The sequence below is a fragment of the Numenius arquata genome, chromosome W (assembly GCF_964106895.1).
Source record: "Numenius arquata chromosome W, bNumArq3.hap1.1, whole genome shotgun sequence".
Taxonomy (NCBI): Eukaryota; Metazoa; Chordata; class Aves; order Charadriiformes; family Scolopacidae; genus Numenius; species Numenius arquata.
Window position 1 is genome coordinate 7,672,077 of NC_133615.1, and position 144,179 is coordinate 7,816,255.

Sequence of the window (144,179 nt, forward strand, 5' to 3'; positions counted from 1 at the left end):
AATGTATAGCTAGAAGTGTTTATAGATCAGGGAATATGCACTTACATAGAATCATAAAATTGTCTAGGTTGGAAGGGACCTTTCAGATCATCTAGTGACGTGCGGAAAGCAGACTCCACAACCTGTGAGATTGTAAAATAGGTATGTTTATTTGGCGCTGGGCAGCACGGGGGGTCACCCCACCAAAATCGTGCGCACCCACTGCGGCAGTCAGCTTAAGATTTATACAATCGGATCTTACATATTCAAAGGGCGCCTATACATATCCATAACCTTTCCCCGAAAAGGCGGTCTTTATTACAATGAGTTCCGAGAAATCATTTCCATGGTCTCCGCCTTTAACTCCTCCCCGTTGCACATGCGCAGTGTCTCCTGGTGGTCGTGGGCCGGGGTCTCGGGGATGAAGGCCATGTCTTCCTCACTGTGTACCTCTCGCTTTTAATGTTAATGTGTTGCTCCAGGCCACGGGGTTGGGAAACCAGATGATCGCTCTGTCAGGATAACTGGGTTCCTTCTTTGAATACCAATTGTTCCCTTATCTCCCATTGAGGCCGAGATGTGACCACTTTATGGTTTCAACACATCCTTTCTTTGCCTAAACACCTTGGCTTTAGGCTATAGATACACAGTTTAAGCCAAGCAATGGCCCTGCTATTAACCCTTGAGTGTTATTTCCCCTTATCAATCCCCCCTTTTCTAAGAGATTAGTAAATTCTTTTACTTATTCCTACAGCATGTTTTCTTTCTCTAAGCATTTCTTAAAATATTTTCCTGACTCGACTTTTTGTTGAAGCTGATGCTTCTTCCAAAGTTCGTAATCACTTGTGGTTCTTTTTGCACAGCACATAAAGCATCTAAGTAAAGCGCAAATTGCAATCCCTAAGACTATCATTGTAATTAATAATACAAACAACTGCTTCAACCAAGCAAAGTCAGGCAGCCACGAGGTTAATTTTTCCAAAGATCAGAAAAACCAAGTAAAGCATCATCTTGAGATACTTGGTGTAGTACCCTTGACTGTTGCCAAATTCGAGCAATGTCCGTTCTGGCCAACCTGAAAAGGTATCAGTTAATACTAATAAATATCGATACCCCCCTTTTCTTGGGAGTTCTGCTGCCATTGTTGCCCAGGCCCGTTGCCCTTCCCAATTAAGCCCATTTCTGGTCCGGGGGTATTTTTGGGATTAGTCTGGAGGCAAAGATCGCACTGCTGAGTCACTTGTCTCACAGTGGTGTATAAATTTCTAGCTACAATTTCCCTAATTAGTTGTTTATATAGTGCCTCTGCCCCCCAATGCCTCTTTCTATGTTCTTCCCTTATCAGAGACCATACTAGATAAGAGGGAACAATTAGTTTCCCTTGTGGGGTGAGAGCCCATCCCTCCTCATTATATGATCCTCCTAGATCTGTGATAAGCTTCTGATCTTCCTTGGTATATTCTGACTTACCTTCTAGGGAAATTTGCCCATCAGGGATCAAAGCCCCTTCTGTTTTTACCTTTGCTTTGGCTACCTGTTTTGCCTCTCTGTCCACCAGCTCATTTCCTCTCTCCAACTCCAAGTTTACTTTCTGGTGTGCCTTAATGTGCATGATCACCACTTTCTCAGGGAGTTGGACTGCCTCCAGCAGTTTCAGGATCTCCTCTGCATGCTTGATGTTTTTGCCCTGTGAGTTCAATAATCCTCTCTCCTTCCAGATTGCTCCATGAGCATGTATGACTCCAAAGGCGTATTTCGAGTCTGTCAATTATTTCTGCCTTCTGTGCCGAGGTATTCATGGGCAAAGGCCCTGACTCTGTTACTTCCTGACTGGTGATAATGGCATATCCAGCATGCCTTTTACCGCTTAGGACATAGCTGCTTCCATCTGTGAACCAGTTTTCCGTGTTTTCCATAGGACTGTCTCTCAGGTCCGAACGGCTCAAATATGTTGCTTCGATGGCCTCCAGACAGTCGTGATGCACTGGTTCTCCTGTGTTTCCACTGAGGAAAGAGGCTGGATTGACAATGTTAGTGACGACAATCTCCACATCATCTTGTTCTGCCATTATAGCCTGATATCTCAAGAATCTTTGTGGGGAGAGCCAGTGTCCGCCTTTCACTTCTAATACTGTATGGGACACCAACACAGTCATTTTCTGGCCCAGGGTGAATTTTTGGGCTTCCTGGATGTTTAGTACTACAGCTGCGACCGCTCGCAAGCATGCAGGCCAACCCTTTGCAGTTGCGTCCAAAAGTAGGCAACTGCTCGTCGATACGGACCCAGATCTTGTGCTAGTATTCCCAGGGCAATCCCCTGCTTCTCGTGAGAAAAAAGAAAAAACAGTTTACTCACATCTGGGAGTCCTAAGGCTGGGGGCGACATCAGGGCCTTTTTTGCAACCCAAAGGCCTGTCCATTCAAGGTGTTACAGGGTTTTAGTCGGCACCACCCAGTCTTCCCCAGGAAAGTTCGTAACTCTTTCACTCTCTCTTTTCAGGCCTGTCCCAAAGTCCTTTGTGCAGCACTGATTTCATAGCCCAGATAAATCACCTTACGCTGCATTACTTGGGCCTTCTTCTTGGATACCCGGTATCCCTGGAGCCCCAAAAAGTTTAGCAGACTCACCGTCCAGGCCATACAAGCGTCCTTTGTCTTGGTGGCAATCAGGATATCGTCCACATATTGTAACAGTTTCCCCTCCTCAGGTGGGGCTTCCCAGGACTCAAGATCTTTTGCGAGTTGGTTACCAAATATAGTAGGGATGTTTTTGAACCCTTGTGGTAACACCGTCTGAGTTTTATGTCCGCTTCTGGGATTTTCCCATTCAAATGCAAATATTTTCTGGCTGGCTTTATGGAGAGGGAGGCAAAAGAAGGCATCCTTCAGGTCTAAAACAGTAAACCAGGTTAGTTCAGGTGTCAATACAGTCAGCAAGGTGTATGGATTCGCCACTACTGGATAGAGGTCTTCAGTTATCTTATTTATAGCCCAGAGGTTCTGGACCACCCAGCATGACCCGTCGGGTTTGCGGACAGGTAAAAATTTTTCTATTACTGGCCGAATTCCCTCCCTGTCCTCCTTCTTCAGGGGATCCTGTTTGATTCTTACCGGCTATCGTCCTTCCTTAAGTCTGACCTCAACAGGTGGAGCATTTTTTGCTTTCCCGGGCACATCGGTGGCCCATACCCTGGGGTATACCTGGTTCGTGATTTCTTCACTGATTTTTCCTTCTGTGGGAACACTAGCTAGGGATAAACTCATTATTTGGATATACTGCTTGTCATTTACCTCCAGAGTAATCTCTCCCTTTTTAAATTTTAAAATTTTAAATTTAATTTTAAATTTTAAATTTAAAAAAAGGGCCAGTTGCCCCTTTTACCATGATATAGTTATTTCCCAGGGGCATCAGAGCTTGGTTTAAAACCGAATACGTTGTCCCTGTATCAACCAGAAATTCCACCTCCTTTTGCTCCTTCCCTAGCTTCATTATAACCAGTGGATCTGCTAGGGTGGATTTCCCAGATCCCCGTCAGTCTTTCTTCTGTGGGACGCAGCTTTTGGAGCTTGCGCCTAATATCTCCTGTAGACTGACCTAAGAATAAAGAAACTAGTTGTTGTATTCCTACCTCTGACCCAGGATCCAGCAGTGTGTTACGGTGCATTACGTCCCTTAGTCGATCCAAGAATTCGGATGGTGACTCGGAAGGACCTTGTCTAATTGCATATAATGCTGACCAATTTATGGTTTTGGGAATGGCCCTCTCCATTCCTTTTGAAATCAACCCCTGGTATGCCTGCAATTTTTCTATATCCGCAGACCTGTTTGCATCCTATTTTGGATCTTGAAGGGGGAGGTATTCTTTAACATCTCCTCCTGTAGTTTTATAATGATCCTCAGCCAAATCCCCTGCAGTTTTTAAAATTAATTGTTTTTCCGTCTCAGTCATATATTCTAATAATAACTGTAAAATGTTTGGTTACACTTACTGGATCATTCCTGTAATCCTTGGCAACCCTTTTCCATGCCTCTAAATCGGTGGTGGAAAAAGGTACCTTGATTAGCATCATCCCGCCATCTGGCCCTACCGCCTCTCGGAGAGGTGCCTGTAAGACTGTTAGGGTAGACTTTTTCTAGTACGGGAGGATACAGGGCTGTCCGGGGGAGTGGAGGTTCCGTCCGAGTCCACATCCTGTTCCTGTGATCGAGGGGGAGGCTTAAGCAAATCAGTTAGATCTTGTTCTGATGCCCAGTGGATTTTATTTACTCTAGTGCACCTTTGTCCAATACTACATGCCGAGCAACGCCGCCTCAGTTTACCTTTAAGTTCTTTGTTATTTTCCCGCTCGAGGGCGAGTACCATAGGTTCCCTTTGCCACTCCGGGTGATTTTGGAGCGTGAAAAACGTGTCTGCATATGACACTTCATCCCATTTTCCTTCCCTCCTTAAAAACAACATTAATTGCAGGATGGTGTTATAATCGATTGACCCATAAAGTGGCCACTTAGATCCATCTTCCAGCTTATAAATCGGCCACCATTGATTGCAATATTTAATGAGAGTCTTCTTATTCTCTGTACCCCTGGTTCCAACAATGTCCCTCCAGCGTGTCAATATACAGCCAAGGGGGCTTTTCTTTAAAATACCCTTATTCTGAGTGTTACCCATCTCTTTAGATTGTTTCTTGTTAGCTGTTGTGCTTCGTTTTAATTTCCACGCGAACCTTTCCTCACAGGTCCTTACAGTCTTCTCCCAATCTTCTGGGATTAAAGTTTTCTTCCCACATATAAGCTTTACTAATTTGGACTCTTGATGGGCCCTTTCCCAATCATAAAACCGTGGGATTAGGGGAGAGCATTTGGGACACTCAGCTCTCCGCCTCCTAGATAAACAATACCAATTTTTCTCACAAGATTTACATTTCAACAGGACCCAAGCCGAATGCCAATTTTCATGTAAATTGTTAGTAAGCCCACACACAAAACAAGGGATCACCCCCACGTGTCTGTCAATTTGGGGGTTTAGAAAGGTATCTGGGACAGGTTGTTCCCAGTCTAGGGCCACTGTCTGTCCGGCAGGTGTTAAATACACTCCTCCTAAATAAATTCGTCCCTCTCCTTCGTTTAAATATTCCCAAGGTTCGAGCCCAAACCACCGAAGGAGTGACTCTCCCTGTCCGGCCACTTTGATGATCAGCCAGACCCCCGATACTTAGGAGATGGACTAAACACCACAGCAGCCCAACTTACATATATCAAGACATTTACAAATTTTTACAGACGTTTCAGGCGCTTTGTCCGTCTCTGGCCATGTTCCTCGCGGAGTCACGGAACCGCAAATCGGGACTCCCACTCGCTTCACAGCAGCGCTGTGTCTCAAACACATGCATCCACACACAAATGCTCTTAACATAAAATACCCGGGCATTTACAAATAAAACATACAATCATTACTCCAGTTGGTATCCCTCCAGCAGCTGCAAATATTATTCAAGTACTTGTATCACAACTTTGAGAAGCCCGCTTACCCTTCTCCTGCTTCTTATACAGTCATTAGCAGGTCCTTCCTGGCTCCCGATACTGGGATGAAGCAGTGACCTCGGATTTGCTCGATCTACCCCCAAGATCGCTAGCGGCCGCTCTATCAGTCAGCAAATCCCCTACTTCCATACAGGGTACCCTCCTCCCATATGGGGACTATGCCGCACGCCAGACATCTCTGTGCGATTTACTGGTGGCCCCGGCCAAGCGTGGGCGTCCCCTACGACTTACTGGCCCCTCTGTAAAACATACCATTTATCCGTGGCTTCAGGAGGTTGTTGTCTACTCCCGCGGTGAGCGGCTGGGAGTGGAGGCTCCTCCAAGGAAAGTGCTCGGGGAGCACCTAGGGGCATCCGCTCCGCAGTCGATCCCGCAGCCGAGCAGAGTGCCTCCTGCCTGGCTCGCCAAACTGACGTGCGGAAAGCAGACTCCACAACCTGTGAGGTTGTAAAGTAGGTATGTGTCGGAATGGGAGACGGACCCGGAGTAACGATGAGTCTCAATATGAGTATGGTCGTTCTCACTTTATTCAAGTTCTCACAGAGTATATAAAGACAGACAAGCAGAGCACGCGCTAGCGACAGCTATACGATTGGCTTACAGTCTCTGTTCACGCACCTAGAGCGCTCACACAATTAGTGCAGACCTCTTGTCCACGCGCAGCAGATGTTTCTCTATCTCCCGGAGGCAGTACCGCTTATCACTTACTTATCATGTAGCTACTTCTTCATACTTCTGTTTCTCAAGGACAGTTCACAGCCTCCTCCGGGCTTTCATCCCTATCAAAGACTGGGTTGCTCACTGTAATCAAGTCGTGCCCTTTTTCACTCAGCCATTCCTCCACAATTCCCCCTTTTTGTTTTTGAGCAATCCAGGCTTGGTTTACTACTTTTAACATAGCTCTCTTAATACAACTGAGCACTAAACATAAGCATAGACCTATAATCACAAGGGTTATTATAATGCGCAAGCCTTCAACAAGCAAGCCTACTAACCATTGTGGCATATTCCCAAACAAGTTAGTCAGCCACCCATCTAAAAACCCATGGTTTTGATGAATTTTGTTTGCATGCTCTTTTAACCACTGCAACTGTTTATGAATTGATTCGCTGTGATCGGATAAATTCATACAGCACATGCCTTCAAAATCCTCGCAACCATGACCTTGAGCTAATAGCAAAAAGTCAATTGCCGCTCTATTCTGCAAAATTGCATGGCGTAAGCTATTTTGATCTCCTAACAGAGTTTCTATTACCTCAGTGGTGACTTTAGCTTGTTTTTCAGCCCAACAAGCTAACCGTCCTATCTCCTTCAAAGCTCTGCCTGCTGCTGCCCCAGGTACAAACAGGGATAAAAACACTCTCTCAGTGGGATTGAGTAAGGTAACTTCATCATTGCAATTTGGTGGGAGACCCGTGACCGCCCGTTTTGTACGTGCGGCGTTTTCTCCCTTGGTCACATTTTTCCACCAGTTTTGATTTGGGGCCAACAACGTTAATTTGCCAAGATAACATGGACCACCTATCGCATTTTTCAGAATTCCCTGCCATGCCCTGTCACCACATATCAAAAACACGTCTGGTGGCAAGGCTTTTGGGGTGCCATTGTTCCAAATTTGCTGTTCCCCTTTTGTTCCAACCCCAAGGGCTCCCAGTCCTTGTTTTGATGTGTCATTTGTGCCACAAAATGCGCCTTTATATCTATAGTCATAGTAGTTTGCTTTCAGAGTGACGTTTGTCCACCCCGTCCAATTAAATGATCGATAATAATTTACGCCAGTAAAGGCAGGTCCTCCAAAAAATATGCAGGTTTGAGTCCAGTTCTGGGAGACATTTCCAATTCTCATTGATCCTAACAGTTCTAACTCTTGAGGGTCCCAAGGCAGCGTAACATTCAGGCTATTAAGGAGCATGGCACTACAATTACTAACGCTCTGGGAATTAGTACAGTTCTGCTTACTATACTTGCTAAAGTCTTCTACCTTAAAACCAGGTACTCCTATCAAACATGTCCGAAAAGGCTCTGTAGTAGAGGCAAGCGATAGAGAAAAAGCTTGTTGTCCTGTCTTATTCGCCCAGGTAACCCACATGTTTTCCCTAGGTTCAATCTTGTGGAGGGTCATTACTGCCGGGATCAATATCCCCAGGGTCAGGATCTTGAACATCTTGGTTGTCAGGCGGATCATGTCGAGTCAGAGCAGGTTTTACAGCTCGACTGGGCACCCACACTGGACCGCAATCTGTGGAGACACACATATAACCTCGACCATTAAATATAACAGGAACAGGCCCCATCCAAATTCCAGAGACTGGATCTTTATACATCACTTTGAGTTGCGGGAGTATTGTTGTACTATTGAACTTAAGGTTTTGATGGTGAATCATCACTGGCGGTTCCTCTCGATCACCCATGAGACAGAGAAAGTTCAACGTAAAGAGCACACGATGTAGCCTTTGCTGAGCATCTGTCTCTACTCCCTTTTGTTTACCTAGATAGTCCTTCAATACTTGATGAGTGCGTTCCACTAATCCTTGTCCCGTAGGCGAATGTGGGATCCCTGTCGTGTGATCGACCCCCCATCTTAGCAAAAACCTTCTAACCTTTTGACTAACATAAGCAGGCCCATTATCAGTTTTAATGCACTCAGGCACTCCTAATACAGCAAAGCAAGCAAGCGTTTACATACATGATGTGCCTTTTCTCCGGGCAATGCGGTTGCCCAGATCATTTTTGAAAAGGTGTCAATGGTCACATGTACATACTTCAAGCGACCAAACTCTGGGATATGTGTGACATCCATCTGCCATAACTCTAACGCCTTTAATCCTTCTGGGTTCACTCCTAACCCTATTCCTGGGCCATGGCTCCCACATTTCGGGCAGGCTTGGATAATGCTTCAAGCCTCATTTTCTGTTAAATTAAATTGTCTTTTTAGCCCTTTTGCATTTTGGTGAAAATTCTCATGACTCTGCCTAGCTTGTTGAAATTTATCCATAGGGGGCACATGACACACTGGGCTAACCAGGCTGTCAGCAAGTTGATTGCCCTGGCCTAATCCAAGGTCTAGCTGATGACTATGAATATGGATAACACAACAGGCAGCTGTTCTTTGGTCAAGTACAGATCGCAACCGAATAAATAAACTCCCCAGCCTAGGATTAGCTGTCTCTCTAAGGAGAGCATCTTCCAGGCGTGGCACTATTCCAGCCACATATAATGAGTCTGTTACTACATTCAAGGGAGTGCTTAGCCAATTGTTCAAGGCCCATACTACTGCAGTTAGTTCCAATGTTTGAAGGGAATCTCGAGGTTGTCCCTCTATGATATGCTGACACCATTGACCTTTTTCCTGCCAAACACAGGCTGCACGCCGCAAGCGTTTGCCTGCATCTGTATACACAGTGATACCATCTGACAATGGGTCTTTCTGTACCTTGGGTCTTTCTAGCCACTGATTTCTTTTTAGAACTTGCCACAATTTCCCTTGTGGCTGTTGTGAATGCACTCTCCCACTGTAGCCTAACAAGGCTTTTTGCATGGCAGCGTCATTGCGCAGCCACCATTCTAAATCTACAGCGTTAACAGGTAATATCCTCTGGTTCTTTACCACTGATTTCTATGATTCGTGATCTTCCTTTTCGTATCAATTCACTTACTGCTTCAGTTCGCGTTTGAATGCTCGTTTTGGTTGTACACTTAAGAACACCCATTCTAAGCCATTGAACACATTCTCTTTTGTTACCTTCCCTTCGCATTTGTCAGTGGCATCACCAAAGAAGGAGAAGGGAGTAGCAAGTTCCCCCTTTTTGTTTTGCCACTGACAAATGACTGCATATGGTGAATCTTTCCCATTACATATTATCAGAGACACTGACAACATTAAAATGCGTCGAGATGACCACGTCGATTGCAGTTTTTGTGCAATTTGTTGTAGTGCTGCTTGCTGCGTCGCCATCAGAGTAATGCCGTCGGCTGGATGATTGCTTCTCAATAATTCTGTTAAGGGTGCAATGTCGGTATTGGAGATGCCAACACAGTTCCGCACCCATTGAATGTCTCCAAGCAGGGTTTGGACATCAGTCAGTGTGCGCAATTGAGTTGCGAGCTCGGTTTTTTGCGGTCGAATCTTGGAGTCTATGATGGACCATCCGAGATATTTCCAGGGAGCTGTGCGCTGCACCTTTTCGGGTGCGATAACAAGCTCTTTTCTTGATAATACGTCGGTTAATTGCCGCAAAGACTCTTCAGTGAAAGGCTCCTTTTGACAACAGAGAATATCATCCATATAATGATAGATTATTGTGTTCGACCATTGGTTCCAAAGTGGTTGTAGTGCCCATGCTACGTAAAGTTGGCATAGCGTGGGTGAATTTTTCATCCCTTGTGGTAAAACAACCCATTCATAGCGGTCTGCAGGTGAAGCTTTATTTACTGCTGGTATAGAAAAGGCAAATCGCTGTGTATCTTGAGGGTGTAAGGGAATGGTAAAGAAACAGTCTTTCAAGTCCACTATCAATATATGCCATCCATCTGGTAACATATTAGGGGAAGGCATTCCAGGTTGTAATGCACCCATAGATTGCATTTGTGCAGTAACCTTTTGTAGGTCATGTAAAAGTTGCCATTTCCCACTCTTTTTTGGGATTACAAAGATGGGCGTATTCCATGGGCTAACAGAAGGTTTTATGTGGCCAGTTGCAAGTTGCTCGGCAACTAGCTGTCTAGCGATCTGCAGTCGCTCTTCAGTCATGGGCCACTGGTCAACCCACACGGGTTCATTGGAGGTCCAAGTTAACGGCGGGTTGGGCGACTGCTCTCCAGTGCCCATGACTAAAAATGGCTTGTAGTTAAAACTGCTCCAATTTGGCTGAGAACATCACGGCCAATTAATGCTTCTAATGTCCCAGGTAAGGGTAGCACGTATACCTTGAGACTTACTTGCTGGCCTTCTGGAAATTGCAAATGTATTGGCTGTTTACTGACATAAGGTGTAGACTGTCCTCCAACGCCTACAATGGATGACGTTGGTAACTCTACTGACCAACTTACAGGCCATATAGCTCGGCTTATAATTGTAACATCGGCTCCGGTATCTAGCATTGCCATAATTCGCTTAGACATGCCATGCTGTGAAATGATTACACTCATCGTGGGGCGCTGGTCCATTTTCGTGGTAAAACACACCGCAGGCCCAGTGGACCCAAAGCCACGATCACCACGATAGACATCTGATTCTGGCGGATAATCCAGTGGATTGTCAATAGCGACTATTTGTGCAATTCTGCTACCTTTTGGAATAAATAAAGGCGGACAAACGGTGTAGGCCATAATGTGGACGCGACCAGTATAATCTGCGTCAATCACTCCAGACAGTACAATCAGTCCCTTGATTCCTGCTGACGACCGGCCTAGTAACAGTCCTCCAATAGCACTGTTTTGATGAAATAAAGGCCCTACAGCGTTGCTAGGAATTTTCTGGACATTGGAGTCAATGAGGGTAACATCTATTGTAGTTTCCACATTGATTCCCATGCTCCCTCGGGTTGCTGGTTGGTGCTGTTGTAGAAAACCTTTGTCTTGTTTTGAGGGTTTATTTGTTTCTGCACGCGGCCTCTCCCCGCGCTCGGCTTCCAGTTTCCCGTACAGACTTTCGTAGCATGAGTATTCTTTTGACACTTGTCGCACCATACGGCACTGCGACAGTTGGTTTTAACATGGCCAGACTCACCACAGCGGAAACAACTTCCACGGAAGGGTTGTCCAGGCGGCCGTACTTGCTTCTGTTGGACAATTGCGGCCAAGGGTTGCACGACTTCTCGGACAGCTCCTTGAACTGCTGCAGCAACTGTGGTGCTTTGTTTTTGAGCTTCAGCCCTTTCTACTCTCAATAACATTTCTTCAACGCCTGCTCCTTTTGGTAGACTGGCTAGAATTTGCTTGGTGGTCTTATTGGCATTGTCAAAAGCCAATACTTTGAACATCTGTTGTTTGCCGCTGTCATCTAAATCAGGGTGATTCATGATTGCTTCCCACAGTCGGTCAACAAAGCTACTATATTTTTCTGTAGTTCCTTGCATCATGGTACCAAATGACGGAATAGTAGATCCTGGGAGGCCGAGAAACGCCTCTAGGGCAAGTTGCGCCGATCGCTGTAATAGGTTTGCTGGAAACGTCAACTGTACTTGCAAGTCACTAAATTTTCCGTGCCCTGCGAACATCTCTGCCGTGACTCCACGGAGGGGGTCTCCCTCCCCTTGTCTTCGAGATGCTTCATTCATGGCTCGTTGTTGCCAGGAGGACTCCCACAACAAATATTGTGTTGGAGTAAGCAACAGTCTCATCAGGTTACGACAATCATATGGACACATCAGATCAGCAGAAAAAATCCAGCTGACAATTTGTCGGGTAGCCTCAGATTTTACTCCATAAGTTGAGATGGTGGTGCGAGCTTGTTGTAAAATTTTCCAATCATGTGGTTCCCATTTGCCAGTATTGTTTACATGTACGACGGGACACGCGAGAGGTGGAGTTCCGCTCAGACTAGCGGCTGCTCCCCACTGTCCTTCTAGTATAGCGTCTCTAATAATGCCATTCCAGCGTGCAGTTCTCGGAGGTGTTGAGGGATTCACTAGCCATGGAGGCATGTTATCGTTGTTCCTCGTCACACGTAAATCTAACTCATCGAGCCGCCTTAAAACTGTCTGTAGCATTTTGTCTGTGGACAGTTTACGACTCTTGTCCGGAGGTGGAGTTGGCGGACCAGATGAGTCACTGGAGGGGGGTAGCGGTGGATACAAGAGAGGCGGAGTTGCTGGAGGCGGTGCTGTGGGCGGAGGGCAACACGCTGCTCCTCCCAAATCGATGAGATCAGTAGACGTTTCAGGCCCCTCCCCTGCTGGAGTTTTCTGAGGAGGCGCTTCCGCATTTGCATTACTTTTCTGTTTTGGTTTCGCATCAGTCACTTCCGTTTTTCCCGAGTTTTGCAAGGGGTTCAGCGGCAAGTGTTTACTTTTCTCAGGAGGGTCAGAGTCCTCATTAGCTCGAATTTCAGCAACAGTTTTACACACAGTCCCGGCAATTCCCTTTACCGCGGGCAGCCCAAAGAACCGCGCAATAGCTTACTTTCAGGTTTTAAGGCGGCCGCTCCTGGACCTAACATTTGAGCAGCTGCACAGGCTACTTCCCGCTCCGCTTTCATCGCTTCTAAAGTCTCTAGCACAGTATGCCACAACCCACGGATGGCTTTTATCTCTTTCTCCTCTTTTTCATCCCCCTCGATTGTTTTTTGCCACATCGTCCCTCCAAAATCTCGCCATTCCGAAACAGAAAACAGCATAGGTGTGTCAGAAAAATGACCCCATCGCTGTCCTAATTTAATTAACTTTATCAACAGTTTCGCCGGTATTTCATTCCCTCTCTTAGAGAGGATTCCAGCGAGTAGCGTGGCCGCAGCTTCTACTTGCATCACTGTGCCTGGGAGGCGAGAGGCCACCTCGCACCGTTGTCTGCTCCCGCCTTTGCGCCCGAGCTGCACTTCTCCCAGCCGTGGTTTCCCACTCCCCTCCTCTAGCTGCTTACCGCAGACTCGGAGAACTCAGTCCCGCTGAGCTATGGATCTCCTCTGCTACCAGATGTCGGAGTGGGAGGCGGACCCGGAGTAACGATGAGTCTCAATATGAGTATGATCGTTCTCACTTTATTCAAGTTCTCACAGAGTATATAAAGACAGAGAAGCAGAGCACGCGCTAGCAACAGCTATACGATTGGCTTACAGTCTCTGTTCACGCGCCTAGAGCGCTCACACAATTAGTGCAGACCTCTTGTCCACGCGCAGCAGATGTTTCTCTATCTCCTGGAGGCAGTACCGCTTATCACTTACTTATCATGTAGCTACTTCTTCATACTTCAGTTTCTCAAGGACAGTTCACAGCCTCCTCCAGGCTTTCATCCCTATCAAAGACTGGGTTGCTCACTGTAATCAAGTCGTGCCCTTTTTCACTCAGCCATTCCTCCACAGGTATGTTTATTTGACGCCGGGCAGCACGGGGGGTCGCCCCACCAAAATCGTGCGCACCCACCGCGGCAGTTAGCTTAGGATTTATACAATCAGATCTTACATATTCAAAGGGCGCCTATACATATCCATAACCTTTCCCTGAAAAGGCGGTCTTTATTACAATGAGTTCCGAGAAATCATTTCCATGGTCTCCGCCTTTAACTCCTCCCAGCCGCACATGCGCAGTGTCTCCTGGTGGTCGCAGTGTCTCCTGGTGGTCGTGGGCCGGGGTCTCGGGGATGAAGGCCATGTCTTCCTCACTGTGTACCTCTCGCTTTTAATGTTAATGTGTTGCTCCAGGCCACGGGGTTGGGAAACCAGATGATCACTTTGTCAGGACAACTGAGAATACCAATTGTTCCCTTATCTCCCATTGAGGCCGAGATGTGACCACTTTATGGTTTCAACACATCCTTTCTTTGCCTAAACCCCTTGGCAATGGCTTTAGGCTATAGATACACAGTTTAAGCCAAGCAATGGCCCTGCTATTAACCCTTGAGTGTTATTTCCCCTTATCAATCCCCCCTTTTCTAAGAGATGAGTAAATTCTTTTACTTATTCCCACAGCATGTTTTCTTTCTCTAAGCATTTCTTAAAATATTTTCCTGACTCGACTTTTTGTTGAAGCTGATGCTTCTTCCAAAGCAAAAAACCCCCAACCAACCAACAAAACCTCCACAACCTAAAATATTTGAACAGTGAAAAGCCATGCAGAGTAGCAGATTCTCCTATCTCAACACACTGCTGGTCTGAACAATAAGTTAAAATGACTCCAAAGAGGTACAAGTCTGTGATACACAGGTAGACAGAACCCTGGATAATGCCCACAAAAAAGACAGTCTCTTGTCTATTGAAGTGACATCTTTTCTGCTACTGGCAGATCTTCTGTATCTACTGAATACCGAGGTTGACATACCCAGAGAAGGGTATTTGATGTCATTAAACACTGACAATGAGCACGGTTACAGTGCCTAAGGCAGCCTTGGAAAAATTTGCATGAGAATAAAGCAAAGATTCATCACTATAGGAGAAAGAGCTGTGAGAGGTGAGTCCTAGATGAGAAAATATGGTAAAACATAGAGAGAGAAATGTGATACCAGACAAAAAGTTAAGATATATACAAGAAAATCAAGACAGTTTAGGGAAAGCTAGGGAGAAATGCTATTTATGCTGAACTCAGAGGCTGCCTCTGTCCCAATGCTCTCTTAAAGAACCTGCCCAGCACAACTGCTCTTTCTCACCAAGAGACAGCACCTTCCTAAGTAATATATTGAAAACAGGGCTAAGCAAAACCTTAATTCTATTTGAAGTTAAGAAGTATTTATAATTTTGGGCAAAAAAACTTAAACAGACACTGTAAGGTCCAGAGTAACAGTTAAAAATTCAAAGGAGACGATCCTTTTCCAAAAGGAGAAAAAGTATAGAAATACAAAGAACTTTAATTCTGCTATTAAGTAGCCAGTAATAAAAGTCAGACTGTGAAATGTAAACAGTATGCTTGTCGTTGTTGTTGAGACGGGCAAACGACACGGACAGCAATCTTCAGCAGTTCAAGCAGTAACAGTCCACCTTTATTAGCACACGTATATTCTTATATATTCTTTCTTAACACATGTGTTCTTTTACTATTGGTTACATATTGTTATAACAATATATCATTGGTTGTCTCTTGCAAAACATCAAAACTACTCCTTATCTTGTCAGTCCCCAGCTGGTACCTAAAAGTTGTTTTACTTCTCAGGATGTTTTCTACTCCCTTCTTTCTCAAGGATATACTTTAATCTCTGCAAGGTCAACTCCTGACTCCATTCCCACAATCAAGGGTTCCACGGACCCGCCGCAGTCCCCCACAATTCCCCCTTTTTGTATTTGTGCCAAAAATATCGCCCTCATCGTCCGCTGCAGGGCCCTTTGCAGCAAGGAGATGACACATGGCAACATTAATAGCACAACTACAACAATCAATAAAATAACTAATCCCGTTCTTACTACTGACAACAACCATCCCGACAGTCCCCATCCACTAAACAATCTGTTCAACCAATCCCATCCATTGTCAACTTGCAGCTTTTGTACTCCTTCCTTTAACAACTGTATGCTTTTATGAATTGATTCAGAGTGATCTGACAAGTTCATGCAATACATTCCATCAATATCCTCACATCCATGTCCTTGAGCTAATAACAAAAAATCTATTGCCGCTCTATTTTATAACATAGCATGCCTAACTGAGTCTACATCTAATAGTAAATTGCTTAATGCCGTAGAGGTTGCATTCATTTGCTTTGCTAGCCAGCATCCTAACTTATTCAAGGTACTTAATGCTTTGGCAGCAGCTGCTCCTGGTACAAACATGGAGGCTGCCCATATTTCACCCTTATTCCAAAAAGTGACTTGGTCATCACAGTCTTCATTGTAAGCATGGAGGCTCCTCTTAGCTTTTTTTTATAATAGCGATGTTGGTAAATCATGGACGTATTAGGAGTTAACAATGTTAAGCGTCCCAAACTGCATGGTCCTCCTTTTATGTGAGAAGGTATGGCTCCCCAGGCTCGATCTCCACATATCAGGAATATCCCCGGGGGTAGCGCCAAAAGGACATTTGAGGATCAAGAAATATTTGGGGAGGTAAAGTTACACCATACACTTGAATTTCTGTAAATTGTCATACTTGAATTTACCACCCATGCCAGGGATTGATTCTTTCCTGTATAATTGAAATACAGACAATAGTCCATTTTTATAGATCCCAAAAGTTCAAGCTCTTGAGGTTCCAAAGGCACTTTAGGCAAATAAGGCACCCATGCGTCCCATGTATTAACCAATGACTCGTTCTGAAAAGTTGCCCATGCTTCATGCGGTACCGGCCACTTGTCCACTGGAACACCAACGAGACACGTAATAAATGGATTCTCTGGTGATGTAGTGGCCAGACATATGGAATCCTGGCCAGTCATGTTGGCTAGAGTGATCCATACGTTGGTCCTTGTCTGCGTTGGCATCCAAAATGCGTTGACCACAGCACACATCATGAGGAAGATAACACAGGCTTCACATTCCGTGCCGGCATCCATTGCGGCCCGTGATCTGTGGAAACACAAGCATAACCTCTTCCCCAGGTTAATAGATCATACGGACCCATCCATTGACCCGTATGTAGATCCCGCACTAACACCTTTGCCCCTGGCCCCACCCCCTCCTGAGTTACCAGGGAATTGAAATGGCAAAGGATGGGCGGTGTTGGGGTCGGAGAATCATCAGAAACCTGTAAAAAATTTAAAACATATGTAGCTTTAGCCAATCGTGCATCAGGTGGTTCACCCAGCATTCCCCCTTTTTGTTTTTGGAGGAAGCGCTTGAGTGTACCGTGGGCTCGTTCTACAATGCTTTGTCCTGTGGGAGAATGGGGAATTCCAGTAACATGGGATATCCCCCAAAGCTGCAAAAATAATGCAACTTTCTGAGACACGTAAGCCGGGCCATTGTCTGTCTTAACTTGTTGGGGAACACCTAAAATGGAAAATGCACGTTGCCAATGGCGGATGACATCACGTGCAGATTCCCCAGTATGAGCAGTGGCAACAAGAGCTGATGAAAAAGTATCTATAGAGACATGCACGTATTTCAGACGCCCAAATTCGGGTACGTGCGTAACATCAGTCTGCCAGATCTGCAAGGCACGGAGGCCACGAGGGTTGGTGCCATAGTAAATAGGGACATGATGGCCCTGACAATCAGGGCATGCAGCAACAATGGCACGTGCCTCAGAATTGGAAATATGAAATTGACGTTTCAGGGCCCGATAGCCCTGATGGTAAAAGCGATGTGAAGCTATTGCCTGTTGTTTAATGTCGGGAACAGGTCCTAATGCCACTGCGGACACCAAAGCATCTGCTTTTGCATTTCCTTCCACTATAAAACCCGGTAACGTAGTGTGACTTTTAATATGCATGACATAATATTCATAGTGACGTTTCTGAATTTCCAACCATAATAGCTTCAGAACCCCAAACAGCGTTTCATTAGACACATGCCCTAACACAGCTTTATCCAATCGTTGTACCAGTCCAGCCACATAAGCAGAATCCGTTATGATGTTTACTGGGCCAGGGAAGTTTTGAAACACCATGGCCATCGCCCTAAGTTCAACCACTTGTGGTGAGCCTTCTTGATGTTCAATTTTATGCTGCCATTGTGGTCCGTCTTTCCAAACGATGGCCGCTTTTCCGGTTTTCCCTGATCCATCCGTAAACACCGTGGGTCCCTCTACCGGATCCAATTGACTCAATTGTTTCTGACCAAATCTCACCTGACTTCCTAGTTTGACCAATGGATGTGAGGGCAAATGATAACTTATTTGCCCTGTATAGTTCATCATGGCTGCTTGTAAAGCAGAGCTGTTGGCCATGCACCATTCAAAATAATCACTCTGCACTGGGAGTACAATTTTTTCCGGGTCTCTCGCCATTAATTCCATACAGCGTGTCCTGATTTTTATAATTACTTGAGCCACCAGCTCAAAAAGGCCAGGGGCTGTCTTTTTTGTTTTATTTGGCAAGAAAACCCATTCCAAAACATGTAGAGAATCATCCCACTTCTCATGCCATTGTGCAATCATGGCAAAGGGTACCAACTGGTCAATCAAAATGATTGCCTGGACAGGCACTGTCAGTTCAATTCTCCATACATGTTTGCTGCTAATTGCTCGCTCAATGTCTGCAATTGTTTTTTGTGCACCTACCGTCAAGGTGCGTGGGGCAGAAATATCTGTGTCTCCTTGCAGTAGTTCAAATAACAGTTGCAATTTAGAAGAAGGAATCCCCACGTAGGGTCGAATCCAATTAATCATCCCTGCTAATTTTTGCACGTCATTTAATGTTTTCACTTCCACTTGCAATTGTATGGGTTGTGGCATCACCATTTGAGTTAAGACTTTCATACCTAAATAGAGCCATGGTTGCTGCCGCTGCACCTTTTCAGGCGCAACAATTAGTCCATATTGGCACAGAGATTCCCGTGTTTTGTTCTCCATCTCAATTAACTCCTGTGGAGTTGCTGCAGCTAACAGAACGTCATCCATATAATGATAGCAATAACCTGATGGGAACAAAGCACGTACTGGACTCAATGCCTTTGCCACGAACCACTGGCAAATTGTGGGTGAGTTTTTCATACCTTGCGGTAACACCTTCCAATGATATCTTTTTGCAGGTTCCATATTGTTTATGGATGGTACAGTAAAGGCAAATTTCTCCATATCTTGATCTGCTAAAGGAATCGTAAAGAAACAATCTTTCAAGTCCATTACAACAATTTCCCATTGCATCGGAATCATGGTGGGAGAGGGTAATCCAGGTTGTAAAGCTCCCATGGTTGCTATAACCTCATTAATCTTCCTCAGATCATGTAACAATCTCCATTTTCCAGATTTTTTCTTTATAACAAACACAGGGGTATTCCAAGGGCTGTGTGAGACCTCTATGTGTCCTGCAGCTAGTTGTTCTGCTACGAGAGACTGCAGGGCAGTGAGTTTTTCTTGACTGAGAGGCCACTGATCGACCCACACTGGTCTTTCAGTTAACCATCTTAATGCCAGAGTGGGTCGAGAAATGCCCTGCAATACAGTGACCCCTACTGAAAATCCGTTGTTATCCGTACTCCCCATTGTCCTAAACAATCCCTTCCCCACAAATTTAATGGGGCCGAGGTCACATAAGGTCTCACCGTAGCCCTTTGACCTTCAGAATTAACAATCGTAATCGGTTTGGCTGATATTAAGCTATTTGCAACTCCTCCAAGTCCTGCCACCCCCAAGGTGTTTGAGGCCAAAGGCCAAGTATTCGGCCATTCGCGCAGTGAGATGATAGTCACATCCGCCCCTGTATCGAGTAACCCAGTCAGTTTCACCTGATCGGGGGTAACGCTGTTCATCATGAGTGTACAGATCGTTTGCGGCCGTTTCTCCGACACTGTCTGAGTCCAGAAAATAAGTGGTTTTCCTGTTGATCCAAATCCGCCGTCACCGCGAACAACCTGTTCAGTCCTGGGGACACAACTCATTAATGGCACAAGTTGAGCTAAACGTGTTCCTTTTTCTATTGTTACCGGTGGGGTTGCTGTTGATACCATAGCACAAATTTGTCCTGTGAAATCAGCGTCAATAACTCCCACATGCACCATGAGTCCTTGTAGGGTGGTACTTGATCTTCCTATTAGTAAAGCACTCAGTCCCCTACCAATTGGTCCCCAGGCATCTAAGGGCACTTTGTGCACCCCTTGAGTCGTTATAGTCACTGTGTGGGCGGTGGATACATCCATCCCGGCTGATCCACTGGTTTTCCCTGATAGCTTGTCACAGAGGGTTGCGTCTGCACTGACCCTAGAAATGGGTTGCCAGGATTGTAGGGCATTTGCGTATGGGGCATTTGTGTCTGCACGCGCCCCTTCGCGCTCTTCTTGCCGTTTCCCGGCTGTAATGGTTGGCCATTAAGGTGATATTTAGAGTGACATTGCTTAGCAACATGTCCAACCCTTCCACGCCTATAGCAATTCATTTCTGCTGTGTCCCCCACCATATTGACTTTTCCCGAGCCAGTTCCTCCCGTTTTTTTCTTGGAGCATTCAGCTTTTACATGACCTGTTTGACCACAGCCATAGCATTTTTGGCCCTGTACTCACATGGCTGCCATTGCGGCAGCGAGTGCAGTCATTTTATGCTCCACAGATCCAACCTTGGCACAAGCAGTAATCATTGCCTCTAAGGTTGGGTCTCCTGGTAATGCCTCAATTATTTTTTGACAGTCCGCATTAGCATTGTCGCGAGCCAATTGTTTCACTAACATTTCACGGAGGCGCGCATCAAACATTTGACGTTCAACAGCAGCTTGTAACTTTTCAACAAAGGAGAGAAATGGTTCTCGAGTGCCTTGTTTAATGGTGGTATATTTTTGTTTTGGTTCTGCCAATTCTGCAGTGCGAATTATTGCCTCGATGCCTATATTTTTTACTTGTTCAAGCACCAAGGGGGGCCACTGCGCTTGATGCTGTGGGTTATTGAATTGCCCAGCACCCATTAAAACATCAGCACCATTGCCATAGCGAGGATCACCCTGTGGAAACTGCAGATTTGCTACGGCCTGAGCCTCAGCCCTTTGCTGCCAAATATTTCGAAACACTGCAAGCTGCACAGGTTGAAAAATGATCTGAGCAATATGAGTAATATCATAAGGGGTCATAGCTTCCATTGACAATAATCGTATCAGTTGCATTACTGCAGGGGAGTTGGGGCCATACTGGGCAGTGGCCTTTTGTAAATCCTGAATCACCTTCCAGGAATAAGTAGCATGCTCATGAGGCTCCCCTGCAGCTGGGTCATGATACACCACAGGAAATGCTGCAGGCCCAGCAGTCTCAACATTCAAAGGTTCATCAGTGGTGAGGGGAACGGATATATTCTCTGATAAATCCCAGTCGCCCAACTCCATAGCTTTAGCTTTGACCTTTTTCCAGAATCGCACAGGATTTCGCGGTCTAACCGTAATCGAGGCTGGAGGTAAATCCCAAGTACGAGGGTATTTTGGTCTACACTCTGCCCCCCCTTGCTCGGAACGTTTTACTGGCGCAGGGGTGTGCAAAGGGGGACCCGGATTCTCAGGGACTACCTCCTCAAGCTCATTTTGCCCTGTCATAGGATCATCCTGATCAACATTAACGTCCGAATCCTCTGGCAGAGGTGGATACAAAAAGGGGTTAAGCGACGGCCGCGCTTTTTGCTCTTCCGCAATCGGCACTGGCGGAGCAGAGGGTTGCACACACTCTCCTGACTTAAATACAGGGAGTCCCTCCTGCGGCCACACATATCCCGAATCTGCCGCTTGTTTATGCGAGTCTCTTGCCGCTTCTATCTGTTCTCGGGGCAGCACATACTTATACTTTTTTCCTTCGGAAAGCCGCAGCCCCCCCCCCCACATCAGCACACACACACACACACCACACCCCCCCCCCGTCTTCTTTCTTGGTAACAGGGGGTTTTAGGACCGGGGGTTTTGGGACCGCAGATGGCTCCGCCCCTCCTTTTAAGTCCGGCCTGAAAGGATCAGGCGACTCATTTTTTCCCGCAGTCTCCGCTTGTTCCCTCTGCTCTTTAAACCCTTTCAAAGTCTCTAGTAGCAAACGCCACGTTGTTAGTAGTTCAGTCGCTTCTTTGGAGCCTCTCGTAGCACCATCGAACAATTTATCACCCAAGTCTTTCCACTGTGATACACTAAACGCTGTGACAGTGGTAACTTCAGTGCCTTGTCTTTTGCCCCAGAGCAGCATTTTCCGTAAAGTCAACTCGGGGAGGTCCACGCCTCGCCGTTTCAAAAGCAACTGCCACATAGAGAGTATGATACCCTCTTCTTTGGACAAGTTCCCTCCCATGTTCCCAGTAGCTCACCTCTCCAGGTGTCTTATTCACGATCCGGATCAATCAGCAGCTCTCCCCGCCGCTCTCAGCTATACTGGGCTCCGTCTCCACAGCTATCTCCAGCCTTCTTTTTTCCTATGCAGAATCACGTCGGGGTCACCAGTTGTCGTTGTTGTTGAGACGGGCAAACGACACGGACAGCAATCTTCAGCAGTTCAAGCAGTAACAGTCCACCTTTATTAGCACACGTATATTCTTATATATTCTTTCTTAACACATGTGTTCTTTTACTATTGGTTACATATTGTTATAACAATATATCATTGGTTGTCTCTTGCAAAACATCAAAACTACTCCTTATCTTGTCAGTCCCCAGCTGGTACCTAAAAGTTGTTTTACTTCTCAGGATGTTTTCTACTCCCTTCTTTCTCAAGGATATACTTTAATCTCTGCAAGGTCAACTCCTGACTCCATTCCCACAATCAAGGGTTCCACGGACCCGCCGCAGTCCCCCACATATGCTACTTGGGCAGTTACTTTCAAAATAAAATTATGTTAATTTATTATCACAATCTTAATTTCTTATCGTACACTGGCATTACTGAAATGAAATAGCAGTGGTTGTTGAACTGCCATATGTGGCACAGAGTAACAGCAATACAGTTGGCTACGTTGTGAATCACAATTGTGCATTCTGGAGACAGTAGCTGTGCATATATACACAGTAAAGGTACAAAATGTGCTAAATAAAACCTTGCTACCTTCTTATTTGCTCTAAATTGTCAAATCAGTGGACTTGCAAAGTGGTGCTGAAAAGTAACATTTCTGAGCAGTCATAAAACAATTCAGAGGAACATATATTCACTGCACTCTTCATACAGCTTGTGAAAATGTAGGCACTGGTGAGCTTCTCAAAACTCTCTTTAGAAATTCAATTTAAATTTATTTATGTAATACCGGTTCTTACAAAGTAGATTTCAAGGCTATCCTGGGTGGAATGCAGTACAGTAATAGCATGGGATATTTAGGATGTTTACATGGTTTCTAAGAGATTTTACAAGAAATTTCCCTGAATGCTAGTAGAATATGACAGTCATGCAATGAAAAGATATGTTACAACAGAAACAGTGGTCATCTTAAAGCCTATCAATAAACAATTTGTGTTTGTATGAGCATCAAAGGGGACTAAAAAGACATTTCAGTAGCAAATGATCTAGTATTAGGGTTTGCCAGTCCTTTCCACTTTTCAGTAGGTGTGCACTGTAGTCACTATGGTAACTGCAAAGCAGTACAAAATCATAAGCAAGGTGCCAATGACTTGTATGCTCAGTAAATGTTTAACATTGTTAGATTCTTACTAGCACCTTAGCTATTGTAAAGCTAGAATGAGTTGTCATCTGCACTGGAACACCTTCAAGTTGGCCAAAATGAAGGTGTTGCTGAAGACAGCATGTTCAGTTGTTTATGAATTCCTGAAACTTTCATTCATCTGTCTTAAATTTCTTACATAATTTCTTGAAAAGAAAAACAGTCATCTAAAAGTATCCAGAGATTTTATGATATCAAAGAAAAAACAGTTTTATAAAATATTTATCTCTTTAAGTGAATCAAGATAAAGTGCATTTGAAAAACTATAGAAAGAAATCCAATATTTAAGAGAGGTAAATAAAGAAATTAGATCTTCTGGATTTTGATAAGGCTTCTAAAAAAGTAAGATTTCTCACCTTCTCCTGGTGAAAAGGTAAGTACCTGCATAAGGTGTGCACAGGTTGCTGATCTGTCACATCAAGTAGCCAAGTTGCAGGAAACAATTAAAAGGCTGTGCAGTATTAGAGGAGCCCAGACATAGATAGGTGGTTCCATAACCATTTCCTGCAGCAGACGCCACTGAGAATGAGGCACCTTGGACCCTGGTGACCCACAAAAGCGGGACTCCGCTTCAGTCTCCACCCTCCAGCATCACAACCATAAACAGATATGAAGCTTTAACAGCTATAGACACCCACTAGCAAGACCTGCAAGGGGAAACTGCACCAGCAGCACACAGGGGATACTGCAAAAAGAAATGACAAGTGCAAGTAGTGGGTGACTGTTAAAGGGCACTGAGGTGCCAACCTGACAGGGAGTCACAAGAGGTATGCTGCCTTCCAGGAGCTAAGGTCCAAGACATTGCTGAGAGGGTGCCGCAACTTGTCAAGAGCATAGAATCATAGAATTGTCTAGGTTGGAAGGGACCTTTAAGATCATCTAGTCCAACCATCAACCTAACTCTGATAAAAAAAACATCACTAAACCATGTCACTAAGCTCTATGTCAACCCGTCTTTTAAATACCTCCAGGGATGGTGCCTCAACCACTTCCCCGAGCAGCCCATTCCAATGCTTAATAACCCTTTCAGTGAAAAAATTTTTCCTAATATCCAATCTGAACCTCCCCTGGCACAACTTGAGGCCGTTTCCTCTTGTCCTATCGCCTGTGACTTGGGAGAAGAGACAGACCCCCGCTTCTCTATGACCTCCTTTCAGGTAGTTGTAGAGAGCTATAAGGTCTCCCCTCAGCCTCCTTTTCTCTAGGCTGAACAACCCCAGCTCCCTCAGCCTCTCCCCATAAGACTTATTCTATAGACCCCTCACCAGGTTTGTTGCTCTTCTTTGCACATGTTCCAGCACCTCAATGTCTTTTTTGTGGTAAGGGGCCCAAAACTGGACACAGTACTTGATGTGGGGCCTCACCAGTGCCAAGTACAGGGGGACGATCACCTCCCAAGATCTACTCACCACACTGTTCTCGATACAGGCCAGGATGCTGTTGGCCTTCTTGGCCACCTGGGCACACTGCTGGCTCATGTTCAGCTGACAGTCAACCAACACCTCCAGGTCCTTTTCTGCCAGGCAGCTCTCCAGCCACTCTTCCTCAAGCCTGTAGCGCTGCATGGGGTTGCTGTGACCCAAGTGCAGGACCCGGCACTTGGCCTTGTTGAACCTCATCTTAGTGGCCTTGGCCCATCGATCCAGCCTGTCCAGATCCCTCTGCAGAGTCTTTCTATCCTCAAGCAGGTCGACACTCCCACCCAACTTGGTGTCATCTGCAAACTTACTGAGGGTGCACTTGATCCCCTCATCCAGATCATTGATAAAGTTGTTAAAGAGAACCGGCCCCAATACCGAGCCCTGGGCAACACCACTCATGCCGGACTGCCAACTGGATTTAACTCCATTCACCACCACTCTCTGGGCCCGGCCCTCCAGCCAGTTTTTAACCCAGCAGAGAGTACTCCCATCCAAGCCACGGGCAGCCAGTTTCTCCAGGAGGATACTATGGGAGACTGTATCAAAGGCCTTACTAAAGCCCAGGTAAACAACATCCACAGCCTTTCCCTCATCCAGTAGCAGTCCAGTCCAGTAGCATGGACTACTATCCACTGTTACTCTTTCATGTGGGCATGAATGACACTGCAAGCCAGAACCTGGGCAGAAATAAGGAAGTCTATAAAGCCCTGGGAGTGCAGGTGAAAAATATTAGTGCCCAAGTTATCTTTTCTTCCATTTTAACAGTTGGAGGAAAGGAGGCAGCCAGAAACAGGTGGATAATGCCTATCAACTTCTGGCTATGTGGCTGGTGCCCTTACAAGGGTTTTGGCATTTATGACAATGGGACATTCTTTGATGACTATAACCTGCTAGGGAGGGATGGAATCCACCTGTCTAGGAGATGCAAGGGAATCTTTGGCAGCAGTCTGGCCAACTTGGTGAGGCGGGCTTTATACTGAAGGACTCGGGGGGTGGAGTCCAAACTGGCAATGCCATCACATCCAACTGGGGAATAAGCAAAGCCAACCAGAGCAGCAACAAATTTTCCTTGGCTGCTTCCCAAGATGAGAACCAGAAGGCAAACCACATCAAGGATGTGTATGGCTATGGTGGATGCTCTTGCTCCCCTCCAGGGAAATCCGCATGCTTGATTACCTCTCTGAAATACCTGTACACCAACACACACAGCATGGGGAATAAACAGGAAGAGCTAGAGATCTGTGTGTAGTCACAGGGCCATGATCTCATTGCAATTACAGAGACATGGTGGGATAGCTCACGTTACTAGAATGCTGTCATGGATGGCTACATACCTTTTAGGAAAAGCAAGCCAGCAAGGTGAGGTGGTGGAGTTGTTCTCTACATGAGAGAGCAACTGGAACATACCAAGCTCCACCTAAGAGTGGATAAAGAATGAGTCAAGAGCTTATGGGTAAGAACTATGGGGCAGGCTAATATGGGCAACACTCTCGTGGGTGTTTACTACAGGCCACCTGATCAGGATGGAGAAGTTGATGAGGCCTTCTACAGACAGCTGAAAGTAGCCTTGCAATCACAGGCTCTGGTTCTCATGGGGGACTTCAATCATCCTGATATTTGCTGGAAAAGCAACAAAGCCAGGCATATGCAGTCCAGGAGGTTTCTGTAGAGCACTGCTGATAACTTTTTGATACAGGTGGTGGAGAAGCCAACAAGGAGAGGTGTGCTGCTGGACCTTATGCTAACAAATAAGGTCTGGTTGGGGATGTGAAGGTTGGGGGCAGCCTTGGCTGCAGTGACCATGAGGTGGTGGAGTTCAGGATCCTGTGTGGAAGAAGCAGGGCAATAAGTAGGGTTACAACCCTGGACTTTAGGAGAGCTAACTTTGACCTCTTCAAAGACCTACTTGGAAGAATCCCATGGGATAGGGCTCTAGAAGGTAGGGGGATCCAAGAGAGCTGGTTAATATTTGAGAACCACTTCCTTCAAGCTCAAGATTGGTGCATGCCTAAGAGCAAGAAATCAGGCAAAGGAGGCATGAGACCTGCATGGATGAGCAAGGAACTTCTGGAATAACTCAGATGGAAGAAGGAAGTTTATAGAATGTGGAAAAAGGGACTGGCCACTTGGGAGGAATATAAGAACGTTGTTAGAGTATGCAGGGATGCAACGAGGAATGCTAAGGCCCACTTGGAATTGAACCTGGCAAGGGATGTCAAGGACAATAAGAAGGGCTTCTTCAAGTATATCAGTAGCAAAAGGAAGACTAGGGAAAATGTAGGCCTGCTGCTGAATGAGGTGGGTGCCCTGGTGATGGAGGATGCAGAGAAGGCAGAATTACTGAATGCCTTCTTTGCAGGTAAGGCAGGCCCTCAGGAACCCCAGACCCTGCAGGTAAGAGAAAAAGTCTGGATAAAGGAAGAGTTTCACTTGGTTGAGGAGGATTGAGTTAGAGATCATTTAGACAAACTCAACACCTACAACTCCATGGGCCCCAATGGGATGCACCCACGAGTGCTGAGGGAGCTGGCAGATGTTATTGCAAAGCTGCTCTCCATGGAGAACAGGAGAGGTGCCTGAGGGCTGGAGGAAAGCCAATGTCACTCCATTCTTCAAAAAGGCCAGTCAGCCTCACCTCCATCCCTGGAAAGGTGATGGAACAGCTCATCCTGAATGTCATCTCTAAGCATGTAGAGGAAGAGAAGGCTATCAGGAGTGGTCAACATGAATTCACCGAGGGGAAATCAAGCTTGACCAATCCGATAGCCTTCTAGGATGGCATGACTGGCTGGGTGGATGACGGGAGAACAGTGGACGTTGTCTACCTTGACTTTAGCAAGGCTTTGACGCTGCCTCCCATAACATCCTCATAGGTAAGCTTAGGAAGTGTGGGTTAGATGAGTGGACAGTGAGGTGGACTGAGAAATGGCTGAATGGCAGAACTCAGAGGGTTGTGATCAAAGGTGCAAAGTCCAGTTGGAGGCCTGTAGCTAGCAGTGTTCCCCAGGGGTCAGTACTGGGTCCGGTCTTGTTCAACATATCCATCAAAGACCTGGATGAGGGGACAGAGTGTACCCTCAGCAAGTTTGCTGATGGCACAAAACAGGGAGGAGTGGCTGACACACCAAAAGGCGAGACCTGGACAGGCTAGAGAGATGGGCGGAGAGAAACCTTATGACATTCAACCAGGGCAAGTGTAGGGTCCTGCACCTGGGGAGGAATAACCCCATGCATCAGTACAGGTTAGGGGCTGACCCGCTGGAAAGCTGCTCTGTTGAAAAAGACCTGGGAGTCCTGGTGGACAGCAAGTTGAACATGAGCCAGCAATGTGCCCTTGTGGCCAAGAAGGCCAATGGCATCCTGGAGTGCATCAAGAGTGTGGCCAGCAGGTAGAGGGAGGTTATCCTGCCCCTCTACTCTGCCCTGGTGAGGCCCCATCTGGAGTACTGTGTTCAGTTCTGGGCTCTCCAGTTCAAGAAAGACAAGGAACTGCTGAAAAGAGTCCAGCGGAGGGCTACAAAGGTGATCAGGTGACTGGAGCACTTCTCTTATGAGGAAAGGCTGAGAGACCTGGGTCTTTTTAGTCTGGAGAAGAGAAGGCTGAGGGGGGATCTCATCACTGCTTATAAATATCTAAAGGGCAAGTGTTGAGAGGATGGTGTCAGGCTCTTTTCAGTGGTGCCCAGCAACAGGACAAGGGGCAACGGGCACAAACTTGAACACAGGAAATTCCATCTGAACATTAGGAAAAACTTCTTTACTTTGAGGGTGACAGAGCACTGGAACAGGCTGCCCAGAGAGGTGGTGGAGTCTCCTTCTCTGGAGATATTCAAAACCCACCTGGACACCATCCTGTGCAACCTGCTCCAGGTGAACCTGCTTTGGCAGGGGGGTTGGACTAGATGATCTCCAGAGGTCCCTTCCAACCCCATATCATTCTGTGAAATGCAGGCATTCTGATACTCTGTACTGTAGCACTGACTTTTAAATGAGGATAAATAGCAGCTGAGAGATATTAATTGACTTTTTTATTTTGTCATGCCTTGTTAAAAAAAATCACATGTTCTGCAACCAGCAACTGTGTAAAATAATCCATGCAGTTACATTAGTTGTGTATATTCTCTGTCCATCCTCCCAATTTCTTTCAATTACTGGGCATTCCGTTCAGATTTTGTATTTCATTCAGTTTCAGATTAGAAATCAACATCTTTGGGATTTAGCATATTTTGTCATATATTTTTTTTTCAGCATAATACAGCCCCATTCAACCTGGAGCTTTGGAGCAATAAGGCAAAAGACTAAAATTGCCTTTGTATTAATATAGCAGGGAATTCCTGGGAGTACTAACCAAAGACAGTTGATAAATAAGACTACTGCATACATTTTCATGTCTTTTAAAATAATTTTGACTTGGGAATACATAAATTAAACAAACATGGATGTACAGTCTAGTCCTTCAAAGCCTAAAATGTAAGCAAAGGAAGCTGCATATGGAATTCAAATCTCAGAGCCGGATGTCTTTTTAGTGCATGGGCAAGAGCTAGGAAACTCAAAAAGGGTAACCCCAGAAGTCCACAAACTAATCATTTAACTGCCTAAAACTTGCTAGGAGAAAATAAACAAACAGGATTACATTCCTACTCCCCCTCCTTTCTGATTGAGTCAGGACCATACTTTCACCCAATGAAGATCCAGAAGCACAAGAGCCCTCACCTTGGGAATGGTGTCAGCAGTGCTTGAGGAATTGATTCACTCTTTTCCCTTCAAAAGGCGAGTTACAGGAGGATGCAATTCCACCATTCCTTTAAAAGTTGTATCCTCAGGCAGAAGGAAATGCAAGACTTCTAAAGGCAAATACATATGCCAAGAGAGAAAAAAAAGACGTTTTACCTAATGGCTAAAACACTCATCTATAACAGGGAGCCCCAGGTTGTGAAGTAATCCTTGGAGCAAGAATAGGAACACAGGTCATCCAAAATCCAGGTAATTCTTTGCATGGGTGTGACAAACATGGTCAGTTTCTAGATCCCTGGGACTTAGCATGGAATTAGGCAAATAGATGTTTAGGTCATGGCAATTCTGAGAGAAACACAAGCAGAATGGTGAGAAGTGAGGGGTCTTCCAAAACAAATGGATAAGTGACCATTACCTTTATAGATTTATCACAACTAAGCTTTTTTATCTAGAGGTACATTGAAGGTCACAATTTGGACTTGGGTACTTACTCTGTAATTAAGCATTTTTTCAGGTGCCAGTTTCCCTTTGCCATTTTTGTGACCTTTAAGATAGGGATATTCTGCCATCCTGAATAACGCCTAACAGCAATAAGAGAGTTATCATAACCTATATGGAGGCTACATCTAAATGAATCCTCTATGCTACAACATTTTCAGAATCACAGACCACCCACTGTATCCTTCAAATGACAACACACAAGAAGTTAGGCAATGAAAAGGCTTACATCAGACCTCTTTTAAATCAACTGAAATAAAACACTTCTTGAAATTCATGTGTTGAAAGAGACTGTTGATCAGATGGAAGGTTCCATCTATTTAGTTATATTGAGGGTTTTAGAGATGAAGTGGCCCAACTAGCAAAATCAAACAGCTAGGGACTGAAAGAATGCTAGCTATCCTTTTAAAAAGATGGTAACGTGATTCCATAAATTTTAGTCATGAACCTAAATTTCTTACCAAAAGAATTCACTGAATGATAAATCAAACATAAATAAAGGATTCCAGTAATACTTAAAACTGATATGGCAACAGTCTGTACAATGGGAAATCCTTCCTCTCAGTCTGTCCAGATTGCTTGTATGTGTCAGCACAGAAGGATCTGGACAGGCTGGATTGATGGGCTGTGGCCAACTGTATGAGATTTATAAAGGCTAAGTGCCGGGTCCTGCACTTGGGTCACAACAACCCCATGCAGTGATACAGGCTTGGGGAAGAGTGGCTGGAAAGCTGCCTGGCAGAAAAGGACCTGAGGGTGTTGGTCAACAGTTGGCTGAATATGAGCCAGCAGCGTGCCCAGGTGGCCAAAAAGGCTTGTATCAGGAATAGTGTGGCCAGAAGGACTAGGGAAGTGATTGTCCCCCTGTACTCAGCATTGGTGAGGCCCCACCTCGAGTACTGTGTTCAGTTTTGGGCCCCTCACTACAGGAAAGACATTGAGGTGCTCGAGTGTGTCCAAAGAAGGGCAACGAAGCTGGTGAAGGGTCTAGAGAACAAGTCTTATGAGGAGCGGCTGAGGGAACCAGGGTTGTTTAGCCTGGAAAAAAGGAGGCTGAGGGGAGACCTTATAGCTCTCTACAACTACCTGAAAGGAGGTTGTAGCGAGACAGGTGTCAGTCTCTTTTCCCAAGGAACAAGTGATAGGATGAGAGGAAATGGCCTCAAGTTGTGCCAGGGGAGGTTCAGATTGGCTATTAGGAAAAATTTCTTCACTGAAAGGGTTATTAAGCATTGGAATGGGCTGCCCAGGGAAGTGGTTGAGTTATCATCCCTGGAGGTATTTAAAACTTTTACTGAGAAAGGCCAGCTCCAGTATTTTATCTTCTCAGTCTTGATTGTGAACTCTTACCACACACACAGATGTGGATGGTTGTTGAAATAGTGCACAGCTTCCAAAGTTTTAGTATCTCCTATCAGGTCTTACTTCCTGATTTTAGTTTGATACCTTGTCATTGTATCTATCTTTAAATTATCATTGTATGCTGTTATCTCACTATTTAAAACCTGTGAATGTTGGCTCTGAGAAGTGAATTCTAAGAAATCAAATCTATCTTGCCAAGTTTGACTTTTCTGTTTCAAGTTCATAATTTTTTGCTAATAAAACTTTGACAGACACTATGTAATATCCAGTATCCAGGTATTTAAACTCAGAATGGAAAATGAAGTCTCATCTCCGTATATTCTAAAGTGAAGAGAGACTAGTAAAATCATGGTGTTCTGCTTTCATCATCACAGTCTCCAAAGAGGAAATAATTTGCTTAAATTCCTTGTGCTGCTAAGAACATTATGTGAACAAAATTAATTTTTAGAAAGATTTGTGAAGCAACAACTTCTATACCTATTTTACAAGTAGGGAAACTGAGTCAGAGAAAGGTTCTTATGGCTTAGGCATGATTGCATATAAATTAATAGCAGTGCTAAGATTAAGGCTGAAGAATTAGTAACTATTGAGTGTTGACCCAGTTCACCAGAATACACCAGCAGGGCACATTTTTTCCATGTTGCAGAAATACTTTTTGTAAACTGCTGTGCTGGGCAACTCTGTAATTATGTGCAGAGCACATTAGGACAAAAAAAGAGGAATAATTTTTTAGCTCAACAGGTTTACACGGAGCTTCAGAAACTTACTCTCACTTCCAGTAATATTAATTCAAACAACCATCTACTCGGGCCCTGATTCTCTCTTAGGCTACTTTGTAGTGCTTGGACAGTAGTGGACCAGATAATCAAGCCCTTATAGCATAGCATAAGGACTAGTTCTTATAGCAGCCTCAGAAACCCTTACTAACATCATGAGGCTTTGTACTAGTGCAGAGATTAATCCATGTGGAACTAATTGCAGGACTGTGGCCTAAGTAAGAAATTGGTCTAGCTCTATTTGCTTGTTATCCAGTTGTCAAAATGTAGTGCTCATTAAGTACAGAAACAAAGGGCCCAGATGGATTCTTAATATCTGAGAAATGTGTTTCCCATATAAAAAGGAAATAATCAGTAACACTGCAGTGGAATTAAAAACCTCATTGAAAAGAAGGGAACTCTAAGGCAGGTCTTTTAATCAAGAATAATTCAGAGGCACTTCCTCTATGTCACTTCTGATCTACTTTTACCTTAAAAAATCATTTATGCAAAATGCACTTTGAGTACTTGAGTCCATAGAACATGAATGAGACTAAAACAAATGCCTTCTAGTCCCACCACTCTCTTCCATAGTGTGAAATCCATGCTTTGTTCCAATTGGGCTCTAATCACTTTTCTCCCATTCTGTAATATTGAGATTTTCTGTCCTACACAAGATACTTCTGGACTCCTCTAACTTAACCAATCTGCTGAAGTCCCTAACAGCATGATCAGATGGACAGGGGTCACTAAGATCAGAGTTACAGATGTTTCCTTACATCAGCAATAAACTACTGTAGGAGGCATAACAGCATATTTTAGCTAGTCAAATTTGGCATGAAGATATTATCTGCTGTATGGATGTACCAAACTAAAATCTGACTTAAAAAAGAAAAAACACGAAGTGATTAAGAATTGAAACTAGCAATTTTCACAAGTGTTCAATATTATGGTATTTTCAGGACATAACCAAGTTCTAACAAGCTCTAGAAGTGAGCTTGAGTGCGCTGCTGCCTAACATCAATGAGGATGCAGTTTCATGAAAAGTTTTAGGAAAACTAAGTCTGCCTATCTGCCAAAAAGGGCAGTCCTACCCTTCTCCAAGGTACATTTCTTGTGCCTTTTCCCTATTGGTGAAGGTGAAGGTACCTTCACCTATTCCCTTGTGAAGGTACCAAAACTTGTGCAGTCATGCAAACAAATTAACTCAGGGAATTGACCTGGCCAAAAAATAACCCAGTAAAATAAATTGTTTTGCAGTAGGATCAATTCTCTGATCCAACAGCCACAATTAGCACAAATGCCAGTACTAGGCAGTGGGCAAGAACATGGAGTCAAGAGTGGGAAAGAGGGATAGTTCAGTTTCACCATCTGTATGGTTAAGGAGCGCTCCAGCTACAGCCATGTGTTGCCTGGCTGGATATAGAAAACCTACATCAGATAGGCACCAAACCATTTAACACTCAGTATATTGTTACTAGTTGTGTCAATTAACCAAATAATTTACCAAATAAGCAAATAAAGCAGTTGGTGCCAAGTACAGGATAAAATCTGAGAAGTGCTAGCTGAGAAGTTTGAGTTGCGGACACATATCAGCCTATCTATGGCTTCCATTTGTAAATTTATCTCAAGCACCATTTATCTGTTCCCGGCAAGATAAATGGATTCAGGCACTCCCTTACCCCATTCCCTCAGGCATCAAAACCCACCACTTAATCATCCAGTAAGACCTTCCAACCCCAATTAGCTGCTTCTTTGCAAGTGCCTGTATTTCTGAAGGTAGGCATGTGTAAAGCTACTTACCTCCTGATGCTGTTTTGCTGTGTAAAGACCTAGCCACAAGGGGATTCTCAAGTAAATCTCTCCTGGTTATCTCATCCAATCTGAAGCACATCTACAGGATCAGGCCCCACAGATAAAACAGGCATGGACAAGACTTCTGAAGGTTGGTGGCCAGTATGCATATATGATTACACTCAAAATCCCAGAAGTCAAAGCACTCAGCTGCAGTAGCAGGGACTATTTCCTTTTCATTAATGCTCAAGATGTACCTTTTACATTAATCCAGATTTAAAAAAATAGCAACAGAAATAACCTTCTGAATCTGTTACAGTAAAAAGTAATTTACTGTAATTTACTGGATTCAATAGCTATCTGGGGCATAGTAAAAACTGCATGTTACAATCAGGTGCGTCAAGTAAGTACTATACAGATATTCATGTTCAGATGTTACTACTACTTTAGAAGAATAAGTCATGATATCTTTTCCCTCTCTTCAGGTATAATCCTTGGATTTTCTCTCCGATCATATAAGATGAGCTATAGAGAAGTCAAGTACTTTTCATTTCCAGGAGAACTACTCATGAGAATGCTGCAAATGCTGGTCCTGCCACTAATTGTATCCAGTTTAGTCACAGGTAAAAAAAGAAAGTTTATTTGTTCTGAAGTTTTCTTTTAAATAATTTGATAAAGATGCACACACCAAATAATAAAAAAATGAACATTTCTTGTGCTAGAACAGAAGTGTTATAACCTGCAGAAAGAGATACCACTGCTATTGCTGTTTTAGAGACAATATAGCAAAAGGTTTGAATTAATACACACAGAAACTAAAAGATGCTTTTCCCAATTTCTGTATTCAAACAATATCCTTCTTTTTGATTTTTCTTTTCTTTGGAGCACTTCATTGTTTTTAATGCCCCTTTTTTCATAACAATCATTTACATTATTATATAAAGGTTTTTTGAAAAGAGAAATGTTATCTATCTATGAGATTTGTCTTATCATACAAGTGCCTCACAATGTTAAGTGGATTATTCTTAGAGTTTCCCTTTGAAGTAGAGACATTTATTTTCAAGGTGAATAACAAAATTTTAAACTTCCTCAGTCAGGTAAGGAACAATCACAGAAAACTCAATGCAATTCACAAATGACAAATTTAATTCTTTTTAAAAAATCCTTAAATACAACAGGACTTTTTTATGAGATTACAAGAAATTTCCCAGTTTATTGCTAAAAACTCTGGAAAAACTGTTTTCTACACTGAACAATACCTCATTTAGTGCAGAAATGGTTTTAAACAAAAAAGATGCTCTTGCATATTTGCTACAGAACTCATACTCATGTAAATATAAAGGTATTACTCAATATCTAAATAACAAACTATAACCTTTACAGGTATACTACTGTGCAATTTTATAGACCCTGTTTGGCGGGGTTTTTTTACACATTATAGGCTAATTCACTGGATAAAAGTATTATGCTTAAGTCAGTCCTAAGACCACTCTTGGCATCCATGACCAAAATCTCTTATTTCCTTGTATTTTGTTTGGCAAAGCTGTAACCATAAGATTCCTCCAGGGTCTTGCATGCTGGTAATTTACTTCTTCTGACTGTAAATTATCTGAATAAATATTTTTGCTGTTTGCAGGCATGACAGTGTCTCCCAGATACGATGTTCTGGGTTTCTATTTGTATTTATGTAAGTGTGCTCAGTATAAATGGTTATGACAATATCAGAATATATGGTCTCTGAGGTGTTAGAAATAGGCTAGACATGATTGCATCCCTTCGCAAATTTTTTCAGTATCAAAGAAATTAGAACAATAAAAATGAAGTAATAATTATAAAAGCTATGAGCTGTTATGAAAGTGACAGATAAATTGAGAAAGTGAGGAGTTCTACTATACAGGTAAATGGCTTGTCGTGGTTTCAGCCAAATTGCCCAATGATGGACGACAGATGCTGTCCCCCACCTCTCACTCCAAGGAGAGAAGGAGAGATAAAGAGAATTATGAGTTTAGAAGGAACTAAAATACTTTAATGAAATAGTAATAATAAAATTAAAAAGAAAATAATGAAATAGATACAATATATACAAAACCGTATCAAGCTCCCAGGATGACGTCACCGGCAGGCACTGGGGAAGTCCCAGACTGGACTCAGCGACGGATGGGAACTGGGTTCCAAATCTGGAGTCAAGAATGCATGGATTGGAATCAAAGGCAGATGAACAGACAGGGTCCTTCTCGGATGTCGGCCATTGAAGAAAGAGGGTTGACCCTTTGATCCCTCAGCTTTTATACTGAGCACGGGGCAGATGGGATGGAATACCCCAGTTGGTCAGGTTTGGGTCACCTGTCCTATCCGCTCCTCCCTGCAGGTGGGACCCCTCTACGGTTTTCCATTTCCAACCCTCTAATGGGGCAAATAACGAAATTAACTGACCTTGGTTGTTATAGCAATAAGTATAAGCAGGAGCCTCTCTGCATACCATTTCTCAGCACTAACTATAAACATAGCTCCTATCACTCTGAGAATGAACACTTTCTGTACAATATGCTGTTAATTTCAGAGAGTTAGAAGAGGCTTAGCTAAGAAGTAAAATTACTAAACAGAAAGTTGTTTCTGTTTTACTTCAAGCCAGGACATTCCACCCCTTATTCCATAACATATGTGTTGTGCTCAGATCTATACACACATATATAGATAGATAGATACATGCAGGTTACTCATTTATGATTTATCTTTATACACAAAAGTTCACTAAGTCCATTTAGTTCATAACTGTAGGATTTTTAGAAAGGGAAAAAAGGAAGACCCGGGGAACTACAGGCCAGTCAGTCTCACCTCTGTGCTTGGCAAGATCATGGAGCAGATCCTCCTGGAATCTCTGCTAAGGTACATGGAAAATAAGGAGGTGATTGGTGACAGCCCCCATGGCTTCACCAAGGGCAAATAATGCCTGACAAATTTGGTGGCCTTCTACGATGTTGCCACAGCTATGGTAGATAAGGGGAGAGCAACAGACGTCATCTACCTGGACGTTTGACACTGTCCCGCATGACATCCTGGTCTCTAAATTGGAGAGACATGGATTTGATGGAAGGATGATGGATAAGGAACTGGCTAGATAGCCGCACTCAAATGGCTCAATGTCCAAGTGGAAGCCAGTGACAAGTGGTGTTCCTCAGGGGTCAATACTGGGACCAGTGCTGCTCAACATCTTTGTCGGAGACATGGACAGTGGGATTGAATGCACCCTCAGCAAGTTTGCCAATGACACCAAGCTGTGTGGAAGGGATGCCATCCAGAGGGACCTGGACACACTGGAGAGGTGGGCCCGTGCAAACCTCATGAAGTTCAACCAGGCTAAGTTCAAGGTCCTGCACCTGGGTCACAGCAATGCCAAGCACAAATACAGGTTGGGCAGAGAATGGATTGAGAGCAGCCCTGAGGAGAAAGACTCGGGAGTGTTGGTGGATGAGAAGCTCAACATGAGCCAGCAATGTGCGCTGACAGCCCAGAAAGCCAACCACATCCTGGGCTGCATCAAAAGAAGTGTGGCCAGCAGGTCGAGGGAGGTGATTCTGCCCCTCTACTCTGGTGAGACCCCACCGGGAGTACTGTGGCCAGCTCTGGAGTCCTCAACGCAGGAAGGACATGGACCTGTTGGAATGAGTCCAGAGGAGGGCCATGAAGATGATCAGGGGGCTGGAACACCTCTCCTATGAGGACAGGCTGAGAGAGTTGGGGTCGTTCAGCCTGGAGAAGAGAAAGTTCCGGGGAGATGTTATAGCAGCCCAGCCTTCCAATACCTGAAGGGGGCCTACAGGAGATGGGGAGGGACTCTTTATCAGGGAGTGTAGCAATAGGACGAGGGGTAATGGTTTTAAATTGAAAGAGGGGAGATTTAGATTAGATATTAGGAAGAAATTCTTTACTGTGAGGATGGTGAGAGACTGGAATGGGTTGCCCAGGGAAGTTGTGGATGGCCCTTCCCTGGAAGTGTTCAAGACTAGGCTGGATGGGGCTTTGAGCAACGTGGTCTAGTGGGAGGTGTCCCTGCCCATGGCAGGGGGGTTGGAACTAGATGATCTTCAAGGTCCCTTCCAACTCTAACCATTCTATGATTTTATGTTTTCATCTATCATAGCAGATTCTCAGAGTAGGAAAAAAGGTGTGACATTCATTGTGGTTCATCCCCACATGTAGCATGTCCATCTCAAAGAGTCTTGCTGAATGCCACTTGATGAATCCGGCTCAGGTTTCATCACTTACTATGTTATCCTGAAAAACACCTATAGAACACTGTTAGTAGTATATAACAATTAACAGCATACAGCTCAGAATTAAGTATTCTCACCCATGGTCAGATTTCCTTGAGGTACACATTGAACTTCATTCTTGAACATCACCCACCAAGTACATTCAGGTCCTTGAGGAAAAACAGTCCCACCAATGGGCTTGCCTTTGCCTGAGGCAGGACTAACCCAGTTTTCTCTAGCATATTCCTTTCATGCACCACAGGGACTTTATCCCCTTCTACAGTATGTAAAAGGTCTGATTGAGAAGGACCAGCTCGATTGATGGATCCCCTGGGGTTAACTAACCAGGTAGCTTGCGCTAAATGCTTGTCCCAATTTTTAAAGGATCCACCCCCCCATTGCTTTCAGGGTAGTTTTTAACAATCCGTTTTATTGCTCAATTTTCCCAGAAGCTGGTGCACGATAGGGGATATGATATACCCACTCAATGCAATGTTCTTTTGCCAAATTACTTATAAGAATGGTTTTGAAATGAGTCCCATTCTCTGACTCAGTTCTTTCTGGAGTACCATGTCGCCACAAGACTTGCTTTTCAAGGCCCAGGATGGTATTCCGGGCAGTGGCATGGGGCACGGCATAGGTTTCCAACCATCCAGTGCTTCCTTCCACCATTGTAAGCACACAGCGCTTACCCTGGCGGGTTTGAGGGAATGTGATATAGTCTATTTGCCAAGCCTCCCCATACTTATATTTAAACCATTGTCCCCCATACCACAAAGATTTTAACCTTTTAGCTTGCTCAATTTTGGCATGTTTCACAATTGTGGATAATCCGCACAATAGCGTCCATGGTTAAATCCACCCCTTGGTCACAGGCCTATTTCTATGTTGCATCTCTTCCTTGATGAACTGAAGCATCATGGGCCCACTGAGCTAAAACTAGTTCACCTTTATGTTCCCAGTCCAAATCTGTCTGGAAAATCTTAGCATCCTGGTCCACTTCCTGATTGTTTCAATGTTCTTCAGTGGCCCGACTCATGGGTACATGAGCATCTACATGACGTACCTTTACGACTAGTTTCCCTAGCCCGTCAGCAGTATCTTGCCATAATTCAGCAGTCCAGATGGGTTTGCCTCTGCGCTGCCAGTTGCTCTGCTTCCACTGCCATAACCACCCCCACAGAGCATTTGCCACCATCCATGAATCAGTATAGAGATGAAGTACCGGCCATTTTTCTCGCTCAGCAATGTCTAAAGCCAGCTGAATGGCTTTCATCTCTGCAAACTGGCTCAATTCACCTTGTCCTTCAGTGGCTTCTGCAACTCATCTTGTAGGACTCCACACAGCAGCTTTCCATCTTCGATGCTTTCCTACAATATGACAAGATCCATCAGTGAACAGAACATACTGTTTCTCATCATCTGAGACTTCATTATACAGAGGGGCTTCCTCAGCACCTGTCACCACCTCCTCTGGTGGCATTCTGGAGTCTTTGCCTTTGGGCCAGTTTGTGATCACTTCTACAATTCCTGGACGATTTGGGTTTCCTATTCAAGCTTGCTGTGTGATTAAGGCAACCCACTTACTCCAGGTAGCATCAGTGGCATGATGAGTAGAAGGAACTTTACCCTTGAACATCCAGCCCAACACTGGCAATCGGGGCGCCAGGAGGAGCTGTGCTTCAGTACCAATTACCTCTGAAGCAGCTCTAACTCCTTCATATGCTGCCAAGATTTCTTTCTCAGTTGGAGTATAGTTGGCCTCGGAGCCTTTGTATCCTCAACTCCAGAATCCTAGGGGTCAACCTTGAGTGTCCCCTGGTCCTTTCTGCCAGAGGCTCCAGGTAGGGCCATTGTCCCTGGCTGCAGTGTAGAGCACATTTTTAATGTCCCATCCTGTTTGGACTGGTCCAAGGGCTACTGCACGCACAATCTCTTGTTTAATTTGCTCAAAGGCCTGTCGTTGCTCAGGGCCCCACGTAAACTCATTTTTCTTTTGGGTCACTTCATAGAGAGGTTTCACAATCTGACTATAACCTGGAATATGCATTCCCCAGAAACACACAATGCCTAAGAAGGCTTGTGCTTCCTTTTTGTTAGTTGGTGGGGACATGGCTGTTATTTTGTTGATAACATCCATTGGGATCTGGCAACGACCATCTTGCCATTTAATTCCCAAGAATTGGATGTCTCGTGCAGGTCCCTTGGCCTTACCTCTTTTCACAGCAAAACCTGCTTTCAGAAGAATCTCGATTACTTTCTTACCTTTCTTGAAAACTTCTTTTGCTGTATTACCCCACACAATGATGTCATCAATGTATTGCAGGTGTTCTGGAGCTCCACCCTTCTCCAGTGCAGTCTGGATCAGTCCATGGCAAATAGTAGGGCTGCGTTTCCACCCCTGGGGCAGTCGATTCCAGGTGTACTGGACACCCCTCCAGGTGAAAGCAAACTGTGGCCTGCACTCTGCTGCTAAAGGAATAGAGAAAAAAGCATTAGCAATGTCAATTGTAGCATACCATTTGGCTGCCTTTGACTCCAGTTCATATTGGAGTTCTAGCATGTCTGGCACAGCAGCACTCAGTGGGGGTGTAACTTCATTCAGGCCACGATAGTCTGCTGTTAGCCGCCAGTCTCCGTCAGACTTTTGCACTGGCCTTATAGGGCTGTTAAAGGGTGAGCAAGTCTTGCTGATCACTCCTTGGGTCTCTAGCTGACGAATCGGGTTCTGAATGGGAATCAGTGAGTCTCAATTAGTGCGATACTGTCGTCGATGCACTACAGCAGTAGCAATTGGCACCTGCTGTTCTTTAACCTTCAGCAGTCCCACAACAGAAGGGTCATCTGAAAGGCCAGGTAAGGTAGACAGCTGTGTAATGTCCTCAGTCTCTACAGCTGCTATGCCAAAAGCCCACCAATACCCTTTTGGGTCTTTGAAATACCCTCTCTTGAGGTAGTCTATGCCAAGGATGCACGGAGCATCCCGGCCAGTCACAATGGAGTGCTTCTCCCATTTATTCCCAGTTAGGCTCACTTTGGCCTCCAGTACAGTCAGTTCTTTAGACCCACCTGTGACTCCAGAAACAGTAACAGATTCTGTCCCTTTATGATTTGATGGCAATAGGGTACACTGTGCACCAGTGTCCACCAGGGCTTTATACTTCTGTGGCTCTAATATGGCAGGCCATTGCATCCACACAGTCTAATAAACTCGGTTATCCCTCTCCTCCTGGCTGGAGGCAGGGCCCCCCTAATGTTGAGAACAACATCTACAATTAGCAGATGTGTTTCTACCTGGACTGGAGAACCACTTACCATGGACTGGAGCAGCCACCCTTCTGTAAGAATTCTGTCTTCTATCTGATTTACCTTGCAACTCAAGCACTTGTGCCTGTAGGGCCGGGGTAGGTTGTTCATCCCACTTACTCATGTCCTCTCCATAGTTACAGAGGCAAAACCACAGGAAGTCTCAGAGTGGGTCCTGTTTCTCTTTAGTCGGTCTCGTAGGAGGGTGTTTTTTCTTAATGACTGCGACATGGGTCTGTTCAGGGGAAGAGTGGGATTCTTTCCTCATCTCAGTTTTTCAAGCAGTTTATGAAAAAATTTATCATTTTTCCTGTCTTGCTCGGTTATTGTCTTAGTCGTTTTCTCTCATTTTCTTGGTTTTCCCAGCCATTTTTTCCACGGTTGCCACAGTGAGGGGATGAGAGAGACTGTCTTCATACTGTCGTACCTTGTTAGCCACCTCATTTACAGTTGGTGTATCGGCATCAGATCCTCCCCAGACCATTGTTGACAAAGTGTGGGAATACATAGGTGGTGCACTCTGCACAAACTTTCTCAACAAAGATCATTTGCATGGCATTTCATCAGGGTCTACATTCACTTGCCAGTCACCATAAATCACCTCTCACACAGCCAGTTCTCTCAGGTACTTAATACCTTTCTCCATGCTGGCCCATTGGCTTGGACGGCATTGGATATCATCCTTAAAGGGATATCTGCTCTTTACAGCTGATAACAGTCACCTCCAGAGACTGAGAGTGTCTGCCTTATTCCCAATTGCTTTATCAGTACCTCCATCTTTGGCCAGGTTTCCCAACTGCTTGGCCTCTCTACCTTCTAAGTCTATACTATCAGCCCCATCGTCCCAGCATTGGAGCAACCAGGAGAGAAGTGACTCCCCATCATAAGTGAAGTCCTTCCTCATATTTCGCAAATCCTTCGTAGAGAAAAATGTAATGATTATCTCTGCATCTGAGTCCTATCCTGCATTAACGCTGCCTGAGAAGGACCCTCTCCTGGATCTTTGTCAGAACCTTCTCCCATGCTCTCTGGCTTGGGCAGGTCTTTGTCGTAAGGGGCAGGGGAAGGAGCGACTTTCTTTTCTGCTTCCTGGCCACCGGGGCAACTTGTGCTGGTTCTGCTGGAGTTGGAGTAGCAGCAGCGCTCGTTGTCGGGGCTGGAGCAGCCGGTGCCGCTACGGGCCGGGGAGGGGCTGGCGATAGAGGTGGGGGGGGTTGCGGGCGGCGGAGTAACTTTTATCGCCGGCTGCTGAGTGACCGGGGCCGGGATGAGCCGGGGCGCGGCTTCCGCCTTCGCAGAAGCCGGTGCCGGTTCCTGGCGTGGGGGGTGGGGTGGGGGGGCAGCCGATGCCGCTGGGGCCAGTGTCGATATAGGCGGGGGCGTGGCTTTCGCCAGTACGGGCGGAGGTGTGGGCCTGGGCGGTGAGGGGGTGGCCCAGTGGCGGGGCAGCTGATGCTGTGGGGTGCCTTGGGCAGTTGTTTGTGTCTGTGCTGTCTGTGATTTCGCTCATGGGGTTTGAGTAGCAATATCACATGTCACATAATACTCACTCCTGCACTGATATTTAACAAAAAACACCCCTGCAACACATTCAGGAAAACCAGCAACAAAATCATGATCGAATGAAAGTAACATTCATTCTCTAAACAGCCCAAAGGTTTTCCATCCCCTAGTTCTGATGGTGTCACTTTGGTATAATCATTAAAGGGCGAAGTAAACTCCCCAGGTAAAACCGAAAGTGTAATTAGTAACATAATCCATCACATGATGCCCGAGATATGCAGGTAGAACCGTTATCCAAGCAATCATTTTATACATCTGTCGTGGTTTGGCCTCAGAAAAGGCCAAAAGGGAAACAAGGAAAACAACAACAATAACACTGAGAGAGGAATACACAACTGATGCCGTGAAAGACGAAATCAGGACTCAATAGTCGGGATGACTATTAAGCAGGTATCCTTTATTGCAGCGCTGGACGCACAGGGGATAGCTCCTCCAAATGTGCGTGCCCGACAGAGTCAGTTTAACAACATATATGCACACCATACATACATATTCATGCAAGGAGTTTTAACATATTCATTAGTTTCCAGTAACTCATTACCATATGCTACCCCCCTCTTGGAGCCCCCCATTTGTCAGAGATAAGATAACATTGTGCTGGCCTCACAATTGCTATCTACATAGGTACCTTCCTGTCTTGTTACTTATCGTAGCTCTGCAGGGGTGTAGGCCCCTATTTGTGGTCAGCCAAGTTATATTTGCTAACTCATACTTAGGTAAGCAAACCTTCAAGCCATACCTAGCCTTATTCTTTAATTCAATCCCCCCTTTTCTTTATGCTATTGCAAATTCTTTTGCATAATTTTGTTTACAGTCCATAATACATGTACTTGTTGAGCAACAGTTCGTACTTTCCACCACAGCCAAATGTTGAGAATAGTCAGCAGTAGGGCTGCAAAAATCAGCACTAGTACAGGATGCACTAGGAAATTGAAAACCTGTGCAGTGGTTGGAGATTTTAGTGAGGTATTTAGAAAAATGTCCCACCAATGATGTTCACCAGTTTTCTCAATGGCTGTGATGATGTTCTTTATTTCTACAGTATCATGCTGGACTTGCCATAATGTTCGTTTCGAAGCTTCCTTCACCCTCTTTAGCAACATTTTAATGTCTGGGTGGGAAAGCATTTTCTTCAGGACATTAATGTCCATTCCAATCTGTAATTTAGGTATATCATTGTATAGCATGAAACTGTCAGAGATCAACTGAGAAGTGGTTATTGGAGCAGAATAATTAAAATCACAACCTTGTATCTTGGTAAAATTACAAACACAAAAGTTAGTTCCATTTGTTTCTTCTTCACAAGTATCAATGCTGACATTAACACAACTAGTCCTTATACAGACACATCCTTTTCCTACATAATACACCTGTGATTGAGCATGTTCTGAGGGAAGCATCTCAAACGTGCATGTACTGTCCTCTGTGTCTAAGCACAAATCTTCGTTTTCAATTACTGCATTCTCACAAACATATCCTAGTTGTTCCTTTGGGATGCAGGCTTCGGTACTAATGGTCTGCCATTTTCTTATATCATCATTATATTTTGCCCAAACATTATGGTTTATTGGTCTGACTACTACATCTTGATGGATTGCCCCTAGTGCTAAAATAGGGAAAATATCCCATACCTTTGCCTTTTGAATTGTCAGCACGTAGGCTTCAATTCGTTCTTTTGTGTCATCATAGGTGAAATTAACTAATTGCCACCAAGCCTGATGTTTTAATTCGAATGGGGTGGTAGTATCGTTCTTAGCGATAATTTCTCTAATTTCCTGTGGTAGGTTTCCTGACATCCCTTCTCTGATTATATCAGAAACCACAGATTGTATCCAAAGTTGTGTTTGTATACACTGAATGGCAATAGAGACATTTCCTTGTAGTCCTTTTACAAAAGTTGCTACTGCTTGGAAATCCTCAGTAGTATGGTTAGATAATAGGGAAACGAAATCAACAGTTAATTGCTGAGTTTCAGCCAGAGTGATTAAAGATGACCTTAGTGGTACTTCTAGCCTTCCTAAATCAGAGGTGACTGTGCTCAGTTTATTAATTATTACTTCCTGATCAATCGAGTTTAAAACTCCTAGTCCAGATCCAAACCATCCTGTTAAATCTCTCTGTTTCCTTGAGTGGTGAGCTCTGGAATGTAACCATGCCTTCCATCCTTTAAGACTTTGCGAAATAAAAGGTAAGCATTCTGATTTCATCTGAGATATATCAGCTTGTACCTTTACCCGTACCTTCTTTAAAGAATATGTGGGGTCCAGAAATAATTTCTGCTCATTGGATTGTCTCACTACATAAGGGCCTGCGAACGAAAGGTTATGGTATTTCACAGCACATTTAGCTGGTTCAAACAGAGGGATGGTGGTTGGACTTGGAGTAATTATATTTCTCCGAGGCACATAGAGCACAAAGGGGAATAGGAATGTTGCTGCACGGCTTTCTAGACTCCATAGTGCGCATATCTTATAAACTGCTTCTCCTTTATTTACTATAGTAAGGCTACATTGAGGTTGCTGACATGTAGCCTTCAAAGCAGTTGTTGGTACTTCCCATATGGTAAATTTCCCTTTTTCAGTGCTATTGTATTTTATATTTATAGTGATGTTTTCAGCCTTTTCAGATGCATTACAAGTAACCCTACTCCTAAAGGTAAATGTTTGAGTGAAAGTTTTTATCTCCTTTTTGCATGCTATATTTTCCCTATATATTACATAATTTTTATATATTACTGGTGCATTATAATTGAGAATAGTATTTGAACGTTTCACTTCTGGAAAGGGGATAAGTTGGGGAGAGAGAGTATCCATACCATGTGTGGCGGTTATATCCTTTGGGACTAAAATCAAGGCCGCTTGTCGGTATGATCTTATAATTTCCCTTGCATCATGTATAACTCCTATGCACCTAATCATTGAACTAACTTTAGGTTGGACCTCTGCTCGACAGTAATCTTGGTGGAGTGTACATACTGCTGAAAATATGCATTGTTGTGGCTCTTCTAAATTATATACATAAATGCCAACCGTTATTACAGAGGTTAAGTACACTTGTGTCATATCAAATTTACATGCTATATCAATCAAGCTGTTTTCTCTTATTTCAAAGGATGGTATCTGTTGTGAATCTCCCCAGTCTCTTTTAATCTGGCCATCAATTTTTAAAACTGTGTATACCTTAGTCTTTTTATATGTGATATTCAGACCTGCATTGCCCAAATGTCCATTCCTGGTCCAGTCTTCGGGGTCGGGGACATCATCTAGGTCTTGATGGGTGGTGCAGTTCTCTGTCCATCCAGCTGTGATGTAGAAGATCACAATAATGATCTCCGGAATCGCAGTTTTGCTGATCCGGTACATTCGGAGGTCCATTTCTGCTCAAATTGGGGATCTTCCTTATGCCTCGGAGCCGTCTTTTGTAATCTTAGTTTTAAAGGTCCTAAAGGTTCAGAAGTCCACTGCTTGTCTGGAGCTTTTTTCACTCGAGAGTAGTGAATCCAGGACGGCTGCTCCTTCACCTTGATTGCAGTGAAGGTGGTCAGTAACACTTGAAATGGTCCGGTCCACCTCTCTTCCAGTGGATTGCCTGAAAAATTTTTGATATAAACCCAATTTCCAGGACTAAAGGGATGGATAGCGTGATCCAATCCCTTAACTCTAGTTCCTAGGACACTCTTATTGATTTTCTCTAATTGTTTTCCCAAAGAAATAACATATTTTTGTAAATAAGAATTACCCAACTGGTTTAAATCTTCTCCTTTATATTTTGTCTGGTATGGTCTCCCATATAATATTTCAAAAGGGCTTAGGTTTTCTTTAGCTCTTGGCTTTACACGTAGTCTAAGCAGAGCTATGGGTAATGCTTGATACCAATACAAATCTGCTTCTTGACATATTTTGGCTATCTGCTGTTTTATCATGTGATTCATTTTTTCTACTTGCCCACTGGCCTGCGGCCTATATGGGGTGTGTAACTGCCAATCAATTCCCAATAGTTTGCTAACTTGCTGCACTATTTGTGCACAAAAGTGAGTACCTCTATCTGATGAGATGACTATAGGTACCCCAAATCGAGGTATTATCTCGTTCAATAACACTTTAGTCACTTCTCTTGCCTGGTTTGTTCTACAGGGAAAAGCCTCTGGCCATCCAGAAAAGGTGTCTGTAAGCACCAATAAGTACTTATACCCCCCTTTTCTTGGGAGTTCGGAAAAATCGATTTGCCAATGGTCTCCTGGTATGTTTCCTTTCCCAATAGTTCCTAACTGTACTCGATTACCTGTGTTGGGGTTATTTCTCAAACATGTTTCACACTGCTGAGTCACCTGTCGAACAGTGGTATATAAATTCTTCCCTATCCATCTTTGGCCTAAAAATTTATATAACGAATCTGCTCCCCAATGTGTCTTATCATGTTCTTCTTTAACAAGTCCCCACACTAGTTTGGCAGGTATAATCATTCTACCATCACTCAAATGAGCCCATCCCCGGGAAGGAACTTGTCCTCCTAATTCTCGTATGAACTCCTCATCTAATCTAGAATATTTAATGCCCTCGTGGTCATCCAGGTCTTGATTTCTATTGTCTGGAATTAAGGCTAGAATTTGTTCTTTCTGTATTCTTTCTGCTGCCTGTTTAGCCTCATAGTCAGCCAATCTGTTACCTCTTTCTTGGTCAGTGTTACCCCTCAGATGTCCTCGACAATGCATGATGGCGACGCTAGCTGGTAACCGTACTGCCTCCAGTAGACGAAGTATTTCTTCTGCATGTTTGATTTGTTTTCCTTGTGCGGTTAGCAATCCTCGTTCCTTCCAGACTGCTCCATGAGCATGAACAACTCCAAAGGCATATTTGAAGTCTGTCCATATATTTATCCTTTTCTCTTTCGCCAGTTCCAAAGCCCTAGTCAAGGCAATAATCTCAGCCTTTTGAGCTGATGTCCCGGTAGGCAATGGTTGGGATTCAATTACCTTATTTGTTGTGGTCACTGCATATCCAGCCTTACGGATACCTTGTCGGACAAAGCTACTTCCATCCGTAAACCAGGAGTCCTGTGCATCCTGCAGGGGTTCTTCTTTCAGATCTGGTCTGCTAGAATACACAGCCTCTATTGTTTCCAAACAGTCATGTGTTAGTGGTTCGGTTGTTGCTCCACTAAGGAAAGAAGCTGGGTTCACAATGTTAGTCCTGGTATTTCAGAAACCTGGATGGGGAAAGCCAGTGATTCCCTTTTTGTTCTAATACAGCGGATACAGTATGCGAAACCAACACTGTCATCTTCTGGCCCAAGGTAAATTTCCGGGCTTCCTCAATATTTAGTATTACGGCCGCTACCGCTCGTAAACATCCTGGCCATCCTTTACTTACTTCATCTAATTGTTTAGAGAAATAAGCTACAGCTCTTTTGTATGGTCCCAGCCGCTGAGCTAAAACTCCTAGAGCTATTCCTTGTTTCTCATGAGAAAAGAGCCAAAAAGGTTTGGTTACATCAGGCAAGCCCAAGGCCGGGGCTCTCATGAGTTCCTTTTTGAGTATTTCAAATGCGTTCTGAGCTTCTTTGGACCATATCAATCTAATGGGATTATTTTTCAAAAGTTCATATAAAGGTTTCACTATTATTCCGTAGTTATAAATCCATAATCGACACCAACCTGTCATTCCCAAGAAGGTTCTGAGTTCTTTTACCGTCTGAGGAAGTGGGGTTTTACAGATGGCTTCTTTTCGTTCAGTTCCCAACTCCCGTTGTCCTCCAGATAATTCATATCCCAGGTAGGTCACTTGCTGTTGTACCATTTGAACTTTCTGTTGAGAGACTCGATATCCATTTAGTCCAAGAAAGTTTAACAAGCTCACAGTCCATTGGATACACTCAGGTTTGGTTTCAGTTGCTATTAACAGGTCGTCCACGTATTGTAAAAGGGTTCCATTTTTGGAAGGAGGCTTCCATCCCTCAAGCTCACGTGCTAATTGATTTCCGAAAATTGTTGGACTGTTTTTGAAACCTTGGGGTAACACTGTCCAAGTAAGCTGGGTTTTCCTACCAGTGGTAGGGCTTTCCCATTCAAAAGCAAACAACTTCTGACTTTCTTTAGCCAAAGGCAGACAAAAGAATGCATCTTTTAGGTCTAATACTGTAAACCATACCTGACTGTTTTTCAATTTGGTAAGTAATGTATAGGGATTGGCAACTACAGGGTGTAAATCTTTAACAATTTTGTTTATTTCTCTTAGGTCCTGAACTACCCGATAAGTTCCATTTGGTTTCTTTACCGGCAGTATGGGGGTGTTATATTCTGATTCACATTCCACTAGTAGTCCATGTTGTAAAAAGTTCTTAATTGGACCTTCTATCCCTCTGCGATCTTCTAATCTCAGGGGGTATTGTTTTTGACGTATTGGGCTTGCTCCCTCCTTAAGTTGTATTACTATGGGGGTAGCGTGTTTCGCCCTTCCTGGAGTCCCTGTAGCCCAAACCCCTGGATATACCTGATTAATGATTTCTTCAAGTTCGGGTGATGACACAGTGGGCTTTTCAGAGTGCATTAGGGCTAGGCTCAAAATTTCAATCAACTGATCTTCTTTCACTTTTAATTCCATGGCTCCTTGATTAAAAACTATCACTGCTCCTAATTGCTCTAATAAATCTCGCCCTAACAGTGATTTGGGGGAATGTGGCAAGTATAAAAATCGATGTATTCCGATCTGTTTTCCTAATTTAAATCTAAGGGGTTCCGAAAAGAACGCCTTTCTCTGCTGGCCAGTGGCTCCTATTACATTTACAAAATCCTTGCTTACAGGCATTAATTCTTGATTTAAAACAGAGAAAGAGGCACCTGTATCTATTAAAAATTCAACTTCTTTCTCTTGTTCCCCTAGCTTTATTTTGACCAGTGGATCCGCTAGGGTAGATGCCCCAGGTCCCCGTCAATCAGTCCCTGTTTCAGCTATCAGGGCACGTGGGGTATGTTTAAGTTCAGGGCATTCATTTTTCCAGTGTCCTGTTTTCCGGCAATATGCACATTGATTCCTTTCCAATAAATTCTCAACATTAACCCCTCTGCCTTTTGCCAAATTCCTCAATCCTCCTCTATTCCCAAAAGGCCTCCCTCTTCCAGGTCCTCTAAATCCCCTACCATTCACTACTCCCCTCTGTTCTAATGCTGCCACAGTGGCTGTGGCCATCACTTTTGTCAGCTTTCCCCTATCTACATCTTCTCTATTTCTAAAAACTCTCCAGGCTTCTTCAAGTAATTTCTCGAGATCCCTTATATCTGGTTCTTTTAATTTCTGGAGCTTCTTTCTAATATCTGGGGATGATTGTCCTAAAAATAAGGAAACAAGCTGTTGTTTCCCTATATCTGAGGACGGATCTAAAGTGGTATATTTTCTCATTGCCTCTCTCAGTTTGTCCAAAAACTCTGTAGGGGTCTCCCTCTGTCCTTGTTTGACAGCATATAATGCTGACCAATTTATAGCTTTTGGAATGGCATTTTCCAGCCCTAATTTGATCCAATCTCGATATCGTCTTAACATTGCATAATCTTGTCCATCATTGGGATCCCAGTTCGGATCAGTCAGTGGGACGTGCTCATCCACACTCCCTTGCAGGACTCTCCCTGTAATTTGAGCCTGCACATGGGTTCGGGCAGTCTTTAATACCAACTGTTTTTCTGTCTCAGTCATCTCCCCCAAGATTAAATCTACATCTCTCCAATCTGGATCTTGATTTCTAACTATCAATTCAAATCGTTTTGCCACCTTAGAGGGATCATCTCGATACCCTCTAGCTACCTCCTTCCAGTCATTTAAATCAGTGGTGGAAAACGGAATTTTCACTCTAGCTGGTCCACTAGATCCCATTACTTCCCGTAACGGGGCTAGGAGTTGTGGAGCTCTCTGAGTTTTGCTCCTGGTTCTTGCAGTAACTGGAGTAAAAGCAGTTGCCGCTTCCCCTTCTTCCTCACCGCTACCGCCACCCTCTGTCTCAGGGAATGGCGACTGGGGTGGAGAAAGCGGATCTGGCAATGGAGGGGGGGACATTCCCAAATCCTCAAGCTGATCTTCTGTTTCCTCTTTCCTCTTACTGGATTCTGTCACTTTTAAACACCTTTGTCCAATACTACATGCCGAGCAACATCTCTTCATTTTCTGCTGCCCCTTCCTTTTATCTTTATGTTCTTTCTCGAGGGACAAAACTAAAGGGTCTTGCGGTGGTATATTAAATCCGCAGTCCTTTTGCCATTCAGGATGATTTCGCAAAGTGAAAAACATATCCGCATACATAACCTCATCCCATTTTCCTTCTCTCCGTAAGAACAACATCAACTGCAACATAGTATTATAGTTTAGAGTTCCATTAAGAGGCCACTTTTCTCCATCATCTAATTTGTATAAGGGCCACCATTGATTACAATATTTTATCAAAGTTTTCTTATTCACGTTCCCACCTGACGGTCCTCCTATATTTTTCCAATGTTTTAAAATACATCCTATGGGGCTCTTTTTCACAATTCCGCCACTTTGCTGTCCCCCCATATTTGCTAATTTAACACAGTACAGTTAGAGGATACAATCTGTCTCCTCAATATTCCTCCCACTGCATCCACAGCTGGCAATTAGGGCACTCAAGATCAGTACAATCTGAATTAGACCCAAACCAGTGAAAAAATCTTAAAACAATTTTAACACTTAACACTTATTGTTTGCTTTACACCCGTTATCTGGGTGGAAAGGACAATATCCATTTATATGACCGATCATATTCATCCAGTCAACCAAATATACTCGCTTTGTTCATCTCCGGCCGCACCCCTCGCGGGATAACGGAACCGCGGATCAGAACTCCACACTCGCTTCGCAGCTGTGCCGCGTCTCAGTCATACAAGAGCTAGCTCAATTCATTCACACACCTTTTACCAAATCCAAATCAACTTTCAATAAACAATTCCTTTAAACAGTTCCAATTTCAATACCGATAAGTTACTACCACCACAAAGTACGTTAATGCAAAGGTACTTAGCTTTACTCGCGACCGTACCTAACGTACTAAAACCAAGTGTATGAAATACAAAAGTACAAAACACAGCATGTGCTCATACCCGCATACACAAACCAAACCAAGTGTACGAAATACAGGAGTACAAAGCACAAAATGTGCCTGTACCCGCGTACACAAACCAAGTGTATGAAATACAGAAGTACAAAGCACAAAATGTGCCTATACCCGCATACACAAACCAAACCAAGTGTACGTAATGCAAGAGAGCGCAGCACAACCTGAGTTGCGCAGCACAACTCACGTACACAGTATGCCCTCAGGCACTAGTAGCCTGGCATACAGCGCCCTGCGTAGGACGTCTCCTACGACTTATGGGAACCCCAAATGACCGGTTCCAAAAACCAAAACTCTTTTTTTTTTTTTTTTTTTTTTTTTTTCTCTAATTTTTCTTAAAAGAATACCTTATTTTCTAGATGGTCCTTGTCTGCCCCCGCAGTGATCCGTATGAGGCGAGGAGTCCCTCCGGGAAGATCCCGGGGGTACCCTAGGGAGTCCTGTTCGCAGAGGGTCCTGCAGCCGAGCAGAGAGGGTCCCATCTGGGGTGCCAGAATTGATGCCGTGAAAGACGAAATCAGGACTCAATAGTCGGGATGACTATTAAGCAGGTATCCTTTATTGCAGCGCTGGACGCACAGGGGATAGCTCCTCCAAATGTGCGTGCCCGACAGAGTCAGTTTAACAACATATATGCACACCATACATACATATTCATGCAAGGAGTTTTAACATATTCATTAGTTTCCAGTAACTCATTACCATATGCTACCTCCCTCTTGGAGCCCCCCATTTGTCAGAGATAAGATAACATTGTGCTGGCCTCACAATTGCTATCTACATAGGTACCTTCCTGTCTTGTTACTTATCGTAGCTCTGCAGGGGTGTAGGCCCCTATTTGTGGTCAGCCAAGTTATATTTGCTAACTCATACTTAGGTAAGCAAACCTTCAAGCCATACCTAGCCTTATTCTTTAATTCACAACCACGATTATGATACCACCGTTCGCAGACCCGACCCGGGACACCCCAGCCCGCTCCCCCGTTGCGGCTTCCTCCCCCTCCCCCGGCCAGCTCCCGGCTACCCCCTGGGCATGGCTCACATGGGATGCAATACCTGTGGCCCTGCTAGATCCTGTGGAGAATTAACTCTGTTCCTGCCGGAACCAGGACAACATCTGAATGCCAATCCACACCAAAATAGCACGCTTAGACCACCGCATACAAACACAAAGAACAAATAAACCATGCAACAGATTCGGCAAGTTAAGCAGCACTGCATCAATTAACTTCAAACAAGGCTCTCTAAAGGCACAATATAACATTTCACGTAAGAACGACATGATGTGAGCTGTCTGTTCTCCCTAACCAAGCTGGAATTCAAACTATTCAGGCAATCTATCAGAGCTCAGGTCGAGCTACGTTCGAGCGCCACGGGGGCACCAAAAAATCTGTCATAGTTTCAGCTGAATTGCCCAATGATGGACTACAGATGCTGTCCCCCACCTCTTGCTCCAAAGAGAGAAGGACAGAAAAAGAGATTTACGAGTTTAGAAGGAACTAAACTACTTTAATGAAATAGTAATAATAAAATCAAAAAGAAAATAATGAAATAGATACAATATATACAAAACCGTATCAAGCTCCCAGGATGATGTCACCGGCAAGCACTGGGGAAGTCCCAGACGGATGGGAACTGGATTCCAGCTCTGGAGTCAAGAATGCAGAGATCGGGATCAAAGGCAGATGAACAGACAGGGTCCTCCTCGGACGTCGGCCATTGAGGAAAGAGGGCTGACCCTTTGATCCCTCAGCTTTTATACTGTGCATGATGCAGATGGGATGGAATACCCCAGTTGGTCAGTCTTGTGTCACCTGTCCTGTCCGCTCCTCCCTGCAGGTGAGAGCCCTCTACACTTTTCCATTTCCAACCCTCTAATGGGGCACTGTTCCAGTGCTCTGCCACCCTCAAAGTAAAGAAGTCCCTCCTCATGTTCAGATGGAGCTTCCTATGTTAAAGTTTGTGCCCATTATCTCTTGTCCTGTCACTGTCCACCACTGAAAAAAGACTGGTCTAGACTTCTGTATGGTATCTTATTCTTGCAACATTAGAAACATTAGAAACATCAGAAAAAGAGACAATTCAAATTATTAAATTTCCCTTTGTCACAGATGGTTTATGTAAAATTCTGTTCTTACACTATGCATCTTCTCTGTAACCTGCTCAACAGCAGGGAGTTGGTGACTGAAGAGGCTAGGAGAGCTGTTGTCCTTAAACACTGCATTGCAAGGATACCCTTTGGATACAATTCAATGACTGACTGGGATTCAAGATACACTATAGTGAGAAAATAAAAACTGAAAAGGCAGTAAGAAAAAAATGGACATTCTTAAACTAGATTTCTCCACATAGGATTTTTTTTTAACTTGAAAAGTATTCTCATCAGCTGTTGAGAATTTAGAAATGCCTAATTTTGAGGGAGAATGGCAGTGGAACCCCCACAAAGATCTTTGGATTCAGAGCATATGCACTAGAATAATAAATCCAGCATGTACCACTGGCATGATATAGTCTTGTTGCTTCTTATTTCTCATTCCATATTTGTGTTTACAAAAGTTGATATGTTGGCACAGTGGGAATCTTATGTTTGCCCTTTAGTTATATACAGTTCTGTGTGATACAGGCAGCAACGCTGGGAGCTACCTGGTGCCCTGCCAAAAACCTCAACCCTGCGATCAAACCCAACATTTTCTCCATGGGCAAGAAGTAATTCAGTCTCTGTGCTTGTTTGGTTTGGGCCTAGGGTGATGAGCTGTTTAGAAAACACTTTTTGTGTTTGCATGGTGATTTCATAACTCCATATGGACAGTGGAGTCAAAACCCTCACAGAGGTTTGTGTTCTGTGTACTTACCACTATGACTATTGTATCTTCAATTTTGGCATCTTCAAAAATCTATATTTAAATGTGTATATTGAGAGGTTTGGTTTCTGACTATCAGGCCAGCTCATATTAGGCTGCATGCAACTACAAGGACCTGTGTGCAGCAAATTGTGAGCACAGATTCAGAGATTGTAAGGGATGGTTTGATTGTGCTTAAGCCAAAATACAGAGAGAAGAAGGACAAGGAGTCTTTTTAAAAGAAGAAGAAATGTACATTCATTTGTATATGGATTTAATGACTGATGTGTCCTGGTTTGAGGTAAAACATAACCAATTTTCTTTTCAGTAATTTTACTTTTCAGTTAAGCCTCTCTAACAACTCTGAAATTAACAGCATATTCTTCAGACAGTGTCTGCTTCCAGAGCGATAAGGCCTGATGTTTATACTTAATACCAAGGAATGGTATGCAGAGAGGCTCCTGCTTATACTTATTGCTATAACAACCAAGGTCAGATAACTTTGTTATTTTCCCTGTTGGAGGGTCAGAAGCAGAAAAGAGTAAAGGGATTGCACCTGTGGGGAGGAGCAGACAGGACAGGTGACCCAAAACTTGTCGCGACGGAGGGAAGACAGGGCCACTCAATATGAGTGATCAGCAAGCTTCGTTTATTGATTCACACAGTGGCCTTTTATGTTCTAACATAATTAGCTCATACATATTACAAAAGTTAAGCTCATGATTGGTTAGTTCTTAGAAAGATCAACTCCGCCCTTGGTTCCTTCTTTACAGTTACTTTCATCCTCTTTTCCCATGCCTGAGCAGCTGCAACCTCCCTGTTATCATACAACAATTATAGTCAAGGACAAGGTGTCTTTACCAGCCCAGTAGTTACGGGGGCTGAATCCGATGTTTCTCAAGCTTTTGCTCGGCCAGCTGGATCATGTCTACGTGACCCTTCTCAGCTAGCCATTCTCCCACAATTCCCCCGTTTTTATTTTGAATGGCACAGGCTTGGTTAAACATCCGTAACACAAGGGTTTTCATACAAGACAACACAACTCACACAAAGCAACGCTATTAGTACAATGATTAAGACTAGCAATCCTGTCTGTAAAAGGTTTCTCAGCCATCCGGACAGACCCAACCAGTCTCCAAGAGCACCCCTATAAGGCACGTAGTAAATGGGGAGCGGGGTGTTGCTAGGCTTGCACAAAAGCTGGTCGTGTTGAGTGACCGAGCTAAAGTTATCCACACATTTTCTCGTGGGTCAAACATCTCGCTATATGGGATGGCTCTTATGCTTACAACTAAGGCAACTACTATAAAGCTTTCTATACCTAAATTAACCATTTTCTCTGTTTCAACTTCTAAGCAAATAGCATGCACATAATACCTAGGGGTTACAGACCCCACAGACTGTACAATTAATTTCTGTCTTTGCGACCTCGTGGTTCACACTCAGGCGCAGCGGTCTCAGTCCGTTGGTTTACGGTGATTAGTCGGGTCACCTTCAGCGGCGACTTCAGGGTGGTCGATGGCGGGCCTTACCCAACGGCTGGGAACCCAGATGGTACCTTGTCCCCTATGGTCCATTGTAGAAGGGGTGATTTGCGAGCAAGGGTCAATCCTCCTACTCCCGCGACCGTGGCGCTGCTCGCGTAGGTCGGCCATTGAGCCGGCCACTTATGCGTGCTGATTATGGAAATGTCAGCGCCAGTGTCTAGAAGAGCAACAAGTGATATAGTTAGGTTGGCGTATTGCACAGCAACCGGGCGTTGTGGCCTTTGGCGCAAGCCGACAGTTAGTAGGGCCATTTGTCCTGTAGATCCAAAGGCTCCTTGCCCTCGTGGCTGCTCTTGCAGCGGTGGAAGGGCTCCCGCAAGATGTGGTAGGGGAATTAATTGCGCCACCTTGGTGCCTTTAGCGATGAAGAGCGGTGGGAATAACGTGTGGGCCATGATCTGGATCTCACCGTGGTAATCCTTATCAATCAGTCCCACCAACACATTAAGTCCCAGCATGGTGGCTGATGAACGGCCTATAAGTAGTGCTCCGACAGCTTGTCCATTGATACAGATTGGTCCTTGAGTGCTAGTGGTAATCCGGACAGGCTTTGAGTCCAACAGGGTACAATCTACTGCTGTTGCCAGGTCCAAGCCGAGGCTTCCGCTTGTGGCTGGTCTGAGCTGAAGGGATTGAGTGCTGCCGGATATGCAGCCGCTTTTTGTGTCGGCGCGGGGCGGCTTTTCCCGCTGAATCGTCCGTTTCCCGGTTTAGAAGCGCGACATGCAGTCTCATTGTGGTTGTCCGACCGGCAGTTTCTGCACCATACTCAGCCGGTGTTGCAGTTCCGTCTGATGTGTCCAGCAGCGCCGCAACGGTAGCATCGTGGGCGAGATGATCCAGTAGCATTTAATCGTTGAACGGAGGCTTGCAAAGGAGCAAGGGCTGCAAGAACTTGACTCTGCGTAGCCTGCGCGTGTTCCTTTAAACTATTCCCTAGTTCCTTTACTGCCTCAACTAACATTGCTTGTGGCCCTACCGGTACCTGAGCCATCCTTTCTAGTCCTTCCTCGATAGTCCATGTCCCTGGCAATGTAGCCAAGATGTTGCGTGTGGCCGGATTACTATTTTGTATAGCACACTGCTTTAGTATAGTGCCTCTGAGATAATCGGGCACCCCGGCCGCCTGTATGGCGTCTGCTACTCGATCTATAAATAGGCCAAATGGTTCCTCTCTTCCTTGCTTAATACCCATATATGAAGGGATTCCTTTTTTTTTTTTTTTTTTTTTTTTTTTTTTGAGTGAACAGCTTTTTTCTCTCTCTTTTTTTTTTTTTTTTTCTCAGCTCGGTTTGCAACGGGGCGTTAGCGACTGCCTGCCATGGCTTTATCAACTTTTTGGCTGATTTATTATCGCATATAACTTCGTCAAACAATTTATCCTCATATTTACGCCATTCCTCGTGTTCACAAACCGTATCTGGATTATCAAAGCAACCTCTTGCTACTCCATACGCTGATAACCCAGGCAACTCCCTTTTACAATCTATACCCTGAACGCTCCGCTTTTCTAAAAAGCATTTGAGCAAATCGTACACCGCTTGTCTGTTCATACCTTTGTTATCTATACCCTAAATGCTCCGCTTTTCTAAAAAGCATTTGAGCAAATCATACGCCGCTTGTCTATTCATACCTTCGTCAGCGCGCTGTTGCAGCCTTCCAGACTTCGGCAGCGCGTAGCCGGCAGGACACTCTCTATAGGTGCTCCAGGGCGCGGGGACCTTTTCCTTTAATCCCTTTCGCTCTTGGGCGCGGGGACCTTTTCCTTTAATCCCTTTCGCTCTTGGGTGCGGGGACCTTTTCCTTTAATCCCTTTCGCCTCCTGCGCTGCTTACAGGACCAGCACTGAGACTCCGTTGACCGTGGCTCGCAGGTTCAGCCCTCTGTAGGGTCCCTGTTTCGGGCGCCATTTGTCGCGACGGAGGGAAGACAGGGCCACTCAATATGAGTGATCAGCAAGCTTCGTTTATTGATTCACACAGTGGCCTTTTATGTTCTAACATAATTAGCTCATACATATTACAAAAGTTAAGCTCATGATTGGTTAGTTCTTAGAAAGATCAACTCCGCCCTTGGTTCCTTCTTTACAGTTACTTTCATCCTCTTTTCCCATGCCTGAGCAGCTGCAACCTCCCTGTTATCATACAACAATTATAGTCAAGGACAAGGTGTCTTTACCAGCCCAGTAGTTACGGGGGCTGAATCCGATGTTTCTCAAGCTTTTGCTCGGCCAGCTGGATCATGTCTACGTGACCCTTCTCAGCTAGCCATTCTCCCACAAAAACTAACCAACAGGGTATTCCATCCCATCTGCATCATGCTCAGTATAAAAGCTGAGGGATCAAAGGGGTCAGCCTCTTTCTTCAATGCCTGGCATCCAAGGAGGACCCTGTCTGTTCATCTGCCTTTGATCCCGATCAGCGCATTCCTGAATCCAGATCCGGAATCCAGTTCCCATCCGTCACTGAGTCCAGTCTGGGACTTTCCTAGTGCCTGCCGGTGACGCGATCATCAACCTGGGAGCTTGATACGGATTTTGTATATATTGTATATATTTCATTATTTTCTTATTAATATTATTATATTTTCTTTTTATTATTTTATTATTAATATTTCATTAAAGTAGTTTAGTTTCTTTTTCAACCCATAAATTCTCTCTCTCTCATTCTCTCTCTCTTCTCTGAAGAGAGGGAGAGATGTTAAAGAGAGCATCTGTCATTCGTTTATTGGCCAGCCTAGTCTAAATCACGACAGAGATTGAAGGGATGGTTTCATTGTGCTTAAGCCGACGTACAGAGAGGAGGAGGACAAGGAGTCTTTTTAAAAGAAGAAGAAATGTACACGGTGAACAGGACGGGCAAACAGGGCGTGGCATGTCAGCCAGAGCGTGGTGCGGCAGTTTGTGCTGCAGTTTGCACAGAAGGGCGCAGAAAACTCTGCCAGCTCAAGAGAGGAGTTCTGCTGGTGAGAGGGGGCTTAGCCATGGTCTCTGCCTGGCAGAAAGCTATGTCCTCTGCACTTGTCAGAGTAGATGTAGCCACACAGACAGAGCTCCCTTGGAAACATGCAGCCACCCAGGTCTCAGGCTGCAGTGAGTGCCACAACCTTACACGGCTAATGGACGGTAGTAGGGAAGACAGCTGTGTGAGGTGTGACAAGGTGTACGATCTGCTCAGCCTGGTGGCAGAGCTAAGAGAGGAAGTAGAAAGGCTAAGGAGCATCAGAGAGTGCAAGACAGAAATAGACTGGTGGAATCATGCTCTGTCCTCCCTGAGAGAGAAACAGGGACAGACACCCGAAGAAGGGACAGACACCCCTGCATCAAATAAAGGATGGAGATTCTCCTTTACCCTCCTTTTTTTGTGAATGACACTCTTAGTCATATGGTTTAGTTTTAGGTAGTCCTGCGAGGAGCAGGGAGTTGGACTCGATGATCCTTATCGGTCCCTTCCAACTTGAGACATTCTATGAGTCTAGACTTCTGTATGGTATCTTATTCTTGCAACATTAGAAACTCTTCATGAAATAAATCATGACGAAAACATCTGTTTGGGCAGTACGATTTGACATCCTGGAGAAATACTGGGGAAATCAAAGAGGGATTGAACCGCATTCACAAGCAATTCTGTGACTCCTTATTTTACAATTCCATTGCTAACTATTGTTCATGGTGGCAGTGAGTAGTAAAATTGCATTCTTTCTTTAGTTTATAATTGTATCTTCTTTCTAAGACTGATGACTGAGACCTACTACTAAACAGTATACTAACAAAACAGGTATTCTCAGTAGTTGCAAATGATGCTTCTAGAAATAGCTTTGTGTGATACTCCTGTGCTTCTTATTCTGCAAGCCAGATAAAGATTTCTTGAAAATGCTTATGAGAAGAAAAAAAGTTGCTATTTCTTGCTTTTCTGCTTGGTAGATTAAAAAAAAAGCCCACTGGATTTGTATCCAAGAGAGATGATACATTGCAAACTCTCTTGGAGACTTTTGGAGTTTAGGTACTTTCCCTGCTGTCACACTGATATCAAAGAACCTCTAGTCTACTCAAGTAAAAGATCTCCCATTCTGGGAGTTGAAGTATCGTGTTACCGCTTGGACACCCTTAAGATTTTTCACTGAGATACTGGGGGCCCTCGGAAGGATCCTGCCTTCCAGGTTTCAAAGCTCATAATCACAGAATCACAGAAGGATATGGGGTTGGAAGGGACCTCTGGAGATCATCTAGTCCAACCCCCCTGCCAGAGCAGGTCCACCTAGAGCAGGCTGCACAGGAACGTGTCCAGGCGGGTTTTGAATGTCTCCAGAGACAGAGACTCCACCACCTCTCTGGGCAGCCTGTTCCAGGGCTCTGCCACCCTCAAAGTAAAGAAGTTTTTCCTCATGTTCAGATGGAACTTCCTATGTTCAAATTTGTGCCCGTTACCTCTTGTCCTGTTGCTGGCCACCACTGAAAAAAGACTGGACCCATCCTCTTGACACCCACCCTTTAAGTATTTATAGGCATTGATCAGATTCCCCCCTCAGCCTTCTCTTCTCCAGACTAAAAATACCCAAGTCCCTCAGCCTTTCCTCATAAGAGATGTTCTAGGCCCCTAATCATCTTTGTGGTCCTCTGGTGTACCCTCTCCAGTAGTTCCCTGTCTCTCTTGCACTGGGGAGCCCAGAACCGGACACAGTACTCCAGATGGGGCCTCACCAGGGCAGAGTAGAGGGGCAGGATAACCTCCCTCCACCTGCTGGCCGCACTCTTCTTGATGCACCCCAGGATGCCATTGGCCTTCATGGCCACAAAGGCACATTGCTGGCCCATGGTAATCCTGTTGTCCGCCAGAACTCCCAGGTCTTTCTCCTCAGAGGTGCTCTCCAGCAGGTCAGCCCCCAACCTGTACTGGTGCATGGGGTTATTCCTCCCCAGGTGCAGCACCCTACACTTGCCTTTATTGAAGTACATCAGGTTCCTCTCCGCCCAACTCTCCAGCCTGTCCAGGTCTCGCTGTACGGTGGCACAACCTTCTGGTGTGGTGAATAATGTGGTGCCCTGTCCCCAAACTGCCTTCTTACTCAGACTTAATCTGCACCCTTCTCTTCTTCAATTAGGATTTCTGTGAACGTAACTTAATTAGGATGTTGACCCTTTTTGGGAGAGTTTACCACTTCTGCATAATTTATTAAAAAAATAAAGCCAGCGGGGCCTATTCTATCCAAGCAACAGACACAACCTGCTAAGTGCTATCATTTTTTTTCATGAGGAAAATAACATATACAATTTGTTTTAAGCCTCCTGAGACCGAGCACAGTAGTGATGACGTATTCCTGTAATAGATTTGGGTTCCATGAGTTTTAACTTAGGCTTTAAGATACCATGATGTCACTCATGTAACGTTTCTGAAGTATAAGGTGTCGTGGTTTAGTCCCAGACGGCAACTAAGTACCACATGGCCGCTCACTCACTCACTCCTCCTCCCGGTGGGATGGGGAGGAGAATCAGAAGAAAAAGGCAAAACTCATGGGCTGAGATAAAGGCAATTTAACAGAACAGCAAAGGAAAGAGGAAAACAACAACAATCATACTGATAAAAGAATATACAAAAGCAATTAATGCACAATTTAGCTGCTCACTGACTGGAATCCGAAAAGCCCAGCCCACTCCCATGCAGCGATTTCTGCCCTGCCGGACAGCTCCGTCAGCCGTTCTGGCTGCGTCCCGTCCCAGTTTCTTGTGAAAATTAACCTTGTCCCCGCCGAAACCAGGACATAAGGTAATGCATTTAATTCATGTAATTCATATAGGAAAATATGATTATATGAATATCTGTATTCTTAATTTTTTGTGGTTTAGACACAAATCCAACTGCATGGTCTATGCTAGTCTTTATTCTCTACAGTCTTTCAAATGGGAGAACTCCTAAGCCAGCAATCCCAATCAGTATCTCTTACAAAGTCAAAGGCAAAATTAAGGCGCACTATATGGGAGACAGCATAAACAACCAAAGAAATACATGAAATTCCCATTTGGATTATTTTATGACCAAATCTAGCCTGAATTCTTATACAAACACAAGGCTGACAGTTTTGCTCCATTTCTGTTTTGAATTTGATGCAGTTATAGGAGTTCAAAACATTTTATACCTTCTTATTTCATTATAACTTGAAGCATTTGACACAAACAATTTTCTTGACATAATTATTTTAAAATATGCATTGTCCCTAAAAAGTATATGCTGACAATTCAATTTGTCATGAAATAGGCAAAGACTGCAGGATTTGCACCAGCATTAAGAGTACTATGCATTAACATTTTCTGAGCTGTTGCATCAAGATCATAATGAAATTGAAAATCCAGTCCTTAAAGCTGGCTCACGAGTTTTATCTGCATGTTTCAGTTAGGAAAACAGTTATTCACTGAATATAAGGGCATCAGAATGAAGTACCTTTTCTTAACAAAACAATGTATTTCCTGAAATCAAATTCACAAAAATGATTCATGACCAGTCTTTATAAAAAGCATTGTTGGAACATAACATTTGTGACAAATATTAAAGCTAGAGAAATTTTCCAAGGGCTATTTGCAAATATTTTGCACAATTCTGCTTGCAGCTCAGTTTAACAGACATGCTGCATCTCCTTTCACAAAATTTCCCCCAAAAGTTTGGAAGCTTGGAATTTAGTTGTATAGGGACCACTACTTTTAAATGCAAGTAAACTAGGATTAAATTCTGTGCATTTCTTTCAAATATCTTTATCTGGTAAAGTATAGCAGAGCATAAAAAGTCCAGTCAAGATCTGAGACCCATTTTTGCTGCACATTGCACAAACAGTAAGAAAACATCCTGCCCTGAAAAATTTACTAACATAAGTCAAGCTGAGGAAAGAGAAAGGGAATATAGAAACAGTGAAACACAGAGTTCCACTGGCTTGCCAAAGATTATACAGCAGATCAATAGCAGAATCAAGCAAAGATCCCAGTCATGAATACCAGTACAATGCACTGTGCATTAGATGATAATGCTTGTCCAAACTGTTAATGGGAGTAACACTGATAACAGTACAAATGAATCTTAATCACAGACCAGGATTTTGTGTGCAACATTCTGTACAAACACAAAGAAAAAGACTGTGAATTTTCTTACACAAAAGAAGGCTGTATAGTAAAACAATTTAGAAGGCTGAGTATAGAAGGATTACCTCAAAGAAGAAAAGCATCTTTGTTTATATTCACTCCCTTTTCTTATTCCAATCATGACATGACTCTTTCATGGATTCTGGAAGATACAGGAACTTCCCTGCCTCTGATGCAGCCTTTCAATAACAGACTACAACATCAACTGCAGGAGACACAGCTGATTTTCCTTTGGGCAGGCTCAGACACAAGGTTTTGTCCCCAGACTTTTTCAACATGTTCATAGCATTTACCACTACACAAACTATAGAAAGAATTGACAAAGTGCAGATAGCTAGAATTTCCATGTGTGGATGCCTCTTAACTTACCTCAGGTGTACATATGATGCTCTTGATTTCAGCTATCAATGGACTGCAATGAATGTTGACAATGTTAAAAGCAAGTAGTAAGGAACATGGTCCATCCCCTCACCAAGATAAAAACCAAGGCACACAAAGTGACTCAAATAATAAAACAAAACACAAGTAGAGGTCACAATTAACAGCCAAGTTGCAGGAGCAGTTGCTTGAAATTACCTATAATGAAAGAAGGATAATATTCAAAGAAACAACTGAACTTGAAATAGTCTCTAAGCCACTCCCTTACTTAAGTCAGGAAAAACACAGCATCAGGATATTAATAGATTCAACTGGTGAAAAGCCAAATTTTGCCCAAAGCAACTTATGGATGTAGAATGTGGAAAATTAATCCTGTGACATGTTGTATAATGTTAGGCAAATCATGTTAATTTCCTTTTATGACAAGGTCACCCATCTAGTTGACGAAGGGAAGCCAGTAGATGTGGTGGGTTTGGATTTTAGCAAAGCTATTGATACTGGGGAAGTTGTCATGGCACCAAGCCTGTCCTGATTTTCCTGATTTTCCTTACTGAGTATATTACTTTCTCAACCAGTTTTGGGTTGGGTTTTGGGGGGGGGGGGGTTTGGGTTAGGTTTTTTTGGGTTTTTTTTTGCTAACAGCATATCATAATTGTATGTGGAATAAACAGCTTGCCTAAGTCTTATACATAAATCCTGAGTTTAGACTCCTGTTTACAAAGATACTAATATAAAAGTTACCGTCTTGGTCACAATGCTTTGGAAAAAAACGTTGTTAATGGAATTAATTAACTTGCACCTGCATTGTATGTAAATTAAACATTCTTAAAACATGAGTATAAAAAGCTGGATTTTCCCTCTCGTATCAATAGCCCTTGGAAAGATCTCTTTTTGATGTGAAGATGAAAGATTTGTTACTGTATTTGTCACTGATAGTTATTGATATGAAATGATATAGGCATAACAGCTGTTCAGGGGCAGAAGGTGCAGAGTAACAACTGTCTTCTCTGTCTGCCTCTTACACTGTTTTGGAATCAGTTCTGCCACAGGTACTTTCCCAATTTCATTTATTGTTTTGCCCTCTAATGTGTTGTCTTCTTGGGGTAAATGTCAAGTATTACCTTACAACATGTTCTTTTATTTTATGAGAGCTTCTGAAAGGCAGAAAGTACCTGGCGTTATGCTGGAAAGGCACAAGCTTTTCTTCAAGAATGTTGGAGTATGTGTGTTTAGTGGTGGTGGATATCCTACTAATGCACCTAGGATACATGCAAGTAGTATGTTTTTGTTTAAGAAAGTGATGAACATAAAGCATTTAAAGAATTTGATAGGAGCCAGCTATGAATGAGGCACAGCAAGCTGGGGCGAACAGCTAGAAATAACTCTAAAAGATAAGATTGCATGAGAGAGACTTTTTGTCAAAATGATCCCTTTACAAAAGAAGGTGGCAAAAGGAGTCTGTGCAAGGATATGCATAGGTGAACCATCCTTCTTGTGGGACTGCAGGGGAGGGATACTCCCTAGTAGAAAAAAACTGGGAACAGTGTCTGTTCCCCAAACATGACAGATATCCAAGGACAGACAGAAGTCTCAATGGAGATTGCATGGCTCTGTGCCCCCCACACCTCCGGTTGAGTTCCAGAGAGCACAACAGACACAGGAGTCATTCTGGCTAATAGGTCTGCTTCACAATGGACCCTGATTTTTACAGTTTAGAAATTCTCTACAAGATGGAAAGGGATGATGTGGATTTCATTTATTGCTCTTTCTTTATTCTGCTCTTTTACTGCTTTCTCATATTGAAAGAGCTTTAAACTAGATTTGAAGGGGGAAAGGGATAAAACCAGGCTTGCTAGAGAAAAGCCTGGGGGCGGCACGCCAATGTTTGAGGGACGGTGTGCTAGCCAGGTCCTTCAGTTTGCTCTGCGATGTGCTGAGTACACTGGAGCACATCTGAAATGTCTTTATACTAATGCACCCAGCATGGGGAATAAACAAGAGGAGCTAGAAGCTTTGGCCCAGTCCCAGAGCTACGACATCATTGGCATAAGCAAAACCTGGCGGGATGAGTCCTGTGACTGGGGTGCCATGGTGGATGGTTATAGGCCCTTCAGGAGGGATAGGCAGGGCAGGCGAGGTGGGGGGGTGGTGCTTCATGTAAGGGAGGAGTTGGACTGTATGGTCCTTAATTAATGAATTATTCTACAAGGAATGCTGGTCACTTTTAAAGAGCCATCTCTTAAGAGTGCAGGAGCAGGCAATTCCAAAGTGTCAGAAGTCAAGCAAGCGGGGCAGAAGGCTGGCTTGGCTGAGCAGGGATCTTCTTCTAGAACTTAGGCGGAAAAGGAAAGTGTACAGACTTTGGAAGCAAGGACAGGTGACACGGGAGTACTACAGAGATGCTGTTCACCACTGTAGGGAGAAAATCCATGTGGCCAAAGCTCAATTAGAGTTCAAGCTGGCCAGCACTGTGAAAGACAACAAAAAGGGCTTTTAAAAATATGTTAATAGCAAAAGGAGAATCAGAGATAACATTGGGCTCTTGCTTGATGAGGTCGGTCACCTCACAAATAGGGACATAGGCAAAGTGGAGACATTTAATGCCTTCTTTGCTTCCATCTTCAACACCAATGATGGGCCCTGGGACCCCCGGAGCCCTGTGTTGGAAGACTGTGACTGGGGGGATGATAAATTCCCAATCGACTCTGATGTTGTTCGAGACTCGCTGCTCCAGCTGGATGCACTTAAATCTCTGGGGCCCGATGGGATTCATCCCAGGGTAGTGAAAGAGTTGGCTGATGTCATCACGGGACCTCTCTCCGTTATTTTTCAATGGTCTTGGGAGTCTTGAGAGGTCCCAGTTGACTGGAAGCTGGCAAATGTCCCAATTTTCAAGAAGGGTAAGAAGGAAGCCCCTGGTAATTACAGGCCTGTCAGTCTCACTTCAGTTCCTGGTAAAATTATGGAGAAGGTTATTCTGGGAGTTATCGAAAACCACTTGAGAGACAATGCAGTCATTGGTCATAGCCAGCATGGGTTCACAAGGGGAAAGTCCTGCTTAACTAGCTTAATTTCCTTTTATGACAAGGTCACCCATCTAGTTGGCCAAGGGAAGCCAGTAGATGTGGGGAGTTTGGATTTTAGCAAAGCTTTTGATACTGTCTCTCACAGTATCCTTCTGGATAAACTGTCCAGCACACAGCTAGACAAGTCCATAATACATTGGGTGAGCAATTGGCCGACGGGTCGGGCTCAAAGGGTTACATCAGGCTGGTGGGCAGTCACCAGTGGGGTTCCCCAGGGCTCAATTTTAGGGCCAGTGCTCTTTAATGTTTCTATAAATGATCTGGACACCAGAGCTGAATGTACATTAAGTAAGTTTGCCGACAACACTAAATTAGGAGGAACTGTGGACTCCCTCAAGGGTAGAGAGGCCTTACAAAGAGATCTGGATAGACTAGAGAGCTGGGCAATCACCAACCATATGAAATTTAACACGAGCAAGTGCCAGATTCTCCACCTGGGACAGGGTAATCCTGGTTATATATACAAATTGGGGGACGAGAGGCTGAAAAGCAGCCCCGCAGATAGGGATCTGGGGGGCTGGGTTGATGGCAAGTTGAATATGAGCCAACGGTGTGCCCTGGCAGCCAAAAGGGCCAACCGTGTCCTGGGGTGCACTGAGCACAGCATAGCTAGCCAGTCAAAGGAGGTGATTGTCCCACTCTACACTGCACTAGTGTGGCCCCACCTCGAAACCAGGACATAAGGTAATGCATTTAATTCATGTTTGCCATAGCTAGGAGCATGCATTAAGTGGTATCGTGCCTTTGCTGTTGACTGCATTTCATTACACTGTATGCACTCAGCCACGAGTCTGATACTTTGCTCTTTCTATATCTCAATCTCCCCTCTGCAAAATGCTTGCCCAGCTCACTGGAGTGTTTGTACAGGAGTTTTGTGAAACTGAATACACTAGGAATTGTCTGGTACTTATGTACTTGTATGATCCATGTAACTTGTAAAAACAGTGATAATGGCTGATTTAAAACTAAGGTTTTTCCAGTCAACAGTATAGTGAGAGTTGAAAAGAGCTCTTCAGAAGCGGGTAACTTAAAGTTTATGGGGTAAATTCTGATAGTCTGATTCTTTCTGCTAGCTTTTTTCTCCTTAATCAGTCCTGTGCCTTAACTCACTGAGTGAGAAAGGGGAATGGAATCTGGTCCTGCAGCAAGTGAGCCGAAGATTAAAATGTTTTACCTTCCTGCAGTTTAGTGCAAGATGTCTCGTCTCTTCTCTTCTCTTCTCTTCTCTTCTCTTCTCTTCTCTTCTCTTCTCTTCTCTTCTCTTCTCTTCTCTTCTCTTCTCTTCTCTTCTCTTCTCTTCTCTTTGTTTATTAATAGTTGCCATAGCAGTCATTGTTGCTGTAGCAATTGTAAACAAATGAATTATGCGACCAAAAGTTGGAAGTGGTAGAACAGACCAACAGGAGCCATGTGGGCAGTTCCTGTCAATACCGGAGAGTGAAGGAAGCATTTTTTAAAAAATTAGTACTCACCATCCTTAAGTGGAAGCAGAAGCCATACTGCGTGCAGTCTGTATGTAGTTCCAGTGTTCTCCCATCTACTCGCTGACAAGTCTACGGTGGAAAAAATGCTATCACTTACTACAAGGTCCCGGGTGCTGTCTCATATCAGCCACAAATGTTGATGATAATTTCAACAGATGGAAAAACTCTAATTCAACAGGATTCCAGAGAGGGGAACAAATGCTGTGGAGCCAGCATTATCCTTCTCTAGTGAAGAAAAAGGAGGGGCCTAGCAGTAATTCCCTTTTATTCATTCTGGCAGAACAGACTTCTAGCTATCAATATTGCCTGTGCAACATCTTGGGTACTCACAGTAAAGCTGGAAGCCAAAAATATTAACAGAAGTCAGTCTTACTCTTCTGTGTTTCATTTTAAGAAATATAGCATTCCTGATTCAGTTCATATAGTTCATACATGAAAAGTGAGAAACAATTAGGCAGTGTTTCCTCAATTTAGCTGGTCACTAGAGAAATTCATCCATTTTCCAAATTCTAAAAATTGAAAATTTTCCAACTTTCCCAAAATTCTCTGCTTTTTTCATGTCCTAAAAAAATTATTTTAGAAGTCAAAGCAATCAAAACCCATAAAATCAATGAGAAGTTTTATACTGGTCTCAGTTGAGTCTAGTTATGGGCAAAAGAACAGAACTGACAGATTGTCTATGAGTAAAGCAGCTTTTGGATTTCCAATGTATTTGAGATGCCTGTATATTTGTATTGGAAGCTTTCTACAGAGGAACCCTGTAGATATTGCCTTTAGTAGTAAGCCTGCTATGACTAACCGATCCATGACCATCCTAGGGGTCTGTGGTGGTTTTTTTTCTTATGCCTTTATTTTAATACACAAAATGTTATTAAAAAAATAACTTACCTTCTTTTTCGGACAACTCTTCCCTCTTTCTCCCCCATCCAATACTATAGAAGCATATCAACATTGTAAAAGCTGAATTGCATGGCAGCTTTAATTTTATGCATTTGTACATTTCATGCACACATCAGTTTATGCATTCATATAGGTATTTACATATGCAATTTGCATAACTGGACAACAGTGCTATTTAATTTGAACATCCAAATACTTTTTTCTACAAATAAAGGAAAACCCGTGCTTTGATTTGTGTGTCTCTAAAACCAAGACTGGCTAAAAATGTGGCAATGCAAATGACTAAGTTTGTAAAGATCCAGTCATCTTGTAAATGGGATTTCCTGTAGAAATAAAGAAATAATTGAAGAAATATTACTAGTGTTGATCCACGTTCTGTAACAATTTCATTTCAAGCTAGCATCTGTATGGTAGATTAGGGACAACAGCAGATAAAAATATACAAACATGAAACTTTATACACATAATTAAACATTGGCTCTTCAGTACCTGCATTACTGTTTAAAATAAATGTCTATCAAGTCTGGCATATAGCCTCTAATAATCATTGTTTAGACAGGCACTCAAAGATGAAAATGTTGGAACACTCCACAGTCTTTAAGGGAACACAGGCAGGATAAGTTTAATAATCATGTCATGCATATATATATATCTTAATCTATGCAAATACTAAAAGCAAGGAGCTACAGAAAGAATCATAAAATGGAAATATAACTCACTTCTGAACCATTTCTGAAACAATTTTGCAATAGGAAATATACAGCAATCTATCTTCTTAAGAGCCTGAGAACAGTTCTAAGTGAACCCAGATCTCACTAAAAATTAAAACATAGTGAGAGAAGAGGTGAAATTCCTGCATATAATGGCACTATATAAAATAAAATTTTATTATACCTTAAAAAAGAAAACCTAAGCATGATATACAGCATCCAATGGTGGAACATAGTAGTGTAGTTTTTGAAGCAGGAGTGTAGTTTTTGCAGTCTTATTCTCTGCAAGCAGTAATGCACAAACACCAAGGGTGTTCAAGAAGAAAGTTTGCAATAATTAAAGACAGCAAAACTAAAAAAAGCCCTCTAAAATTATTTGAGTTTTCTAGTGGTCCTTAATTAAAGGATGATATAAATTTCATTGTAAAATATAGCTTTTCTTAGTGGACCACTACTTTTAGTTTCACAAAATATTGAATAACAGGTTGTTACATACTATTATTCAGTTTGCATTCTCCATGGGATTCCAGTTGAGTTTATAATAGGTAACATCATCCAATCCACAAAGGCTTAGCTTTGATTTTTTAATCTTAGTTCAAATGCATAACATCAAGACTTTGCTTGCTGACAATCAAGTTGCTGGCAAAACAAAAATCAAAAACTATTTGGAAGAACATGTAAAAGTTAAAGCATCTTGTCTGAGCACTGATGGACCATTGTAAACCCACACTGTCTCTTTATTAACATTTCTATTTCAGCCAAATAGAAGGGCTAAAAATATCTTAGGGACAATTCATAACAATTTTTTCTAGTTTAATACAAAGAAATATGAACTGGTTACAGGAAAACAAAAATATTATGAGATGCAAAATTAGCTACATTAAATTGTAAATGGAAAAGACTTCAGTTTATATTTTATACTGCAAAATGTCCAAAATGCAAAACCAAGTCTCCTCAGCAGTTTGGAAATTAGGACACTGAGAGCAAGCATTTTATTTGGGATATTGAAGATTGAAACTATAAAGAATGATAGTTTCAATAATGAATGAATCTGTGATAAAGTGACAGATGAACTAAAATGGTGCCAAGTACACGGTAATACATCTGGGAAAGGCAAGGATGCTACACCTACACGACAAGTAATCACAAACTCCCAATTGGCCATTAGTGCACAGGCAAAAGTCAGACTCACTGTGAACAGTTCAGAGAAGGTGACAAGGCTTATTAGTGGTATGACATTCCAGTGAAATGCAGGGAGGGATTAAACAGACTATAAATTTTTGGCTTTAAAAACTTACAACTGTGGAAGATCTCCATAAAACTCCACAGAAATAATGAATAATTTGTAAAGACTTAGATGGAGTAACTATTATTGTATCTCGTAATTTCATAATAAAGAAAATATGGGGTGTTCAATTAAGTAATTAGGGAGCACATTTATGATAAGGAAAAAGAAGTACTTTTTCACACAGCACACAATTAAATTGTGTTGTACATTGCCACAAAACAGAAGTTAATAGTTTCAAAATGAAACTGGAGAGTTCACAGATACAGCCATTGACTAATAAACTTGGGGAACTAGCAATTTAGTCCCCACTGGTGGCTAGATGCAGGGAGGCCAAGCAAGGGCAGTGAACACTATCTTTTTCTGTTTCTAATAGTCTTTCAAGAAGAATCTGTTGCCAGGTAGAGATGAAGACAAAGAAATGGGTTGGACCGACCATCGGACTAGCCCAGTTAATCATTTCCCAATAGGTTTATGTTAAAACCTCTATTGTTGCACTCCTTAGAATTTCATATCAGATCAAAGGGGTCTCTCTGTCTTCACCTGTTAAGATTTCACCTACCAATTACTCTAAAGCAATGACTACCGTCAACAGTTTCAGTTTTCTGAGACAACATAGCTCTTTTTAGATCCAGTTCAAAACCAAGAAAAAACTCTTCCAGGATCTGGGAATCACCTCACCTTCAGCAAATATAAATTCACTCCACTGACATGAAATTAGACTTAAAAATAAAACAAATAAAGAAAACCATATGTCCAGAAAGAAGGAAAGAACTATGCACAAAAATATCAACAGCTCTTAATTATGCCACTCTTGGGAAGGTGACAAATAACAACAGTGTAAGAGCTATATCAGAGTACAGCAAAAAAACAACCCGAAAACTTGTGAAGAATCTTGCATTTGGTCTTGTTAAATTTCATCCCATTAATTGCTTGCCCAGTGCTCCAATCTATCTAGAGTCCTCTGCAAGGCGTCTTATCCCTTGAGAGAGTCAACAGCGCCTCCCAGTTTGGTATCATCAGCAAACTTGCTAATGGTGCACTCGACTCCTGCATCCAGATCATTGATAAAAATATTGAAGAGAACTGGGCCTAGGATTGAACCCTGAGGAACACTGCTGGTGACCGGTCGCCAGCCAGATGTAGCCCCATTCCCTTTGAGCCCTGCCATTCAGCCAGTTCTTCACCTGGCGCACCATGTACCTGCTCATCTCACAGTTGGACAACTTGTCCATAAGGATGCTGTGAGGGACAGTATCTAAAGCCTTGCTAAAATCCAGAGAAACTATATCCACCACCTTCCCTTCATCCACTAGGCAGGCGACCTTATCATAGGAGTAGTTAAACAGGACTTTCCCTTTGTGAATCCATTACAATTTCATTGTCCACAAATGGAAAGTCACTGTTCCTGCAGTCATGGTCCTCTGACTCAGGGGACCAGGCAGCCCAAGGTTTATCAGTATTATGAAAGACTGAGGCAAAAAAGGCATCGAATGCCTCTGTTTTTATTTCATCCCTATTTGTCAAGTGACCATCTTCAACAAGTATCGGTCCAATGTTTTCTTTAGACCTCCTCTTGCTATTAATGTGCTTAAAAAAGCCTTTCTTGTTGTCTGACATGACACTGGCCAGTTTCAACTCTAACTGAGCTTTGGCCTTTCATGTCTTCTCCCTGCATATGTGAACCATGGCTCTGTAATCTTCCTGCAAAGCCTGACCTTGCTTCCAGAGATCGTACTATTTCTCTTTCCTCCTAAGTTCCAAGAGGAGTTCCCTGTTCAGCCAAGCTGGTCTTCTGCCCTGCTTGCTTCACTTTCGACACAATGGGATTGCCTGCTCCTGTGCTTTTAAAAGGTGGTTCTTAAAACATGACCAGCACTCATGGACTCCTAAGTCCTCAAAAGCAGATTCCTGGGGGACACTGCTAAGTAACTCCCTGAATAGCTTAAAGTTTGCTCTCTTGAAATCCAGGGTAGCAACTCTGCTGACCTTTTTTCTCATTACACTGAAAATTTTAAACTCACATTTTGTGATCACTGTGACCAAGACAGCCACCTACCATCACATCTCCCATGAGTCTTTCTCTATTCACAAATAACAAGTCTAGGAGAACATCTTTCCTAGTTGGATCACTGAGTACTTGTGATAAGAAATTATCTTCCACAAACTTGAATTTCCCAGACCTGCTCATCTCAGCAGTATGATATTCCCATTTGAGTCTGGGAAGTTGAAATCTCTCATAAGGACAAGGGTTGTTGATCCAATATTGAATAATTGTCTCTTCATAGCACTGCTGGATGCTCCACCTGAGTTGTGAGCAATGGAGAATGAGGAAAGTCACTGTACACCACAGGAGCTACAAGGCTCAAGCTTTGGGTCTGGCTTCCAGTAAGATACTGGATTGTCTGGAAGATGAGGAAGGCTGCCCAGCTAGTTGTTCATCCTAGTATCCAGCCGCATGACACAGCTCTCACTAGTGATGGAAGATAAGGAGGAGAATACAGTGACACTCAGAGCAGAAATCTCTACTGGGAAAGATTTGCTGAGACTACAGATATTACTAAAGATCAGCAACATCTGGGATTTGAGTCATTAAAGCAGATCCTGCATCAACTACAATTCCTTTCATCCAGGCACTCCTGTTAGTGAATATTTTTTCTTTACTTTCTCTTCCAGGTTGTTTCTGAATATATTCTCTATCCTCTGGTTCAGACCTTGGGAAATGAATGCAACAAAATATAAACAATGCTGTTGTATATGGCATGAAGAGTATATCAGAAGATATCCCTGCAAATATTTAAGAGATTGCCTGGTTGGTAGGAATTGCTTTCCAGTTACATCATAGTTCCTTTTAATGGTTGATAACTTTTTATAGAGATGTGGCACAGGGTGAAATACCTTTTCCTTATGCCTTTGTTGCAATGTTGTCTCCACATGAGCGCCTGAGGCAGCCACAAACACAGCAAAATGTTTGCTGAAACCTAGAATGTCCTTACAGAATTGCCGGCCTTTTTAAATTGGGTGGAAAGTCTCTCAATGTGAACTTTTTCATGCCCACACAGTCTGACTTCATTTTCTTCATGCAAATCAGTCCAGGGTGCTGCTATACTGCTGAAGTTTGATGCAAAACTCTTATCCCACCAGTCCCAGAAATAACTGTGGTAGTGTTTTTTTCATTCTAGAAAGTGACAGTTTTGACAAGGTCTGGGCATACTCTGCCACTTCTATGCACTGCTTCAGATATTTTACTTGGGACACCCTCATAACACTCTTCCCCATTTATACAAGGCCTTTTTCCTTTGATTCTCTCTAGGACTTGATCTTCACAGGTTTGACTGAATAGAGGGATGTCATTGATACATACCACAGCAAAGTTAATTCAATTCACCTAAAAGCTCCATCTATCTGTCTCTGGAAGATAGAAAGTGCCATCTGAATTCTAGAAATGGGGAAAAAAATTCCTACAGCCCCTACCTGTTCTCAAGGCTGGCCTTTCTTGAGTGGCCCGTCTCAGTGTTTGTCAGGTCAACAGAGGTTGTATATTTTGCTGTCCTGATCTTGGCCAAGAGTTCATTATTGTAGAGCATGGCATTGCATCTGAAAGAGGGACACATGCAATCAGTGCAAACACAGATTCCTCGGAGATTTGCACACTTAGCAAAACAGGGCAGTTTTGTATGCCAAAAACTTTCAGTTCCTGCTACTGTGAAGACAGTTGTATCTATCAAAATGGCAAGAAAAGCAGCTGGCATAGCAAGCTCTTAAACTGTGGTTCTCAGATGACCAGATACAAAAGTCCCATGTACTCCTTCTATAGTTACCTGAAGGGACCTTTTTCTCTGCAGGAGTCTATCAAAATCAGCTATACCAACACTGATCTACAAAGAGAAGTAAAAACTACTAAGACACAGAAAGACTCATGCAAAAAAGAAATGGTATTATTATTTATGGGCCCATTTCATGTGGGAAGTGAAAAGATCAAGTTCTTCACCGTTTAACACAATTGAATAGCAATTCGGTTCTAATACTGAGTAAGAAACGTGAATAAAAACAGTAGAGTGCTCAACTCTCGTGCCATCAGAAGCTTTCGGATCTTAATGTTATTCTTAAAGATCCATCATCTCTTGAAGTCAAGTATCAAAGCAAATTAAGTCCCTGGCACTCTGGTTGTGAAGAAAAGCTCAAAAATAGGTCCTGACTATATTCTGAAAACTCGAGTCACACAACAGAGTACTTATTTTTAAAAATGTTTTCTAAGTTATCCCAATATTTGGAGAGCATGACTTGTAATTTGTGAGTAGTTAGAGTTATCAGTTCTGGTATTATTCTTTAAGCAATATTCATCTTTGCTACTTCACTTAAGAATTTGAAGACCCTCATGTCTCACAAGTTGTGAAGAGATTTTTGGACTAAGTACATTAACACAAAGATTTACTTAGATGCCTCAGTTAAGCATGTTTTCAGGATCGGGCTCTGGTTTGTTATAATTATATACTTAAGCAGAATACATGTTTTTTTCATCTTCACCTTGTCATCCTCAGGCAACCATACTGATAGCTCTTTACTGGTGGTAGATAAGAAAATAAAAAGTACAGCATAGTACTAGAACTGCACGATTTGCACTAGAATTAACATGCTGATGATGATTCCTCCCTCTGTAAACAGCTCTTATTTTCTCTCTACTCATATGCAAAGCTAAATACTTACTTTATTCTGACATTTCACCACCAACTTCTAACTTAGATCTGAATACTTAGATAAATTCTCCAGTGAATATAGTTCCTTTTCAGAGTTAGAGAAAAAATAGGTTTTGATCAAGAGTTCATCTATTTCATTAATGAATACATTCTTGCACTGAATATCAGCTTTGTTCTATATTTACAATTGCAGTATATCTTAACTCCCAAACCCCTGAAAACAAAGTTAGAGAATATTAGCTTACTAAGCCTAGCTAATACCTGTCTCAAGGCTAATGAAGCTGTGCAAAGGGCCTGCATCCATAAAGAAAATAAAGCTTTCAAATTCAAGATAGGATGTTTAATAGTTAAAAAGCAAATAGGCTTCTTTTCTGTTCTGCAGAACATCACAGTCCAATTATAACAGCGATCAAAAAAAATCCACCTTCTTTTTCATCTGTTTAGTTTAAAATCAGCTGATATTTTCATGATTTTCTCTCAGACCTCTCATAGAAATTCATATCCTCAATCCTGCCTGCAAGCAGATGATGCCCAGATGGTAACTGTATAACACTTGAATCGTGAAAGCTGAAATCTATTTTTCAGCCATACTTAGCACTGTAACATCCTGGAAAAGAGCTAAATAATATCATTAAAAGTACTGATTGCTACTGTCAGTCATTCCAGAGGGAGTCTTAACTTCTTTCCATTGCCTCCTACAAGTCTGTAAGGTGGAGAAAAACAAAGCAAAAAATGTATGTATTTGATGTTGCAAGATTGTAACTGAATCAGTGATCCAAAGTTCAAGAGGTCATTAAAACAAATAAGAGAAAAGAACGAAAACAAAAGCCTGTTCACATGAAACTCCAATTCCACACTTTCATAATGAGTTCTCAGAACAACCTTAACATAATTACTGAATTATGAAAAAAATCCAAATTATAATGACAATTTAAAATGTAATAGACTAATTGCAGCTAAAGTAATGGCTCCTTAGTATTCATATGGCATATTACCAGAGGACTTAAAATTCATAAACAGGAAGTAATTTTTTCCTAAAGTTGATTTGATTGTTACCCATTAAATTCTTGGGGGGTATTTAGGGTGTGATTAAATTATGATTTACTCCTATGGTCCATGAAAAAAAAAGATCAATGCTCATGATGTTATGCATTAGGATGTTCTTATATACTATTAAGATATTAACTTATGGATTATAAGTGGTGTTTTAAAAGGTTGCTAGTTCATAAATTTAAAAATATCTTTACAATTTTCAAATGGTGTCTGCATCAAATCCCCTACTCTCTAAACAGACTTCACTGTATTTGATAAAGGAAGTCTCAGATTGTTTCTAGATTCTTTATTAATGCAAGATTCAGTTTTTAATGTAATGTAAGATTTAATATGCAGAATTTTTCTTATCAAATCCAAATTAATGTGATTCTCTGAAAAATGCAAATCTAAAAATACTCTGTATTGTCAAATTAGTTACTGTTCTGCAATTTCTAATGCAACTAATGGCTTAGAGACATGAAAGAGCTCCATGCATTTCCTTTTGACGCAGATAGATAATACTATGTCGTGGTGCATATTATTTGTACCTGGACTATCAGAGAGACTGAGGCCCCACTACACTAGGTCCTGCACCAAAATCACTACGGTATTGGGAGTGATGTCTTTTAGGACAAATTTCCCCAGATTGAGAAGACGCTATGTCTACATTGCTGACTTCACTGTTGTAGATAGATTAATAAGCTAATTTTATATCAATATGGGGAGCAGGATAGCAACAGTAGCATGGAACTCCATTCAAACTATTTTATGTTGCTTCATGCGAATGCAGATAGCACTACAACGTGGCGGAAATTAGAATTATACTTGAGGTGTGAGAGGAGAAAAGTCAGAGAACAAAGTATGAATGCATCAAAAACAGCCCATGGAAGCATGCATACTGTTGCCAAAAAAAATATGTATAAACTAAAAAAAAAGCCTGGCACATGGGAAGGAATGTAATAAGCTAAAAGGATTACAAGAACATGTAAACACCAGCAGGGTCTGTGTAGCATATACAAAAAGGAAAGCAACAGCTCCATGAGCAGCTCAGATAAATTCTTTGGAAGATCAATGAATAAAAGCAGCAGATAAATGAACTGCTAGCTTGAAAGCGAACTGAAAATTTATGAGTTTTAAGTTGGACACAGATGCACCGATTGGTGTTGTGTCACTGACAAGATTTCTAAAAAAAAATAATTATTAATAAACCTGGTACAAGGATAGATAGTAGCTACAAGAAACCCAAGGGCGATCGCGATCAAGAAAGACTTCTGGGCCTTAAGGTGACTGGTTAAGAGATCAGGAGTGCAAGTAGTATTCTCTTCTGTCATTCCAGTTGCAGGGAAGGATGAGGCAAGCAACAAGAAGAGCCAGCAGATCAATACCTGGCTCCAAGCCTGGTGACAGTGACAGGACTTTAGGTTTTTTGATCACAGGTCGGTTTACATGACACCAGGCCTGCTGGAGACTGATGGGATACACCTGTATCAAAGGGGGAAAAGACTGGCCTGGCTGAAAAGAGAAATATGGTTACAACCTTGGGAAAAAAGGAGAGTTTATGGCCTTTGGAAGAAGGGGCAGGCCACTCAGGAAGACTACAAAGATGTTGTGAGGCTATGTAGAGAGAAAATTAGAAGGGCCAAAGCCCAACTAGAACTTAACCTGGCTTTGGACATTAAGAGCAATAAAAAAGTTTCTATAAATGCATTGGTAATAAAAGGAGGACTAAGGAGAATCCCCATCCTTTATTATATGGGAGTGGTCACATGGTGACAAAGGATGAGGAAAAGTCTGACATACTTAATGCCTTCTTTGCTCAGTCTTTAGTAGTAGAATCAGTTGTTCCCTGAGTATCCAGACCCCTGAGCTAGTAGATAGGGGTGGGAAGCAGAATGAAACCCCCGTAATCCAAGTGGTGAGGGACCTGCTACAGCACCTAGACATACACAAGTCTACAGGGCAGGATGGGATCCACCCAAGGGTACTGAGGGAGCTGGCAGAAGTGCTCACAAAGCCATTTCCATCATTTCCCAGCAGTCCTGGCCAACTGGGGAGGTCCCAGTTGACTGAAGGTTAGCGACTGAAGGTTAGCAACTGAAGGTTGCTGATGATACCAAACTGGGAGGGGTGGCTGACACACCAGAAGGCTGTGCCGCCATACAGCAAGACCTGGACAGGCTGGAGAGTTGAGCAGAGAGGAACCTGATGAAATTCAACAAGGGCAAGTGTAGGGTGCTGCACCTGGGGAGGAATAACCCCATGCACCAGTACAGGTTGGGGCCTGACCTGCTGGAGAGCACCTCGGTGGAAAAAGACCTGGGAGTCCTGGCGGACAAAAGGATTACCATGGGCCAGCAATGTGCCCTTGTGGCCAAGAAGGCCAGTGGTCTCCTGGAGTGCATTAAAAAAGGTTATCCTCCCCCTCTACTCTGCCCTGGTGAGGCCCCATCTGGAGTACTGTGTCCAGTTCTGGGCTCCCCAGTGCAAGAAGGACAGGGAACTGCTGGAGAGGGTACACCAGAGGACCACAAAGATGATTAGGGGCCTGGAGCATCTCTCTTACCAGGAGAGGCTGAGGGACTTGAGACTTTTTAGTCTGGAGAAGAGAAGGCTGAGGGGGGATCTGATCAATGCCTATAAATACTTAAAGGGTGAGTGTCAAGAGGAGGGGGCCAGTCTCTTTTCAGTGGTGCCCAGTGACAGGACAAGAGGAAATGGGCACAAACTTGAACATAGGAAGTTCCATCTGAACATGAGGAAAAACTTCTTTACTTTGAGGGTGGCAGAGCACTGGAACAGGCTGCCCAGAGAGGTGGTGGAGTCTCTGTCTCTGGAGACGTTCAAAACCCGCCTGGACACGTTCCTGTGCAACCTGCTCTAGGTGAACCTGCTTTGGCAGGGGGGTTGGACTAGATGATCTCCAGAGGTCCCTTCCAACCCCATATCATTCTTTGATTCTGTGATTCTGTGAAATGTGATGCCCATCCACAAGAAGAGTCGGAAGGAGGTTCCCGAGAAATACAGTCCTGTCAGTCTGACCTCGGTGCCTGGGAAGGTTATGGAACAGATCATCCTGAGTGCCATAATGCAGCACATGCAGGACAACCAGGCGATCTGGCCTAGCCAGCATGGGTTCATGAGGGGCAGGTCCTGCTTGACAAACCTGATCTCCTTCTATGACAAGGTGACCCGCTTGGTGGATGAGGGAAAGGCTGTGGATATTGTTTACCTGGAAGTAAAGAATTACTTTACTGGGAGAGTGGTCAGGCACTGGAACAGCCTGCCCAGGGAGGTGGTAGAGTCGCCATCCCTGGAGGTATTTAAGAAACGTGTAGACATGGCACTTCAGGGCATGCTCTAGTGCCCGAGATTGTTGGTTTGTGTCTGTTTGTGGGTGGGGTGGTGTGCAGTTGTGGGCGTTTGTTTTGGTTTGGTTTTGGTGTTTGCTGTTCTGGGATTTTTGGGGGGTTTTTTTGTTGGTTTTGGTGGTTTTGTGTTTTTTTGTTGGTTTTTTTTGTTGGTTGGACTCGATGATCTCAAAGGTCCCATCCAACCAAAAATATTCTGTGATTCTGTGATTCTGTGACTTTAGTAAAGCCTTTGACACCGTTTCCCACAGCATTCTCCTGGAGAAACTGGCTGCCCATGGCTTGGGTGGGAGTACTCTCTGCTGGGTTAAAAACTGGCTGGAGGGCCGGGCCCAGAGGGTGGTGGTGAATGGAGATAAATTCAGTTGGTGGCCAGTCACGAGTGGTGTTCCCCAGGGCTCGGTATTGGGGCCGGTTCTCTTTAACAACTTTATCAGTTATTTGGATGAGGGGATTGAGTGCACCCTCAGTATGTTTGCAGAAGACACCAAGTTGGGTGGGAGTGTCGACCTGCTTGAGGATAGAAAGACTCTGCAGAGGGATCTGGACAGGTTGGATCAATGGGCCGAGGCCAATGGGATGAGGTTCAACAAGGCCAAGTGCTGGGTCCTGCACTTGGGTCACACCAACTCCATGCAGCACTACAGGCTTGGGGAAGAGTGGCTGGAGAGCTGCCTGGCAGAAAAGGACCTGGGGGTGTTGGTCGACTGCCAGCTGCTATGAGCCAGGAGTGTGCCCAGGTGGCCAAGTGTCCCGGTTTGAAGTAAAACAGAACCAATTTTCTGTTCTGTAACTTTACATCCTAGCTAGGCCTCTTCTAACTCTCTGAAATTAACGGCATATTGTGGAGAAAACTGCTCGTTCTCAGAGTGATAAGCCCAATGTTTCTGCTCCATGCCAAGGGATGGTATGCAGGGAGGCCCTTGCTTATACTTATTGCTGTAACAACCAAGGTCAGCCAATTTCGTTATTTGCCCCCTTAGAGGGTCGGAAATGGAAAAAACGTAGAGGGGTCACATTGGTGGGGAGGAGTGGACAGGAGAGGTGACCCAAACCTGACCAACTGGGGTATTCCATCCCATCTGCCCCATGCTCAGTATAAAAGCTGAGGGATCAAAGGGTCAGCCCCCTTCCTGCGATGGCCGACGTCCAGAGAGGACTCTGTCTGTTCATCTGCCTTTGACCCTGATCTGTGTGTTCCTGACTCCAGATTTGGAACCCAGTTCCCATCCATCGCTGAGTCCAGTCTGGGACTTCCCCAGTGCCTGCCGGTGATGTGACTGTCATCCTGGGAGCTTGATAGGGTTTTGTATATATTGTATCTATTTCATTATTTTCTTCTTTATTTTTATTTTAATATTAATTCTTCATTAAAGTAGTTTAGTTCATTCTTAACTTCTGAATCTCCTTATCTCTTTCTCTCCTCTCTCTCTCTTTTTTGGGGGGGGGAGAGGGGAGGGGAAGGGCCATCTGTCGGTCTGGTTTCGGTAAATTCGGCCGAAACCACGACACCAAGAAGGCCAACAGCATCCTTGCCTGTATCGGGAACAGTGTGGTGAGTAGGACTCAGGAGGTGATCGTCCCCCTCTACTGGGCACTGGTGAGGCCACACCTCGAATACTGTGTCCAGTTTTGGGCCCCTCACTACAGGAAAGACATTGAGGTTCTGGAATCTGTCCAGAGAAGGGCAACAAAGCTGGCAAGGTGTCTTATGAGGAGCGGCTGAGGGAACTGGGATTGTTTAGCTTGAAGAAAAGGAGGCTGAGTGGAGACCTGAAAGGAGGTTGTAGAGAGGTAGGTGTCGGTCTCTTCCCCCAGGTAACAAGCGATAGGACAAGAGGAAATGGCCTGAAGTTGCACCAGGGGAGGTTTAGACTGAATATTAGGAAAAAATTCTTCACCGAAAGGATTATCAGGCATTGGAACAGGGTGCCGGGGGAAGTGGTGGAGTCGCCATCCCTGGAGGTATTTAAAAGACAGTGTACGTGGTGCTTAGTGACATGGTTTAGTGATGGGTTTTGTCAGTCTTAGGTTGATGGTTGAACTCAGTGATCTGAAACATCCCTTCCAACATAGAATTCTATGATTTTATGATACTGCAACACCAAAAAATATATGCAGGGTTCTTTAGTGAGTGGGCAGTTACTAGAGTAACTTCAGATTACTCAAAAAAAATCAAGTAATAAAGTCTTGTTGAACATATCTAAAGGCAATGTCACACCACTCTTTTCCAAATTATCTTAATATTTCTGAATTAGCAAAGAAAGATGATCTCAGAGTTTAAAAATTGTAGTAAATTAAAAAATTCCATGCAGAAATCCAATGGCCAGATTTTTACCAGATGCAGTAGTTACACACCACCATTAGTTCAAATCTTAATTGAGTTACATCCAACTGGGCAAAACTTCTTTCCAAATGATGACTGCTGCATGAACTCTGTAAAATGAACTTAACTAGTGTCAGGTTCTAGTGGTTAATCATTCAAATAAAAGATACTATCACTGCAGTACACTCTATTATTGGAAGTTTTAGTGAAGAAGCCAAGAACAGGCTGGTCAACAATACTGGATCACATTTTGAGTGCGAAGGTGATACCTCCAGCATAGAGCTGTGACAATTTACAGATCGGTAAAATCTCATACCCCAAATCCCATGTTATTTTGCACATAGAGATATGTCTCTATCTTCTTTTAGACAGGCAACCTTAATTTTCCATTCTTTAAATCTTGCACCTCTCTGAGTAGAATTATATTCACTTCATTTTTCTAGCAATTTAACAGAAGTGTCTCTTCAGACATCTGTTACATACTGAACATGTAAAAGCAAATGCATTTTTACATTAGACTGCATTACTAGCTACTGTGCCTTTAAGAATACCTTCAGTCTCACATCTATATTCAAAAGTATGTCATATTATTTTTTCAGTAGCAGCTAAAGTAGATCAGGAGTGATTTAGCATAGTAAATAGTTTACAGCTTCATCACATGGTGTACAGCCAGTCAGATAACAGAAGCACTGTACATTTGTGGAATGTTGTTTAATAAGTGCTGCACAGACAAAAACATGTCTTTGAAGGACTCCAGGCACAGGCTGCCAAAACTCAGACCAGTGTTTTAGCAGATTAAAAGCTTCCACATGTATTTTAAGAAATTGCATTATGGATTTTATGGAGCACTAAGTAATGTGCTTAACACCATTCAGAAGGGAAAAGTATCTTTAACAGTAGTATCTTGCTGGGATGCATGGTTAAAGTAGATATTTTTGGCAATATGTTAAGAATAAGTGAAAAGTAATATTTTCATCCTTGGGAAAATCTGTTACAACTACTAGCATATTTATTTCAGTCTTGTAATAAAATGTCCTGTAGGATTCAAGCTATCTTAATGTGCTTTGTCTTATCAATTGCCACAATCAACTTTTTGCTAATTAAACTGAAGTAATTTACCATGTTACATTATGCTTTTTCTTAAGCAAATGTTCTGTGATCCTTGTTTCACTCCTGATACAGAAAATAAGCAGCTTTATGCCCAACAGAAGAATTCCATTTCTAGGAAAGGTTAGTCCAAATGTCTGGACATAAAAAGATGTCTTTTTAGAATTGCACTGTGCAGGTAATAGCAGTGTTTTGTTACAAAAAAAAATTATGAGCTGCTATCTTCTGTATTCCTGGGTCTCTGATTCTTGGCTTGAGGACAGTCAGTCCTTTGTACTCTGTTACTACAATGAGGCAATCAAAGAAAGAGAGTCTTGGTTTGAGACTGTCAGCTGTTACTAATCACTACTCCATGGCTTGCTGTGAATCCCTGCTTGCTTCTCCCTCCCGCTCTGCTTAGCACACATAAAGAAGATAAATTGCTCCCTAGTTTCCCTTCTAAAAGGATATTGTTTGGCACATTCCAATACTGTGAGCAAAAGATGGAATAATGTGAAGAGTTAAATGGGTATCTAAACAACCCCACAGCAGGGTCCTTCTTGGGCAGATGTGAGTTTCAGGAAATGTACTTTCCTACCGGTTCTCCAAATGTATTCTGTTATCTTGCAACTCCAAAAAGTAAAACAACTACACTTTTCATAACGGTACATCATATTCCTGCAAGAGGTTTCCTGCAGTAACACAAATATCACTGACACTCAAGAAATCATAGAATCATAGAAATGCAGCATCTAAGTTTACCGTATTTACATATTTCATTTTACTTGGAGCTGTAATACTTTGGTGTCTAAAAAATATTTAGCAACAACAAGCACAGTCTGGGGAGTTTTACTGAATTTTTCCCTGCCTTCACTGACTGACACTGTCCTGATACAGAAAAGAATTTTAAAAGAAGAAAATCAAGTTATTTGTGCATGTGTAAAAAAGCACCATGGAAGCAAGCAAAGAAGTGAGCAAGGCTGTGGAATACCATACCATGAAAATAGTTACGGAAAAAATAGCAACTGATTTGAACCTCAAGCTCAATACATTTATAACCAAGACTGTATAATATATTTATTTGCCTGCTCTATAAGAATACTATACTTGATGGCCCAGGAAATATTTTCCACCATAGATTGCTGTCATATTTTTTTAATAAGATAATGACTATTCTTGGTGCACTGAAACCAAGCTGAGTTTCATAAAATTAAAGTAATGCTATTCCACTGAAAGAGCATTATCAGTGATGAATGACAGCAAAATGGTCTTTTATTCATGGTTAACTGAAAGGTAAAAATCACTGTAAAGCCACTAGAGATTATTTGGGCCTCTACCATTCAGTGGTGCTCTGACAGTATTGTACCATGGTTTCACAAACACATTCTTTCTAATGATGAAGCTGTGGTTAGAAGAACATGTGTTTGAAGCCAGGAGGATGAAGGATGAAAAAACACGGTCAGTTACTAAATATTTTCCCTCAACAAGGTTAGAAAGGGATGGAGGAAAAAATTTGCAGCTAGCATACATTGCACCTATTTGCTAGCATAATTTTATACTGTTTCCATCAAGAAGTATGGGACCAACAGAAAGTATGATGTTCAGTTTTCATCACTTTTGCTTGTGCAAAAGCTTTCAGAATCACTGAGCAGTATCCAGCATCCACATTCAGGTATAATTCAAACCAAGGGCTCTATGAATACCAAAAATAAGTATGTATGGCAAGGTTAGGTTAGCATCCTCTATAAAAGGGTTTTTTTCATCATATACAACCTTTCTCCTCACTGTGGTGGAGAATCCACAAAGGCAGGCACACCACTTTATTTAAGTGCTTATGTGGACTCTTCTACATGTTGTTAAGTCCCACCTTTATGTTAAGGTCTGTGATTTCTGATTCATAGAATGGTTTAGGTTGGAAGGGACCTTAAAGATCATCGAGTTCCAATCCCCCTGCCATGGGCATGGACACCTCCCACTAGAGCAGGTTGCTCAAAGCCCCATCCAGCCTGGCCTTAAACACTTCCAGGGATGGGGCCTCCACAACTTCCCTGGGCAACCTGTTCCACTGTCTCACCAACCTCAGAGTGAAAAATTTCTTCCAAATATCTAATCTAAATCTCCCCTCTTTCAGTTTAAAACCATTACCCCTCGTCCTATTGCTACACTCCCTGATAAAGAGTCCCTCCCCATATCTCCTCATAAGAGGCCCCCTTCAGGTACTGAAAGGCCGCTATAAGGTCTCCCTCAGAGCCTTCTCTTCTCCAGGCTGAACAACCCCAGCTCTCTCAGCCTGTCTTCATAGGGGAGGTGCTCCAGCCCTCTGATCATTTTCATGGCCCTCCGCTGGACCCGTTCCAACAGGTCCATGTCCTTCCTGTGTTGAGGACTCCAAAGCTGGACACAGTACTCCTGGTGGGGGTCTCATGAGAGCAGAGTAGAGGGGCAGAATCACCTCCCTCAACCTGCTGGCCACACTTCTTTTGATGCAGCCCAGGATGCGGTTGGCTTTCTGGGCTGCCAGCATGCATTGCTGGCTCATGTCGAGCTTCTCATCCACCAAATTGCATTACTATATCCGAACCATCAGTTTCATTTGTCAGCTTGGTTTAATCACTGTCATATAATTTTTGATCAAATACAATTACTAATTTTCCTGTGAGATATTTGTCCAATGTTCTTAATAGGCCTGGAAAAAATATTAAAATATCTAATTTCATTATTTAAATTTCCATTTTGAAATAAGGATAAGTTAAACTGAGATTTGGAGACAGCTTGTCCCATCAGTTCATGCAAAAAAGGCATACAGAGCTATATTTCAGACATGTATTTTATGTAGCTTCAGGAAGTCATTAGCTGTATTAATTTAATATTAATTAACTTCACCTATGCATATAGTTCTTTGAAAATGTTACTTAGCTTTTTTCTTTGCAATTTTATTCTTTTACTGCTACTCCTATTAAAAATAATAATCTAGAGTTTGGACTAATTTTGGACCTGATCTTCTGAAAGCCTCAGTTTTCAAAGTTTTAAATATTATTTAACTGTTGGGTTTTGGGAATGCTCAGCACCACTCAGGATATGCTCAGCAGCTATCAGAATAAATCTCTAGAGCTTAATCATGTTAATTAAATTCAGGCAATACTTCAACTGTCTTTACTTAACTATTTCTTTTCCTTAGAATTTTTCTGTCAGTATATTTTACTGTGACCTTGCACAGTGTTATTCATTTCCACAAATCCTCATCAACATACACAAAAGGGATTGTTCTCATGGTCTCATACTGAGAGTTTACTCATCACACAGTGCTTAGTGGATGTAGGGGGTTGGGAGTAGCCCATTTAAGCCTGCTTCATTAGGAGAGTGAAAAACAACCTTAAAGAAACAAAATTAGGGCAACACTCCTGAATCAACAGTTGCCATTATTGCTATTCCACCATAGGAGTCTTTAACAAGTGACTGCAATTTCCTAATGAAGACTCTGCAAAAATAAACAGGAAAATAATTAGCAATAAAAAGATGTTAGGTTCATAATGTTTTGTTTTTAAAGACTGAGTCTGAAACATCTAAAGGAAATTTATATAAAAATCTACATTAGCAAGGAAGTGCTATAAATTTGGTTCTAATATCTTAAATAAGGAAAGAATTCATAATGATCATAGAAAGCCTCTCTTTTTTTATTTCCAGTAGTCAATATTTATGAAGACCAGAATGGATAGTTTGTTCTACACACTCGTTCAGAAGGGGGTCATCATTTTATATATTTAAAATCTTCATCATTATTTATCAAAAGTAATTTTAAAGAAATAAAGAAATCCAAAGTTAAAAATATTGCGGGTAAAATGTTAGATTCTCTTACACAAAACACAAGAATTTTAGTATAGGAAAGCAAATGTATAAACTTCTTATTTTTTCCAAAAGTTTTTAAAGGGCATCAAAAAACATGCATAAACAGGGACTTCTCACATGAAAAGCAGGAGCTGAGAATTTTAATTTTTTCAAACTGAAATGTGTCCTGGTTTCAGCTGGGACAGAGTTAATTTTCTTTCTAGTGGTTGTTGTGTTTCAGATTTGGTATGAAAGGAATCTCAATAATACATAGATGTTGCCAGGCGATGTATATAGTTTTCAAGGACTTTTTTCAGCTTGCCATAGAAGCTGAGAAGAAGCCTAGACAGAACCATGAAATGGGCAATGAAATATTCCATACCATAGACATCATGCTCAGTATATAAATGGGGTTAGCCGGGGGGTGGATACTTGTGATCACTGCTCAGGACAGTGCCAATTCACTGGGCGGTGGAGAGAGACTTGTGCCATTATTATTATTGTTATTATTATTTTCCTTTTCTAATATTGTTCTATTTAACTGTCTTTATCTCATCCCATGAATTTTTTTTCCTTTACCATCCTTTTCTCCCTCTTCTCCCTACCCTTCTTGGAAGGGAAGGGGGGGTGAGCAAGCGGCTGCGTGGTCCTAGCTGCTGGCTGAGGTTAAACCACACCAACATGCATCTATGTATACACTCACATGCACACCCCCTGTCCCCAGTGACAGAGCTTTGCTTGCTCTGACGAATGATAAAATCACTGAAGGTACTAGGATCAGTCCTAAGTAGTGACTGGGTTTTTTTTATGAAAAGCAAAATAAAATTAATCTTGCTACTTGCCCAGTTCTTTGGTGGCATACTGTTGGGACTATTTGAGGTCAGTAAGTGTAAAGAAAAACATCCCATTTAAAATCTGCTAGTTATGGGCCCTGATACAGCAAACCACATTAGTTAGTGATTAAGGACAAATTTAAGTTCAAGAATGTTTTGCTGACTAGGGGTTTACATGCAGAAAGAGGGCCTCAGTCATACCAGCTGCTGATCAGTCATCATTGTTGTAAATATGTATATTCCTTCTAATTATGTAAATATATATATATCCCTTCTTTCTAAAAAAAAACCCACACAGGCAGAAACTCTTAGGTACTGTAACAGGAAAGTAGATATATGCTTAAACTCAAATCTCAGACTTAAATAGCTCATAACTTACGTCTTGAGGCCATTGGACTGTTCTGCATGAAATCAGTTGTTGCAGTTGCACTAATTAAAGGAAGAAAGTGTTCTGAAGTTGTAGGACTTTTTAGCATAGGCTCTGCTTTTTGGCTTTTAAAATAATTAATTGGAATTTATTTTTGAACAAGCAGATCCAAGCTATTATTGTCTTAAACGTTATCTAAAGAGAATATGCTCAGTGTATTTTATCTTTGATCTTACTGAGGAGTATCATCCCTCTGCGTTAGTGTGCTCTAGTATAATCCAAGATTACACATAGACTATGTAAAGCATGCTTACAATGTTGAGAAAATTAAAAACAATAGAAGCAACTCTGGATTTATAAATTCTAGAATTCTGTATAATCTAGAGTCATAAGTACGGTAAATATATATATAATCGGCACAAAATCAGTGATAGTATAGTAGCTATTCAAGAAAGCTGATACATGTTTAGTTCATGCTAATTTGCAGAACCCTGATCAAGTCAGGTGAACAATCAGAACTATCAGATTAACAATTTTTAACAAATTGTCCTAACTAGATTTTTTCTCCTTCTCTCCTGCATCCTTTCTCTCTCTTTCTCCTTCTCATACAATACCCTACTTGCTTGCTTGTTGCCTTTCCTACATCCTAAAATATTTTCATTTCTTCTCTAACACCTTTGTTAAAGAACAACATAGTGCTTTGCTTTTTGTCCTGACACTCTGGAGAACTCCTTGTCGTGTCTTTATTTCACTCACAGTGTGACTGATTCCTCACTTAATTCTCAAGAGAAAGAAAGAGTATGTGAAGGGAGAGGACAGGGGTAAGGGCTTGGGTTTGTTTGCAGTTTTACAGACTTACACCTGCCCCCTTCTTTCTTCCCTCCCCTCCCTTCCTCCCTCCCCAGCAATACATAAAAAATCATTCCCATTCACGTTGTGTGCACACACACTGGGAGAAATTACAGGCGCTCTGCTTGAGGTTGCCTTGACAACTTCAAGGCTTCCATGTGCATGGGGACCACTGGCAAAGCAAAGTTTCCCAGGCTCCCTGGGGAAAGGGAGGTGAGGGGAAGAAAGGCAGCAGAGGTGCTGGAGCCAGAAGCTGTGTGAAGGAGAGAGCAGGGAGCAGGATGAAAGGGGCACATACATCTCCCGTGGGACAATGGGAGTTTTGCTGTCTGGCTGTGAAAGGACACACTGAGGATACAATGGTCTGTGATACATGAAAGCTTCCAGACCCTGACATGAAACCCTTCCAGAGACCCATTCAGCTCTGAGAATTCTTGTCAACATCTTAAAATGTAATGAAAAGAAACCCCTTCATTTTCTCATGTTTTAAAAACAGATTTTAAATATTTTTTAGATAATTCATGTTGTTGGTATGCTGGAAGCTTTTTCAGTTTCTGCTGTGGAAGATACTGAGTGTCCCCTCTTGTGAGTTCCCTGAGTTCCCATTAATATCAGTGGGAGGGAAGGCTGCCCAGCAGCTCCCCAGTAAGGGCTCTCTGAGAACTTCCTTTCTCCTCATATAGCTTTTGTTCATACTTATGTCTGTCATCCCTCTGCTTTAAATGCTTACTGCTATACATCCCATGAGCAGTTAGAGCTCAAGAAGAGAGGAATTGCTGTCCCCCACTTTCAAGCTGAGAAGTCATTTATATAATAAGCAAGAGCAGAAATGAGACTGAGCAGCCTAAAATAAGGGGCTGTGTAGTCACAGCCGGAATGCATAATAGGAAACCAAGCTGGAAAGCAGCTTATAAAGACAAGGACATGACTCTTGCTCCCTGACATATCACTTGCACACAGTTCACCACTCAGTCCCAAAATCAGTCCAAGAAAGGAATAGGATCACAGGCCCTAATCCTTCAACACAGCAATCTTTAATGGTAAGATATGCCCTACACTCAGTGATTTTTGGAGCGTAGGAGACTCAAACTAGTATCAAGTGTGGAATACAAAGAAAATTAGGCTTGGTTAAAGCAGTAAGCACATATGCCTGTGAACCCTCTAGACTGACAGTGCTCAGCATCTGGTCCTGAATCTATTACCTGGCAAGAGCAGGATACTGGGAACTCACAGATTTAACATCTGTGCATTTCCAAATCTTCTCACCAAACTATATAGGTTAAATTTACCTTTTCATACTCAGGTTGTAAACCAAGTTTAAAGTTGATCTTAGCTAAAATGAAAAAACTACACAGACCATTGCTGTTACTTTAGAAATAGCAAGTAAAACATAAAACAGCAATGAAAATACATAAAGACAAAGTTGACAGGACTAGTATGCATGCATTCATTTTTTCACTTTTTAAATTACACTTCTTTTTAATTTATATACTGATACTTTTAAAATAAAATTGGTAACAAATGCTGTCTGATATAAACATTGTACAACTCAGTAGAAGCTCTGAAAGACTCCAACAATTCTTAATTTTATTTTTATGCATTGACTAATTATATTTGCATTATTTTGAGGACTCTAAAAAACCAAGCAATACTCTATCCACCAACAAGACTGGCTACAGGATTTGCTTCCTGTTTGTAAAAATAACTATTTATTACTTGGTAGCATTTGCCATTTTCCTCACAGAATTTCAAAACATAAATGTAAACTTACCACAAGCATTATCATCCAATTTTACTAATGGAAAAGCTGAGCAGAGAAATGAAGGATCAAGTGCTTCAAATGTTGGATTTCCATTTTCCATTTCTTCCTGTGCTTGTAACACTTTGTTCTTCCACTACAATGGCACATATAAATCAAGCAATTCAGAGTGCAAATCTAGTAATCACCCTTTGCAATTCATTTTGTGGGTACAAATCTTACTGGCTTTAATTGCTTCTGCTGAAAGGACAGGCAAGACCTAGCTGAAATGAAAGGGTAAGTATGAAGCATGTGATTGGTTTTATACTTTGAAGCTTTGATCAGAGCCTGGAACACAGCCTTGATCTCAGTTACATCAGTGACTATCTAGAGTAGTTTCACTGTAACTCCAGTAGCACATATTCCTCCTTTAGAAGATAGACAGAAGTATGACATATCTACAATGATAAGCATTTTGAGAAAATATTTAATTTTGCCAGGCCATGATTCTAGTTTTATGTTTCCATATTATTTATATTCATACAGTCCTTTTGCCTTATTTTAAATGCTTTCTCCTCTGAGATAAGTACCCAGAGCAGAAGGCAGGCAACTTTCATTATCTTCTATACACTCAAAGATGGCATCTAGATAAATATGTGGGCAAAACCACAAAAGTTTGGATTAGGCAGTGCCATATAGAGGTACATAGGAGGAGATAATAAAGCAAAGAGATTCTTTCCTGACCTCTTTCTTCATTCTGCACTTTGAAAGTATGATTCCAACAAGAAACGTCAGCACTGTTTTGAGACAGATGGTGTAGACCTCCAGATTAAGTATGGGTAAGTTACTGAGTACTTGAAATTTTAAGAAGGTATCAATAGTAAGGATTTTCTGAAACAAGCTGGTAGCATTCACTCTATTTTAAACTCTGATGGCTTGGGACAGAGGTAAACTCAGGTCATTCCATTAGGGACTGAAGAAAACTCTTTGTACACATTAATTGTGGCAAACATTATCAATGTTACTTGAGAGTACTCTGTTTTCTTTCTTACCATTACAAATTTAGTGCAGTGCATTTCTAAGGTACGTTTTTCAGACTATGGTAACTATGCTAATCAAAAAACATGAATTGGCTCACTGTGCCACACTGCATCAAATCAATAATATTTGCTTTTAACAAGTGTTAACAAAGCACAGAAAGCTGTAACTCTTGTCATAGAAAGCATTAGGGGTGAGACAGGAAGACAGTGGCAGTACAAGATGCAAAAGAGGGCCAACTTACCTTGGGTAGCTTTAAATGTACTGGTCATCAAAACTCTTCCCACAAAACCATTTTCATCATGCTGAGTTTATAGTCTTTACTCACAACTGTATGAGATGAACGTCCTTGTGCTTAAATTTACTAGGAATTGCTGCCCTGGATAGTAAAGCATCAGGGAAGATGGGAATCCGAGCAGTAGTCTACTACACGAGTACTACGATCATTGCTGTACTGATTGGTATAATCATTGTGGTCATCATCCACCCTGGAAAAGGTACTAAAGAAAACATGCACAGAGAAGGAAAAATTGTGCAAGTGACAGCATCAGATGCCTTTCTTGATTTAATCAGGTATGGCTATGATATTGCACATTTTCTGTACCAATAATGACAATAGTGATATTTAGATTCACATGAGAAGAATAGTAGAGAATTTTAGACAGCGAATGCCTAAATTAGCCAATTGGACCTAGTACTGACAAACAAAGAGGAACTGGTGAAGGACATTAAGGTTGGGGGCAGCCTTGGCTGTAGTGATCATGAAAAGATAGAGTTCAGGATCATGGGTAGTATGAGCAAAACAAGTAGGATTTCAACCTTGGACTCCAGGAGGGCTAACTTTGACCTCTTCAAGAAACTGCTCAGAGAAATCCCATGGGTTAGGGCTCTGGAAGGTAGGAGGGCTCAAGAGAGCTGGATGATATTCAAATATTGCTTTCTCCAAGCTCAGGATCGGTGCATCCCTAAGAGCAAAAAATCAGGCAAGGGAAGCAGGAGACCTGCATGGTTGAGCAGGGAACTTCTGAAAAAAACTCAAGTGGAAGAAGGAAGTTTGCAGTGTGTGGAAGAAGGGACTGACCACTTGGGAAGATTACAAGAATGCTGTCAGAGTATGCAGGGATGAAACAAGGAAAGCCAAGGCCTCCTTGGAATTAAACCTGGCAAAGGACATCAAGGTGAACAGGAAGGGTTTTTTCAACTATATTGGAGGCAAAAGGAAAACTAGAGAAAATGTGGGCCTGCTGTTGAATGAGACGGGTGCCATGGTGACAGAGGATGCAGAGAAGGCGGAGTTGCTGAATGCCTTCTTTGCTTCAGTCTTTACTGCTCAGGCCAGTCCTCAGGAGCCACAGACCTTGGAGGTAACAGAGAAAGTCTGGACAAAGGAAGACTTCCCCTTGGTTGAGGAGGATCAAGTTAGAGAAGAGTTAAGTACACTGGAAATCCACAAGTCCATGGGTCCTGATGGGATGCACCCACGAGTGCTGAGGGAGCTGGCAGAAGTCATTGCTGGGCCACTCTCCATCATCTTTGAAAGGTCCTGGAGAACAGTCAAGGTGCCTGAGGACTGGAGGAAAGCTGATGTCACTCCAGTCTTCAAAAAGGGCAAGAAGGAGGACCCGGGAAACTACAGGCCAGTCAGCCTCACCTCCATCCCTGGAAAGATGATGGAACGGCTCGTTCTGGGCATCATCTCAAAGCATATGGAGGAAAAGAAAGCTATCAGAATTAGTCAACACGGATTGACCAAGGGGAAATCATGTCTGACTAACCTGATGATAGCCTTCTATGATGGCATGACTGGATGGATAGATGAGGGGAGGGTGGTGGATGTTGTCTACCTTGACTTCAGCAAGGCTTCTGACACAGTCTCCCACAGCATCCTCATAGGTAAGCTTAGGAAGTGTGGATTAGAGGAATGGACAGTGAGGTGAATTGAAAACTGGCTGAAAGACAGAGCTCAGAGGGGTGTTATTAGTGGCACAGAATCTAGTTGGAGGTCCGTAACAAGTGGTGTTCCCCAGGGGTCAGTACTGGGACCAGTTCTGTTCAATATATTCATCAGTGATCTGGATGAAGGGATAGAGTGTACCCTCAGCAAGTTTGCTGATGAAACAAAACTGGGAGGGGTGGCTGACACACCAGAAGGCTGCGCCGCTAATCAGTGAGACCTGGGCAGGCTGGAGAGAAACCTAATGAAGTTCAACAAAGGCAAGTGTAGGGTGCTGCACTTGTGGAGGAATAACCCCATGCACCAGTACAGGTTAGGGGCTGACCTGCTGGAGAGCACCTCTGTGGAAAAAGACCTGGGAGTCCTGGTGGACAACAGGATGACCATGAGTCAGCAATGTGCCCTTGTGGCCATGAAGGCCAATGGCATCCTGGGGTGCATCAGGAAGAGTGTGGCCAGCAGGTGGAGGGAGGTTATCCTCCCCCTCTACTCTGCCCTGGTGAGGCCCCATCTGGAGTACTGTGTCCGGTTCTGGGCTCCCCAGTTCAAGAAGGACAGGGAACTGCTGGAGAGGGTACAGCAAAGGGCTACAAAGATGATTAGAGATGTTCTAATCTCTCTTATGAGGAAAGGCTGAGGAATTTGGGTCTTTTTAGTCTGGAGAAGAGAAGGCTGAGGGGGGAATCTGATCAATGCCTATAAATACTTAAAGGGTGGGTATCAAGAGGATGGGTCCAGTCTTTTTTCAGTGGTGGCCAGCAACAGGAAAAGAGGTAACAGGCACAAACTTGAACATAGGAAGTTCCATCTAAACATGAGGAGGAACTTCTTTACTTTGAGGGTGACATATTACTGCCCAGAGAGGTGGTGGAGTCTCTGTCTCTGGAGACATTCAAAACCTGCCTGGACACATTCCTGTGCAACCTGCTCTAGGTGGACGTGCTCTGGCAGGGGGTTGGACTAGATGATCTCGAGAGGTCCCTTCCAACCCCATATCCTTCTGTGATTCTGTGATTCTGTGACATCCTGGTGTCTAAATTGGAGAGACACGGATTTGATGGATGGACCACTCGGTGGATAAAGAACTGGCTAGATGGCCACACTCAAAGAATTGCGGTCAATGGCTTTGTAGCCAAGTGGAAACCAGTGACGAGTGGTGTTCCTCAGGGGTCAGTACTGGGACCGCTGTTGTTTAACATCTTTTTTGGCGACATGGACAGTGGGATTGAGTGCACCCTCAGCAAGTTTGCCCAGGACACCAAGCTGTGTGGCGCGGTCAACACGCTGGAGGGAAGGGGTGCCATCCAGAGGGACCTGGATAGGCTTGAGAGGTGGGCCTGTGCAAACCTCATGAAGTTCAAGCAGGCCAAGTGCAGGGTCCTGCACCTGGGTCGGGGCAATCCCAAGCACAAATACAGGGTGGGTGGAGAATGGATTGAGAGCAGCCCTGAGGGTGAAGGACTTGGGAGTGCTCATAGATGAGAAGCTTGACAAGAGCCAGCAATGTGTGCTTGCAGCCCAGAAGGCCAACCGTATCCTGGGCTGCATCAAAAGAAACATGGCCAGCAGGTCAAGGAAGGTGATTCTCCCCCTTTACTGTGCTCTCGTGAGACCCCACCTGGAGTACTGCATGCTGGTCTGGCTCCCCCCAACATAAGAAGATATGGACCTGTTAGAGAGGGTCCAGAGGAGGGCCACAAAGATGATCAGAGGGCTGGAGCTCCTCTCCTATGAAGACAGGCTGAGAGAGTTGGAGTTGTTCAGCCTGGAGAAGAGAAGGCTCTGGGGAAACCTTATAGCAGCCTTCCAGCATCTGAAGGGGGCCTACAAGAAATCTGGAGAGGGACTTTTTACAAAGGAATGTAGCGATAGGATGAGGGGTAATGACTTCAAACTTGAAGAGGGTAGATTTAGATTTGATATCAGGAAAAAATTTTTCACTCTGAGGGTGGTGAGGCACTGGAACAGGTTGCCCAGAGAAGTTGTGGATGCCCCATCCCTGGAAGTGTTCAAGACCAGGCTGGATGGGGCTTTGAGCAACCTGGTCTAGTGGGAGCTGTCCCTGCCCATGGCAGGGTGGTTGGAACTAGATGATCTTTGAGGTCCCTTCCAACTTAAACCATTCTATGATTCTATGATTTATTCAGTTAGGGAGCTTCTAATTCCCTCAGAAATGTCACCGGTCTGGAAAGCAAACAAGCATATCCCCATATGTAACAAGTATATGCACACATATATTTATATATGTATATACTCAAACTTCAGAAATATTTATTTCTTTTTCATGATGAGACTCTAAATCCAGTGATAAATGCATGATGTTATAGGCTACGTGACTGCAAAAATTCTTTGAGAAGTATAAATGCATTAAATATTAAATATTAAGAACAACTTCATTCAGACAGCATTAATAAATGCAAAATTTAAAGTCAGCACTGATCCATAGAGCTTTGTTCATTTGGTAATTTAGCTAATATTCTGTTTCATAACCAGACCTGCTATACTATATTGAATACGGAGATTGCAATTGACAGGATATGTCCAACCCTACTATATTTTGTCCTGATAAAGCTAACCAGGACAATGCTATATGCAAAGTTCTACTCACTGTATTCACAATTACATATTTGTGTTAGGATTCCTTTGAAAATTAGCTAGTCAATTCTTTTATTAGCTGTGCAACTACTTAAGGTGTTACTAGAGTTTTATTACTTCTCATGTTATTTTCTTTCTTTTTCACAGAAATATGTTCCCTCCAAATCTGGTGGAAGCTTGCTTTAAACAGGTAAAAATGTTTTGTCATTTCCAACTGAAACATATACTAAAGTAAGAAATTGTGCTGCCACTGAAAGAAAAGCAGCTTATGACTTAGCTCTTAAGCTGTTCCAACAGGCAGCAGCCATTCAGCCAGTCAGCACATATCTGACACTGTCTAATAGCCATATCATCGTTGCTTTTGACCTAGTCAAATATGTAGGAATGAGAGAAGGGCCTGAGGGTAATGGAGGAGAATCAGGACAAAGTCAGTTATGATGTGTCTAGGGAAAGTAGGAAATTAATAGGAAATGTGGTAGGAAATTAGGCTTTAATTTCAGTCCTCATTAAGCAGCTTGCTTTTTTATGTTTGTCTAATCTGCATGCCCACAAGTCCAGCATAATTACATATTTGTATTAAGGAATTTTTACCTAACTTTTTTTCTACTTTAAAACAGTAATAAAAATAGACATATAAGACAATTATCATACCCATGCACATTTTTTTAAAAAAAGTGTTTGATGTATAATGTTAGGCAATATTTTAACACTCCTGTCACAACTGAAATAAAATCCCTTCAGTGATAACTTCTAGATAATTTCCACTCTAATGTCTCTCTGTCACTTAAAGAGGCAATCCCATCCCTCCTTCTCTGGCTGTATAGTCCCAGTTTCAGTGTTTTGCCCTGTCTGGCATTCATCTGATTCCTCAGTGAGCTGATTCACCTCCATAACCTTTACCAAAAAAATGGCCACTTTTTTGCTTGATAAGTTTTCCTGCCAATTTAAAGAGTAGGATTGGCTCATGGAAAGATCAAACTAGAACTGACACAGAGGAGAAATTATCACAGGTTGGATGGCAGCAGGTAGGAAGTGAAACTATGCTTTACCATGTCAGCCAACTGTTGGAACAGCTCAGCTATCTACTCTAACCACAGCCCAAGTCTTAAAAAAATTTAGCAATTTTCATTTAAAACTCAAGAATATCTAACCTCCATGGAGATTTTTTCTGCTACATCTTATTAATAAATTTTCCATAAATCTCCTCTAAGCAAGTTTTACTTGAAGTTCTGAAAGACTTAAAGCCTTAAGGGGGTACAGCAAATATGTGGAAGGAGTGCATGAAAACTATTCAGGTGTGTAAAATAACAGAAAATTCAGTCAGTATTGCTAGATGCTGATATTCAAGTTTCCCATCTTAGGCATAAGTACTCCATATCACTTAAATACTTTCAGAGTGTGCAACAGTCTCCAAAAATTACTCATAATACTACAGCTCGTGGACTTAATATCGGGGGGAGGAATGTTGTTGGCAGGCCCAAAGGAATATAAATCCAAAGCTGCTGAATAACCTTGACACCAGCATCCCATTGCTTTAATATGGTATTTAGCATCTTGAGATACATTAGAAACATTTTACTAGTGATATTTAGTATACTTTGCTCAAAAGAATTTAATCAGGACAGGACTGCAGGGCTTTTTGAGGCCAGACAGAAATATTCAGGATACATATTTCTCTTTGGAAAAGTATTAGGTGGTGAAAGACTGATTTTCAAAGTAGACATTAAGGAGCACATTGAGATTTTGAAACTGATTTGCCCATTCCATAATGGAACCATTTAAGGTAGAACCCTGTGCATAATTAAGAAAAGTGGTGATTTGTTACTCGAAAGCAGAGAAAACTAATTGCTTTGCCATAGCAAAGGAAAAGAGAGGCATGTTACATTTCAGTTACTTTCAGTCTAATTTATTCTAATTCAAAAAGATGCAAAAGTAAAGGGAACTCCAGAGCACATGGAAATATTTCAACTAGCCAAAAAAGGTCTATTTATTTAACAGTTGGAAAAACATTGTTGGGAAAAATATCAATTTATAAAAATCACAGAATCACAGAATCAGAGAATTGTAGGGGTTGGAAGGGACCTCTGGAGATCATCTAGTCCAACCCCCCTGCCAGAGCAGGTCCACCTAGAGCAAGTTGCACAGGAAAGCATCCAGGCAGGTTTTGAATGTCTCCAGAGACGAGACTCTACCACCTCTCTGGGCAGCCTGTTCCAGTGCTCTGTCACCCTCAAAGAAGTTTTTCCTCATGCTGAGATGGAATTTCCTGTGTTCTAGCTTGTGCCCATTGCCCCTTGTCCTGTCACTGGGCACCACTGAAAAGAGTCCCATCCTCTTGACACCCGCCCTTTAGATATTTATAAGCATTGATAAGATCCCCTCTCAGTCTTCTCCAGACTAAGCAGACCCAGGTCTCTCAGCCTTTCCTCATAAGAGAGGTGGTCCATTCCCCTGATTATATTTGTAGCCCTCCACTGGACTCCTTCCAGTAGTTCCCTGTCCTTCTTGAGCTGGGGGGCCCAGAACTGGACACAGTACTCCAGATGCAATCTCACTGGGGCAGGGTAGAGGGGGAGAATGACCTCCCTTGACCTGCTGGCCATGCTCTTTTTAATGCACCCCAGGAGACTATTGGCCTTCTTGGCCACAAGGGCACATTGCTGCCTCATGTTCAACTTTTTGTTCGCCAGGACTCCCAGGTCTCTCTCTACAGAGCTGCACCTGTACTGGTGCATGGGGTTATTCCTCCCCAGGTTCAGGACCCTACATTTGCCCTTGTTGAATTTCATGTTTCTCTCCGCCCATCTCTCTAGCCTGTGCAGGTCTCACTGAATGGCAGCACAGCCTTCTGGTGTGTCAGCCACTCCTCCCAGTTTTGTATCATCAGCAAACTTGCTGAGGGTACACTCTATCCCTTCAACCAGGTCATTGATGAATATATTGAACAGAACTGGACCCAGTACTGGCCCCTGGGGAACACCGTTGTCAAGGTAGACAATGTCCACTGCTCTCCCCTCATCCACCCATCCAGTCATTCCATCATAGAAGGCTACCATATTGGTCAAGCATTATTTCCCCCTGATGAATCCATGTTGACCACTCCTGATGACCTTCTTTTCTTCTACATGCTTGGAGATGACCTCCAGGATGAGCTGTTCCATCACCTTTCCAGGGATGGAGGTGAGGCTGACCAGCCTGTACTTTCCTGGGTCCTCCTTCTTGCCCTTTTTGAAGACTAGCATGACATCAGCTTTCCTCCAGTCCTCATGCACCTCTCCTGTTCTCCATGACTTTTCAAAGACGATGGAGAGTGGCTTCACAATAACATCTGCCAGTTCCCTCAGCACTCGTGGGTGCATCCCATCAGGGCCCATGGATTTGTGGGTGTCAAGTTTGGTTAAACGATCTCTAACTTGATCCTCCTTGATCAAGGGAGAGTCTTCCTTTATCCAGGCTCTCTCTCCTACCTCCAGAGTCTGGGATTCCTGATGGCTGGCCCTAGCAGTAAAGACTGAAGCAACTCTGTTCAGTAACCCTGCCTTCTTTGCATCCTTCGTCACCAGGGCACCTACCTCATTCAGCAGCAGACCCACATTTTCCCAGTAAAATGAAGTAAAAGGAAGTCATCAGCGGTAAAAGGAAGACAAGGAAAAATGTGACCCCGCTGCTGATCAGCAGTAAAAGGAAGACTAGGGAAAATGCAAATGAAGAATCAATAGCTTTGTCACAAAACTCATGAGCATGACAAATCTGCATCTTTAATTTCGACATATTTATGAGAAAGTGAGTTCTGGAAGCTAAAGGTGAAACTTTAGCTCTTGAAATGAATATGGATTTTTGTTGCTTTCAGGAAAGCTAGGTGTTCATAACAGTACATTCTACCAACAAGTATTACACAAAGAAATCAAATGTCCTACAATAGTAATTAATAAATTAATGTGCATAATTTAATTTAATTTTTACCTTTGCTATAATTCACAGAATTCCTATCTTTCTTTTTTTTGTCTTACCAGTTCAAAACTAACTATGAAAAGAGAATGTTTAAAGTAGATATTTCATCCAATGACACATCCACGGTGGCTTCCATATTAAGCAATGTTTCAGAAGCAATGGAAACTCTCATGCGAATGAAAGAGGAAATAGTCCCTGTTCCAAGTTCTGTAAATGGAGTGAATGCCCTTGGCTTGGTGGTTTTCTCAATAAGCTTTGGCCTGGTAATTGGAAGCATGAAGGAACAAGGTCAGGCATTAAAAGACTTCTTTGATAGCCTAAATGAGGCTATCATGAGATTGGTAGCTCTAATAATGTGGTAAGTGCCTCTGATAAATTCCATACTAAGTTACTAACAATATTTTTTCATCACAATCATGCACTGGATAGCAAGAGTCTGTTTGGCAGGGAGTCAGACAATAAGATCTTAACTACCTTGTAGCTTTTTTTTTGTAAATGAACCCAAGAACTGTTAATTCTGTATATCAATAATTCACTCAAACATACTTATTCTTTCAGTGTGTTTAGCTTTTGACACAAAAAATCAGGGTCTATGGAAGAATTGCCAAGCTTATACAGAGCCATTCTAGGTCTTCATAAAGACAGAAATCACATCAGTATGCTATCAAAGTTTCCTTATGACCTACTCTGACTTCACTAAAGGAAAATGACAAACCTCTCCCATAATCTTATTTCTACACAGCAAGACCTTGTTATCATTAGTTTCCAACACAACTGGTTCCTGCAGTTGTGTAGTGTATATGTATGCCCTTGCATTGTAGCTGCACTGCTTACACATAATTTTGCCACTTCCTTTATTGTGTTCTACAGGTAAATAAAACCAGTACCTTTTCCTGCAAACATTAGGTATGAAGTCTTTTCAACAATGAAGGTGAAGATTCATTATTTTTCAGGTAGAAGGTTAATTATGAAAAGAAATTTTGTCTTGTTACCTTCTTTACTACAGAAAGCAAACAAAACAACTCCAAAAGCGTAAAAAACTACCCAAGACCACAGACACACGTGTTGTAGTACTAGATACTAGATAAGTAGATTTTTTCCAGGAAAATTCCATTTCTGCCAGGAAACATCTATACAAAGCAAAAATCTTTTCTCCTTTTTCACAAGCTCACTTAAGATGATAAAACAGTGGATGAGAATTATTACTTCTGAGACATTTCTACATGGATTTGATGTCTGAAAGTGCAATTGAGATATGCTGGATAAATTTTGTTCTGTAGTAACTTAGTATTAAAAGACAAGGGGACATTTATGGAAATAAGGCTGTATCAAAAGTCCAGCTGCAGCAGGATTATGTTAGAGATTTATGCTCATCACTAGCTGCTTCTTCATCTGTAGCTGTGCTTGCTGATAGGAAAAAGCAGATTATACCACCTTTGTTGTTGCCCCACAAGTCAGCTAACCTCTGTCATACAGATGTCTTCATGCTAAAGCATTTATCCAGTGCCCCACTTGAAATCATCATAAGTTAGCCTTTTGTGTGGGTTCCTCCCCCAACAACATGGAAAAGAACACTGGAGAGATAATAGAACTGAGCACTTTGCATAGTCTCCAACTATGTTGGTTGAGCCTTCATTCATACAGATAGAATTATAACAGAATTGGCCAAATTAGCTTTTAAATGACACTTGAATTCCAAAGGGAGCTCATCTCCCTACATGTCTGAAAGGCATGCTATATGTCTTCTTGAAATCCTTACCAGATCCTGAATCCAACAGAGTCTATCAGAAAAATTCACTGCTGTGGTTTCATCCAGGTTAAACTGTTAAGAGTTAGAGAGTTAAACTCTTGAGCTGCTTCTGAATAATTACAGTCATCCTACCAGCAAAATCCTACATTCATGCATGCATATAAACACTAAAGGTATGGATGGGAGGATGGATTTCTACTTTCAGTGCAATACTAATTTGATTTCTTATTTGCAGGTATGCTCCACTTGGAATCCTCTTCTTGATTGCTGGAAAAATTGTTGAGATGGAAGATATGGGTGTGATTGGTGGTCAGCTTGCCATGTATACTGTAACAGTTATCATTGGTTTGCTAATTCATGCTGTCATTGTCCTACCTCTTCTCTACTTCCTGATCACTCGTAAGAACCCTTGGGTATTTATTGGAGGTCTAATCCAGGCATTAGTCACAGCTTTGGGAACGTCTTCCAGGTATAATATAATATTTTAAGGCCATATTGTTTTTATAGTATTATTGGTTTGAGAAACAACTTTGTCTAATGTAATTGATTAACTCCATATTCAAATATTCACTTGGGCACTTTATTTCAGTTCTGCTGCTCTCTGACAGAGATTATTATTATCATTATATTGACTTGAAGTCTATTTTCTATGAGAACCCTTGAACAGAGATGAAATAGGTCTGGTGATGCAGATTGTATGGCTGGAACTCTTGTGACTTTGATTAGCCTTGTAGTTTGTAATGGCTTGCTGATAAAGGATGCTGCTGACAAGGGAAGTTTTATGTTTGTGCGTCGCAAAATGGAGCAGCAAACAGGAAGGTTCAGAGGGGATTCTGAGAGAGCTTGAGAGCCCTTCTTGGCAGGTGACATTCTGTGCTCAAAATCCTGATAGCCAATGATGGATATCAGAAATGCAATAGAAGTGCTGTTTTTGCTCTTTGTTGATGAAATCATAGGGACTTCAACAGGAATAAGAAGCCTGTTTGTGTCTATGATGAAAAGAAACATTATTGTAATCAAATATGTATTTCTACACCATATGACCTTTCATAAAACACATTTCATTTTAATACATTTTAAAAGCATCTCCTAAAGACAGATGTTTTCAGTCAGCCATTCCATATAACTAAATTCAAGACCCTGGTATTTGGGATTATTCTGAAGATCTGGATGAGAGACTATTGGGACCATTAATGTAGAATCAGAATAAGTTTTGTATCACTGAAAAAGCTCTTTAGGACTTTAAAAAAATATGGCAGTATAATAATGGGTAGAGAGGGCCAATTACTAATTTCACATTTATTCACATTTGACATTTTAATGTCAATCCTTGCAAATTTGTGGAATACCTAAAAGTTAAATTGATTTAAAAATATTTTAAAAGAAGAAGAAGATAATATAACTAATGCCAGTCAACATAGTTTAAGAGAAAATAAACTCGGGGGGGGAAGGCAGTGTCTGTGTGCTGCTTAGCTGCCTGCTGGGGGTTAACCCACAAGTGGTAAAATAATATAATCATCCATCAGAATGCCCTTTCCAGAGGAGCCAGCAAATAAAGATGAGAAAACATGCTGTTTACTGAAGGGTTGAATAGCTCAATTTGTATAAATTCAGGAAAACAATGCTTAGGGGTGATTCAATCATAACTCAATGACATCAAAAACGGGCAACAGTAATTTTTAAATAGATTCTTCTGCCTAGCATGCTAAAGTATAACAAAATCTGGTGACAAAATACTGAAGTTAGACACATTCAGGCTAGGGACTACATAGAGAGTGACAGTCATTAACAATTGGAAAAACCTTCCAAGAGCATCAGAAGAACCATCATCATTAGAAGTGTTTAAATCCAGCCTTGGCATTTTTTTAAAAAATGTTCTGGTATATCACATAAAAATTAAGACAATTAGAACAATCACTGGATTTCACTGAATTTCACTGAATTTTTTTAGAGTTGGAAGGGACCATAGAGATCATCTAGTCCAATGCCCCTGCTGAAGCAGGATTGCCTAGAGCATGTCAGAGCATGTTACCCAGGACTGCATCCAGGCGGGTCTTGAAAATCTCCAAAGAAGGGGACTCCACAACCTCCCTGGGCAGCCTGTTCCAGGGCTCTGTCACCCTCACCGTGAAGAATCTATCTTGTCATCACAAAGCATGACATTCTTTTCATTCCTTCTTTGTAGAATTTATATCATGTATTACCTTCTTTCTTTTTGTTTCAGCTCTGCAACACTACCTGTTACATTTAAGTGTCTAGAAGAAATAAATGGAGTGGACAAACGAATTACAAGATTTGTACTCCCGGTTGGTGCTACAATTAATATGGATGGAACTGCTTTATACGAGGCTTTGGCTGCAATTTTTATTGCACAGGTTAACAACTTTGATCTGAACTTTGGACAGATTATCACAATCAGGTACAGAAGCCATTATTACCTACATCTAATAAAAGCACCTTTGTGATGACTCCTTATTGCCGTTATATGTGGGATTAAACAACAGTGTCTAGAGCTAAAAATGAGAACTGCTACAGTAGCTGAATAACTGTAATGATTTACATCTTCTGCACAGAAGAGGCCCCCTAGCACATATTCTCCATTAGGTAAACCTTTAAAAAACTGTAGCATGACACACATATCGCTGGACTTAGTAGAGTCAACAAGAACAATTTTTAATGACTTTTAAATTTTCTTTCTTAAGAACTGATGCAGCTTTTGGGAGCGTAGACTTACAATCAGTACCAGATAGTTTCTAATGCATGTGCAAAGCAGTAGCATAAGAGCATCACAGTGGCATGGTACAGTGCTAATGCTAGGAGAGATAGTGTTTTCCTAGTCATGGTGGTCTCAGGATACAAGTAGAGCAAGCTGTGTATGGAGCAGTAATACCTTTTATTACACTGGTTGATAGAGGTGGAGGAGATGGGTATGTTTTCAAGCACATAAGCCTTCACGTTTGAAATAGAATAGCAAACAACCCACTAAGTACCACTCGATGATAACTGATCCGCATTAATTTATTATGTTACTCAAGCAGTTTAAGAGAAAAGGGTGATGGGTACACGTACAGAATAAAGAAATGTCAGCAAGGGGGAGAGGGGGACACTGTAGGACAGAGAGACAGGTATTTTATCACTCAGAAACACTGAAAGTTCAGATATGGCGAACTGGGAATGTAGAAGATTTTCAAGCAGAAGTGCTTCTCTCCATAAAAAATACCAGCTTAATTCAATATTCATCAACAGAAGGCAAAACTCTGTCTTCACACTCCAAGGCAATAGTTCCACATTCATTAGTACTAGAGCTGCTCCCTGCCAGATCACCTGACAAAACAAAGACTTCCTAAACTAGATGTGAACAAGCATATTTCTATCAAGTTACTAGACTGTATGATTCAGGGTTTCTGGCAGCTTTCTCTTTTCTGATGGCTGAATGTCAACTGCTGGAGGACAGATACTTCATGAAGTTACAGTAAGATAGACAGAGAATAAAAGTTCTTGCATCAGATCTGCCAAGACAAAATCACTTCCTCAGCTTTTCTTTTAACGTTTGAGCTTGTGGAGTGAGTTTGTTCAATGGGTGGGTGCATGTAGCTATAATGTTTTTGTCTGACCCTTAGCATCTAGTAAGGGATTTAACATCTAACAAAATCATGTTTCCAGGGTTCTGGATAAAGGTTTAGTGTAAACATTTTGGATTAAGATACACACTCCCCTGCAGCTGTATAGCATTCACATTAGGGACTGGGCTTATCTTTTTCTTTACTACTGAGAAAATTCTTTCTTGCTTCATATCTGTTTTTAATGTTTGATAGATGATAAGGAGAGTTTATTATGGAAGTCAACTAATTGCTTTTGCCATCTCTTTGCACAGCATCACAGCTACAGCTGCCAGTATTGGGGCTGCAGGGATTCCTCAAGCTGGACTGGTCACCATGGTCATTGTGCTTACATCAGTAGGTTTGCCTACAGATGATATTACTCTCATCATTGCAGTGGACTGGTTCTTGTAAGTACTTTTATGGAGTCACTAAGGGCTTAGACCATATTTAGAAGTACAATAGCAAGGGAAAATTTGGCAATACTGTGATCAGTGATGTACTACTTTTGCTGTAGAAGGCAGTTGGAAAGAAGTGTTAAAAAGAATCACAATTTCTTGCAATTAATGTATTTTCTTAGAGCAGATGGTGAAGGGTGTTACTTAATGATGGTTCCTCTTGCACACAAAGGGGTTACTTAGAAACCTGGATCCTTAGGGTACTAAGAAAACTTTCAAACACACTGTAATTCAATCAGCAAATAATTATTTAGCCTTCTATTTTTCATAGGCTGTTGATGAAAACCTTTCCATCAATCAGGCTCAGAGCTGGTTCAGACCCAACCCAATTCATTGCATCCCTTTTGACTATCTAATCCAGGAAAGGTTCATATGTTTACCCCATGGATGCAGAATCAAAAAAAAGTTGTGTAACACTCTTATCCAGCCACCACAATGTATTGCTCTTCAGTTTTTCCATTCCTCTGTCTGTAAAAGACTAACTGACACCTGTAGATATATGGGGAAATCCCTTAGGTCCATGAACTAAATCAAAGGCAGAAGGTTTCCTCCAACCCCTATTAGTTATAGTTTCCAGAGGCTTTTACCCTTCAGTCTTCTCAAGTGATCCCTGCCAGAAGTTGCCCATGTCATTATCAGAACATAATGTCTTCAAATTATTATTGGAACTGGTTGCCCAGAGAGGTGGTAGATGCCCCATCCTACAAAGGGCTACAAAGATGATGAGGGGACTAGAACATCTCTCTTATGAGGAAAGGCTGAGGGACTTGGGTCTTTTTAGCCTGGAGAAGAGAAGGCTGAGGGGAGATCTGATCAATGCCTATAAATACTTAAAGGGTGGGTGTCAAGAGGATGGGGCCGGTCTTTTTTCAGTGGTGGCCAGCAACAGGAAAAGAGGTAACAGGCACAAACTTGAACATCGAAAAGATCTAAACATGAGGAGGAACTTCTTTACTTTGAGGGTGACAGATTACTGCCCAGAGAGGTGGTGGAGTCTCTGTCTCTGGAGACATTCAAAACCCGCCTGGACACGTTCCTGTGCAACCTGCTCTAGGTGGACCTGCTCTGGCAGGAGGGTTGGACTAGATGACCTCCAGAGGTCCCTTCCAACCCCATATCCTTCTGTGATTCTGTGATTCCTGGAAACATTTAAGGTCAGGTTGGACAGGGCTCTGAGCAATGTGATCTAGTTGATGATGTCCCTGCTCATTGCAGGGAGAGTGGACTAGATGACCTTTAAAGGTCCCTTCCAACCCAAACCATTGTATGATTCTATGATTCTCTAACCACATGCCCACAACCTTATGTAGGTGGATGCTTACTGAATAACAGTGCCAGTCACTCCTTGTCAAGCTGCCTCCTACATCTTCAGGGCAGAGTCCTCTAAGATGGCTGAATTGCTGTAGTTTATTTTGAATCATTTTAGCAGGATTCCACCCTAAATTACTGATGATAGTTTAGGGTCAGGAGGGAAATGACCCTAACAGCGTAGATTCTCATTGGCTTACATGTTCAGAGGATATAAACCCAAACCACTAGAGTGTAAAAATGCCTCCGAGAAGCATTTGCCATACATGCTCCCTTTGTCATCCTTATCACATAGCTGTTTCTTGCTGTGAAGCTGCCAAGAGTATTAACACATTTTGTGGCTCCAATTCCTAGTATATGTGTTAATTTCTGTAGAAGGAATCATGGCATTAACAGTTCAGATAAATGCATATAAAATTTCTGAATCATCTAGTAGCTATTTAAAGGCCATTTTAACAGCTAGTCTGCATGCTTCTGTGATCAAGTCAAGGCTAACTTACTATTTCTCCTTAGGGATCGTCTCCGTACCACTACCAATGTCTTGGGAGACTCCATTGGAGCAGGAATTATTGAACATTTATCGCGGCATGAGCTGAAGAACAGGGATGCTGAGATGGGTAATTCTGTGATGGAGGAGAATGAAATGAAGAAACCATACCAACTGATCTCACAAGAAAATGAGAGTGAGAGACCATTAGATAGTGAAACCAAGATGTAGGGTAAAGAAGGCATGAGTCTAACACTACAAGTGTGGAAAACACACACTTTTTCCAGCCATTTATATCTTGAATTCACCAAGTTCACTTATTCCTTGTTTTCTTCCTTTATGCTAGCACTGGAAAAAATTAATGAAAATATATTCCAAATTAGCAGTGATCAAGGTATATGTTGGCTTCCCACTTAAAAAAAAAACTTAACAGGCAACAACATCAGTCCTGCTAGACATGTGCTAACTGAGGATAAATAAAGAGAGATTGTCAATTAAATAAAAAAAATAAAATCAGTGTATATGCTACTCAGTCCTGTAAATGTGATTTTTTTTTTTTTTTTTATGAACTGGAAAGTAAAAACAGATAACAGAGCCTGAAAATGACTTTATTTTTTTAAATGCCTGTTGCAAAATTCCTAACATCAATAAACACACAATCAATACTTCTAACTTGATAAATGCAGCCAGCTAAGTAAATTAACTGTTTTTTTGCTTTTTATCTGATGGTTTTTTTCCTCTAGTGTTATATACTTGTTCAAATACTAGCAGGACAATAAAAAGGAGAATATTAATTGAAAGAATAAAAGACAAGAAGATGTATAAATAAAGAAAAAATACTCCCAATGAGCACGTCTATCAGCTGAGTTGAAATATTTCTGAGAAAGTGATTTTATCTGGACACAGTGTTTTGCATTAGCCTCAGCTGATCTTTACAAAAACTTACCCTAGTCAGCTCCCACTGACTTGCAAACATCTATGCATGTATATACCTCCACTCTGTATTTGCCCCCTTAATTTCAACATCACAACCTAGCACAATCTATGTATGTTTTTGTAGGAGCAAGGCCCTAGGCTGTATCGACTCTGGGACAGAAAATCTGTTCTCATGTCTCTGAAAAAAAAAAGATAACATGCTCTGAGTATGCCAATTATCTACTTAATAATCACTAATAAGAATAGAAGGCAGTGCCAGCACTCTACAGAAGGTGCAGAAGGGTGAGATGCTCAGATCCTAAAGGGACTGGAATATAAATCAGAATCCCTGAGACCAACAGGAGGTTTTCTGATTGGAAACTTCCCAAATGCTTGGTCATTCCACTGATAAATTATAAAGCTGTTAGCTGGATTTATATTTTTCCATGTGGAGAAGAAGGTTCCCTATCTCAATGTGAAATTTTGAAATCCTTGTGTGTTTATCAGCACCATCTCAAAAAGAAAAAAATAACCCTTTAGAAAGTAAAACTAATGGGTGCTTTTTTACTTTTTACTAGGAAAAATATATAAATTGCAAAATAGTAAATACTATAATAAATGTTGAAGTTTTAATTAGAAAGGATTTTAAAGCACAATATTATAGGTTTTTTTCAGGGAATAGATAAGGAAAGAATGAAAAAAGGGAGACAATGCACTTGTAATCCTGTGGCTTTTTTTTTGCTCATTTCAATGTTATTCCCTGATGAAGCCCTCTTTTTAGAAATATACATTATGCATTTTTTTCCTTTTTGCCTTGTGTTATTATAGAGTTTAAACTGGAAAGATTTATAATGCAGTTACGGTTGGGGGAATGAAGAAATATTAATCAAAAGGAACAATAGTGTTGAGTGATCTTTTCTATTTAAATGTTTGGTTCCCATCTTTCTGCCTCCCCCTGCCAAAGAATTCTGATAGAAATGAAAGATTCACTTGCAATATCCCAGTTGCCACTCAAAAAAATATTCAATATGTTGCTCTTGTCACTAAAAGAACATAAATATGGTGTACAAGTAACTGTAGTGAAAATGTCAGCATGCTGATTGAAGGCAAACCTTTTCACATGTTTAGAGCAATCAATCAGGCAAGACTTTTATTTAGGACTGAAAACTCTTGCCTGTCTTCTCCAGTTGTGTAACCCAGATAATACAAGCAGGAACTCTCCAGTGAATTGAGCAGGATTTAATACAGAGTATCAAGCAGTCAAACCTACAAAGCTCTAAATGAATCTCTGACTGAAAGAAAACAAGTATGGGGTGGGGTTTTTTGCTAACAGAATGCAAATCTAGGATACACACAAATATTTTCTAATATGTAATTATAGGTATTTTTATATAGATACTGTATTCAGAATGTGTGTACAAATGTTAACTGTAGAATTTATGGCATTTTTGTTAAGATTTTGTTTGGAAATACATTGCAAAGACAATGTAAATGGCTATCTTTCTATGACATCAGCTAAGAAAAATTAATTGTCACAAAGAATGTGTTTTTTTTTTTTATACTAGATGTTTCTTATGGAAATCAGGTATTATAGAAAGATTCCTTTCCCCATCCCTCATTGGTTTTGCACTGTTATGCACCCAGAGTGGATTGAGAAACATTACTTTGTAGATGTATTTTCAATAAAAATAGTGTTACATTACTGCTTTTCTGTCATTTAGGATTTCTTTCAAAGGCTCTGTAACAGAAGTTTCACACAAACTCAGGGCAAACGAACTCATAATATGTGATTTCAGGAATTCCAGGACATTTTATACAACAGGACTTTGATATAGCAGGGCTTCCCCACTTCAAATACCTGCTTACGGTTTCATGATCAAAAATAAATAAATAAGTGAAACTGCACAGACAAAAGAAGACAAGGAAGGGGGGAGGTAGGTTCATTAAAAATTAAAAGAATCAACATTATTCCAACTTAAACTCATTCAAATTCAAATATATAAATTCATATTGATATCAGCAAAATATTAAAAAAATATGCATTTATATTTTCCTTGAGTCAGCTTCTGCAAAGCTGCCAGTTCAGTATGGACATGTAATTAGATGGTCCAAAACTCAGAAAGTTCATTGTGCCATGGGAAGCAAAATACGTCCATTGACTGGGGTATTACGACGTCGTCAACAACATTACAGTCACCCTAGACAATCCACTGTTTTTCTCACAGAAGTGGTTTGTGATGGTGTCAGGGTTCATTCAACAACCACTTCAGGTAGCAGAGCTAGCTAGTGGAAGTTGCATCTTGCATCTGGAAAGCTGTGCTGGTTGGAGCAGATGGATGCAGCAGGGAGAAGTCCTGCCTTCCTGAACATACACCAACAAACAACTGGACAATGACCTCTATTAATTTGTCTGCGGTATTTTGAGTAAAAACAATATATAAGTTCAAATATTTTTGTAAAAAAAAAAATTCAGAGAAGACGGTGTTATAAAGTGCATGAGCATAATTTTTCCCTTTTTTTTTTTTCCCAGTTATCTACTCACTCATTCACTCAATCTTTGTGTTTCTAGAATTACCATCATGATGGGAAGAGCTAAAGAAAGAGAGTTAGTGTATTACTTGGAGGTATTACTGACACAGTGGCCTCACTCACTCTTCTGTGCCCCCATGCAGAATAAAGGTCTCTGGTATTCCATACTTTTTCAGCAGTGTTTTCATTTGGAAGTTAGGGTACAAAACAGCCACGCCATTCTTAGGCAAGAATTTATGTCTCTGTAACAGTGTGTGGCCAGTATAAAGCAAACTAATCATGCATGTGGAAAATCAGCAACTAGCACAGGAAAGTACTTCTGTCTTCCTTTCTGGACTGGATTTGCATAAGTAACATTTGTGTTCCAATGCAGGCACAACTGATGAGAAATTTAGGATGTTTTTTTTCAACTGACACTGTAACACATGCTTGGTTTAATAAAGTTACAATGGAAATAGTACAGAAGAGTATATCTTGCTTCTAATGTGATCAACTGTGCTAATTGTGCTAGTTGTGATCAACAGTGTGTGATCAACTTGCTTCTAGTGTGATCAACTATTCCCCAGAACAGGATAAAAAATCTGAGATGAACTAATAGATCACTCCCTGTCTGGGTTCCTGTGCCATCTTTTTAAGAGGTCAGCTTACATTGGAAGTATGGAGTAATAAAGACGGAGATGGAGAAAGACTTCTACAGCTCCATGCGAAACTGAAAACCCAGACTTGCAACATAAGTGAGGCAGCAAGATTCGTTCTGATAAGAAAAAGAACTGTAATCAGATGATAAGATCTTGCACGCTGAGCACTTTTCTTCCCCCTCTTCCCCCACCGGGCTGCTTAGACATCTCTAAGATACTCAGAGGTATCTAAAATTCCAAAATTTTAGTACAGGAGCACTTGCATCTCTAACCAAAGTTTTTCTTCAGCATGCCTCATTACACACAATAACTGATTTTTCACTTCAGTGAGAGAACCGAAAAACTGGGGAGAATAATTCTTCCAGGGCATCATGAAACATTTTTTTTATTGCTTAAAAAAAAGAACAGTCTCTTTCTTTCTGGCATAATGAAATTTTTCGTTCCTGAAACATCCTGTTTCTTTTTAAAATTTATTTATAAAATTTTAAATTAAACCAGACTCATCTGTAAAATGAACTGTAACTCTGAAATAAAACATTGAACCATTTTTCCAGGAAAATGTCAAAATTAAATATTTCAAATTTTCTATATCTCTTCACTTTAAAGCCAATTGTATTTACAGAAGTTGACACAGCTTCACAAGTACTTGCCTCAAAACTGCATTTTTCAGCAATGTATTTTTATATGAATGCATTTTCTTTCTCTTTACAAGTTCCTTTCTCTAGACATTGCACATTTTTCTGCTTTTCCTGATTGCTCAGATTTTTTCTTCATTGTACCATTAACTTTTTAATAGCTTTTTAGAACACCTTAAAATGATAAAAAACAACTTTCTTGATATTTTTCCTATATTATTATTACGCTTGCTCCTAAACTTGTGTTCATTTCCTGCATCTTTTTTTTCAGTGCCTCAACCAGATTCCCATTTTCTGCAGTACCATATTCCTCTCTCCATCTATCCCACTCTCTCTTAGCTCTAATCTTCATTTTTACAGTTTCTCCTCGAAGAAATCCACTGCAGCAGGTCTTCATAAACACAGATTCAGGTCTCAATAGTACCCTTGTTCTCCTTCATAACCCTAGACAAGACTCAGTCTTTCTGTGTTTTGGTTCCCCATCAATAAAATGGGGACAGTAGGATTGCCCTAGCACCAGGGTTGTTTCCAGAAAAATCAAGATTGTGGAGAGTCTGTACAATGGAGATGACACACATACCTGGATCATTTCTTGTGCACCATCCAAACCCTGAGGCTTTGCCCCTAGTGCATAGGACCTTTGTACTATTATCTCCTGTGCTCTAGATACTTGAGATGTATTTTAGAATTTATACCACCTTTGTTTCAAAACAAAAAGATGAATTTGTTTATCATAGTTATACATAAAACCAGGCTAAAGCCTTTGGTGCTTGCTGGCTTCTTTCACTGGCAAAACTCCTATGAATAGCAATAGAGAGAAGGATAAAATAAAGATCTGGTTTGGATTTCATGCACAGGGAATAAACTACAGTGCAAATATATTCAGAATAAAATTAGTACTGATGACAGATGGTAACTGTCATTTGGTCTGAGCAGGTGATACACAAATTTCCTGCCCTGGTTTCATCTGGGATAGAGTTCATTTTCACAAGAAGCTGGGAGAGGGCACAGCCAGGACAGCTGACCCAAACTAGACAAGGGGATATTTGATACCATATGATGTCATGCTCAGTATATAGCTGGGAGAGTTAGCTCGGGGGGGGGGGGGGGGAGAGGAGAGAAGTATCACTGCTGCTCAGGAACAGGCTGAGCATCGGGTTCTGGGTGGTGAGCAATTGCACTGTGTATCGCTCACTTTGTATATTCTTTCATCAGTATTATTGTTATTATTTTTCTCTTCCTTTGCTGGTCTATTAAACTGTCTTTATCCTAACCCACGAGTTTTACCTCTTTCTTCTGATTCTCCTCCCCATCCCACCCAGGGGGTGGGGACAGACACGCGCAAGTGGCCGTGTGGTACTTAGTTGCTGGGGCTAAACTACAACATCTACCTTCACAGATGTGCTGGTTCACCTTGTTCATGACATGCAGTTCCCCTCCTATTTGAATCCCGCTCCTCTCCCAGGCGGCAACTCCTGACCATGCTGAATTACCTGGTGGTTTTATGATATGCACAAACGGGGACTGGGATGAGACCACACAATTTGCTTACATTTACAGGCTAAACCAGGATGTATGGCTGAGTCTCCAGAAAAAAAAGACTACAGAACCAGCCCACTGTGCCACTTAGCCTCCACAGCGCAAAAGAGTTATTTAGTTGCTGCCAACGCTTCATTTTCATATGTACTGTATGCTCTGTAACAATCAGCCTCCTAAAAACTGCAAAATGTTTCCTAGCAATGCCAGCCAAAATTTTTGTCTTGTATTATGCTGCCATCGTGTGGCAAATGTTTTTTACAAGCAACATTTTCCCTCCAATTAAAAAAATTAAGTCCTCAGATGAACAGTTTAGCAAAATACTTAACATTTGCTTCAAATGCAGAATGTTATTTTTATTATAATCGAATTTATTTACATAAAGAACATACTCATCTTGTCCTTTGTTCAGCATAGCCTTAAGGTTCAGCTGTGACCACCCTCATTCTTCTTATATTGATTCTTGTGTGTGTGTGTGTGTTCATTTGTCTGTGCTTCATCTGCGCATCTCTCAGGCGAGATGAAGGTATCTTCAAGAAAATGTGTGCCACAGTTCCTGAAACACTCTCTTTGATATTGGGGAATGGTGGTGTATGGGCTAATTTGCTAAAACTAATTGCCAACAGAGTGGAGTTTAACACATTTATTAATCTCTCTTCCACTCTCATTGTTTTGATTTGCAGAGGCTTTCTCTTGGTAATCTTACACCTGACAAATTTGGTGGCCTTTTACGATATTGCCACAGCCTTGGTAGACAAGGGCAGAGCAACAGACATCATCTACCTGGACTTATGCAAACTGTTTGAAACTGTCCCGCATGATATCCTGGTCTCAAAATTGGAAAGGCATGGATTTGATGGATGGATGGTGGATAAGGAACTGGATGGATGGTTGCACTCAAAGGATTGCAGTAAACAGCTCAATGTCCAAGTGGAAGCCAGTGACGAGTGGTGGTCCTCAGGGGTCAGTACTGGGACCGCTGCTGTTCAACATCTTTGTTGGAGACATGGACAGTGGGATAGAGTGCACCCTCAGCAAGTTTGCCAATGACACCAAGCTGTGTGGAAGGGATGCCATCCAGAGGGACCTGGACAGGCTTGAGAAGTGGGCCTGTGCAAACCTCAAGAAGTTCAACCAAGCCAAGTGCGGGGTTCTGGGACGTGGCAATCCCAGGCACAAATACAGGCTGGGTGGCGAATGAATTGAGAGCAGCCCTGAGGAGAAGGACTTGGGAGTGTTGGTGGATGAGAAGCTCGACATGAGCTGGCAAAGCATGCTGGCAGCCCAGAAAGCCAACTGCTTTTAATAAAATGCTTTCATAGATTTTTCTAACTGTATTGGGTTTTCATGGCAAGGTTTTTCAAGCAGGGGGCTACAGGGGTGGCTTCTGTGAGAAGCTGCTAGAAGCTTCCCCTGTGTCCAGTAGAGACAATGCCAGCTGGCTCCAAGACGGACTCACCGTGAGGCGTGGAAACAGACTCTACAACTCCCAAAGAGTTATAAAGCAGGCATGTTTATTGTGGCGCCGGGTGCAAGGGGGATCGCTCCTCCAAACTTGCACACCGGGTTGTAAAACAAGCATCTATTTATGATGAAAAGCATACATATCCATTAATATGGGCTGGGTTATTATAATTAATTCTAAGAAAAGGCATTACTATTCTAATTATTTCTAGGAACTCATTATCATAAGTCTCCTCCCCTTGCCACATGCGTACTGTTGTCTGGTGGTCGTGGGCCAAGGTCTTCTGGAGGAAGGCTCATAGTCTTCTTCACCGTGTACTTTTACCTTTGGCTTAGAATGCTGAGCTGGCTGGACCCCAAACCGCGAAACTGGTCCCGACCAGATGGATACTTCACCCAGACAATCGGGTTCCTCCTTAGCGTGCAGGCTGTTCCTACTGTCTTATACATTGTGCTTACAACACAAGGCCAGTTCCTTATCTTGGAATGCTGGGCTCCGAGCTCTGTTTTTTGTCAAGCTGCACTAAATCTACACTAACGTCATTTAACCATTCATTCTCTGAATCACCGCTGGCCAAGGCTGAGCCAATCAGTAATGGTGGTAGTGCCTCTGTGATAACATTTTTAAGAACGGGGAAAAACACCTGCTGTGCAAGGGCAGCCAGAACAGAGGACTGAAAATATGTGAGAGAAACAACTCTGCAGACAAGGCCAAGGAAGAAGGAGGGGGAGGAGGTGCTCCAGGCACCAGAGCAGAGATTCCCCTGAAGCCCATGGTGAAGACCAGGGTAGAGGGAGGTTGTCCCCTTGTAGCTCATGGAGGTTAACGGTGGAGCAGATATCCACCTGCAGCCTGTGGAGGACCCCACACTGGAGTATGTGGATATGCCTGAAGGAGGCCGTGACCTTGTGGGAAGCCCGCACTAGAGCAGGCTCCTGGCAGGACCTATGACCTCATGGAGAGAGGAGTCCACGCTGGGGCAGGTTTTCTGGCACGACTTCTGACCCTATGGGGGACCCACGGTGGAGCAGTCTGTTCCTGAAAGACTGCACCCCGTGGAAAGAACCCACGCTGGAGCAGTTTGTGAAGAACTGCAGCCTGTGGGAAGGACTCACTTTGGAGAAGTTCATGGAGGACTGTCTCCCGTGGGAGGGACTCCACACAGGAGCAGGGGCAGAGTGTGAGGAGGAAGGAGAGTCAGAGACAACATGTGATGAACTGACTGCAACCACCATTCCCTGACCCCCTCCGCTGCTCGTGGTGGGGGAGGAGGTAGAGAAATAAGGAGTGAAGTTGAGCCCAGGAAAAAGGGAGGGGTGGGGGGATGGTGTTTTAAGTTTTGCTTTTATTTCTCATTATCCTACTCTGATTTGATTGGCAATATATTAAAAAAATTCCCCTGAGTCGAGTTTGTTTTGCCTGTGACGGTAATTGGTGAGTGATTGTTCTTATTCCCCTGTTCTTATTTCAACCCACGAGCCAAGCCTTATGTTATATTTTCTCTTCCCTGTCCAGCTGAGAAAGGGGAGTGATAGAGTGGCTTGGTGGGCCCAGCCAAGGTCAATCCAGCACACTGACCAAAGATGAAAAAACATTAAAAATTTGCACAAGAACATTTTTAATAATAATTTGTTAATTGATTTGTTTTGCCTTAAAAAAAAAATTAAAATGAGCTCCTCAGTGACTGATACTGACAGCAGTTTCATTACAGCGTTTGACACTGTCCCACATGAAAACCTGGTCTCTAAATTGGATAGACATGGATTTGATGGATGGACCACTCAGTGGATCAGGAACTGGCTAGATGGCCACACTGTTCTGGTTTGAGGTAAAACAGGACTAATTTTCTGTTCAGTAATTTTACATTTTAGCTGGGCCTCTTCTAACTAACTAAACTCTGAAATTAACAGCATATTGTTCAGAAACTGCTCACTCTCACAGTGATAAGACCTGATAATACCAAGGAATGGTATGCAGAGAGGCCCTTGCTTATACTTATTGCTATAACAACCAAGGTCAGATAACTTTGTTATTTGCCCCGTTGGAGGGTCAGAAGTGGAAAAGCGTAGAGGGGTCACACCTGTAGGGAGGAGCGGACAGGACAGGTGACCCAAACCTGACCAACTGGGGTATTCCATCCCATCTGCCCCATGCTCAGTATAAAAGCTGAGGGATCAAAGGGTCAACTCTCTTCCTTCAATGGCCGACGTCTGAGGAGGACCCTGTCTGTTCATCTGCCTTTGATCCCGATCTGAGCATTCCTGACTCCAGATCCGGAATCCAGCTCCTGTCCATCACCAAGTCCAGTTTGGGACTTTCCCCTGTGCCTGCTGGTGACGTGATTGTCATCCTGGGAGCTTGATACAGCTTTGTATATACTGTATACTTTTTTTCTTTTCTTCTTCTTATTTATTATTTATTTATTTATTAATGTTTTCATTAAAGTAGTTTAGTTTTTTTCTAAACTCATAAATCTCTTTTATCTCTTTCTCTCCTCTCTTTTCCTTAGAGGGGGGAGGGAGGGGCCATCTGTCGTTCTGATTGGTCAATCCAGCCAAAACCACGACACACAGTCAAAGGGTTGGTTGAGGGAGGTGATTCTAACCCCCTACTCCACTCTTGTGTGATCCCACCTGGAGTACTGTGTCCAGCTCTGGAGTCCACAGCACAGGAAGGACGTGGAACTGTTGGAATGGGTCCAGAGGAGGGCCACAAAGATGATCAGAGGGCTGGAGCTCCTCTCCTATGAAGACAGGCTGAGAGAGTTGGGGTTGTTCAGCCTGGAGAAGAGAAGGCTCTGGGGAAACCTTATAGCAGTCTTCCAGTACCTGAAGGGGGCCTACAAGAAATCTGGAGAGGGACCTTTTACAAGGGCATGTAGCGATAGGATGAGGGGTAATGACTTCAAACTTGAAGAGGGTAGATTTAGATTTGATGTCAGGAAGAAAATTTTCACTCTGAGGGTGGTGAGGCACTGGAACAGGTTGCCCAGAGAAGTTGTGGATGCCCCATCCCTGGAAGTGTTCAAGACCAGGCTGGATGGGGCTTTGAGCAACCTGGTCTAGTGGGAGGTGTCCCTGCGCATGGCCGGGGCGTGTTGGAACTCGATGATCTTAAGGTCCCATCCAAACAAAACCATTCTATGATTCTGTGATTAACAGATGATGAATTACTGTACCAAGTTGCTGTCTTTCTTTTCTCTGTTGTTGCTCTCTCCAATCAAAGGAGCGGGATGAATCTAGAAAAAAAATCTGATTTCTGGAGTTTTTGTTTACACATTCCCGGTAATTCCCTAAGTTGTTTAAGAGAATATTGCGTGAAGTGGCAGAAACATCACAATGACAGAAACACTATTTCAGGAAAGTACATGTAGATGAGCTGCATACTCTGTGCTTCAGACTATGAGCTTTCTGTGCATGAGTGGTTGTAGTTGTGGGTGACTCCCTTCTGAGGGGAACAGAGGGTCCAATATGCCGGGCAGACCCTCTTCTTAGGGAAGTCTGCTGCATCCCTTGGGCCCGAGTTAGGAACATCACTAGGAAACTTCCTAGACTGGTACGGCCCTCGGACTATTACTCACTGCTACTCTTCCATGTGGGTGGTGATGAAGTGGCAACACATAGCCCAGGGGTGACTAAAAGAAACCTTAGGGCTTTGGGAGAACTAGTAAGGGAATCTGGGGTGCAGGTTATCTTTTCTTCTCTTCTTCCAGTTATAAGCAGTGACATTGGAAGAAGCAGATGCACTCAGTCTGTTAATACAGGGCTCCATGGCTTGTGTCACTGCCACAGTTTTGGGTTTTTTGACAATGGGATGGCCTACGTGGCACCAGGCTTGCTGGCATCAGAGGGAGTTCATCTTTTGCAAAGGGAGAAGAGGGTCTTTGCTCATGAGCTAGCAGGGCTCATTGACTGAGCTTTAAACACGACTTGATGGGGGGGGTATTATCAGGTTTGCTCGTGACAAGGGACGACACTCAAAGGTTTGAGGGACGGGGGCTAGCAAGGGCCCTCAGCCTGTTGCTCTGAGATGTGCTGGGTACACTGCAGCACACTCAAAGTCTTATGGAGATGAGCCAGGGGCTCCTGAGGTAATAGGAACCAACAGGGAAACAGGGATAAAACACCTGAAAGGAAGGCCACCTGGAGAGCAGCACAAAGGAACTGTAGCCACTTCAGCCAGTAAGTCAGCTTCAATGGGGACCAAGCTTAAGTGCCTCTATGCAAACTCACTTAGCATGGGAAACAAACAAGAGGAGTTAGAGACCTGCGCACGATGCCAGGGCTATGATCTCATTGGCATCACTGAGACCTGGTGGGATGGCTCCTGTGACTGGAGTGTTGGAATGGATGGATACAGGCTCTTCAGGAAGGACAGGCAGGGGAGACAAGGAAGGGATGTCATCCTGTATGTCAATGAACAGCTGGAGTGCGTGAAGCTCCACCTGGGGATGGATGAAGAGCCGACTGAGAGTTTATGAGTCAGGATTAAAGGAAACGTCGGGGCAGGTGATGTTACAGTGGGGGTCTGCTACAAGCCAGGAAGACCGAGCAGATGAGACCCTCTATAGACAGATAGGAGCGGCATCGCGTTCACAGGCCCTGGTCCTCATGGGGGACTTCAACCACCCCGATATCTGTTGGAAGGACAACACAGAGGGGCACAAGAAATCCAGGAAGTTCTTGGAATGTGTCAATGACAACTTCCTTGTTTCAAGTGGTAGAGGAGCCAACAAGGAGAGGAGTTATGATGGACCTTGTCTTTACCAACAATGAGGGGCTAGTGTGGAATGTCAAGCTCAAGGGTAGCCTTGGCTGCAGTGATCATGAAATGGTAGAGTTCCAGATCCTTAGGGCAGCGAGGAGGGAGCGCAGCAAGCTCACTACCCTGGACTTTAGGAGAGCAGACTATGGCCTCTTGAGGGACCTGCTTGGTAGAGTACCATGGGATAAAGCACTGGAGGGGAGAGGGGCCCAAGGAAGCTGGTTGGTATTCAAGGATCACCTCCTCCAAGCTCAGGAGTGGTGCATCCCAACAAAGAAGAAGTCAGGTAAAAAAAGCCAGGAGGCCTGCATGGATGAACAAGGAGCTCCTGGACACACTCAAAAGCAAAAAGGAAGCCTACGGAGGGTGGAAGCAAGGACCGGTAGCCTGGGAGGAATACAGAGAAAATGTCTGAGCATCCAGGGACCAGGCTAGGCAAGCTAAAGCCCAGACAGAATTAAAGCTGGCCAGGGACATCAAGGGCAACAAGGAAAACTTCTATAAGTATGTCAGGGATAAAAGGAAGACTAGGGAAGATGTGGGCCCTCTCCATAAGGAAACTGGAGACCTGGTCAGCCAGGATATGGAGAAGGCTGAGGTACTCAATGACTTTTTTGCCTTGGTCTTCACCGACAAGGGCTCTAACCACACCGCCCAAGTCACAGAAAGCAAAGGCAGGGACTGTGAGAATGAAGAACTGCCCACTGTAGGTGAATATCAAGTACAAGACCATCTAAGGAACCTGAAGGTACACAAATCCATGGGACCTGATGAAATCCATCCGTGGGTCCTGAGGGAACTGGTGGATGAAGTTGCTAAGCCACTTTCCATTATATTTGAGAAGTCCTGGCAGTCTGGTGAAGTTCCCACTGACTGGAAAAGGGGAAACATAACCCCCCATTTTCAGAAAGGGAAAAAAGAAAGACCTGGGGAACTACAGGCCGGTCAGTCTTACCTCTGTGCCCGGGAAGATCATGGAGCAGATCCTCCTGGAAACTCTGCTACGTCACATGGAAAATAAGGAGGTGATCGGTGACAGCCGACATGACTTCACCAAGAGCAAGTCATGCCTGACAAATTTGGTGACCTTCTATAACGGGGTTACAGCATTGGTGGATTAGGGGAGAGCAACAGACATCATCTACCTGGACTTATGCAATGCATTTGACACTGTCTCACATGACATCCTGGTCTCTAAATTGGAGAGACACGGATTTGATGGATGGACCACTTGAAGGATAAGAAACTGGATGGACGCTTGCCCTCAAATGGTTGCAGTCAACAGCTCAATGTCCAAGTAGAAACCAGTGCCAAGTGGTGTTCCTCAGGGCTGGGTATTGGAACCGCTGCTGTTTAACATCTTTGTTGGCGACATGGACAGTGGGATAGAGTGCACCCTCAGCAAGTTTGCTGATGACTCCAAGCTGTGTGGCACAGGTGACATGCGGGATGGAAGGGATGCCATCCAGAGGGACCTGGACAGGCTTGAGAGGTGGGGCCATGCAAATTTCATGAAGTTCAACCAGGCCAAGTGCAAGGTCCTGCACCTGGGTCGTGGCAATCCCAAGCACAAATACAGGCTGGGCAGAGAATGGATTGAGAGCAACCCTGAGGAGAAGGACTTGGGGGTGTTGGTGGACAAGAAGCTCAAAATGAGCTGGCAACAGGCTTGCAACCTAGAAAGCCAACCGCATCCTGGGCTGCATCAAAAGAAGTGTGACCAGCAGGTCGAGGGAGGTGATTCTGCCGCTCTTCTCTGCTCTGGTGAGACCCCACCTAGAGTACAGCATCCAGCTCTGGGTCCCCAACATATGAAGGACATGGACCTGCTGGAGAAGGTCCAGAGGAGGGCCATAAACATGATCAGAAGGCTGGAGCACCGTTCCTATGAAGACAGGCTGAGAGAGTTGGGGTTGTTCAGCCTGGAGAAGAGAAGAAGAACCATTCTATGATTCTGTGATATACAATATTTCCTCCCACCCCAGGTGATAAACAGTGAACATCCCATCCAGCCCCTGAAGGCACAGCAGTGCGATATAAGGACTGTGAATCAGGACCTAAGTGATTGTTTGAATTATTTACAAAGTGTTCCATAGTCTTTATTGCTTGAGCTGCTTTTTGGAATTTCTCAGATCCTCTTTCATCAGTCTCAACTCGAGATAATTAAAAGAAACTCTGAGGAGTGGTTTATACTTATGAACTTTTATTTATATATTTCAGTAGCTTTTCTTGTTTTTTTTTCTATTTCATAAGCAATGTTAATAGTAATATAATCTATAATAAATGTTCATAGATTTATTTAGTAGGATTAATTTCTAGGTGCTATTGCATTCTATCTGAGTTTGCTAAATCATTCTGTGACCTGACTAGATATAAAACTGCTAATTTTAAGTAGCACAAAGAAAATTTATCAGCTATGATAGAGTACTAAGACATTCTCATAGAACTTTACAAACTGATTCTGATGCTTTAAATCCTGCCAAACTGTAAGTTTGCTTATTACCTCTGAAATATAAAAATATAGGAGAAATAAGGCATGCATAACTTTAAATTCAATATTTTATTGTTCTCTCTCCTTCTCCCCTGGCTCTCTCCTGCAGAAAAAAAAGGTTTAAAGAAATGCAGGCATCTCAGTTAAAAAACTTCTAAAGTTACAGCACAAGGTGAAAAAACTTTGAATTAACTTCCTTTTCCCGTAGTTAGCTCCCAATTAAACATTATTTTATTAGGATATATGACTCCAAGGGCATTCATGATGAAGGATGGAAGAATCTGGATCTTAGCTAGTTTCAAATCAAAGATATAATAAAATGAATTAAAGATATTGAGTATGACTATTCCATCAACATTTTTCAAGGGAGATAAATAAGAGAAAATAAACAGCAACTAATTCACTAGGATCATAGCTATATGGAACATTTACCGCTGTAAAAGGAATCACATAGGAGAAAATATCAGAAGCAGAGCAGTGAAATCTGCCTGTCTTCATAAACTTGGTGATATAATTGCATGTCAAACTGACCTTTAGACCTTCTAGAAGAAATTGGGGACCATTTTTTTCATTAAAGATATGAGAATAAGAAACTATGAAAATAAAGATTTTGTTGTTTACTAATACTAGATTAACAGTAAACTTAATATTTGAAAAAAAAATCCTCAAATTTTCTGGAGAATTTGATGGAAAAGGATGAGAATATCTGAAAAATTACTAGCTGCTATTCAATTTGTATTAATTCAAATTATTAAAAACATAGCTCTTTAATATTTGCATTACTGTGTTGGCCATGCACCTCTGTCAGGACCCAAATCCTATATACCTTTATATTCAAAGACATTTAACTCTGGAGGAATTAAAATAAAATGCTACATCTCCTGTTTCTACATCGAACACCTTCTCAAGCCCTTGCCAAATTTAAACAGAAATCAACTACTCTAACAAAAGTTAATGATACGATTAGGGGCTCCAAGTGACAGGTGAAATCAGAATATCTCCTTCTACTTAGGAAACCAATAACTCTCAAGCTGATAAGCAGGACTTTGACAACATTTGGTTTGCAGAACAATAACTTGGAAGACCATAACTACTCAGAAGCCATTGCAGTCAGTGGATCAATAGAAGCATTGTTTACTGATAGGCTATAACAGTTAGGCAGGAGAAGTTTTTATCTGTTGTGCCAAAGATGATTGCTTCACTGACTTCAGTCCTCTGAACTGTAACAAGCTATCCAGTGATAACTATCCAGTGTCTGTGACAGCTGAATCATAATTTTGCTATTGTCCATATATACATTCATGTTATACAGGCTAATCACAGAATCACAGAATGGTAGGGGTTGGAAGGGACCTCTGGAGATCATCTAGTCCAACCCCCCTGCCAGAGCAGGTCCACCTAGAGCAGGTTGCACAGGAACACATCCAGGTGGGTTTTAAATATCTCCAGAGAATGAGACTCCACATTTTCTCCGGGCAGCCTGTTCCAGGGCTCTGTCACCCTCAAAGTAAAGAAGTTTTTCCTAATGTTCAGATGGAATTTCCTGTGTTCCAGGTTGTGCCCATTGCCCCTTGTCCTGTTGCCAGGCACCACTCAAAAGAGTCTGGCCCCATCCTCCTGACACCCGCCCTTTAGATATTTATAAGCACTGATGAGATCCTGTCCTGGTTTGAGGTAAAATAGAACCAATTTTCTGTTCAGTAATTTTACATTTTCACTGAATTTACTGAATTTCACTGAATTTTTTTTTTTTAGAGTTGGAAGGGACCATAGAGATCATCTAGTCCAACTCCCCTGCTGAAGCAGGATTGCTTAGAGAATGCTACTCAGGACTGCATCCAGGCAGGTCTTGAAAATCTCCAGAGAAGGGGACTCCACAACCTCCCTGGGCAGCCTGTTCCAGGGCTCTGTCACCCTCACCGTGAAGAAATTCTTTCTCATATTCGAGTGGAACCTCCTATGTTCCAACTTGTGCCCGTTGCCCCTTGTCCTGTCACTGGGAACCACTGAAAAGAGTCTGGCTCCCTCCTCCTTCAACCCACCCTTTAGATACTTATAGGCATTAATAAGGTCTCCCCTCAGCCTTCTCTTCTCCAGGCTAAAGAGTCCCAGCTCTCTCAGCCTTTCTTCATAAGGGAGATGCTCCAATCCCTTAATCATCTTTGTTGCCCTTTGCTGGACTCTTTCCAGTAGTTCCCTATCCCTCTTGAATTGGGGAGCCCAGAACTGGATGCAATACTCCAGTTGTGGCCTCACCAGTGCAGAGTAGAGGGGGAGAATGACTTCCCTCGACCTACTAGCCACACTCTTCCCTATGCAGCCCAGGATTCCATTGGCCTTCCTGGCCACAAGAGCACACTGCTTGCTCATTGTCATTTTGCTGTCTACCAGGACTCCCAGATCTTTCTCTTCGGAGCTTGGCTCCAGCAGGTCCACGCCTAACCTGTATTGGTGCCTGACATTCTTCTTGCCCAGGTGTAGCACCTTACACTTTTCCCTGTTGAACCTCATGAGGTTCTTCCTTGCCCAGCTCTCCAGCCTGTCCAGGTCTCTCTGGATGGCAGCACGGCCCTCCGGGGTGTCAGCCACCCCACCCAACTTGGTATCATCAGCAAACTTGCTGAGGATACACTCTGTCCCCTCGTCCAGGTCACTGATGAATATGTTGAACAGGACTGGACCAAGTATTGACCCCTGGGGGACACCACTGGTTACAGGCCTCCAGCTTGAACCTGTTCCATTAACCATTACCCTTTGGGTCCTGTCACATAGCCAGTTCTCAATCCACCTCACTGTCCCCTCATCCAGCCCACACTTCCTTAGTTTTCCAATGAGGATGTTGGATTTTAGCTAGGCCTCTTCTAACTCTCTGAAATTAACAGCATATTGTGGAGAAAACTGCTCGTTCTCAGAGTGATAAGACCAATGTTTATACTTCATGCCAAGGAATGGTGTGCAGAGAGGCTCTTGCTTATACTTATTGCTATAACAACCAAGGTCAGACAATTTCGTTATTTGCCCTGTTGGAGGGTCGGAAATGGAAAAGTGTAGAGGGGTCCCACCTGCAGGGAGAAGTGGACAGGACAGGTGACCCAAACCTGACCAACTGGGGTATTCCATCCCATCTGCCCCATGCTCAGTATAAAAGCTGAGGGATCAAAGGGTCAGCCCTCTTTCTTCAATGGCCAACGTCCGAGGAGAACCCTGTCTGTTCGTCTGCCTTTGATCCCGATCCATGCATTCCTGACTCCAGACCTGGAATCCAGTTCCAATCCATCGCTGAGTCCAGTCTGGGACTTCCCCAATGCCTACTGGTGACGTCATCCTGGGAGCTTGATACGGTTTTGTATATATTATATCTATTTCATTATTTTCTTTTTTATTTTATTATTACTATTTCATTAAAGTAGTTTAGTTCCTTCTAAACTTGCAAATCTTTTTATCTCTCCTCCTCCTTTCCTGGGAGCGAGAGGTGGGGGAAGAGCATGTGTCGCCCGTAATTGGCCAATTCAGCCTAAACCTTGACAGATCCCCTCTCAGTCTTCTCTTCTCCAGGCTAAACAGACCCAGGTCTCTCAGCCTTTCCTCGTAAGAGAGATTCTCCATTCCCTTGATCATCTTTGTAGCCCTCTGCTGGACTCTCTCCAGTAGTTCCCTGTCCTTCTTGAACTGAGGGGCCCAGAACTGAACACAGTACTCCAGATGCAGCCTCACTGGGGCGGAGTAGAGGGGGAGGACTAAATAGTGTCCATTTTTAAAGATAAGTCCTGGTGTTACCCTGTGCTCCAGACAGTCAGTTGCATGCAAGTGCTCCCTCTCTTTCTGTTACTTTGGTCATTTTGACTGAGGAGATAAATGCTGCTCTGTGTGACAGCTAGCAGGCATCACTCAAAACTGATTCAAGATGCTTGATGACTAAAGGTTTCAGGTTTCCCAGGTGCTCCTGGTATGAAGACTGAGGTACCAAACTTCAGATTCAGATATGGTCAGGGTAACAGGTGGTTTTATGTGTGCAGATGTCTCTTTTCCTCTTTGTCTTTCTGCTCAGTACTGAAAATGCATAGGAGTCTTTTTTTTAGTTAATTATTATTCTTTTAATTAAACAGTAGGTACCTAGAACAGATACTAGCAGTCTGCAAAAGAACGTCATGCAGAGTAATAAAAGCAACATAAAGTCTGCTGGAATATTGCACACTGAAACTTAGTTGCTCCAAGAGACCCTAAAGGATATATAACTCAAGTAATTTCCACTACATTAAAAAAGTGTTATCAGCCTCTAATTTGAAAATAACCGTGCTTAATAATTTTTTTTCAGGAAAATGTACAGAAATTTAAATAAATCACACATACATTTGCCCTTTACAGTAAAAAAAATAAGTGATCAGTCTTCTCCAAAACAATTTCTGCTCCAATATCTGCAAAAGATGATCTCCTGAGGAACAAAAAAAGAGGTCTTTCACTGAGTTTAGATATCAACAAAACCTGTTAGTCGATTTAGAAGAAGCTTATACTGTAAGTGGAGGTCTTTTGTGGAGGATAAATAAACAGCATCATTATGTGTCTGAATAGGAAATTAAGTATCTTAAGGTCCTATCTGACCTTAATTGTCATGTAGGTCAGTGACAGATAGGTGATCTCATTAGACCGTCTCTAAGACTGTATAGACCAGAACTTCAATGTGGAAGAAAAGAGGAAATCATTGTAGGAGGCACAACCAGTTGAAAAATTGATGTAACTTCTGCTCTTTATAAACCCTCAACTAGTAAACATTCAGTCATATCCTTTGTGGATTTACCTCTTTAGTGTCTTAAAATGCATTCAGTGCAGAATCACCTAAAGTGATTCAGTCCAGATGTCAGAGGCATGGGGAACTGAGGGAGCTCTATAATGAGAGGAGAAGCCTACAAGAGATGCCAAGAAATGTGGAAACAATTAATGCCACTTGTGATTTGAGAAGCAACTTAGATTTAAGAGCATATTGCAGCTCAAACAATTATTAGTGGGAGCAGAAAGCTGTGCTGGTCAAATGTAGGATATTCTTCTGCAAACTAATGTCGTCGCTATAATCTCGTGTGGCCTGTACTTCATTCCTGTCATGTCTCCTCGTTCAGTCATACTTAGCAAAGAATTTTTCAGCTGGCTAATTACAGCCATTCTCTATGTTTTCTGAACAGAGAAAAGGGTCTATATTTTACTTGGCTAGCAGCATGACCACTGAACTTTGGTCTGTTGCAGACCGTTCACAGGCAGAGATGATCCACAAGCTGCCATACAGCAAATTTGCTCTTTGGAGGTACTTGATTGATAAAAGAGCCATCCTGCTGACTCAGTGTAGAAGTCAGACTATCTCGGAAGCATAATGGATAGACTGTCCCTAAGGCATAGGCAGAAAGGTCAGAAATGAAGCCGTCCTGTCAAACCTGAGGTATAGTCAGGTTCAGACTGAGATTTATGATTTTTATTATTTAACTCAGCAATGAAAGCAAAAGAGGAAAGGGAGGATGTGTACACTATATCCAGTGGGACAACATTAGAAACAAGGGAAAGCGATCTTGCTTGCTAGACAACTTCTGGAAAATGGATCCTTGTTCTTTATGCAAAAGCATTTGTGTTGTTACTCTCTGTATTTGTACCTGCAAGTACCACAGCTGTTTGTACAACTACAGCTGCGTGTGTGTGGAATAATTCATAAAATAAAATTATATTAAAAATATAGCATTGTTCACACATTAAGGAAAGGTATAAAATCGAAATGTTTCCAGGGTGGAACACAGCGGCGGCTGGTATGTGAGGAATCCACTACATCTATGACTCCCTGAACAATATTGCTTGCAAAAGCAACACGGAGGATGGAGTGGAGTGAAGATTCCACGGCCAAGCTCTGTGATTACACAGCAGAATGGGAACAAGGTGATCCTATGGAAGTGATAAGCGGCATGCTTGCTACCCTGAGCCAACAGTCTGTCAAATTTTGATGAAATGCTGTCCTTTGTGCGAACTTTGCTCATTATAATGTCATTATAATACCAAAACACACCTCCAGCCCGAAGGCTGCCCGCCTCCAAGGTGCGACCACTCCTCCTTGAGTCTGTGCCCTGAATTTTTCGTAAACTATACCTTTAAATGCAAGGCAAGAGAATTTTACACCAATCATAATAAAGGTATTTATGACTAGAGTCACTCAAACTCCACCTTCAAGGTAAAAAAAAGTATAAAAATAGCCCAAGAAAGGGGGGATTCTAGGGAAGACACCATCATAAACAAGTCAAGGAGGACCCCATCACGGACTGCCTTTGACTCCCGGGACCAGTCGACGGGCTGAGCCTTTCTTCCCCCCCATAGGGACGCCTGTGGGTAAGACTTAGACTATACCGAGTGCTTCCTCGGGGAACTCTCTAGAGAGTTACCTTTTACATTTATAGCCAGGCTGTATTGTTTGTAACTTTGTCGCGTGCTTTGTACCATTAACAATATTTTTACTTGCACGTGCTTTGCAGACAGTGTATTTATCACCGGCAAACCATAAGAACCTTTATATCTGTTGCTTAAATAAACCGCACTACTTAAGTAGCTAGCCGTTTCGGTTTCTCATTGAATGCGACCAAACACTAAAGTGCGGCCGTGCTAGTTCATGAGCACGACTAGAATGAAGGTGCAGTCCACTATTAGTGTATCCAGAATCGTGATAGTTTAAGATATTAAACGCGACTGGATTGATAGTGGTGAACTGGGCATCACTCAGAATTTAAACCCAGCCGCCCCTAGCCTCCCACCTCGGTGAGGAGTGTTAGAATGCAAGGGGGTTTATTTTCTGCCAAAACTATTTTGCCTCTTAACGCAACACGTGCTGTGATGAACATTTGTATAGTGACTGCATTTATGTATGTAAATGGTCATAAGAGCAGCAAGGACAATTTGAGATGAGAACAAAAGTGAACAATGTGTTCATAAGAGAGCTAAAGCTACTGATTTCTCTCTAAGGCCCACCAAAAAATATACTAAGCCATCAGTTTCTGATGGTTCTTCTGTAGGAAGAAGGAAATGTAGGGTACCTGAGGTTTATTTTCCATTAGTTCTAATCTCCTTCTGAAGGTCTTGCTCTTACACTGCTTCGATGTTGCTAAATAACTCGATACTTAGTTTAAAATACTAGTCCAGCCAACAGAATTCACATCTACACCTTAGAGAACTACTTTTTACATTTCTCTAAATAAGATTTCTACTGTTGATTTCATTTTTTCACTTTGATAGTGTGGTTTTATGATAAACTCTGATTTCTCCAGCCTCTGCCTTTTCTTAGTTGACTTGCACTTAATGAAACATTCTTCTAGTAGTGTGCTGGGTCATCAGCATAGATCAATATCATTGCAGCCTTATCATCTAAAGACTTGGGAGGGAAGAAAAGTAGGACTGCAAGTCAACCACAGAGAAAGTGGGGAAGCTAGCAGACCTACCAGGATCAAAGTGGATTAGGGAACTGGCAGAATCAGGGTCTTTTCAGTCAGAGAAGGAAGTGAGAGAAGGTCCTTCACTAAGGAAGAGGTGCCATTTAAACAGTGAAGGCTTGTTACCAAAGACAGGCCTCTGCTTTGTTTATAACCATATGCTAACTAAAATGAGTTAATTACTGAGCTTCTTACTGTGTGAGAAAATAGTTGGTCACCGAGCTGATAGTGCTAAGGATGGGATAACAAGAAGTAGTTAATCACTTCAAGGTTCTCTCATATGTCCAAGTATGTACTCCTATACCAATTAGGACAGAGTTGTGGCTACTTCAAGGAACATCCTTATCATCCTCATCATCCTCAAGAAGCTGGCAAACTTACAGTAAACTTTTACTGTCCTGTGATGACTCAATACCTTAAAAGGATAATGTGAAGAAGGGTATCCTTACCCAAATGACCACCAAGGAACTCACGCCTGTGCAGAAGTGTTTTGCTGATGCTGCAAAATTTAATATGCATGTGCAAAAGGGCTATTCGGCCATCCTAATGAATATGTAAGCCTAGGTGGAGTTATGTATTAGGTAAGCAGAATAATGAGAATCTTTTGTGTATAAATAATGGGTGAATATCCCTGGTAAGGTGTGCTAGATTTGTGGATTTCCACCTAGCACCTGATGTTGAATAAAGCAATATCTCCTCTCTAAACTACTTCTGGTTCTGAGAGCTTTTATTTCAGGTAACAGGCTGGGTATTTTTAAGATAATATTGCTGTTCAGAATACTAGACATCATATTACAGAATCACAGAATCTTAGTGGTTGGAAGGGACCTTTGAGATCATCGAGTCCAACCACATTAAAAAAAAAAAAAACCACACAAACAAACAAAAAAACACAACACACAAAACCAAACAAACAACAAACCCACCCCCCCCCAAAAAAAAAAAAAAAAGCACCCACCAACTAAACCCCACACCCACAACCTCACACACAACACCCCACCACAAACCAACAATCCCAGGCACTAGAGCATGCCCTGAAGAGCCACGTCTACACATTTCTTAAATACCTCCAGGGATGGTGACTCCACCACCTCCCTGGGCAGGCTGTTCCAGTGCCTGACCACCCTCTCAGTAAAGTAATTCTTCCTAATATCTAATCTAAACCTCCCTTGCCGCAGCTTCATACTATTTCCTCTGGTCCTGTCATTATTCCCTTGGGAGAAGAGGCCAACCCCCACCTCTCTACAGTTTCCTTTCAGGTAGTTGTAGAGGGCAATGAGGTCCCCCCTCAGCCTCCTCTTCTCCAAACTGAACATGCCCAGTTCCCTCAGCCTCTCCTCATATGACTTGTTCTCCAGACCCCTCACCAGCTTGGTGGCTCTCCTCTGGACACGCTCCAGCACTTCAATGTCTTTCCTGTAGTGAGGGGCCCAAAACTGAACACAGCACTCGAGGTGAGGCCTCACCAGGGCCGAGTACAGAGGCATGATGACTTCCCTGCTCCTGCTGGCCACGCTATTCCTGACACAAGCCAGGAGGCTGTTGGCCTTCTTGGCCGCCTGGGCACACTGCTGGCTCATGTTAAGCCGGCTGTCCACTAACACTCCCAGGTCCTTTTCTGCCGGGCAGCTTTCCAGCCACTCAGCCCCAAGCCTGTAGCGTTGCCTGGGGGTGTTGTGGCCGAAATGCAGAACCCGGCACTTGGCCTTATTAAACCTCATCCCATTGGCCTTGGCCCATTGATCCAACCTGTCCAGGTCCCTCTGTAGAGCCTGCTGACCCTCAAGCAGATCAACACTCCCACCTAACTTGGTGTCATCTGCAAACTTACTGAGGGTGCATTCAATCCCCTTGTCTAGATCATCAATGAAGATATTGAACAAGACTGGCCCCAAAACTGAGCCCTGAGGGACACCACTGATGACCGGCCGCCAACCAGATTTTGCTCCATTAATCACAACTCGCTGGGCACGGCCATCCAGCCAGTTTTTTATCCAGCGGAGGGTACACTTGTCTATGCCATGATTCTCCAGTTTCTCCAGGAGAATGCCGTGAGGGACGGTGTCAAAGGCCTTACCAAAGTCCAGGTAGACAACATCCACAGCCTTCCCCTCATCGAGAAAGCGGGTCACATGGTCATAGAAAGAGATCAAGTTGGTCAGGCAGGACCTCCCTCTCATAAACCCATGCTGGCTGGCCCTGATCCCTTGGCTGCTCTGCATGTGCCTTGAGAGCTCACTCAGGATGATCCTCTCCATGATCTTTCCCGGTACCGAGGTCAGGCTGACAGGCCTGTAGTTTCCAGGATCCTCCTTCCGGCCCTTCTTGTAGATGGGCGTCACATTGGCCACCCTCCAGTCATCTGGCACTTCTCCTGTTGACCAGGATTGTTGATAAGTAATGGAGAGAGGCTTGGTGAGCTCTCCTGCCAGCTCCCTGAGAACCTTTGGGTGAATGCCATCCAGCCCCATAGACTTATGCGTGTCCAGGTGCATAAGCAAATCATTAACTACTTCCTCCTGGATTACAGGGGAGTTGTTCTGTTCTCCATTCTTATCTTCCAGCCCAAGAAGCTGAACACCCTGGGGGTAGCTGGTCTGACTATTAAAGACAGAGGTAAAGAAGGCATTAAGTATCTCAGCCTTCTCCTCATCCTTGGTTGCAAGGTTTCCCCTCGCATCCAGTAAGGGATGGACATTCTCTGTCACTCTCTTTTTGTTGATGTATTTATAGAAACTTTTTAATTAATTATGTGGGATCCATCTGTGCATGACAAACAAAAACCCAATAAGGAAGGACTGAGCTCTCCTATACAACAACTCTCAGACTTATCTGCTGTCAAGAAGAAGGTAACAATGGTGGAATTTATCTGCCTTTCTTTGCCTAGTAAGTCTTTCCCTAATATACATTCACAGCATGGATACACTTTGAACTTTAAATGCAAATTCATGTTGTTTGGTATTTGGGCTGCTTCTAAGCTCTGTTAACTTGTAGAGTCCAGCACATACTTTTGTTTATGCAGTGGATGTTGTCAAGATGTCTGAGTGTTAACTGTAATCTACATCTAATTGTCAATTTTTGTTACTTAATGTCTGTAGAATAAATATTTCCATTCCCCCTCCATCTTTTCTCTTCACTGTGGGATTTAAGCAAGCACAGGTGAAAATTAAGGCTGTCATTTACAACTAAAAAAGGCATATGGCTGTTGTTGGCACTGTAGAAAAATAGTCATTAAAATGTTCATAAGTGTACAGTACAAAAACTGGGAAAATATATGCTGGTTAGGTAGGTGGAGCATTTGCAACGTCTTTGTAATAGCTTCAAAATCTCATTACTCTGAATGACAAACTTTCTGTATGAAATCTGAGCATTTAAATTAGCATATGCTGTAAGCAGACTTGGCCACATGACTGATTAAAGCTCAACATCTCTTTCTTCTGGGTTCTAAATCAAAATCTATTAAAAAAAACACCCATGGGCTGCCACACATCACGAGTCTTCAAGCAGCATTGACCTTAGAAGTTCTGGGACCTCAGAAAAATCTCTTCCATACTTTCTTCCTCTCCCTCATTCTCACACATGCTATTATATATCCTTATTATTATTGTCTAAGAACTAATTAAGGGCTAAACTGATAAAACACTAAGGTAACAGAAGGAGAATGAAGCAAGAATGATAAATAGGAGCCCCAAATTTCTCATCCATCTTATTCCAACCCAGCAAAAGGATCTATTCTGTTGGTCACATCTACTCTCCTAGTTTTTAACTAGTCACTAATTGACTCTTTAGAGTTATTTTAGGCACAGATGACATTTTAAAGCCAGAAGGTGTAAAATATTCCTTTAACTATGTTACTTCGAAAATCAAAACTGAAAGAAATTTTTGTACCTTGCTTGTTTTGTTTTGGAAAATTAAAATAGCTTAACTCCTCAAAAACTATGTACTTTAAAAATATCCAGTGCATGTATTGCAAACCCTACAGGGATTGTTTGTCTTCTGTAACACACTTCTTCCATTTGGAATAAAAAGATATCATTGAAACATTCTGTTAGATTTTGTGATATTAAGTTTTACAAAACCCATAATCCCATAATGTTTGTACTTTATTGCAGCAATGTAAATGTGCTGGAAACATTTATAAGAAAAACTCCTGAGCTTGCAGTCATGTGGAGAGTAATATTACCTGAAATAGCAAGTGCCAAGGCTTGCCGCTGTTGTATGCTAATCAAAAGTAACAAACAGATATGCTATTACACTGCAGAGCTCAAAGCTATTATATCAGACAAGTCCTGCTAGAAAATGTGTAGTTTTAGAAGGAACAGTGAACTGGATCATTTTTCCATTCCTCCGATCTTTTCTTTATGTAAAATTCTGAACAGAGACATCTATAGAGCAGGCCTATGTGACAGATTCCACAGAAAGATGCTTTTGCCTAGAGGTCCTTGAGTATCATCTCTTTTCAGGTCCCTTTTCAGTCAAATCATTCATGATTACACCACAACTCTGCATCATGAAGTTCTAAGGCTAGGATCGAGAGAGAGATCTGGGAAGAAGGAATAGGTACAGTCAGGTTGTCCAAGTTTAATTAAGCTAAATTGGCAGCACAGGAGAGCCTTAAAAGTGCATTCTTTAGGATCAGTTCCCTGAAAGATGAGGCTATTCTGCCAGGATTACAAGAGATTGGGAGGGGTAAGCAATACTAAGGGGCTTAAACACCAACTGGTACTTCAAGCAAAGGACTTTAAATCTGAGCTAACTCATCCTTAGGGCTGCAGGTAGAGTATTTTTGTAGATTTAAAATACTAGTTTTGAAGAGAAGAAGATGGTGTCGTGGTTTCGGCCGAATTTACCAAAACCGGACCGACAGATGGCCCTTCCCCCCCCTTCTCCCCCCCAAAAAGAGGAGAGAGGAGGAGAAAGAGATAAAGGAGATTCAGAAGTTTAGAATGAACTAAACTACTTTAATGAAGAATTAATATTAAAATAAAAATAAAGAAGAAAATAATGAAATAGATACAATATATACAAAACCCTATCAAGCTCCCAGGATGACAGTCACATCACCGGCAGGCACTGGGGAAGTCCCAGACTGGACTCAGTGACGAATGGGAACTGGATTCCACCTCTGGAGTCAGGAACACACGGATCGGGATGAAAGGCAGATGAACAGACAGAGTCCTCTCTGGACATCGGACATTGCAGGAAGGGCTGACCCTTTGATCCCTCAGCCTTTATACTGAGCATGGGGCAGATGGGATGGAATACCCCAGTTGGTCAGTTTTGGGTCACCTGTCCTGTCCGCTCCTCCCCACCGATGTGACCCCTCTACGTTTTTTTCCGTTTCCGACCCTCTAAGGGGGCAAATAACGAAATTGGCTGCCCTTGGTTGTTATAGCAATAAGTATAAGCAAGGGCCTCCCTGCACACCATCCCTTGGCATGGAGCACAAACATTGGGCTTATCATTCTGAGAACGAGCAGTTTTCTCCACAATATGCTGTTAATTTCAGAGAGTTAGAGGAGGCCGAGCTAGGATGTAAAGTTACAGAACAGAAAATTGGTTCTGTTTTACTTCAAACTGGGACAGATGGGAAGGGCTCCTAGTTTAGGAATTATTTATTATAAAAACAGGATTTCAAAATTAGGTAGCCTTGGGGGAAGAAACATAAGTTTTTTTTAAGAATTCGGTTCCTAAATGAAAAAGCAGCTGAGATCTTGTGTGTTCCTGGGTCCTGCTATTTGTACTCCTGGTCCATTTGTTGTCAGGTTTCTGAATTGTTCTCTGATTTGAAGTGTAGTCCAGAGAGGTACATAAACTCAAGCTTGAGCTATCTGAACCATCATCCTGACGGTTGTGGGACATGCATAGCCCACCTCAGGTCAGCACCGTTTAGATGACAGTTGATTCAGTGCCTGGAAAATTTCTAAACTTGGAGCCATAAATATACAATATCTGTATATCACTTTAAGTGTTGACTAATTTTCCTTTCCTGCTGTCCTCACAATCTTTTTGTTACTAACAAGTAATCCATCTTGGTGGCATTCTCCTCTGTTCAGAGTGGTAATGTGACTCAAACTCTTAACTACTGTAAGGCTGACTTTTGGGAAGAACTGTTCTTAAGTGTGACAGAATCATGTCCATATTTATATCTAGTAAATCCTGTACCTTTCTGATTAAGTTTTCCATTCAGCTGAGGGACTGTTTATATGGGAAAGAACAGACAATAACATAAGGTCCAGACCCTTTTTATGAATTAATTGTTTTCTATGTGTATCTTTACTTAGCCCTAGGTGTCCAGGCTATAGGAAACCTAACACACACTTCAGGAAAATTGAGTGCTTCAGTTTTAGAAACTGTAAATATTATTAGAGTTTTCTCCTCCAAATAGACTTAAAAAATAATAAAAAGCAGCTCCTGTCAAACTTGATTAATACAAAATCAACAATACTTGGAAGGGGCATCTATTCTACTCTAATTGTATTATAAGAGGATTTCAATCTACTTTAACTGTCCAATACTGCACCCCAGAGGTAAGAGAGCATTGCCAGCTTTCTAACATGAAAGACACCAAAGCATAATGCTTTGGTGTCCTTTTGGCCTTCAGTGATCATTTTAGGCACCACCTAGGACAATTCTGACCTTTTATAACGACTCTGTCTTCATTTTGTATTTGAGCATTACTGTAAGTAGTGTGCTTTGGCCAGGACAAAGGATTTAGTTGCTATAAGTGCCACTGCACTGCTAGTGAAACCATCACTAGATGGCGCCTGATGATGAAAAGTGAGAAAGTAGTTGGATGTATCAGCAGTTTCTTATTGCAGTATGTCCTGAAGATGCATCTTGGCTCTATTTTGATCTTGGCCTGAGTATTCAAACAACATATGGTGATGGAATTCCAGCTACACCACATGTTTCTAAATCACTTTCCTCTTTTCTCCCCTCCTCATCACATACTCTTTCATGGCCATCGAATACTGCTGAACTGAACTGAAATCTGAAAGAAGCCTGGAGCCCAGAATATAGGTCAGATTCAACTTTGAGTTGCAGCAAGTTTTGCTTGCCATGCTGAGCTTAGCCTCTCAGTGACAGATGCATTTTCCAGACATGGCACTGCAGACTACTTGCAAGCCTTGCTTGAACATGAGATTAGTGTGTGCAAGCTTTGTGCAAATCTGCTGAAGCCTAGGTAGAGTCTGAATGTCAGGTGTCCCCTCTAGAAGCTGAATGTGCCTGTGCTGCCCCGACAAATGACTGGAATATATGGTGTGCACATATTACAACTAATGGCTAAGCAGACCTTCCTGACGGATGTGAATTCAGCTTGTGCAAAAGACAGTTTCAGATCACAGAGTGCAACACACTAAACATAACACAGCAACATGCAAAACACCCACCTCTTAGTGTTAAGTGAGAGCCCAATAGGCTCTGGTTTGAGTAAAATTAGCTTCTCTCAGTGACAGGAAAATGTGTCCTATGAAAACAGTGCTTTTAACAAGATAAGTAGTAAAGTAAACATTGGGAAGCAGATCAAGTGGCTGCAGATATGGATTTCTGTTCCTAAATCTTTGATTCATGGTGTGACCTTGGCTAAATCAGATCCTATACCTTCATTTTCTCATATGTTTTCCCACCTTTTGAAAATGCATCTAAAAGCAAAGCAGCATCACTGCTGTAAGTCTATTGCCTTATGAGCTATTTCTCTTCTGATTCTCTCTGGTGAGCATACTTCCACTGCACAAAGCTTACAGCGATTTTCATTATCTGTCTGTCTTTCTTTTGATTGACAAGCCATTTTCTAGAAACTCCTGTCTGTCTGTAAAAAATAAGCACTTATTAGATCTGATAATTATAAAATGTAGCTGATTTTATGAGGCTTTGGGAACCCTGAAAATCTGTGAATGGAATGTGCCTTCCATCCTTGTTGATAACAAACTACTACCGTATCAGTTGCTTAAGTTTCAGAGAGGGATTGTAGCCAGGTCTTTAGGCTCTCTTAATTATATTAGTATAAATGTTGTCATACTGAAACCAGGGAGAGTTCAATTTCTGTAATAGTTTTCATATGTGGGAAAGTAGTCAGTTCCTTTTGAATATAAACACTCTCAGACTTTGAAGAAATCTAAGTGGAGCTTTTGTTCCTAAGCTGGTACCCCTGTGGTTTCAATGTAAGAAGCCTAGAACTTCCTACTGTCATGGGTCTTCAGGTAAAGGTCTTCCCTTCCTCATTTGACCTGGATGATCTTAAATGGATGTCAAGACTGTCTAGATACTGGTTCTGCATAAAATCCTATTTTCTGGATTATGGTAATTCTGTCTTTCTTACAAGCATGCCTCCAAATGGCATTTCTTGGTAACTCAAGTCTGAGTTTTATTTAAAACCAAAAGTGGAAAGTGTATAGGGTTTACATGGCAAGGTTTTGGTAGCAGGGGGGCTACAGGGGTGGCTTCTGTGAGAAGATGCCAGAAGCTTCCCCTGTGTCTGATAGAGCCAATGCCAGCTGGCTCCAAGATGGACCCACCGCTGGCTAACGCCAAGCCAATCAGAATGGTGGTAGCGCCTCTGTGATAACATATTTAAGAAGGGAAAAAAAACCTGCACAAACGGCAACTGCAGCCAGAAGAGAGGAATGAGATTATGTGAGAAACAGCTCTGCAGACACCAAGGTCAGTGAAGAAGGAGGGGGAGGAGGTGCTCCAGGCACCAGAGCAGAGATTCCCCTGCAGCCTGTGGTGAAGACCATGGTGAGGCAGGCTGTCCCCCTGCAGCCCATGGAGGTTAACGGTGGAGCAGATATCCACCTGCAGCCCATGGAGGACCCCATGTCAGAGCAGGTGGATGCACCCAAAGGAGGCTGTGACCCCATGGGAAGCACATGCTGGAGCACGCTCCATAGCAGGACCTATGGCTCCGTGGAGAGAGGAGCCCACGCTGGGGCAGGTTTGCTGGCACGACTTGTGACCCTGTGGGGGACCCATGGTGGAGCAGTCTGTTCCTGAAAGACTGCACCCCGTGGAAAGGACCCACACTGGAGCAGTTTGTGAAGAACTGCAGCCTGTGGGAAGGACCCACGTTGGAGAAGTTCGTGGAGGACTGTCTCCCGTGGGAGGGACCCCATGCTGGAGCAGGGGCATATTGTGAGGAGTCCTCCCCCTGAGGAGGAAGGAGCGGCAAAACCAACGTGTGATGAAGTGACCGTAACCCCCATCCCCCTGCCCCACTGGAGAAGGAGGTAGAGAAAACTGGGAGCAAAGTTGAGCCCAGGAAGAAGGGAAGGGGAAGGTGTTTTAAGATTTAGTTTTTATTTCTCATACCCTACTCTGATTTGATTGGTAATAAATTAAATTAATTTCCCGAAGTTGAGTCTGGTTTTTGGTAATTGCTGAGTGATCTCCCTGTCCTTATCTCAACCCACAAACCTTTCATTATATTTTCTCTCCCCTGTCCAGTTCAGGAGGGGAAGTGATAGAGTGGCTTTAGTGGGCACCTGGCATCCAGCCAGAGTCAACCCACCACAAACCCCAGCTGGCTGTGTCTCCTCCCAACTTTTTTGCGCACTCCCTGCCTACTCGCTGACGCAGGGCGGTATGAGGAGCAGAAAAGGCCTTGAAAGCTTAGCAAAAACTGAAAACACCAGCGTGCCATCAACACTATTCTCATTCCAAATCTAAAACACAGCACTATACCAGCTGACAGCAATAAAGTTAACTCCATCCCAGATGAAAACATGACACACATGCAGAATGATGAAAAATGTATAAATGTAACAATAAATGGCAAAGAGTATGATAACCTAACAGATATCTTCATTCATCTCTAATATTGGTGAACTAGCTCCAAATACAGAAAAAATGAGTCATTCATGAGAAAATGCCTATCCATATAAACCGACTAAGAATGCCAAGTTTCCTATGTTCCCTTAGCAAGCTGTGTTTTCTAAGAGAATAATAAAAAAGTCTATATCTTATAAGCATTTTTACGAGCTCTCAAATAACTTACAGTATACTATTTAAATGTAGATTGCCTTTTTACAGTGTGACTTCTGAGCAAAGAAAAACTATTGGCATTTTGTGGCGGTGTGCTCTCTCTGTTTTTCCATCAAAATATGACTATAGGTCAATTATCTTGCTCTATAAATAGCGGACAGCCCAAGAGCCCTTTGAGCTCTCCTGTATGGCAGCGGGCTGCACACCAGGATCTCCCCTTGAGTGAGGATGCTTGCTTAAGGTTCTACTCCTCGAGGTCGAGAGATTCCTTGCCGCAACAGATTCTCGGTAAGTGACTAAGAGCATGCTAAACTTTGAAATCTTAGCTAAGTGATATAAAGGATTGATTGCGCATATATAATCCTTTAGACATAAACCATTGACCAAGTCTGGGACTAGGATTGGATCCAGCCACACCTAGACTCTTCTCTGAGAAGGAGTTTAAAAAGCAAGGGGGTCCTTTCTGAACCTTGTGACTCAACAGGAGGGTCTCCCTGACAGCTTGTCTGACCCTGTCCTCTGGGTAGTAAATAATAGAGTGTACCTTGCCATCGAATCTCATAAAACACTGTCGCATTCACTACTAATTTTGTTAAATCACTGTTTCACCTTAATAAATATTTCACTACTTCTCTCTTATGAGTGAAGTTAATCACTCCCCCCCGTGACACCTAGTGTAGTCTGCAGGATGGCAGGTGTTATCACTGATTATTTACAGAGGCATGGAATGAACCCAAGCCCCAAATTCTCAGAGGGTCACGTGATAATTGGTACAATTGGGAAGTTGTTGAAGTGCACTTAAAAGCAACCAGGGGCTGCACAAAGGATGGAAAATATAAGGGAGTTATCTGCAAGATGTTAAGTACCTGTTTAGAAGCTGCATATCAAGACAAAGAGAATAGAAATAGGAGGAGGACCTAGAGAAGGAAATAGAGAGCAGGAAGGCAACTGAGTTACTGCTGTCTTTAAAAACAGGACAGCTGGAAAAACAACTGCAGGAAGAAAAGGAGAAAAGGCAAAAATTGGGAGAAAAGGTAGAAATAATGCTTATACAGGCTCCCCACCACCCTGACATTGTACAGATTAGGAAACTGATAGTATCCTCTGAAGATTGGGATGGAGACATTTGGGGTGGTCCTGATGATAGTGAGTCAGAAGACGTTCCTTTGTTCCCCACAGATCCTCCTGAATATGAAGCCAGACCCATTGTTAAAACAGAAATAACTGCAGGACCTCAGGGTGGTAATCCGTGGCATACTACGTGAACCAGCCCCTGGGATCCATTGCAACTGACAAATTTGCAAGAGAGATATAACAGAAACCCCAGTGAAACTGAAACTGAATACTTGTGGCGAGTATGCTTAAGTGGCAGCGACCGAATAATGTTAAGCCAGGATGAAGCCAGCGGCTACTGGGGTCTGGGAGTTTTCTTAAATTTAGGACCCAACCCAGCAGATGCACCCCATTCTATCACCAGCCGAGTAGCTTATTGGGCAGGAGGAATTGACACCATGGAGTGGGGTGAGCCCTCCCTAATCCCCATTGAATCTCTGAGTTATCCACAGCCGTCACATACCTGCTTGCATACAAGCCACGCATGAACAAGGACACCACGATGTCCCACTATCTGCTACAGTAAATTTTACAATGTTAAAACCACTGATCAGAGGAGCCCTAGCAATTCTTAAACCCATCTAGTTGCAAAATGGGATGAGATTAGAAAAGATACAGCTTGAGCTGGGTGCCTCTGAAGAGGGACACCCTCGGTTATTTTCCTGTGCTTTTCAAAGTCTCACAATCTATTACATAAGCTATTCATGCACCTGTTCACGTGACAAGCGTGTGTCTCTTGTCCAATCAAATTGTTCAACGGTTACATGTCTTCTTCGATGGTTTGGTGCAGGTGCCTTTACCTTCTTACACAGTTTCATAATCTCTTTGTCCCATTTGCACCTGGATGTCATCTGTCTTCTGCTGACTCCAGGTAGAATGGTCCCTCCATTTCCAAGAATTATAGTTCCCTTTCCTTTGATCGTAACAGTCACTCTAATTCATATTGCTTAAGCATACAATATCATTAATATTACTTGTACAATTTCATTATGTTAGTTAAGTTACAATGTATCAAAGTCATACAAAACTACTAGCCATTCTTCTCAGACTAAGGAGTTCAGCCTAAGTTCCCTATATTGCTAGGTTACATCTTGTGGCCTCACCAATCTTCACCAATCATCTAGCTATTTATGCTAAGCAAAACTTCCGTTTCCAACAAGAATTTTTTTCTCTTAGAACACCCAAAATATTTATTTTCAAACACAACAAAAGAGACTGTAAGAGATTCCTACAAAAGATTAATTCCTCCTTGTGCAAGTCAGTAATTTTCTTACAAACTGGCTTAGACATATCATGCAAGAGATTTTGCAGATGTAAAGAGAGATCTGGCAAAACCCCAGCATTAGTTCTCACAAGACTGAATGCATGTATATACATATGTTGGATGCTCTATGTGTGTATGTACATGTAGATTGTATAAAAATTAATAACAGTTTATGAGATAACTGTATCTTGAATCTTCAAAGTAAATGGTGAAGGTCTAGGCTCTAGAAGCTTGACAAGCACTGTTCTCATATGTAACCATATTTTATCATAGAATGCTTTGGGTTGGAAGGGACCTTAAAGATCATCTAGTTCCAATACCCCTGCTCAAAGCCCCATCCAACCTGGCCTTGAACACTTCCAGGGAGGAGGCATCATACCAGAATACATCTATCACCTTTCCAGTGCAAATGACAAGCTCTGATTCACCTCTCTGAAAACACAATTACACACACACTGGCTTTACACAGCCACATCCCGATTGCTGACTTGGGACAGCCATGTATCAGCTCTCAACCCTGCACAGCTGAGATGTAATCACACACCAGTGAATGACACATGCAAACACTGTCTGCAGTAGTAGCTACAGGAGAGGGGAAAAACGGCAGAGAAAAGAAAAAGGTAATATAATATCA

The 144,179-nt window shown here is 42.6% G+C and overlaps 1 protein-coding gene across 1 annotated transcript; it reads left to right on the top strand.

Annotated features, from left to right (window-relative positions):
- Positions 1-34,340: 34,340 nt before the first annotated feature.
- LOC141476754 (excitatory amino acid transporter 1-like) lies at positions 34,341-108,997 on the top strand. Its single transcript, XM_074165557.1, has 8 exons — positions 34,341-34,539; positions 93,033-93,237; positions 97,361-97,403; positions 101,227-101,522; positions 103,150-103,383; positions 105,139-105,333; positions 106,789-106,923; positions 108,793-108,997. The coding sequence occupies exons 1-8, from the start codon at positions 34,341-34,343 to the stop codon at positions 108,995-108,997; spliced, it is 1,512 nt and encodes a 503-aa protein (XP_074021658.1).
- The last annotated feature ends 35,182 nt before the right edge of the window (positions 108,998-144,179 follow it).

Bases quoted from the DNA above. Each gene is read 5' to 3' on its own strand.
- LOC141476754 (XM_074165557.1), top strand. From the start codon at position 34,341: ATGTTCAGATGTTACTACTACTTTAGAAGAATAAGTCATGATATCTTT. The intron at 97,404-101,226 runs GTAAAAATGTTT...TTGTCTTACCAG, and splicing joins TGGAAGCTTGCTTTAAACAG to TTCAAAACTAACTATGAAAA. The intron at 101,523-103,149 runs GTAAGTGCCTCT...TCTTATTTGCAG, and splicing joins TTGGTAGCTCTAATAATGTG to GTATGCTCCACTTGGAATCC.